Below are 139124 nucleotides of genomic sequence, written 5' to 3'. Positions count from 1 at the left end.
GAAAGGCTGATTTCCTCGTCAGCTGTGTCAGCCTACCTGGGCTGAGGGTTCCCCCCACAGGAGCTGGAACTTCTCAACTGTTCAGCAGCCCCGTCTCAGCAATCACCTCTCCAATTGCTGTTACCAGCTTCGTTATCTTGTTTTGCTTCTTTTGGTCTTCAGCGTTTCCCTGCAGGCTGGGATATTTGAGGGATGTCTCCTGTGTCCTTAGGGGTGGCTGGATTTAACCGAGGAATAAGGAGAGAAAGTAAAAAGTGTGTTGAGATGGAGGGGTTGAAATCTCGGTCAGAGTCCTGTCTCCATTAACCAAGGAAGCTCCAGGGCACGGGGGAGAAGGCACAAAGCTCACAAACCTGAATTCTCCCCGTCTATCTCTGCACATCGAACTGGAGCCCCTCGAAGCAGCCTGGGGAGCTGTGACCAGCCCCAGCCTCCCAGCTCTCCGGGCTGTGTCCCCTGGGCTGGAGCCCAGCGTGGGGTGGCAGGGTGGTCTGGCGGGGAGGTGATGGGTGCGTGCGGCCGGCCGGGGTACTCCTGCCGTCTCCTGCCTGGAAGAAGAGGCACAGATGAGCTCCTCAGCAGGAGCAGCCCCTGCACTCCTGCAGGTCCTTCAACCTTCATTTCTATTACCATGGAGCCAAATCCTGTTTTCTCCCCAGCTTAAAGGTGGCTGGGGTTTAGTTCCATTCCTGATAAAACTGACACAGCTGCGGTCTGGATGGCAGAAAACCTGGCGTGCAGCGCATTTCAGATGGACATTAAGACCCATTTCTTTACGGCTGTGACGGGAAGAAAATAAACCTCCCATTAGCCCCCTCCCAGCAAGCTGGAAAAGCAGAAAAAGCCAAACACCAACCTGAAGGAGACCCAAGGGATGAAACCAGGGAATCACAGACCAGTGACTTTCCAAGAACAAGAAAATGAACCGATTTAACTAATAATGTATCCAAGTGAGCGTGATGAGTGGGGACAACCCCTTGGCAAAGGGGTTTGCCCCTCCCGAGACACACCAAATAATTTTGTATAAACTGGGCCACCTCCCCATTTAAATGGGAGCCTGTGCATTGCCTGCATCCCCCGGTAGGTTTGGATTTGCAAACACAAGAAGCTGCTGAGGCTGCGGATGTGCTGGGAGAGAGCTGGGGCTCGACGGAGGCCGGGCAGGAGCAAGCCGAGGAGGGGGAACGCGATCGCTCCCTGTTACCCTGTTACGTGGGGATGCTGCTAAGGCATCGCATGGACCAGCAGCATCGCTTCCGTGTCCGGAGGGTCCAGAGAGTCTCTGGACTGTGCAGCAGCAAGACCTGGCGAGGACTCAAAATAGCTATCTGAGACGCAGCGACAGCTGAGCAATGCTGGGGAGAACTGAAAAAAAGAGCAGGGGCTGAGCAACACGGCTGTGGATCTCACCTACTGTGACAACTCCAGCGCAACCAGACAGGGAGAGAAACACAGATCCTTCTGCTGGTGGGTGGGGTCTTACTGAGTGATAAGCTCTTGGGGAAGCAGCCTGGGGATTGCCACAGGCAGGTCCAGGAACGTGCAACGCAATGGGCAGAAGCAGCCCCTTCCCCTTCCCCAGCGGGTTTGGGCAACGCAGGGAGAGGTGGCAAACCTGCAAACGTTGCCGTGACTTTATAAACTTCACCTTCAGTGGGAGTCTGCTCTCATCACGCCGTCATCTCAGCAAAGATAGAGCAGAAATGGAAAAGAGCCAAAGCAGCGCAACAAATAGTATCAATAATCCATGAGAAGAGATTAAAAAGATTTAGGACTATTTAGTTTAAGAAGAAGAGGGGATGGGATAGAGGTGAAGATAAGGAGGGCATGGCAGAGGCATAAAAAGCAATGGCTGGTGTAGAGAAGGTGCCTGGGAGCACAGATTTGCCCCTGCAGCACCAAAACAGGAGACGTTCAATGCAATTAGAGGACGATACCTTTCAAACCAAGAGCAGGGAATACCAACAGGCAGAACTGCAGGACTCCCTGCCACGAGGTTTCACGGGAATGCGGAGTTTAGCAGGATCCACAACGCCAGCGGGCATAAACCAGAACACCACCAGCGTTTGCCAGGGCTAAATTGAATAAGATACAGACTGTCCTGTCCAGAATTTTGTACCTTTGAGGTCTCTGGCATGGTCTCTGCTGAAGACAGGACACAGGGGTGGGGAAACAAACCTCCGGGGGTAAATCCTACACCTCCAACAGCCTCATGTTAAATAGCCTGAGGACAAGCCCAGAGCTACTGATGGGGAAACAGGAGCTGGATTTCAGCATCTGCCTGGAATAGATCCCATAAGTGTCCTTGAGGGACTTGGCCGTGAGATGAGAGAAATACATTTGAGGACCTATTAAAAAAGCAACAGTGAATAATAATACTTGGCACCTACGGCGTGCCCTTCATCCCTGGATCTCAAAGTGAGTGCCTGTGACTCTCTCGTGTCTGCCTTGAGAAACTGAGGCACGGTGAAACATGGGCACACGTACAGCAGCTCAGCTGAGAGCCCACGGCTCCTGCACGCGTGTGCAATGCACCGACAGCTTTCCCTCCCGAGAGCTGCACATCTAGTTGGCAGCAAGGTATGTAAATATAAGTGCTGCAGAAAAAGGAAAGCAGATTATAAATTCAGGGCCAGGTGGCTACTGGGGAGGGCTCGGGGATGGAGGGAAGGATGCTGGCATGCTGGGGGGCTCCTGCGGCATCAGCTGCATCGGCTTGCCCCACTGCCCTGCAATAAACAGCATCTCTGGGGCGATGTGGGGACAGTGGGGTCTGCAGCCAAAGCAGCTCAGATGCCTCCTGCATAGCGAGGGGGACGGTGGCACCGGTGGGAGAAGGGACAGGTCACGTCTGGCTTGGGGCAACGGGATAACGGGAGCAGCGGGGACCACCTGCTCCACCTGGTTTGTTCAGAGGGTTTTGCTCATTTGCTGTGAGAGGCCAAAGAAGAGGATTATACAGGAGCCTATCAGGAGGACAATGACATTTATAAAGTATTAATCCCTGCAGTGTGTCACTCGCCAGCGTGTTTGATAGTGGCTCTGTGCTGGCTCCCGTGGTCTCTTGCCTCTCTGCTGCTCAGGAGCGGTTTTGATATGCTTCAGGGACTTGCTGGATATTTTTTTTCCCATAGTCACTTTTTCTACCAGGAATTCCTCCTCCTCCTGTCCCACAGCCAGGCTCTCCTCCTAGATTTACTGCGTGTCTTGCTTTGATCGTCTGCTCCCTCCCTTCTACCCCAGGCCCCCAACTTCTCTCCTCCCCAGACACAATCCCCAGTGCCGTCTGTGCCAGCTCAGCCCTATTTCATCTTTCAATGAGGCTTAAAAGACTCTTTATGGGGATACTGGGGGGAGAAACAAATATTCTTAATCCATACATATGCTGGCACCCCCGTGCCGCTTCCCCACCAGCCCAGCCCAGCCCGGAGGCACCGGCCGTGCTGGGGCTCAGGGAGCATCACACCGCGGTGACAACTTCTGTGGCTCGACTGCCCTCGGGGAAGAGAAAATGAGCAACTGTAGCTTTAAAACAAAGATTAGATGCAATTTTTTTCCTCCTCTCTCCCTCCCTTTCTCTCTCCTTTTTTAAAGGGAACTTGTCAAGGTTTCCATCAATAATAGATAATGGTGCATCACTCTGGCAGGTTACACCCTCCGGCTGTTTTGATATTTTCCAGAGAATTTGTCAGCAATCTTACAGCAAAGGAGGGCTGGGGGAGGGGTGCAGGGGGGGGAGAGGCCTCATTAATTTTTTGTCATTTGCATTCCTGCTGTTAAATAATATATTGATTGCTCTTTCTTTCTCCCTCTTTTAATTCTCCCTCTTCTACCGTGTCTCACAGCCGATGGCCCTCACTCCGTGACAGATGAGTTTGTCAGAGGCACCAGACAGCTCACGCTCCCCAGGACAGGGCTGGGAGAGCTCAATGTGACCCCGGTGCCGGCTCCAGCATCACCACACCAGTCACAGCTCCGGTGGCACCGGCTCCTCGCAGGGGGACACTGAGGTCTCCCTCAAACCAGTTGCTAAGACATCCCAGACCATGACTTAGTGATTCCCCTCCATACGCACCTCCTGCGGTTCGGGAGGTCAAGGACAACAGCACATGGGTCCTGGCATGCTTGGATGTTATAAAAGTAGGAATTGCCAAAAAGTTGGAGGAATGGTAGCGACGCACAGCTGGGAAAACCATCGCCCCTGCCCTCGCCTGCTGCCCCGCTGCCGGCCGAGCTGCCCGGGCAGCTGCGGGGCTCTGCAAGAAGGAGCCGCAGGAAGAGCCAACGCGGGCAGCTCTGACCTCGGGAGGCAGGAAAATGGAAACGTTGAAGGGATTTTGCTCCTTCTGACTTCAGCAGGAATCTGCTTCCCCGTCCCTTCGATAGACCTGAGCCCAAGGCCCTGGGAAGCCAGATACAAGGTCCATTGAATTGGCAGCTGAGCTAAACAAGAATTTGCGCACGATTAGGGCTTTGCTCGGCTTAATGCGGCTTTGGCTTCCTTTTTAATTAATAAATACTTAATTACATAGTTAATATTTTAATATTTCCTTTTAAAACTATCTGATTTAATGGAGTTACTGCCAGCTATTTGTTTTGTATGACTTTTATGTTTATCTTCCTCTTTCATTCCTCATTTCCCCCTCCACCCACTGCTCTAATCCCCGAAGCTCCTGGTTGATCTTTGCTACTGGAAATTAGCAGCTGGGCTTTCAGCTGAAATGGAATCTGGCCCTTGGCGCTGACATCCATCAGCTAAAGGTGCTAATGTGATTTATTAGCACTCGGGTACTTCACCGCAAATATACCAGCCCCTGGGGAGGAGAGGAGAGGGGAGGTGAGATACTGCTGGAGCCGGCCGGGGAGGGGAGGTGGGAGAGGAGCCGGGGTGGTGAGCGGGTACAAGGCTGGGGCTACTCCCAAGGTCATCGCCAAAGGTGGGGAGAGCCCGTGTTTGCCTTCCAGCCAAACCTTACCTGCATGCACAACTTGTCTCAGGAGCAGCACGGGGTGTCTAGCGGCACATGCGCACCCAGGCAAGGATGGAGAAGGACCCCGGCAGTGAGGATGAAGGGGAGACGGATGTGACCCCCTGTAGTGGTGATGGCTCCGCATCTCCTTTCCTAAGACCTTGGCTCCTTGCTCCAGGGTGGTGTCCCCGCCATGCCCTGCACACGAGCGGGTGGATGCATTGAGAAAAACATTGAATTACAGCAACTTTGGCTTCCTGCCTTCCTCCCCACCCACCCAGGCATCTCCCTGCCTTGCAACCAGCTCACCTGCCTGGCAAAGCCCAGCTTCAAAGCAGCGTTCCCACGGCACGGGCAGACTGAGCCGTGGGCCTGTGCCTCGCCTGGGGTGGGAGATCTCCTCCAGCCTCTCCGGGGCACCACGCGGTGGGGAAAGTGGGTGTTTTCACAGTAATCTCCATGAGCAGCTTGTCGGGATAATAAAACAAATAAACAGAAGAGTTATAGCCAAGGCACTCGGGGCACCATAAAACAGGCTAAAAGCAAATACGTCGTTAATCCATCATAAAATAACAGCCTCTTACGATCCTGAATGCATCAAAATGAACGGGAGACTGGCGAGGTTGCAATGCAACCAGGGATGTGTTGAATGTGAAGTAGGGCTGTAAGTGGCGGGGTGGAAACAAACCCCAGCCCGCTGGGTACCGGGTCAGTCAGGACTCCAGGAACTCAGACCTTCCCGCCCAGGTGGGTTTAAAACCAGTAACACCAGTTCAGGCCAGGAAGAGAGCTGTGCTGCACACACCTTTGTCTTGTGGCCTCCCTGCCCCCCGTTGCCTGAGAACTGGGATATTCCCAGCAGGGACAGCACGAGCAGAGGCCGGACAGCTCGGTGCATGTCTGCTGATGAGCAATGCGAGCACAGCCCTAACGTGGGGCCGGAGACGTTGGTGGGTTCCCATGGCCGGGCAGGGGTGACCCAAGTCCCCGGCGGGACACGAGGACCGCGGTGCTGGGGGGATGCTGGGTCCCAAGTCCCCTTGGTTGTGGCAGGGCCTCGCTCGTTCTACTGGTGAAACTGAAGGTGACGGGGCAGCATGTCAGGAAAGGAGGAGATGAAACAAGTCGGGACAGAAGCTTAACGGGACTCTAAAGTGCTCTGTCTTCCCCACTAATGAGGTTTCTGCATGCACAAGGGCGAGAGAAGAAAACCCACCGTGCGCTAATAAAGCCCCCGACTTTGCTGACTGGAGGCACTGCCGCTAATGAAGTCATCAGAGATTTGGGATTCCTTTGGCAAGTCTGACATTGTTCTGTATAACTGTTATTTTCATTCAGTCTGAGGAAACAACAATAAAAATAAAAAAGCCACGCACTGGTGCGACATGCCTGAGCAGCAGCCCATCCCTCCGGTTTGCCCCGGTGGCTGCAGAGCCTAGGCGGGCGATGGGTTTGGGATCGGGGATGAAACGAGCTCCTCGAGGGATGGGATGCTCAGGTCACCCACGGAGAAGCTCAGGCCACCCCAAAGCTGGGCTGTGAGCACCTCCCGGGTGCTCACCAGGGAAACCCAAGCCCCATCCCAGAGCAAGGCGATGCCTCGGGGCTGTACCCGGCTGTGCCAGGAGCCCTGGGGGCACGCGGGCAGCGGGAGATCAAATGCATGGAGAGGAGGGCAGGGACAGACAGACAGACAGACACTCATCACGTTGGATTTCAAAGCATTTCATAAATGCCATATGCACACTCAGCGCTGCTGACGGAGAGCCATCCTTGGAGGAAACACCCAGCAAGGGCCGGTCGATAATCCTGCAGGTCGAAGGTTGTTTTCTGAAAGCAATGGCTTTATATATACAGACATGTATTTAAATATATACCCTAAACATATTAATATAGTAAATAATATCCCTAAATACCCCCCCCATATATAAATATATATATAAGCTCAGGGCCTTAGTCTGGCACCGACAACAGTGACTTTGGCAGAGACTATTTTTGGAAGCCTCACAAATGCCCACTGGGGCCCCCCATTTCTCCCTGCAGCGTCTTTTATTTGAGCAGAGACATTAAGGAGGAGCCGCTTCGGCATCCGGGAGCTGCTGGTGCCCAGCTGTCCTCGCTGTCACCTCGGCGGGCAGGGAGGAGCGGACGGATGCCCCTCAGGGTCCTTCAGTGCCTCTTCTTAATTAGAAACCTCATCTTTAAGTCTTACGTGCCCTTCTGTAGAGTTAGCCGCTCTCACCTGCTTAATCCAGGGAGATTACGTTCTGGTCTCTTTTTGAAAAAAACCCAACCACCCCAAACCCTTCAGTCTTCTTTCAATTCTTTTCATTTCACCTCATTTAGTTCCTTGCCAGCTTAATGACTTGGTAGTAATGAATAAGATGAAAATTAGGGCTTAATAAGTGTTAAGAAAAGACAGTTTTCTTGCTGATGAAGGGAGCGCAGTGGTGAGAAAGCGGAGCCTGGGGAGAGCACAGAGATAACCCCAAAGCTCTTCCTGACCTTGAGACGGGTGATGCCAACTCCGGGCTGTAACCGGTGACAGTGACAGGCTGCAGCCGGGACCAGGGACACGCCAGTCCTGGGAGAAGGATGCTGGAGAGAGGTGGGATGGGATGGACACAAGGAGGGGTGGGTGCAGGGGCTGCTGGAAGGGGGGTGATGGTGCCCAGCTCAGCATCCCAAATGCCCCATCACTCTGGCCAGGGCAGGGGCTGTGCCGGGAGTGCAGCTCGGTGCAGGCGAGCCCGGTGGGCTGGGACAGCCCAAAGGCTGCAGCGACCCCCATGTTTGGGGAACCCCACGCCCCATCTGAGGAGGTGGCTTTGGCCTGTGAAGCCCTACAGCTTCTGGTGGGGTGGCACGCGCCGGGTCTGTGGCCAGGGGACCACAGAGCCCAGCAAGGCAGCGGTAAATCCAGCCCCAGGGCTGCGATTGCAGCACCAAAGCTGCTGTAATGTCACCGTGCAAGTCACTGACCTGCCATTGTCTGCCTGCGGGGCCAAATTTTTCTCTGGTCACCTCTGTACTGGCGTTACGCTGCGATCAGCGTCTGGCTGCTGATGGCATTGAACTGGTAAGAAACATAATATTGCACCCGCTGCTTCCTTTCCCGGGGAGGTGCCTGGGGGAACACCTCCGACAGCGCCGGTCTTCCCCGGGGCACAGCCCAGCACTGCTGGGTGGGTGGGATGGTGCTTTTTGCTGACTCAGCTGAAGCGAGGAACTTGCTGACTCAGCAGAGGCAGTGCTGGCAGGAGATGCTGTGTAAAGCTGGTAGACCCAGAGCCGATGGTTACTGGTACCCGAGCACTGCGGGCATGAGTGTGACCCTCGGCACGGGCCATGCTGGTGAGGACACCGGGATACGTAATCAGATCAGCCCTGGCCTCTACCACGAGCGTGGCTAATGACAGGCCAGCCGGCCGCTCACGCTGCATTGGCTGACTCTGGACATACGCTCTAATTAACAATAATATTGAGACTGACAGGTAGATCGGGGCAAAAAGGGCACAGAACTAATCGACCTGCCGACAGGATTCACCCCCTGTGCACACCCAGCCCCTCCATAACGCACCCCCCCGCCCTTGCCACCCCCACCCAAGCATGGGGCAAACGCCGCCGGCAAGCCCAAGTGCCGGGTGCTGGCATGGCCGCACCGCGGGCAATACTGATGACTTCCTAATGGGCCCTGAGAGCCGACTCCATCTCTGCTGCCAGCTGTGGTATTCGAGCGAGCGGCTCCTCGATCATCTCGTTTGCGGGACCCCCGGCCGTCCCCTGCACCCAATCTCTTTTTGGTGCCGCCAGCGCCTTTTCCTCCCCGAGACTGGTTTGCTCCCTCTGCTCCCAGGCACTGTCACTTCAGAGACACTGGTCGTTTTTTAAGTGCATTTCTTGCTCTTTTGATCCTTATTTTACTTCCCTTGGAGTAACTGGGCATGACCGAGTGAGAATACCGGATCCAAGCCCCGGTTAACTCGTCTGCGTGGATCCGCAGAGGGCTCTGAGTGCAGCCTGGGTTAATCTGGGGCAGGGCTGTTTTGGAGAGAGGGTTTTGCCCAAAGCAAATTCATAAATCCCAATACCTCTAATTAACCCAACGAGCCTGCCGGGTGGCAATGCCAGCAGACCTGGCTGGGGCCAAGGAACGGGCCCGGCCCTGCCACTGTCCTCGCTTTGCTTGGCTGAGCGAGGCCACGCCGAGAGCTGCGCATCGCCGCGAGGCCACGGAGGAGCGGTTTGGGTTCGGTGTAGGTCTGTTTCCCATTAAAGCCGTGCTGGAGGACTGGGCTGGATGCACATCCGTACACCCGCGCTGGGACCATGCGACATTACACACATGCAACTTTAATTCCAGCCTTTCCAGATGCAACGAGACGCTGAAACCCAACGACCACAAAGTGTGTGCGGGATTTGCAGGCTGTGGAGCTGCCCTCCCATCACCTCCGCCTTTTCCAGGTGCAGAGGGGAGGATTTGGGCAACACAGGGGGATTTTAATTCCCCTTTGGAAGGAAGAGAGGCTTTCCTGGTGCAAGGACTGGAGACGGTTAAATGGGTTTTCCCATGTAGGGGTCAGCCGAGCTGCTGAAATCCTTACCCAAGGGTGACGCAGGTAGAAAAAATAACTCATGTAGGCTGAAGAGGAGAGTGGATGAGGAGCTCAAAGAGATGGGGGCAAACCTCACCAGGCTCAGGAAATTCCCTGGGCCAAAGACAAGTTGACACTAAAAAAACTATTAGAGGGCTCAAACACAAAATACTATGGGGTATCAAACACCCTGACCTGTTCCTGCTCGCTCTTGTGCATCTGCTTATGGCTACTATGGGAAATGGGAGACCAAAAAACCACTAAAAGCCCACTATTTTGTGGCAGGCACCTCCAGCAAACCCCATGGGGAGGAGTGCATGGGAAACCGTGGCCAGGTGAGCCGGTGCGGCAAGCAGCTGGAGGCGGCGGTGGGAGCTGCACCGGGCTGTGCCGGGCCGGTGAGCACCCGCCTCTGCGCGCCCGGGCTGGGTGATGATGGGCTGGGTGCGTCTATTTTGAGAGGTGTGCATCATGCTGGGAAAATAACTGATTTAGATGGGGAAATTTATTCCTGCTGACATCGTGTACTATAGGTCCATAAATAATCAGCCCTTAAAAGCAATTGCCTCAACTAAATCAGAGAGGCATATAAACATCCCAAAGCTGCATGACTAATAAGGGGAAATTATACTGTAGAAGAGGCTTCGCTACTCGCCTTCATGTCCGCGTGGCAGAGCCTGTCCTGGAGAGCCTCTCCCCATTGCTTCAAATGCGGCGGCGCAGACGGCAGCGGTGTGAAAGCTCCCGAAAGCTTCGTGCTGGCGAAGGTGTCCCCGGGGCAGGGAGGGCTGGGAGCGAATGGTCCGGTTTCACCGCCCATGGAGGAAACAGGAGGGAAGGGGAAAGCAAGTGCTGCTCTTCTTGCAGGAAAAAGGCGATGACTGAGGAGGGGATCTGGGATCTGTCCCACCGACGTTATCCTTGGGCATCCCCTGGGCGCTGCAGCGGGTGCAGGACCGGCTGTGTCCGTCCCTTCGAGCACCTCCACGCACGAGGCTCTGCCAGACCAGCAGCAGCAGAGAAACCCCCGGAAATCTCTCACCTTTCTAGCGTCTCTGTGGAGAAAGCTCTGCTTGGGCAGCGCTGGCATTGTTTTCCCAATGTCTTGAGAGATGACGTGCCCCATGGTGGAGGAACGGACCTGCACGTGGGATGTGTCCTGCGAGGAAGGTGCTGGGGCTGCCGCTGAGAGAGATACGGGAATCGCCGGGGCGGATGTGAGGGTGCACGTGGGCATGCACAAAACGCTGCATCTGTGAGACCTCGTCCATGGCACGAAGGCGAGCAGGGAGAAGCCTTCCCCTTCCCCTGGGGTCGGGGTGCTGCAGCATCCCCATCCCTTCCACCTGGACCAGACCCCTGTGTGCCCGACCCACTGCTGCCAACAAGCTGTTATTCATTACCTGACCAGAGAGTAGCACTTGGATTCAAAAGGACGCTCCAATCCCCAAACCCTCTTTGAATTTTTTTTTTAAATATTTTTTTTTATTATAAGCCCTATAAGTCTCCTCCAAGTCCAGTCCCGCTGTGACAAGCGGCTTCAAAGAGCCCGTCCACATTAAAATCGGATGCTGCTCCCGCACAGCCCGAGATCAGAAACACCTGCAGTGGGGATCGATTGCCTGATTAGGGGGAATTGATTGCCCCAGTCTCATTAGCATATCATTAGTGCTGACCCCATGGCTGGCCCCGCTCGAGCGGGCCGTGACCTGGATGGATTTAAAAAGCGCAGTGCGCCAAGGAGGGATGGGAAATCAGTAAACAGGAGAGGCGAAAACCCTGGTCGATAACATCCACGTTACCCTGCCGAGGCTTCGAGCGCTCAACACCCACCGGCCCCGGGAGCATCGCAGGGGGATGCAGCTCCTGGGGCACGGTCCCCTGCCCGTAGCGGTCCCCAGGTGGACCATCCCCCGTGGGGACCACGGAGGGTTTCTTCGGGAGCTCCAGCCCTTTCGAACATTGACTAACAGGGTTTTTTTTAGTGCTGTGAGTCAGTAGCCCCATATAGGATTTCCATCTGCGCTGTGCGAGGCCTCGCCAGACTGTGTTTTAGGCCTCCGTCCAAATGAAGCTGAAGAACTAGTTGGGTTTGATTTGTTAGGTTTTGTTCGTTTTGGTTTTTTTTTTTTTTCTTCCAAAGTTTTGCCCACAAAAGAAGGGGAGAGGAGCCCGGGCTGTTCCCCAGGCCCCGTCCAGCCCGAACCTTCCCAGGACCCACCTTGTGAATGACTTACCCAAGGGCAGAAGGCAACGTGCAGCAACCAGCCTGGTCCAGCCTGGTACCAAACGGGCGGTGGGTCGCACCGAGGGGCTGGAGAGCCCCCGGCGCCTGGCTTTGCAGGAAAACCTGGGTTTGTCCTGAAGACCCGGGCTGCGACACATCCCAGCTCTGCTATTGGCATCCGAGGGGACAGAGAAAGTATTTCAGTTTGATCAAAGGACCAAGGACTCTGGGAGGGGGTGGAAGGAGCAGCTTCATCCAGAGACCTGGGCTAGCTGCTGCCCAATGCCCCGGGGTGACCTTCACCCCGAGCCAAGCTCCAGCCCCATCCCTGGAAGCACCTCGGTCCCTTCTCGGACTTTTGGGCTTTTCTCTGGACCGATTTGTACAGGAGCCCCTGTGCACCCTCTGCTTCCAGGTGGAGAAGCAATTCCCAGCCCCGGGGAGGGCAGGAGCATTCCAAATGCAATCAAACATGCAGCACCAGCCCTAATATTTGACTGTAAGCTAATGAAATCCTGGCACTGAGCAGGAGCAGACCGGGCATTTTTCCAAGGCCCTGTTAAGTGCCCGGGGCTGTTCAGGAGGAGTCAGTGCCAGCAGCCAGCTGGGGGGGCCCAGCTGGGACAGGAGCCCCAGAGAGGTCACGGCCACATATGCAAGAGTGGGATTGTTGGCAAAGTCTGTTCTCAGACATCTTTTGAGCATCCAGGATCAGTTCTCTCCTAATTTTTTGTTTTTAAAAATCTGATGTGCAGTGAGAGTTACGAGAAGCCGGGATGCTCGAGGACCCACGTGTGCAGCACGGGTGACCTTGTGCAGGGCAGTTGTCCCCAGGAGGTGGCATTCAGGCACGGAGACCCAGTGGCCATCTCGTGTGACCACACCAGGAACCAGCATGGGCCGGACAACGCCGGGAGCATGTGGGGTCCCCCCCAGCCCCCTGCCCTTGCTGTGCTGGGGGGATGTGGGGATCCGCCCTCACCACCGTGCCTTCCGTGTCTGCAGGATGGAGGTGCCCGTGTCTGCCTGGCAGCACCGCCATGGATGCTGTTCAGATTTATGGTGTGTTTTCAAAGTAAAAGCTGCTAACAGCAAATAAATTCTCGTTTCCCAAATAATCAGCACAGATTTGGCAAAAAAGGGGTTTCCTTGCTTCCTTGCTGCCATTTGGGTCGTTGCTGCAGTGAAGCTGCTGGCTCCAGCCTTGGATGCAGTGGTGTTCCCACATGGGATGAAGTCCTCCACGTCGATGCTGTCCATCAGCTCTCATTACGGTTCGTTTTCTACGTTGGGTGAATTATTGCGGGAGACTACTTGCTGGCAGTCCGTGTTCCGCCCCTTGCCGGCTACTCTAACACAGCAAATTAATTAGCAGCAATGTGATAACTACCTGCGAATCTCATAACTGTAATGGCATCGTGAGAAGCATTTGATCTCCTATTGACTGATGAAACAGGCTTCCCCCTTTCACAAGATGGCCTGTTTCCCACTGGCTTTCATGCCACCATTTTTGAAGCGGAATAACTTGACCAAGGAAGAGCCGGAGCGCAGGAATCGCAGCTGCCCGTGGGACGGATGCAGCAGCCGGTGGTGGTCACCCCGGCGCTTGCAGCAGTAGTGGGGGCAGAGGAGGGCACCCAGGGACGGCACGCACCCCGCAGCACCTCTCAGCCCTACAGGTACCCGGGGAAACGTGGGACACGGCCCTGCTCCCTCCTGCTTTTTGGCTATCGAGCCCTGAGGAGGCACGTCCGAGGCATCCCGGTCACCCAGCTGGCATGGAGGTAGCACAGAGATGCTGCGCAGACCCCGCGGATACGGCTCCGAGACAAGGTGCTCGCTTTGCCCCCCTGCAGTGGGACAGAGTGGGAGGCTGCTCTGCTCTTCACCTGATCAACAGGGACCATGTTGCAAGCAGCTTTTTCCAAGAAAAAAAACCTTCCCGAGCTTTCTGTGTGTTTTTCCAACTGCAAGAAAGGCGAGTGCCCCCGCTCCCCGCCAGCGCCGGAGGAGCCTCGTCCCAGTCGGCGGCGGGCTCCACCACCCCTGAAATGGAAACGAGTAAGCAGGATTCATCTGAATTACAGTGACCCTTCCAACCCCAACTCTTTACAGGAATGATTACACATTATTTTATGAATAAGTAATGTCTCACCGCAGATTTCCACCAGTTCTGAGCGTCTCCCTGTGATCTCTGTGGCTTTCAGAAAGGGAGTTGGAAACAGAAATCTATTTTGCAGGCAGCAGAGATGTTTGAAGCCTCCTTCATCCCGCGTTTCAAGTGTTTATCTCCTTCTCTCGGCGCAGCTGTGCCTCCGTCGTGGCAGGCGGGTGTGACTGAGCAGATCAAGCTCTTGACGTAAAAAGTTTTCACTGCTGCAGGTCCATCTCCTGGTCCAAAGGAAAAGTTGTCATGAACATCATTAAGCCACCAAAGAGAGAAATGAAACCCAGCTAAATTGAGTTGGCAGCTGGATCCCAGAGACTGATTAATTAATTAATTAGCTGATTAACCATCCACATGTCCAACGCGGGTGGCTTCTGCGTCACTTTGCTCGCCGGCGAGGGGAACCTGGGCTCTGCAGGAAGGTTCCAGGGCGGCAGCCGCGCTCGCCGGGCTGCGGAGGGGAAGGCAGAAAAGCCCTTGTGCGCTCAGCACGGTGGAGATAAGTTACTGTTGTTTAAATATCTTCCTTCTCCTCTGTGTAACAGGCCAAGAATTAAACAGCAGGAACTGCTTCACTGTCCCCTACCACCTCCACCTCCCCAGCAAAAGGCGGAGTTATAAAAACTGCTGCGGCCTTCAGGAAAGAAAAGAAAGAAGAAAAAATCCGCCCCCCCCCCCAAGCTTCCTCTTTTCTTCCCTTGTCAAAATAAGCAAAAGAAAAAAAATACTGAAAATGTTTTGCCACCGACCCTAATGTCTCACACCCTTTAGGTGTTCCGCCTCTTTATGAAATTAGTGTTGGCCAAATTTAGTTATTTTAACATCATTTCAAAACAAAGAGTCAAGATATTCATTTTTCAAGTATTATGAAGAAACAACCCAACCCCCCATTCATCAACTCCTCGTCTAATTCAGCACAAGTTCATGAATAATTTCCATCAGCCTGAAACCTCTTGTCGCTGATGAGACTTAGCCCAAAGTGCCTGTATGGACGTGGGCATCCTCTCCCCTCTCGGGAGAGGCAGCAGCGAGATGCCCATCAGCTCCTGAGAGCTGAGGACCTGCAGGACTTGCTGGGAAAGGGGACCCCAAAGTCCCTGCGAATCTTCTCCCAGGTCCCACGTGGAGCAGACTTCATCCCGCCTTCTTGCTCTACAGCAAATGAATGAAAACCTGGATGAGTCGGGTGAAGAGGTGCAAAACCTCCCGACACACCTTCCCACCCGCAAGGTGGGAATATCCCGATAAACATTTTACACCAGTTTTGCTGTTCTGGCAAACAAGAGCTGTTTGGAGCGACAAAGAAAATCCCACCCTGGAATGAAAGCCATGAAACAGGGGCCTGTGGAGCCACCAAGGGTCCAGCCCCAACCCCAGCCCCTTCCCGGGGCAGAGCGAGGGTCTGTCCCTGCACCCCTGGGGAAGACCTCGGCCGCGCTGAGCACGAGGGGCTGCGATGGACGCGTCTCTGGTCTCGGCTCTTCTCCCTCCACGGGGCTGCAAAAGGCCCCAGCTCTGCCTCACCCAGCTGCAAGCCCCGCTCCCCAGGAAGGGGCTTTCTGGGCTCGGACAGCAGCGCTTCGGGGTGATTTGGGGGGCAGGAAGGCAAAGAGCTCCCATCTCGCCTCCCTCCTCCTCCCCACGGCAGGCTGACGGCAGTGGCAGTGCCTGCTGCCCTCAAGGGCTTTCAGATGGCTTCACACACACCTCGGCAGTGCAGGGGCTGCCTCTTGTTCTCATTTTCCTAAATAAACTTCACTACAGCAAAGATTTTCCTGCACCGATTTGCCTTAGCATTAGCAGGTCCCCCCGCGATTCGGATGCAGCTGCGGGATGCCTCCCTGCACCGCCCGCCTCCACCACCGCCGCGAACCCAGCTATAAACCAACGCAGGAATCTGAGTCTACAACTTCTGGCTGACTTGCAACAGAATATTTTTATCATTAGTTTTTCCTTATGAAATCTTTTGAACCACGTTTTCCCTTCCTGGGATCTCCTGGAGTCAGCACGTGGGTGTTCAGTGCGGTTTTACAGCACCCAGCTTCGCAGCGAGCATTGATCCGTGGGGTTAAGCTGGAAGATCTTCTCCTTACGACGTTCGCAGCTTTGCACGGTTGATTTCAAGCAGCTGTTAAAGATCCAGCTAACAAACGCTACCAGATAACCTGGAAAACATTCAAGACTGGTTAAAGCACCCGTATGTTGTCCCAGGGGTTTAGCGCAGGGGCCGGAGGCAGTTTCGGCAGCCCGGGCTGGCCCTTTGGGCAGCCAGGTAGATGCTCCCAGGGGCTTTGCAGTCCAGCTTTTCTAGCACCATGCCCCTGCCCGTGCCCAGGCACCACCAAGGAAAGGTCCTCAGCCCCCACTGAGCCTCCCCAGACGTGACCTGGTGCAGCTCGGCCGGTGGAGCCATCCGCTCGCGGTGGGATGCTGCGAGAGCCAGAGGAACGAAACAGGCCTGTGAGGGGGGAAATTAAAAAAAAAAAAAAAAAAAAAGAAAAAAAGAAGGAGAAAAAGGAGAAGGAGATTAGAAATTATAAACGGCAACAGACAACAACAACAACAAAAATATACAGCTTTCTCCTCAAACTGTTCTTAGTCCCAACAGCGTCTGCTGTGCAGAGCTCGCGTCTCAAAATTCACAGCTGCTCAAAAAAAAAAAAAAAAAAAGGCAGCTCATGAATTATTTATCCCCGCTCAGATCAATCCTTCAGCGTGCTGTCAGCGAGGAATCAAAGCCCCAACAAGGCAGGCAGGGGAGGAAGCGTTTTCCACCCCCCGGAGCGGCCGGCGGGTCCATCGGCTCGCGTGCCGCACCTCGCCCCCTTCCCGTCCCCATCCCCGTGCGGCCACGGTGCCCGTGCCAGCAGGAGCCCCGCACACACGCCCCGTTTCTGAGCTCCTTCCAAGCCCCTGTGTGTTAATAATTGATGGCAAAAGCTTATTTTAAGGCACGTAAGTCACCTTGTTCCCAGGGAGGCTTCTCCCCCTCACCCCCAAATCCAGCCTATTGCCACCAGCACGGCACGAATTGAGGGCGCTTCATTCCCGACTCTGCCTTGCCCACAGTGACTCCATCTCCTGCCTGCAGCCTCTGGAACTCTTAAAATCCTGTACCTCTCGCTGCAGCCAGCACTTGCCTCCCTGCCGGCTATTTCCCCCTGCAAAGTGGGGAAGGGACGTTAACGAAGAGCAATTGCGGCAGCCGAGGGAAGGAACCGGCCCCATCCCTGCTGTCCCCCGTCTCTTCGGGGCTCTGCAGGTGTCTTTTGTGGAGCTGCAGATGTGGAGGAGAGCAGAGGACAGGGGCACGCAGGGTCTGGAAAAATCCTGCTCGTCTCCCCTGTCTGGTACGGAACAGAGTCGAGGGTGGGATGGAGCGAGAGGAAACGTTTCAGCTTATTTTTTTCTTTGCTTTTCAGAGGAAAAATCTAGTCTTGCAAAGAGAGATGGGCAACTGCTCTGCACACAGGGATGCTTCAGGCTTCAAATCGCGACCAGGAGCACTTGCAGCACGTGGAGGCCGGGCTCTTCTCTCCCCGCCCCGGCAGGGCTGGCTCCCGCAGGAGGATTTGCAGGGGGAACAGCGCAAGGCGATGCTGGTACCAGGGCGGTGGGGCAGGACGGCAGAGCCGCTCGCAAACCCGCAGCCGAACACACCACAGCAAAGCACCCCAATGTGCTAACTCGGTGCCTTGCCCAGTTGCTTTGGGGATAGGCGAGAGCTTCACGGGAGGAAAGCATCCCTCCCCGCCATCATTTCTGAATTTCAGGACATTTTACATCTCTACTGACAGCAGCCCAGCGTGGTATCTGCTCCCAGAACCGCTCCCTTTCCCATGAGCTCCACCAACCAGCCCTAATTCACTCAAGGGCCCCCAAAGCCCTGCCCCATTCTCAGGGGAAGACCTCTCCTCCTGAAAGCGCCGGTTTTGGTCTCTCTGTCTTCCCCACCCCGAGCCTTGTGCTGTCAGGGCACTGGTCTCAGCCTCCTTCCTACAGCATCTCTCCTCCTAGAGCATCTCCGTTTCCCTGGGCGGATGCAATGCTGCTTAATTAGTCCCTGCAAAGCGCTGGGTCCGTCGTTAACCACCCTCCTGCTCTCAGTCCCGAGTGTGTTTTGCGATGCCGCTGCAGCTCCGCTTCTGCAAAGCCCAACCGCAGCTCGGCAGCTGGAGAGAAAGGCAAGAGCAGGCGCGGGAGCCGGCTGCACCCAGACCCCATCCCCTGCCATGCCCGGCCGGCGTCCTGCGCAAGTTTGCCTTTGCACAAGCCCGCTGGCAGGTAACTCACTGCCAAAAAGCCAGACAAACTGCATTTCCCGCTGCCTGAACCTGCCTGTAGCCCTGTACCGAGCACGGGGCGGTGGGTGCACGGGGCTCAGCTCTTCTGCTGATGCTGCCCCGGCTCCCCCCGTCCACGCTGTCCCCAGCCAACACCCCACGACGCTCCGGGAGAGCATCCAGTGCTGCCCTGAATTCCCACAGCACCTTGCCTGGTGCAAAGCCATTTATCACCCCATACAAACAGCTTGCTCGCTAAAGGCCACGCCATGACAAAACGCCGATAGGTGTATTTACATTCAATATGTCCCGCTAATCTGGCCTTCAGAAAGCGTCTGCTGAATCTGTCCTTTCGTTCCTGGGCATCACCTCTTTAATCAGTCTCTCGTTACTGATCACAGATTGATTTCAGTTCCAGTAACCAATAGGTTTTCCTTTTAATTTTCACCATCACGTTTAATTAAAGCAAGGTGGGTCCAACCCCATCAAATCATATCAAAGTCTGTCTAAGCCCCAGGTGAGTGAAAACACCAGCATAAATTATTGATTAATCCTTGTTCAGGTTAATCTATCACTACCTCTCCCTGGGCAGCACGAGGACGGAGCTCGCGAGATGTTTGTCTTGTGGCAGCTTTTGCAGCTGCTCGGGACCCCGCGGTGTCTCCAGTTCTCAAGCATGGCGAAAGCCTGCTCCCCGAGAGCACCGCATCCCTCACCCCCTCTCCCAGCAAACCCCAGCCCAGGGACAGTGGGTGCAGGCTCCACCCTGCGAGATGGTGCTAAACTTCCAGAGCTTGTTATCCTCTGGGAGAAGGATACAAACCGCAGTGAGAAGCAGGATTAAGAATATAATCCCCATTTTTGCACAAAGCCCAGACTAAAGACCCTTGGGCTGGAAGAAGAAGTGGTTTTCCCCCATCTGGGAGGCCCTGGAGCTGAAGGGTCGGCGGGAGCGATGCTCGGGGCAGGGAAACCCTTCTCCTCTGCCCGGCCGCCGCCGCCGCAACAGATTTCCAAGTGATCAATGGAAACCACCACAAAGCTCATACCTGGAGGCGGTTTTATGTCAGCGTGCAGAGGAGATGAGGACCAACAAGAGGTGGCTGTGACGGGGAGAGAAAACCAAGCAGACACGAAGGGAGGTGCCCGCTGCCGCGCAGCCAGCCAGCGCAGGCGAGGTTTGCCCTGGGTGAGCACTGCCAGTGCCAGCCCCGAGCCGGGAGGATTTTCTGCCCCTCCCAGGCGGGGCGAGAGCCTGAGCTCAGAAATTATCCCAAAATGCTAAAAACCAGCAGAGCCTTGGAGCACCCGAGAGGTCCTCTGCGGCTCGGCCGGAGCCGGCTCCTCCAGCACTCAGCAACCCAAACCTGGAGAGCAAACACGCCTTTCGGATTATGAATGAAGATCGAGGCGAGGTGTCCCTCCCGCTCTCGCCAGCAGCCGGCTCTCCTGCCTGAATGCTAATTGCTAGTCTAAGCTGAGACCACTTAAATGCAGCTTTGGGGCCAGGGTGGCAACGGTCTGTTTGCACCGGTTCAGGAAAAACAGGTGGCTTTGCTAGATCCAGAAAACTTCTGTTCTTCGAATAAACTTTGGATGCTGCCAAAACCTGAGAGGGGTGAAGGGCTGGATAGAAATAGCTGGAGCCTGGGGAGGGATTGCCAACAGCATCAGATCAGCTTGTGAGTCAGCAGCATTAGCTCTCACCTCAACAAGCAATCTGCAAATTGTGCAAATCTGCTTTTCACAGTTCACCTCACCTGCTAAATGGCCTCAGATTTACAGCTTGGGTGTTCACGCTCAAAAATGACTGAGTTAATGAAGAAGTGGAAGGGAGGGGGGAATTAAAACAAACACACAAGAGTTTGGATTTCATTTGAGGAGACGGCAGCAGCCGTCCCGCGCGAGGGTTTATGCCACACGATGCTCGGCTGAGCTCGTTTTGCAATTACATCCCCAGAAACGTCTGCGACCGGTTCTCCGAGCCGGGCATCCCTTTTGCTTCCCTATTTTTCCACCTGCTTGCTGCAGCTGCAGCCCCTGTCTGAAGCCCTTGCCGTGCAGAGGGACTCTTTGATCAGGTAAAGATTTCCAATCCTTCTGGATTAAAATCCTCCCGTCATCAAACGCAAACCGGACAAGGGGATCAGTCTATGCAAGGAGAAGATGAAAGGGGTTGTGTTTCCCCTCCCTTTGTAAAGTGGCGAGATCAATACCAAGTTTCCACTGGGATAAAAGAGCCAGCTCGGCTGCAGAGGAAATTGCCTGGGAAGGAGGATGCAGGAGGAGAATGAATCGGTGGAAAGAGCCACCCCAGGGTTTACCTTTAAAGTATTTTTAGCACCGAGCTCAGGAGAAAAAGCTGCAACCGAATAGTTCAGAGCAGGACAAGTAGAGGACATCTGCGTGTCGTGGAGTTACCTTTGTGCAAAGGTCCTCAAAGCAGAGCGGGGAAACGAAAAGGGAGCTGGGGAGAGGAGAAAAGGTTGCGGCGGGTTCGGCTGCTTCTTGCGCTGAGCTTCTTGAAAATGTGTGAAAGGAGGATGGTGGCTTTAAAGTGTCTCTTGGGGTCTCACCCCTCAGCTTTCAGATCTTTAAAAGAAAATCCATCAGCTCTTCAGGCAGGGCTGTGCGTGGGAAGGTACCTGTTAGTCCCACGTGTCTGGTATCTGGGTGTTCAGAAACCCTTGGGTGATGCACTTGATAATCTGCAGCGCTTCACGGAGCTGTGCCACCATTTGGCCCCTTCAGTGCCGTCCTGGCCCCGAGGTCGAACCAGCATCTCTCCGAGCAAAACACAAGTGCCCACGCTTTGCTGCGGGCCAGGTTGAATGCCAATCTATGCACTGGGGGCTTTTCCACGGGCACATGCAGGCAATCACCTTTTCCCACAGAAACTGGGAATGTCAATCCCATTACAATCCTTAATTCAAATGGTGTTTGCTCTCTTTTCAGATAACGTCATCTTAATGCTCTCCAACTGGCTACTATTAATCTTGCACCGCAGACGGACGGATCATTATGAATGGGGGGAGCGGGGAGATCTGTAGCACGGATTGATCAAGCATGTTACAAAAAAGTGATGTGATTTATGTCTACATTATACCACATATTTGGATATTTCTATAAGCCGGTCCCTGAGCAAATAGGAGTATGTGCCTGACACGCAATGGCATTGTTTCTTTAACTAGCTGTGTATACACAATGTGGAGACACTTAACGGGATATAATTAAATCCCGGTGGGAGAAACACCTTCCTACAACGGTGGTTGGAGAAGAGGACAGTCCAGTGCACCCCTAGCCTCTACTGGGGACCTGACACCTCCCCTGCCCCAGTGCTGCACATGGGGCAACGCGAGGGCTGTCAGGTCTCCCCATGGAGTGACCGCCCCATCCCTCTTCCTGGGGCCTGGACCCCCCTTCCCTCTCTTTCTCCCCCAGCAATACCAGGCTTCTTTTCCTCTTCCCATACACGGCTTCGTTTCCTCTTCCCATACACGGCTTCGTTTCCTCTTCCCACGCAATGCAACTGTGAGATGAGCATCAGGCAGTTCATCGCTTCTCATCCAGCATCCCTAACATCAGACCCCACGGACACCCCTCGGAACACGCCACCTCCCCAGTGTCCCCACGCCCTGCGCCGTCCCAGGGGTCCTAGGCACTCCCCCCTCCTGCTGAGCCTCGGTCCTCTGGCACGTCCCGTGCTCAGACAGAGACCGCAGATGACACCCTTGGAGGTGTTATTAAATCAGTGGGATCCAGGCTCTTTGCCCAGACCCATCTCCAACCTCTTGCTGCTTCAGGGGTTCACAGATGCCTACCCACGAGCTACCTCTATTTTATTCAGCCTGATAAAGCATCTCCGCTTGTCCTAGAGCATCACCTCATGAGGTTTAACAGCTGCTGCATTGCCTCCCAGAGATCGTTGCATTGCTGCACCCTGGGACCGGTCCAAGATCTATCGAAGACAGTGGAAAACACCCATCGACATCAATCAATCCCAGATTAAAAAGCCTGTGATACCTCAGGGATGAAAGATAAAAATATAACTATTTTCAAAATTTACATTTTAAATAAATCCGATTTTCCATGGCCAATACAAAACCAGCATTGCTTGTTGTAACGAAAGTCAGGAACTCGTTCTCGTCCTACGGGCACTGAGCACAGGGGGAAAGCTGCTGCAATCTAAGCCCAGACTTGGGGGATGGAGTGGAGCCCGTGTGCCAAAACCCACTTCTGAACTCATGTTGAAGAATGCTACAAGCCGGCAGATTCTTCTCAGCACTGATGGCCTTGAGTGCAGTAAGAAAGAATAGCAAATAAACCCTATTTTCTGCAGCTTCCTCGAAATAACGGAGAAAGAGGACAAAATGCCAGGTATCCGACTGTGTAAATTATTTCTTTGGAATAGGACCCTAGAAAGGAACAGCTTTATCTAAAGCTGGTAAAACAACAGAGTTAAAATGGTATTAAAATAGACCAAGAGCACGTTACTCCGTGCTAAGTCTTTCAAGAGAAAGTTTTGGTTGGCAGCACCGATTTAAAATGCACCTTACAAATCACTGCCTTCGAGGTGGGGGTTCTTTTGTTTCTGTTTTGGGGGTTTTTTGACTTAATTACTTTGCCTTCTGAATGCCCTTTAAAAGCTTTACTTTTTCCATGCTGCGTCTCCACCCAGCAGTTTCCATGCAGTGCTTGCGCAGAGCTCCTACGGCACTATACTTGGGAAAAATAAAGTAAATCCACTTTTAATCTCAACGGCTGAAGGTGTTACTTTTTGTTTATATCACCACTATTTAAGGATAAATATTTTCAGCGCTTCTGATAACCTGGGTGAGGGTGTATCGATTTCTCTACCTCGTGCTATAAGGTGGCTTGTATTAAAAAAGAGATAACTCAGCTCTTTTCTAGTTGGGAGCCTGCTAGGAAAAGGCCCATGTTTGACTGTTTTTTCAGTAGTGGTGAACCATCCCCCTTCCCCCATCCTCAAGAAAACCCTTTAAAAATGTTCTTAGATGAAAAATAAATACTAACCTTTCTGCTGAATTTTGTACCAGTCCATGAACAGTAAAACAACCAAAAGAATTATTAACAGCAGCAAACAAATTGGTTTGGCAACTGAGATGTCAAACGTGGGACTATACCCAAGGATCAGAGCTAAATTTGTGAAGAAAATATACAGCTTTAAAGCGTCTTGAGCAAGTATGGGGATTTCTTTCTTGCAGAGGGCAGTATCCCCTGCACACTTGCAAACTCTACTGGTATCAGCTGCCATGATATCTGAGAGCTCACCTCTAATTTCCCGATACAATTAACACAGTTGTCAGCAGAGCTTGAACAGGACTTTTCTTCCTTGCTGATCACCCACTGCTCCTTTAAGGATGGAAAAAAATGTCGTATGGGAGTAATTTTAAATGTTTCATAGCACAGCTTCTCCACTCTCTTGTATCAGCAATTTGCAGTTTTAATTTCATGGATATTTCTAATTATGCGAGTATAGCGAGGTGCACAGTAAAAACAAAAAGCAAAATCCTAAGAGCTTAGCAGCTTTACTTTTTGGCACGTTTTGTTAAATACTCTCGGTTTAATTTCCTCATGTTTTTCAGTCGGAGAAAAATATTTAATACAAAGAATCTAATTTGACTGTAATCTACCACGGCTGTTGCCTCCAAACCACGTGCAGTGGTGGAAATTGAATTGAGTGTGAGGGTAAGAACATGAGCACATCGTACATGGGCATCAATCACTCCTCTCTGTAGTTACAGAGGGGGAATCGTCGTCCAAAACTCAGAGGTGAATTCACATGGCGCCTGGGCAGAACAGACCTTTACGTGAAGGACCGGTACGGTTTCTCTCCCTTCCCTTAGCTGAGGGCACATCTGAGTCAGAAAACCAGGTTTTGGGAAATTTAGGAAGAAGGGTTTTGGATGTGCGTGAGCGTTTCATGAGAACAGAGTCACCTCTTGGCTCAGGAGGAATTTATGGCAAGAGCAGGATTTATACAAGAGCTGGGTAAAAACTCAGAGAAAGAAAACAAAATGTAATTAAGCCCCCTCGTAAGGTCCTGTTTTAGTGATTCTTGCTCAAATCCAGCATTTTGAGACCTCACCTGCCTTCGGCTCACCCTGACGCCAGGGCTGGACAGGCTCTTTCATCCCCGCCCGGGGACCAGCTTTATTCCCTCCAGCGGGATGCAGACAGCAACCAGCCCTCGGCAGAGCTTTCCCGAGTTGTCATTCTCATGTGACATTTCACTTTCCTTCAGGTCCCCCGGCGGGTTCCAGCCTCCTCAGCTATAGGAACCGACGACTGGCTGACTTTTTAATCTAGCAGAAAATGAACGGTGCCCACAGGTCACCTCTCCCTGTAGCTGCTCTGTAGATTGTTCTGAACCAAGGGGAAGCCGCAGCCCCATTGTCATCCCTGAGCCTGGGCTGATGGGACTTCAGCACCTTTAAAAAAAAGGCTCCTGCTTTCTTCGCAGCATTTTAAAGAGGGATCGTCAACAGTAGCGAGGCTATAAGGAAAGAAAAAGGGCTAAAAATACCTTAATAAAACCAAAATGCATGCAGGAAGTGCAGATGGCGAGAGACAAGGGCATGGCAGCACTGCACAAGCACAGGCTGCTTCTCCCCGCTATCAATTTTATTTTTATACCAAGAGTACGGTGAAATTTCCTGCTAATAACTCTTCACCTGCGGATGCCGAATGAGCAACTTGTTGTGAAAACTCAATAGCTGAAATGTTGGTACCATGGGTTAATTGTAACTGGGTACATAAATCCCAGCCTGCGTTACTGTTTCACGAGTGTAACTCTTATAATCACGTTCTCCGGTGCAAATATTTGTTCTCACTAATTCAAAATTATCTCACCATTAATATTTTCCACATATGTGTTGTTTTCTGGAAATATTCCTCAGCTGATTTGCAGGAACTTCTTGGAGATGTTGAACGACAGACCAGAGCGTGGTGCACGCAGGCATCTGTAAACCCAAAATGACTCGTCTCAGCACCTGAATAACAAAACGTCTCCGTCCTTGATCCCAGCCCTCTGGTTTTCAGAGCAACTTTTTGATCAGCACAAACTCCTCTATTACCAACTACAAGGACTCTCATTTTAAACTAGCCTCCTTATTAACATAAAAAGGTAAATAAAATGAGAAACGCTCAGCTGTCCCTGGGTTCTCACAATTCAATGTACAATAAAAGACCATTTACATTCCTATGCCATACTTCATTTTTTTTAATCCCCTTTCATTTTTACAACACAAACCCGGTAATCAGGTATGAGTGCCACTGTTGAGCTTTAGAGAGGATAAAATGCCAGATGATAAAAAACCCCGGTTGTTGCAAAGGCATACACCCCTGACCTCCCAGAGGGTTCTCCACTCTCCGCGTGTTAACAAGGAGCACGTCTGGAGATGTCTCTTGCTTTGATCACTTGGTTTTAAAAGGGGAGGAAAAAAGACGACCTCAAAAATTCTAACAAGTTCATGACACATACTCGTCTTTATAGGAACTAATTAGCCGATATTGAAATCAGAATCCCTCAAAGCAAGAGAGGTGACACAAACCCCAACGACTCCAAGCCAGCTTTGTTCCGGGGCTGGTGCTCACAAAACAGCCAACTCCATCCATAGCCCAGCTGCTTCCGACCAACGAACGACCACGGGCAAAACAGCCGACTTCTGATGCGTAGAAACCCAGCCGAAGCGGACAATTCCCCTGTTTACTTGCAGGAAATCTCCTCTTCTGAAGGACACCAGGTGAGTTTAGGAGAACAAAAGCCGTGCCTAGCAATGGTGCGCTCGTGATAAACCAGGGGAATTGGAGACTTCGGCACGGGCTGTGAGGTTCAAACCTGATGGAGTGGCTCCATCAGTGACTCCTGATGGAGTGGGAACTGGCTCGTTCCCACGCGGAGCTGGGGGAGGGAGAGCGGGACACGGATGAAGGTGCTAAACTCACTGATGAAACCTGCATTAAGAGCCAGCTGTGAGGTTGATCCTTCACCCTATTGCATGTATTTGAACTAAACCCATAGCATGAATCTGTACCAAGGTCACACAGGCAGAGGTGCAGACGGCAATAGAAACATTTCAGGTTTCCCCGCAGTGGTGGGTAACAGCCATTGAATCAGACAACTGAGCCTCCCGCTTAACCACTTCACTGTAAGCACACGGAGCCACATCTCCCACCTCCAGGGGCTCAGCTCTTTGCGTGTATCGGTACAGAGCAAGGAGCAATCGATTCCCAGCTAAAGACTAGCAGAAAGACTAGTCACAGGGCAGGTACAGGGGTGTAAAGATGCCTGGTCCTGGCACTGCCTTTATGCAAACCCTCCATTGACGGTGGCCCGGTTCCTTTGGAAGGTTTTGCTCATCTTCGTAATTCACAGATCCGGAGACATCAGAACAAGCAGTCGAGCCAACGCTCGAAATGAGGATCCTCGACACGTGCTACCGTTCACCATTTGTGCTCTCACGGCTCAGTGCTACCTAAAGGACCAGCACCTAAGACAGGACTGCAGCATCGCTGCACAATGCAGAGCTCTAAGGCTTCCAGCGAGAGATAAATATCCTGATATTTAAGCTGCATTTTTACCTTGAAAAGCAATTTGCAAACCCACAGAGCAATTCTGACAAGCCTCACTGAAACCACATGTACTGAGTTTGCAAGAAAGATGCTTTTACCCACCTGACAGCCCTGGGATTCAGGTCAGATGAATCTCCTTTCGCTTTATCATCATCATCGCTTAAAAATGTTCTACAAGACAAACAGGGTCACACGTATACTTGCAGGAACTCTTATGGTTTTCAAAGCATGCAGGCAGTGGGATGTATGAAACCTGATGAGCCTTCGGTGGGTTTAGCTGAGAACGATAATTTGTGGTTCAAGAACTGGCAGAAGCACAGCCTGGTACCCAGAGCCCGAGCACTGTAGGTATGACCAGGGGTGCTGTACTGCTGCGGTGGGCTTCCTCTCTTCTCCGGAAAATTTAAGGCTATTTGGAGACACCAAAGAGAAGAGGCAAGCACTGTAAGTCGTCTTTAAGCCCTTCTCCAAAAGCTTGGGCAGGAATGATTCTGGCTTTGAAACACGGGACTGTACCTAGCACTTCCTGCTCTTTTTCCATTTTATGGATTAATATTTTGATGTGGATTGCTCTCGGTGGTGCGTAGCTCCCAATTAACCTAGGGACTAATTAAAAAAATGTATTTGTTTCCGAGTAGACATTAAAAACTTCCTAAGAAAGTAACAAATATACAAGAAAGGGAAGAGAACTAAAGGGCTTTGGTTAGAAAATTAAAGTTGTTTGCCATGGCTTGATGGCTTAATCAGTCGATCAATATTGTTCACAGGGCAGGCAGGGAGGGAGCCATGAGCCGTGATGAAAAATGCATGAGGGGACAAGGGAGATCTGGGAGTAGAAAATTAAAAAGTCAGCCTGTTACATTTGCCCAATATTGGCAGAGAAATTAAAGTGGTTTGGGGAGGGGTGCTGGGAGGGAAGAGGGGAGCCGGCTGCAATATGCACTGCGTATCTGCTGCGGGTTCCCTTCACGAGAGAAACTTTCACATTAATTAAGTTGCTTTCTTAGCAAAAAGATGGATTTTGTAACCTTTAGCACTTGCAAGCGCCACAAGCACAGTAGGTGGGGTTTGCACCCGGGAAAATAACATGGGATTTCTTCACATCAGGGACGCAACAGAAGACCGCGTGTTGTGATTAGGGTAAGTGATACCAAGATGATACCAAGCAGGGTGAGGCAATGCACTTTTCCTGCAGTGTTAGGTGAGATTAATGTATCATTGCGCTATAAACAACAATGCTGGAACGATGCAGCTCTCTAACACATACAACTTGAGCCACTAAAAGCAGCCCTGTTGTTGCTGCATGTAGATTAGTTTCCTTTACTCTCTCTCGCCGTTACATTTGGCTGCTGCTAATTCTGCAGTGCCTAATTCTTGCCCTGCAGAAATAAGTATCAGGAGCAATGCAGTTCTAGAAGATGCTCTAGAAGAGGTGAGAGCCAACCACTCTTCAGGGATCGTGGTCCTTGCTGTTTGCCTTAAAGATCTGAGCTGTTTTAAAAGCTGCAACAAACTCTGATGGTAAAAAAAAGCAAGGTCGCTCATCCTGCAATTAAACTGCTTTTTGTCACCCATCCCTTTTAACTAAGGGTAGAAAAGAAAAATAAGAATGTCCAGTAACCAAGCTACAAAGCTGAGGAAGAACACCAAAATGCTGTATTGTGAGAACGGCTTTTCAGTCGCTTTTCAAGCGATCTCCCAGTTTCTACTCCTCACATTCAAAACTCAGAGGGAGCTTCTGCTTGGCTTGGAAATCCACCTCTCTGTGACAATCGGGCACTGGCCACCCAGCATTCACATTGCCAGGACGCTAAGCAGAGACAAGCACATACTGTATCCAAACTGCTGGAATTCACGGGCTTTGGAAGAATTTAGACTGCTGAATTCCACTCCCCAAAACGGAAACATCCCAACATGTTGCACTTAAAGGCTTGCAGGGATAGAAATCACTGTTTCTCCCAGGGCCTGTACGAGGGGAGAAGATTCCCTCCTACCGCAGTTTTCTGGGGGAAGGAACGTGACAAACAGGTTTGCGTTGCACTTCTGTAAGACAATTATTTTTGTACTGAGGTACCTACGGTGAATTTTATGACTCTCTGTCAGGCTTGCCAATTACAGGTTTAAAATTTCAGGCTCAATTAACACAGACTGGCTGATGCTGTTTTCTGCAACTAATTATCTCCAAGTGCCAAGGCATGATTCCACATATAATACTTTTGTGAACTTCAGGATTTGCTTTCTACACCATTATTTATGTATAAACAGAACGGAGCAGACAGCAGTACCTAAAGCAGGTTGGATACCATATTATGACCTTTTTATTAACAAAAAAAAAATGCTTACACTATCAGAAAGCCAGGCCACCTAATTAGTACAGTAACAGGACGGATAGCAGGGCCGCTTATTTACAAGGCTCTCTCTCATCTAAGATGCACACATTGTTCCGTCTTGGGTGATCTTTGTACCGAGAAGGCTACTTGGGTCAAATTATAGCACGACAAGTTTCATTAGGTAGTTCAACTGCAGCCGGATTTGAAACAGCCATTATCCCACTGCTATGGCCATGTTTCTGCTTGGTGATTGGGAAGGGGACAAACAAAAAAAAAAAGAAAAAAGTTGAAAAAAGAAAATCTCACTTACCAACTTTCTCAAACAAATATATGCTCATTCTTCATACACAACGTTGTGCCTCCACAGGAAGTCATAAACATGTATTTTCTTTCAAGTTTCTCTCTCTTTTAAAAACCGAGCCAGTCTTGCATAGATTCCTATACCTAGAAAGCTGAAATTCCCACATCACGCACTGTCCTCGCAGGAAGGAGCTGCTGTCTTTGGGAGCTCAGTCTTTTACATTACCAGCAAACACTGTTAATTTAGTATCAGGCAATACAGGGTGATACTCAAGTTTCTTCATTTTCAGCTTCCACAGCTATGAAGCGGGCTGTTTCATAAATGCTGTAGGTTCAAATTACATTAAAATAAGTGCTTTAAAATTCTCTGAACACCTTATTTCAATCAGCTGGAAAAAAAAAAAAAAAGATTCCCTCCCCTGCCTGCCCTGTTTTTTTGTCCTCCCCCCGCCCCCTTCTTTTTATTAAATATGATTAACTTCACTCAACATTCCTTGCTGAAAACCAAACCAAACTTTGCCACCACCAAAGCCTCTGAGAGGGGTCTCTTTTCTTTCTGCAACAGCAGCTTTTCACACAGGCAGAAGTAACCTCAAAAATTAGTCTGCAGCACTATACCTTAATGTCGATTTATTTGAAAATTAACCGAGCGAGAAAGCTTCTCCAGACCTCCCCTTACCAGCTCCCAAAAGCAAGCTTATTACTGAAGGCTTTGTGGCTTGTAAAGGAAACAAGGGTGCACTAGCAGGAATGACAGCTGAATTAATCAACTCGGCTATCAGGAGATGACAGATGAAATGTACTGTCCTCAAGAAAATACCAGAGAAGACACTTAACCCACTACAGCCCCAGGCCAGTGAGCATTCAGCTGGGACAGGACCAGGGACCTTCCCGGTCTTTGGGTGAAGGAAAAAAGGCTGGGGCTCGTAGGAGCTGAACAATCCCATCCATGCCAAGTGTAAGGATTACTGGGAGGGATCTTACTCTTCGCTGGCGTGTTGCACGTAAACTTTAAATAATTTAGGAAACATGCTGTATGCATCCGTGCTGCAGAAGCTGTGATTTAGGGCTGAATTATTTTACTACTTTCAGTCCTAAAACATGACGAATTATACACACTGTCACTGCTCATCACACGTTTTCTAACCACTTAATACATTCAGATTTTGCTAACATTTTTCATTACAACTTTAAAGGGAAACATCTGTTTCCCCCTGCCTTAGAAAGTATATTGCATCTTCCAAGCTGCCACATGCCTTTGAAATTCCATGTTTAATCAACGCCATAATCTCTTCCAGAAAAAGACCAGCGCTCAGATAAGCAGCCTTTCAACAACACCCCCCCATCATATCAGCATGCATGTTTAAATGTTTCCAGGTTTTCTAAAGAAAAGAGCAGTGTTGAAAAATCTACACCAAACCCAAGGATTTTGTTGATCAAATAATGAAACAAATAGCACAAATTCTGGAATACAAAATTTATTTCAAGTTTATAAAAGTCTTCAACATTGCAAATTCTGTCACAAAACACAAACTGTACACACATATTTTCATTAAGGTTGAGAGTAATGATTATTACTGTCAGATCTCCCCAGACACATCATTTCAGCTCAGAAGCATCAAGCGATCACACACAGCTTCTTACCATCTTCTTCAAAATACATTACTCACATGTACCTTGCAGACTGATCGCTTTTAAATAGTCAAATGTATTAGTGCAACCTCATTACTTAGTACAGGATGAAAGGTTCAGAAATGGAACCACTTATTAAACCATCAGCTCTCTTCGAGCCCGACAGACCGTTCACTCCGCGCGTATCAATGGCTGGGCTACTATTGCCTGCAAGTGTCATGAAAAGCTTCAAGCGTTCGGAAATCCCTCCACGTGGGTGGCAGGCCATCCTGCAGAAACTTTCCGCAGCGCTGGCATGGAGCCTGGAACAGCTTTATGTAACTTCTTAACCAGGTCTAAAAGGAAAAGAGAGAGAAATTAAGAAAACTGGATATGCATGTTCCTCTTCATCATCATTCTTGTCAAACAGTGATAGCAAGGACAGAGAATGTACTTTGGCGAGGCCCCAGCGAGGTATACAGTGATTTTATAAACAGATACATGCCGAAGATTACAAGGTCACTGTATAGCTGCATTCCCACTTTATTAATCATCTTTTGCTTTTTTAGTCACTTTAGCAAATTTGTTAATAGAAATTCATGCACTCTGAGCAGGAGGTATTCACAGCTAGAGAATCACGATGGAAGGCAAGTAGTGTAACGCTCCTCATATTTTTACTGGACTATAATTGTTCTTGATGGGTAACTTCTTCAACCGAATATTGGTTTGTCTCTTCCTATGATCATCTATCACACCCCTGCTGCAATCATACTGCAACGGTCTGAACTCTTCATGGCTGAAGATATAAGGACTTTCACAGCAAGCTAACTAACTTCCTCTCTAATGCAATTTTAAGATCAATACTCATTGGTCATAAAAATACTGTACCGTTTTAAATCTGATTACACTGATAAATAAATAAATAAATAAATAAAAGGCTAGTGCTGAACAACACAGAGTAAGTTCAGGTGTTCCTAGGTAAAGTTCCTGCCTCTGAAGTGGATTGTTCCCATCATCATACATAGCAATGAGCATTACATAACTCAATTCCCAACTCAAGGAGATACACAACTAAAAAACACCCTAGACCAGCACATTTATACTGTGAAGGATGCACATGAATCTTGTCATTTAAAGTCCTATTGAGTTACATCGATAAGAGAAAATTGTTCTCTGAAGAAGAGGTCGGCCGAGTTTATTGAAACAAATCCTTCCATCTTCATCAGAGCCTTCTCTATAGCAACCGAACCTTTGGCCGTCAATAACTCTCCTCCAAAAGAACTAGATCTTCTCTGGGTTTAGCAGTAAATATGGGGACAAGGGCAACAGAACACTACAAGTAAATTGCTGTTATTTACTTCAGCCTGGATGGGCTTTGCTTGCACTACAGAGAAATCGAATTTTCGGAACCATAATACAAAAATAGGTAAATGAAGTTAAATTGTGGACTTGAGACATCTGTTGAAAGAAAAAAAAAAGCGTTCTTCATTCCCATCAGAAAATTCAGGCTTCACTACATCTTGCCACGTGGATTGCACGACTGACATGTGAAAGGACCAACACACTGACACTTCTGGTGTACATCTGGTTTTGCTTTGTTAAAAGTTTTAGTAGTGTTTTATCAAATCAGTAAGGCAGGTCCATGGCTTAAACAAATGTGATACCCATTCTATTAAACATTAACTTTCAGAAACATGTTGAAACATGGATTTGGCCAATAAGAGTTGCTTTCACCTTTCAAAACCTATTATTTGAAGATGCACTCCAAGCGGAGAGACCTTTGCAAATCTCTCACCTTAGTGGCCTTTTTAAATAAACAAACCAGCACAGCAGGTAAGGGAGTCTGACTGATCTGAAATTACACAGTGGAAATTAAAGACATAAAAGACCCAATGCTACTGTACACACCTCAGGATTGTGAATGGCAAAATTAGATGTTAGTTTTTAAAAGTCTCAGTTACATTGCTCCAGGTGAAGGGGTAACGTAATAGAAGTTAAGTGAAGGAAAAAGTCTGAAGAGCAGAGAAAGTTCTCCCAAAAGCCTCCTTTGGGAGACTGCAGCAGAGAGAACAGCAAGATTCTCCATTGCCCAAATTCATCTTGGTAGAAAGAATTCTGAATCTTAAACCCTTATTCTCACCTTCTGATTAACACAGCTGCTTATATACAAGTTTATTTCACAAATAAAATTCTAAATACAAGCAGAATTAAAGGTGATAAACTTAAATCTGCATATCAAGGTAGAGCAGTATTTGATTAATTTTATTCAGTAAGAAAACAGTGGAATACTTCATCAAGCATTTCCTCAATTCCCAAAACCACCTGCTGTTATGCTGGGCGAGTACATGCAAATCCTTCGGAACAAACTTGGGGCTGAAAGTGGATACAGCAAAATGGACTCTTCCCGATCACGTTCCTACTCTCGTCATTCTCCAGATAACTCTCATCGCTTCCCATACTCGGCAAGCTGACAAGCGAGCTGCCTCAGCTGGAACACACTACCTGGGAGCTTCCTCTTACTGGGGAACTTCCAGCGGAGCAGACTTTCTACATACAGAACTCAACTCCTTGCAAGTATGAACAGTGTGAAAGGGCTGGACCACAGCAAAAATTTTGGTTGAGAGAGTTTTTCCTACTCTCTTTCGAGATGACCCAGAGTAGCTTTGCAAATAGGAATCGTAAAGCAAATATTGAGACCTGTGACAGAAGAGCTGTATACAGCTCAGTCTTCCAACACCAATTATCCCAGGGTAATGAGAATGAGCTCTTCATCCTTGTCCAGGTATCAGATACAAAGAATTATAGTCATTCTCTACTGTCTAGATTGTTTAAATAGGGGAAATTACAACTGCATCAGAACTGCCTAATGTCAATCACTGTAAGCACGCTGAAGTCTATCTGGAAAAATGTATTTTCCAATACACTTACCATGAAAGATCTGACTACCACATCTGGCATTTGAGGCAGCTGGTAGTGCAACAGAGCAGTGGTCGCGTGATCTGTCACCTGTATCAGACAAAAGGAGAATATACGCTTACTCATTCTGTATTTCAGACCAAGCAGTGTTAATCTGCAGGAAAACAGTATAAATTCCATGGGGAAGCAGCAAACCAAGGATTACATGACTGTGAGCACATTCTCAAAGTAATTTTGGGTAGTTTTTGACAGCTAGCTTCCATTCCCTCTGCCAGCTTCATACCAGAATCAGCTGAAGCAATCATGATAAGTAACTTCATATGCATACAGTAAAATCAAACACACCTTTGGAAGTTCATAAACATGGTAAAAGCTAATAGTGTTGGTAAAAAAATCTAGACTGGTAGCTAATGTGAGGCAAGTGATGAGGAAGGTGTCCAGCTCCATGCTACATGGAACAATACTAAACTAACACGCTTCACTTCCCCCACTTTGGACTATTAACCCAGCTGTAAAAAGGGAAAAAAAATAATCTTCTGTACCATATAAAATAAAAGCATTCATAGCAAATAATTTGCCAACTTTCAAATGCCTACAGCATACGAGCAGAAGCTGTGCTCCTGTGATTGAAATCCCAGAAATGATGTGAAATCATGAACAAGCAAAGTCACTAAATAAATCATGTCAGAGGAAAGCACTTTGGTTTTCTCTTTAAATGTTCCCATTTTTTCTTTAATTTTTTTTTAGATAATATATTCCCTTAATTTGTGATGATTTGCTCAACAAAAGAAAAAAACATTGTCAATAATGTAGCTAAATTAAATAGCACTGGAAGGCTAACTTACAAGAACAGAGGTTAAGATTTAAAAAAAACCAAACACCCCTAAGCTATGGGTTTGGTCTGTTTTAGTGAAAAAACAAAAACCAAAACAAAAACCAAAACAAAAACCAAAACAAAAACCAAAACAAACCCAAACCCCCAAACCAAAAAAACACTCCCTGCCACCCCCCTCCCAACAGGATAAAATACTCTCAATTGAAACTGCGTTTTTACAGAAAAATGAGTACACTCCATTTTTTAATGGGAAAACTTAAAATGTTTAACCCTTGTAGTCCTATTTCAGGTTGCTTACGTTGAGCAAACAGGAATCGAACTCTCAATTTCATTTTCTCTGAAACCAGGAATCAATTAATATGATTATGGTTTACAAATACTTACATTAGTAAAAGATTTCTGATAGAAAGATTTTTAATTTCCCAGACAGCCATAACAGTATCTTATATCTGGGAATTACAGCTAGACAGAATACATACAAAATGTGTATTTATAATAAAAAGAATAATTAAAGAAAAAAATCAGGAAAACCAAGCAATGCTTTGATAGTTTTGTTTGGGTTTTTTTTTGTTCTAGTTTGTTGTTTGTTTTTTTTTTTAAATCACTACCATTTTTAAATGATTCTGGAAGGGGGCAGTTTCTGACAGCTATGATACAATTCACTAACAGTATTCAGCCCGGCAGCTTCCTAAGTTATTAGCACAGTCAACAGCTTGCTTCTTCTCAGAAGTTCTAGGCTTAATGCAGAAATTCTTGGCAAAATTATTTGGGCTGGACTATTAAAGAACTCAAGACAACACAACCACAAGAGCTCTTTCACATCTTGTAACTTGTAAATCTATTAATGGTCCTCATCAGTAATATCAAAGCATCCAACAAACTACATGACTGTCTAGTTAGTGATTAAATTGTATTTTCTAGTTTTAACATGGAGTAGTGCTCTTCTCAGGGCTTGTCTATATATGTCCCAGGGCTTGTCTATGTACTATAGTAAATTTTGAGTAAGATAAAGTGTTATCTGAAATTACAATTGCTATTCCCATCTAACTCCACTTGTTCCTAATTTGTATTTAGTCTAATTCAGCAATGTGAATTGTGCTGAAGCACTCAAACTTTCACTGGAGAAAGAGAGGCTCATGCTCGAAGCTATTCAGGGAGGTGAATCTGTAAAAGATATATTCCTGAATAAATCCATGTATAGACAGGCTCTAATTCACACCATACAAACTTCCTCCGCAGAACACTACATCAAATCAGTCTGTCCTACACTGAATCCAGTTTTAAGTTATACTACAATTTTAGAAACAGATTCTGCTCCCCATCATTCGTGCACAACTACCTCCAAAAGCAGCTCCATTCAGCGTGAATAAGGACATGTGATTCTGACATTTGGAAGGGAAAACTTTTGGGACCGTGCACATTCTGGTGAGTTTGCAAAAATATTCATGAAATGGACCTCAGCCTGCTTAAGCCATTTATATGATACCATATAAAAAAAATTAGAAATAGCGTGATTAACAGTGCATTAATAGCACAGCATAACTCAAATCAGTCAATCCTTTTAAACACATCTCATGTAGCGTTCAGAAATGACTGTAATCCAAGCCCTACTAGCTATGTGAATTTTTTTCTTTTAAGATGGGGCTTTTATACGATAGTATCAGACATGTCAAAGAATAGAAAGTTCTGAAGATATTTATGAGCAGCCGCTCTCCTTCTGCTGTATTTCTACTTCTAACAAACTGCATTTCTTTTTCCTGAACAACAAAGTTGTTTTCTCTTGGCACTGAAGAAAGTTGCTTAAAAAAATACTGCTATTAACAAATTTAAATAAGACCGGCCACTTTGGTAAAGTTGCACATATGCTGTTCCTATTGTAATGTAAAGCTAATGAGATTCCACAGGGAGATAAAAGCCATCCCAGCATTGCTAGAACACTAATAATGTTCTCTGAACAAAAAGGAGGCGATTTCTACCATAAGCAAGTGCTGATAAAGTGCTTCTAAAAAAGATCAAAGTGGGTGTCAAATCTGAGGAGGAGGAGTAGGGGATGACACCCCCCCCAACCCAGCAAAGAACATGATGTCAAACAGAAAAGAGCTGGGCAAAAGATAAACTGGCCAGTGCATGGGAGTGAAGGAAGAATTAACCCCCCTCAAGATAACAGAGATGATGAGAGAAAGCACACACTGGCCGAGATTTAAAAGGGGGGGGGGGGGGGATCAATACCCAGCTTTACTAACGGCAATACGATTTCACGCCAAAGCAAGGCAAAACAAACTGCACATGCGCCTGCTCACTTAAGGGACACACTTTTTCTTCCAGTCAAGTTGGAATCAGAAACTAATTTATTCTGGGTGTAGGATGACATTTTGTACATTTCAGGGTTTTATTTTATTAACTTCACTTTTATTGCTCTACCCTACCTACTGCTATCTGAGTTATTGGTCACTTTCTAATTTTTCTACCTCTTTTTATATGGGAACATATTCAGAAGAGCACACATTGATTGGGATTGCTGTTGCTCTGGACCTCGAAATAGATTTTCCAGAGATCTTGCAGAAAAGCTCAATATTTCACAATTCATATATTGAAAAGCACTTGGAATTTTTGTCTGAAAAAAAGGCAAGACAAGGCAATCTCCTGAAGCACAATTTTGCTAAATAAAATAGTTATTGTTTAACTAAGCACTCTGAGACAGAGCAAAAGAGACTTCAGTTACATGGAAAAAAAAATTCTGGCAAAGAGACTCAGTTTGAACAAGAAAACTTCCCTTCTTGTTAATAGTTAATTATATCACCTGAGATTTATTTTTTTTCCTCCTTTTCGCTTCCAAATTCAAGTTGACTATAACCGTGTGCTTCTTAAATCCATCTCTGCTCCTCTCTCCAGGGCACTGTATACACGAGGAATACAAAACAGACTGATACTGGATCAAACCTAATCTCCATTGCGACTTTGTGCAAATTAACTCCTACATACTTGTCGCTCTTGGCCAACAACCAGGCCTCAGCAAGAAGCAGCGCTGCCCGGGTACCGGCCCGCTGCGAGAAACGACCTGCTGAGCCCACGCTGCTGCTCTGCTCTGCAGCAGAGTGGGGAGACATGGACTTCCCTCTCGCAGCCGACTGCTCAGCTTGCCTGCTCGATAAAGTGAGAAATAGCCCCTGAGACCAACACCCAGCCATGAGCAGAAAACAAAATCCCTGTTATTTGTCTCAACCGAGCCAACACCAGTCATTTCTACAGCATTTCTTTACCCACTTGATAGTACTGCTCTGCTGAAATGTGCTTTCCAAAGGTGACAAATCCAAAAAATGGCATTATTGGGCCTTAACGATGCTTGTTAGCTGTATAGCATTCCCAAAGCTGAAAATTCATTAAAAAACCAACCAAACAAAAAAAGCATTCTACAATTCACAGGTTGAGAAAGCTGAACAAGTGCTTCCTCTAATTGGAATAAGAAGCACGAAAGCAAAGACCTACAGTATAGCTTTGCTCCACCATAGACTAGGTATGTTCCATAGATGTATGAAGCTATACCTGGCATAAAAACTAAAACACAAAAATACAAACATCACACAACTAAATTATAGAAGCTGGCTGTCTCTTCTAGTATTTTATCTCACTGCCAGTAAATATGCTTTTCAAAAGTAGGTGCAAAACTTCCTTTAAGAGTCATAACTTTCCTTGCCACTTACTTACTGGTTTATTCCCTCAAGTATGGCACTGACAACTCCATCTAATATAAAGGGATTCTCTAAATCCCCTGAAAGTTTTTTAATTTTTTTTTTTAAACCCTGCTAAGTTCATGGCCTTAACAGTAGCCTGTAACAATGAGTTCTGGAGGATGATCACAGCACTAAAAGAAAAAAAAAAAAAAAGGGAAGTTATTTTATTAGTGTTTAGACCTTTTATAGTGTGGAAAACTGCACGAGTGTCTTTGTTCATTTCCAAGGATTCCCGTTACTCAATCTTCTCTCCAGGACCACGCCTGAGACTCTCCGGAGGGAATCCAGTACACAGAGCCCGGTGCCCGAGAGGTGCTCGGACGGATGATAGATGGTGCCTCTACGAACAGGCACTAATGAACTCCACACAAATCCTTTACACACCCTTCCCCGCTCCCAATTCAGTAAAGCACTACCAGACTTCTCTGAAGCGTAGGATTTATCTTTTGTTTTCAGAGCTCACAGAGTGTTTAAGTTTTTATTTCACTTGTTCTGCTTATTTGGCCTGGGTCATAGAGATTTTATTTCGCCTAAGCAGGTCTTTGAACAGAGCCAAGTACTGATCATGCACAGGAGCAATCATGCAGGTGACCCTGGAACAGTCCATCTCCTCTCCTTGAACAGACATCATCAATAGCCCAATATTTGTCTCATGCATGCATTCATCCTGCATGTGATTTTATTCTGAGATTATTGACAAGAATACATCTTCATACATTACAATACTTATGTGCCCTTGTAGTGGTGAAAATCGTGCTCCCGAGCTCCATCACTTTGGGATCACACAGCGCACGAACAGCTGGACAGGCACAAACAGCTTCTCAAAGCTTAGGTTAAAACGTGCCTTGGGAAGAAACATATCAAGCCAAAACAAAAACAGTTTGTGGCATGCTAAAATTGATAGACCATTTAGGTGAAAATAAGAATGGGGCTCCGAGATCAGAATGAAATATATGGGTTTAAAACCTATGCATATGACTTAAACAGCCAAACATCGTATTACACAGCAACACCAGCTATGCTGCTCTTAACTGAGCAGCAACGATAAATGAAACAGTTAATGTTTGACACCATCTCCCATTTTGATCCACTCACAGCTATTCTATATTTTCTCCTCTTTTTTGAATGCAAAGTTATGAATATTGCACCATTCTCTACAATACATATTTTTTTAATCCTCTGCACAATGACCTGGAATTATGCAGCCCTCAGGTACACTCTTCTTCCCACCTAGATTTAAGCCCCCAAATATTTCTTTATTTCCTGTTTTGTTCCTCCTCTTGCGCTAGTGGATCAAGAGATGCAAGGTGTTAAAATAAGGAGGTTTAAGATCAAAACGGTTGCCGCTCCTGTGGAGTTTAAATGTCAGACCAACATGGAAGTCTGAAAAACCTTTTCTTTGCTCCTTGTGCTTTTGCCCTTTTCAGCCTTCCCTCTCTTATTTCCCAGCTCCATTCTCTGAATCTAACCCTGCTGGTGGATTCAATGCTTATAAAGCTTATTCACCCCAGGACCAGATTCAAGGAGTCTCCAGGGAACTTAGAAAATGACTGTACACTTTAACAGTAATGGGCCCTCCGGGAGCCGTCCCCCATCAAATTATACACACTCGGGTATCCTGCCTAATAAGAAGGAGAGAGAAAAGGCTTGCTGACACAGCCAACGTTTGCAAACAAAAAGTCAGGACAAATTTAGCTTTGTTTGACAGGGTTGGATTGAAGATCAGAGGTCTCTGGTCCTTAACCTAGAAAGTCACGCTGCAACCCTGTGAGAATTTGACAGGCCTGCAGCTATCACTGGCAGGTATCTTGTGAGCTCCAGATGTTGTTATATTATCATTGAAGACAGAGTTGGAGAACTTGGTCCAGCTTTTAAAGAGAAATGGCCCTGCCCTTCAGAGGGATGATTGATTTTACAGTATTAAAGGTGGTAGAGCTGATAGGGCTTCCCAGCCTCCTTGGTGGGAGCAGTTACTCATCCGTATTTTTCCTTCTCAGCACAGCACTTCCACATTGCATTACTGGTGACTGCCATGAGAAACATGTTTCAGGAACATTCAGATGTGCTCTGACACATTTACTGATGATTTTTTAACAGCATGAAAACATTTGTTCTGAAGATCCTGCAGTACAGATCCTACACTAGTAACAGAGTATAAGTTTCTCTAACACTATTTTATCTATTTCCTTTATTTTGCTACTGCTACATCACTATTCCTGGGTATTATACATGGATACAAGTACAGCTTCAGAGAATAAAGAGAAAACCAAACCAAGCACAGCACCACAGAGAGAAAACTTGCTATGCTGAACCACAGCATTTTCTATCATCTGTTTGAAAACTTGACTTAGGTCCTTAGCCTTAACTTCTTTAACTATCAGCTCAATAGTACAGAATCTATTGATTAGAGAACACCATCACTTTGCATTTTTATCACATTTTTCATGCAAGAATCTGAAAGCACCACGCAACCAATTCAGCAATAGCTCCTGTGAAGTCAGCAAGTATTACCCCAACCTAAGGGATACGGAAAACTGATCCAAAGAGAGGTTAAGTTGTGCAAGGTAACACAGTGACAGAGCTGGGAACAAAATGTATAAAACGACTATAAAAAACACAGGCAGCTGTTGAACTGGTTACAAGCAACCCTTTCTCCTGCAGTCTTTTCTTTCTGTTTTTTTTTGGTTTTTTTTAATATTAATGCATTTGGTATTATTTACAGAGAGGGAATTGGCGAACAGGAACTTAATATTCAGGTCGCATCACATTATCTTAGAGAATTAGGAAGAGAATAAAGATTCTTATTTATCCATAACACAGTCACAGAGGCAGCAGTAAGAGGGGCATTTCACGTTTTCTTACTGACCTCTTCCACTTTTGGTCTGAAGGCCATTACCTGGACCCGAAGAGAAATTTACTCTATGTATTTATGCTCCCTGAGTCCTTAACTTGGACTTCTAAGCAAACTGTACATTTACTCTGTTATCTTGCATATAGACAATTAAAATTATATAAGCAAAACATCACGATTTATTATTATTTAGCACTAATTATGGCAATATGACCTAACCCTTCCAAGTTATTCTAAACCAAAACATCCAGGAAGACAATCTTAGGCCCAAATGAGCCTACAGCCAAACATACACATGGGGAAATTGAGATGATGGACTTAATTACAGAACCTTAAATTTATTCCATTGCATAAATTACTTTAAAGCATACTGATAAACAAGTTACTAAGATATAAGCTGTTTTACTTCCCACTGTATTACCCTACTTGACACTAAATATTTTTGAGGAGCAAGAAAAAAAAGAAAGCATATTTAATCCACTAATCTCTGGGGTAAAGAATCAACTGCAGCAAAATTTTGCTTTAATGCTAGGCAGAGAGGGAGAGCAACCAACCTCCCCAAAAGCTGTCCTTTGATCTGCAGCAGGTTAATATCATAGGTCAAACGTCTTCCCTTCTGACTGCATCTGAAATCTTGGAAGGAAGATGCACAAATACAGCCAATATGCCATACTTTTGACCCCTGCTTTTATGCCCTTTTGAGTCCCTGACCCCCATTTGTTACAGGAACTACAAAAGCAGATGAAAGGCAGCTAGTGCACCAGCTGGAGACTCAAGCTCCTTGAACTGTGGCCTGAAAGTAAGGAAACTGGAATTTAAACCCAGATCAATCTGAACTTACAGCATTTTGACAAGAGGCCTTCAAAGAGAAATCTTCTCTTCCCTGCCTGGAAAATAGTGAGATACGGATCTTTCCAAAATACACTTTAACCTTCTTAGTAGCTTTATACTTATTGCTCCCATTCTCTTGTAGGTCTTTCTTATTTTCTGGAATGGCATTCATTTCACTAAGTTATTCCTTTTGCTTACACCATCACGGAAAGAGAAGCAGGCAAAATAACATCATGGAAAAAATTTCCAAACTCATTTTGGAAAGTGAGTTCTACTGATTTATTAAACTCAAGCCCCCAGGAAAGGGGGGAAACCAAAACCAGTGAAAACAACAAAACAAAATCCAAATGAACCTGAAACAGTCCTTCCTCCTCCAAAAGATTTAGACTCAAAGAAGAGTACTTGAAGATTCCTCATGAAATTTTACGGCTAGAGTAGTATAATCTCCAATTTCCTATTCCAAACCATGGACTGGAACTATGATTGGAAATAAATCCAACTTAAATAACAGCAGAAGTGATCTCCTTTTCTACTCACAGTTTTCCATTATTACAGATTATTGTTTGTTATTTGCAAGTTGTGATGACAAAGGAATAAATTCTGAATTCTTTCACATAAGGGCCTAGATATTTAAAATAAACTCCGCATATCTCCTATACACATTATGTAGAGAGAAATGATGAGAGTCTTACCTTCTGAAAAACTTGATAGTTGGATTTAGACCATATGTCAAGCTACAGTAGGGGAGGGGAAAAAAAAAAAAGAAAAGAGTTATATATTACCACACGTTATTATGGAGAAAAAGAAGCTAAGCTGCTGTTCAAATTAAAAGAGCAGGCAAACAGATCTGTGGAGACATATTTCTCACTCCACTATTTTGACCTATTGCCTTTACCTAGTGCAATCCAAGAAAGGGAATTAATGATACAAGATTTCCTTTGCATTGCAATGAAGAATGAACACAATTCATCACAGTTTCAATTAAAAAAAAAAAAATAGAAGACCTGTTGAATGAATGCGTTCTTTCAAAAAAAGCAAAAATCTTCATTTGTATGGGGTTGTGGCTGATCTATGCAAATATTAATCAGCTTCAGTCTGTTTCTAAAATGAGGGCATTTTTACTAAGTTTATGCTTGTCTTGTGTCTGAATAAGTGATTCAGTTACAAATGACACAAAGAACGTTTAGCTGAATTAAGCCAAAGCACTGGTCTACTGGGGCTAAATAAAACATCCCTTAGGAAACTGCATTTACATTTGCAGACAAAAATCACACTAGAAGAGATTTAAGGTTGTAGATAACAGCACATATCCATGATTTAAATGTGTGCTCAACTATAGACAAACTAAAAGAGCAAAATTGAAATAAGTTTTATTAACCCCAGAAACCAGAAGGTAAGCCTGCCCTTGTTAAACAACCAAATGGCTCACACATAAAACAATTTCAACTGACGTCCTAATGCTCCTTTTAGCCCAGCCCTGTGGAATATCTTGTACTCTGTCAAGGAAAAGCAGCAGGGAAAAACAAGAGGAATTTCCTTCAATCCCAGACTTGCAAATCACTTTTTTTTTCTACAGATCCCACCGTACTCAAAAATTCCATACACACAAAACTTGTCACAGGAAAGGTGTTTGCTACAGCATTAACCTCAGGAATCTTAATCTAGACAAAAGAAAATAATTTTTTGGAGTGAATTTATGAAGCAGGGATAGCTCCTCTAGTGCTTGATAATATGGTCAGACACACTTTCCCCACAATGGGGGTTTATCTCCTTTACTATAAAGTACAACTGATTATTTTAATTCTGTCTGATGGAAGTGCCCGTCAGTTCTAGCTGAATTTACAAGTCTTCTAAAAGGCACAAAAATTAGAGTCTGAAATGAAGGAAGTCATATGCAGTGAGTAAAACACACTAGAGGGGGGCGATTAAGGAAAGGGGGAAGGATGCTGAATCCAAGTAATTAATTCACATTGCTAAAAAGGTTCAGAATGCTAAAAGTTCCCATTCTTTTAAGAGTAACACTGTTAAGTGGCCCACTTCTAAATACTGGTACAGAAGTGACTCTTGAATGCCCAGTCCTCAGTCTGGACAGGAGGTGATGTTAAAGACTTTAAAAATCACTTCAGGATAGATGTTTCCTGGCTTACTACTGCTGACCTTGCTGTGAGACAAAAGGCAGCTGATGCCTTTTCCAGGTTGGATGAAGACAGAAGTACCCTGAGGCATGTACCTACAAACCTTTTTACATTTACTGGCTCTTAGGGTGGGATCAAGAACCTGTGTGAACACCAACACCACTCACACTCTAGAGTCCACAAGCAGCAGTGCAGCTTGGACTTGGACCTGAGCTTAATTTACAGTGTAATAATAGACCTGTGCCTGTCAGGAAGGAAGCATCGCATTTCCATATTAGAAAAGTCTACATTTGAAAATAAAAAATTAATGCGTATTTTTTAAAAACTGTTCTCATGTAATTTAAGGCGTTCTTTGACTGCAGACTGAGTTGCTATAATTGGAATGTATATATAGTTTTGCTAATCTCTAGTGATCAAACCAAGAATGTGATCCTCTCTAGTTAGACTAAAAAAAAAAAAAAAAAGCCCACTTCAGATGCTGCATTAAGATGTCCAACAGGTTCTGAATCTTCATTAGTTGGCATGAAGATTGAAAAGCTGAAAAAGTAATGAATGTCTGTCTTACAGACATGATGTTATTCAAGTTAAAAAAAAAAAAAAAAAGAAAAAGCTACCAACTCCCCCCCCCAACCACATGCATACATCCTAAATGACTGCCCACCTTTCCCCCTGAAACTGAGGATTAAGGCAGAGGCAGATTAAAGAATGCATCGTTATAGGTCTATTATTCTTCAACTTTTCACTTTCAATCAAGACACACATTTGTAACTAAAAAACTGCTGAAAGCACAATTTCAGGGCATCCTCTGCATGTGAATTAAACTGGGGCTTTTTTTCCCAATGCCCCACTCTCCCCACCCACCCCCAGCATAAGTAACAAGAGGCCATTTTCTGAAGGTCGTCTGAACGATTTCAAAGGCGATAACAAATCAGAATGTTCCCTGCATCTAATATCAAACAGGTCCGGTGCCAACACTTATTAGAGAAATCGGATTCAACCCCCCCTTCAACCAAACACACACACATCCAGCTTTGAAGTGGAAAGAATGCAGGGATCAGAAATTACCCGAGAGACAGCTCTGCCTGTCTTTGAAGCTTTCCTTTGATACTACTATTTCTTTTCCTCTCTTACGCTAGGAGGCTAAAAGCTGCCTTTTCTTATTGATATGGGGTAATTAATGAAGCCATAGCATTAACATAACCCAAGTTCCTTAACATGATAATTCAACAGAGACACTTATGTTTCTTTAGTTAAGTCTAAGGGATGCAAAAATAGGAATTTGGCTAGGCAGCGATGTTAAGTACCCACTCTAAATACGCCCTGTCAAGGTGGTTCTTGGTCTCTGCATCCAAAGAAAAGCAGGGTATTACTATGCCAAAAAATCCCAATACTTTTTTACTTTTATTGGCAGCCTAGGGCTACTAATGGCTCAGCTGACAATAAGCCTGCCCTGCAAGAGCGAGCTGCATAGCTTCATTTATTCAGGAATCAGGACAACACTAGTAATTAATTACTATCCATGGTTAAATTCCAGTGCACAATGAGTATGTCAGAATTTGAAATTAAGGGTGGCATGGTGCCATCACTAAAACCCCAGGGCTAATTAAAATGCATCAGTACATGGTGGACACAATGGGTTAGTACGGTAAGCAAGAGAGACTGCAGAGTGATCAGCATCCAGAACCCACGACATGACAGAGGCTGCCAGATCTCACCTATTGTTTTTGCGAAGTGTCACCAAAAATGTCTAAGTTATGCAGCTGGCAACTTGGCAAAGACATATTCTGCAGGGTTTGTGAATAATTCACGAGAGAAGTACATGAAGCACTTAAGAAATGCAATGATTCTTCATCTGTATAAGCAAAGCTTGAAAATAAAACCCCAGAATGTAGTGTCTTATTTTACTCACTGCAAGCTTAAGACTTCTATTTTTTCACCTTAATTTTGAAAGTATTTAAAACTGTAAGAGGGAGTACCCAATTTAACTACACTTCTGTACAGCAGAAACCATGTGAAGCTTTCACATAAGTACCTGTCAACCTACACAGCACAACGTACAAGCACACAGCAAGCTAACGCAACCTGGATAATGCAATGTCAGCTTTCCTGTGTAACTGCTAGTATGCCACCGCGCACAGTTCCACAACTATGAGAAACACCCATATTTGTATTTTTCTAGACTTGCCTGACTAATGGACCAGATGACTATCAATGCCTCTGCTCTTTGCACTCACCTCTTCCCTTTTTCTTCCCAGTAATGCAAAATTTGCTAAAACAGTTGTACTTTCAGAGATAAATGATTACTCCCCTGATCCCCAAGCAAATCGTTGGCCTCTTCTGTGCACAGTCCATTTTTCACTTATTGTCTGTGTGATCATTCAGTCTCCCGATGACGGCCATTTCTTCTTTTGTTGAACACTGTTGCAATATATTTCGTTGCCCCAAACCCTGCTCTACCCTCACTTTTGTTACTTAAAGGACCTTCTCACTTGTGCAGTTAGGAGGATGACTCAACAGACCCTCATTTAGCTATTTAAGTGTAAAGAAGCACAATGACTTACCCACTGTCCCTTCTTCAACACGGCTTCCGAAAAACAGGAGCTTCAAAATTGCCATATTGTTACGATACCACCTAGTTAATCTTATCTCTGCTGTTTACAACTATTAAATGCTTCCTAGGAATACATAAGCAAACCCTCAAATCAGCAATTACTGTGTAAGCTGCTCACTGGAAAAATGATCACCTCCTACTGTGATCCTGAGGGTTCTCTGTATTTTTGTTATATAATAAAGAAGATACTGGCTGATCTCCTTTTTCATACTCTTCTGTGTCTCTTCTGAATGCTAGTGCATTCTTTCCCCTATCAGGCTAGAAACTGAGAAGCTAGAATAGTATGGTGAAACCTCACTGGAGTACTTTCCCAACAGCATCTGTTGTGACAGAGAAGGAATTGGAATGGACTATGTTTGCAATTGACTGTAATCGCTCATTCCCAGCAGGCACAATAAGTAAAGCGAATCATTGCAAGAGCACAATCTTATTCTTATTCTCCAATTACCAGCGTAGTTAATTAGTGAAAAAAAGGGAGCTCAGTGTTTGTCAATATGTGCTCCAGTTGGCAAAACTAGCAAGCTACGCATTTATTCAATCTTCCAAGCCAAATTTACTCACTATTTAAGTGGCTGCAACTCCAGTTCTACTTAAGTCAAATGAAATGTTCCTATTTATATCTAAAACACAGACCTTCAGGTTTGCGAAAGCCCTGCAATGGCCCAATGGAATAGCAAACTGCCACGTAAAGGTCACAGGTTCATGCAGCCTCGTGGGAGCAGTCACATAGCCTAACTTTGGACGCAGAAAGCTAAATCGGCAGAAAACAGACTCCCCTGCAGACTGGCTTCAAGCAAGAAAATAAGCCAGGTGTTAGCAGCGATGCTCTGGAGAAGCTGAACTGCTCCCCACTGAGAGCAGACAAAGGTTAGTGCCCCCTGCCCAAAGCCAGCCTTGGCGAGTCCTGCTCTCCCCCTCGCAGCAAACGATGACAGAGAAACAGCATACAGCTCTCCAGAGAGTTAACCTTGAGCTAAACAGAAGCCCAACGCCAGATGCCGAGTTTCAGAAAGGAACCCTTTCACTTAGCTTTTCAGCACATATAGCATTATTATATTTCAAGGGAGCTTCAAAGGAAACTGGATTCATCAGAGAAAATGAGCACACCCAAATGAAGTGTGACACAGGAATCCATCAGGCACTGTCAGTGCTCTTTAGGCAGACTATCATTTCACTTCTGAGCAGAACTTGGGGTGAAGAGGGCCTGGTGCTATAAGTCTGTATTTATATGCTAATATACAGGGAGTATAGTGCAGCTGCTTCTGCGGCAAAGTGGTATTTAAACCTGCATATTTGAATAATGCAAATCAAAATCAGGCAATTTTTATTTTACTACTTCTTAGGCCAATCCCCCGCCCTTTGAGTGAGAATCTCTCACCTGGGAAATACAGCTGTACTATTTCCTTCAGCAGATCAGCTCCTGGCCTTTTCTGGAGAACAGAGGTTCAGACTCAGAGCCGCTGAACTCTGGGTCAGTACACAACGTGCTTCTGTGTGCTAAAACACACTTATCACTTTTGAAAGGAAAAAAAGTCTCACCTCATTATAACATGGCCTATGGGTGCCAAGTACTCATCTTGATATAATGAACTTTTTATTTTAATAGGCTTCATAATCAGAAGAGAAAGCTCCAGAGAGAAAATGTGAAACATGGAGGTATTTAGTACTGTTACTGGCAAAAGAGAGTCCTGGCGGATGTCTCGGTAAGAGAGACCATTCCACCCTGAAAAGAGAAACAAGCTGAGCTGAAGGCCGTCAGGTCCCATTAACATCTCCTGATGCGCTAAAGAGAGCCATATGGAGTGTGTGCAGTCGGACGCAATTTGAAGGTTCAAGCAGGGTGAATTGTTCATAACACAAATCACTTGTGGAAACAGGTAACACTTGCTTTAATAGCTGCTGTTCAAGATGTGCTATTACTGACAAGCAAATTATTGAGGACTACCTACCAACGATTCTCACAGTTGCGTTTATCAAGTTGAGCACAAAACCAGCCCAGGATTTCCCAATGGCTCTCAGAAAAGAGAAATCTGAACCTTGGGCTATTGATGTGCTGGTACACTGAAAAAATGTTTTCTCAGTAGACACTATTAACGAGGCAACTGGGGTCTAAGGTGATAAATTAGAAATTCAAGCAAGGGCTTCAGAGCTTAGAAAGAAGTCAGACATTTAGGTACGAAAAAATCCAAGCAAAGCATGATAAATTTAAACTGGAGCATTCTGCAAAACATCCACAGAGTCTTTTGACAGTTTTATGTTTCTAGCATACTTGTGATGGGATTCCTGTTCTCTGTCATTTAAATACCAGGTAAAAATAAAATTTAATGTTGCTGGATATACAATAACCTACCTTGCCATCTTCAGTATAGACATTTTCATTGTACCCTTTTACAATTGTCCGGTCAATGAAGAGGCTCCGCATCACCACTATCACTTTTAACACTTTTCCTAAGGTAACCTGTGAAGAACAGGAGAAGGACAAAACCAAGCTGAAGGAGAGTTGACGGTGTCTGAATTCACAAGACCATCAAGTTAACAGCTTAAGTTGATGCAATTTCAGTTTTCAATATTTTACAGACAGACCAAAATAAAAGATCTAAAACCACTGTGTGTGTTATGAGGAAGAGATAGACTATAAAGCGCAGAACAAACAAACATTCATTTGCAACTGAAAATGTATGAATTCACAGAATTCCCTTGTGTAGACATGACACTGCCAAGCAACTCTCTCAATTTTATTAACACCACAACTCAATAACTTGTCAAAAACAATGAGCAAATGTGATTATTTTCGATGTATTTGATATTTTCCAATATAAGTCCACTTAGAGAAAAATAATTCGAAAGAAGAATCGGACTCTTCTAGTGCTAGCTTTTAAAAGCATGCCATGAGTTTAATGGAAAACATTTTAGGTCCAATAAAAATGTAAAATTATTTAAAAGGAAAGTGCAGCTAAAAAGTAAAAATGTTACATCTTCAAAGGTTTAATTTTCTTCTGTGAAAGCAGTAAAGTGTAAAGAATAAAACTAGTATCATGGAAAATATATAGGGTCAGTCAGAGTGTAACAACAGAAACAAGCCTAAGTTATATTATTGACAAAAATGCAATAACGAAGGCATTTTAATCTAAAAATCAATTTACATTTCAAAGATGAACTTGCACTTCAATATCGTTAAGATGTGTGTCTAACAATAATTCTTTATGTTTTGTTATACAGAGATTATTACAGTTTTTCCTCACCCACAAAAGCATAAAACTGAGGTAAAAAAAGAAACAATTAGTTCATTTTAGTATTTCCCAACCAGCAGAGGCTCATTTTGTATTGTCTGTGTTCCAACATTTCGTCCAGTATAGATTAACACAGGCTAGAACAATTGTGTTTTTACTGCTAACCTCAGCAGACAAATCCACACCCAAAGAAATCAGTCAATATGCATCTTTATTGATTTGTTACATGTTTTTCCATTTTAACTCCTGCTAATGACTCCTACCGACCACCTTGTTTCAACACGAGTAACCTCAACCTGATGCTGACTAACTAAGAGACTAACAGGCAAATCAGCTCTGAAGTGCCAAGATGCTTTTCCCCCCAAGGAGGAAGACAGAAAATCTGGCACAAAGACTCCATCTCAAAGCGGATGCAGGGATCACGCTGCTGAAGGAAGGTTAGGAGGGGAAATGGTGGCAGGAATGGGATGACGATACAGGACTTTGCAGAACAGTGACCCGAACTACTCTAAATGTTGCTTATTATATCACTACATAGCAGGACAGAGTTACAAATCCTGAAAAGAAGTGATGACAATTCTTTGGCATGGGACATGGAGAAAGCAACTCTAGGACAGAAGAGTCTAAACAACAGGGAAGAAGTTGACAGTGAGAGAGAGGACAGGGAAATGAGAAGGGGAAAAAAAGAGAGACAGACTTTAAGAAGCCAGGCTGCTAGGTATAATTTTGCACGAACATGAAGAGAAAAAGCAGGTCAGAAGAATGGGTAAATTTTGGAAGAAAAATGTTAACAGGCTGAAGTAGGGTAACTTGTACCAAGACCTGAGCCACGCACATACCATGAATAGCTTTTTCTGGTTCCTACCTTCTTACAGTAGATTGGGATTTTCTGAACATGTATGGAACTGCCTAGTGCTCTCAGGCAACCATATCATGATATCAGGTACTGCACATTTGGGTCTAAATGTAGTATCTTGCTGGGATACTCTGTAATAAGACCTAGCTGGTCTGCAAATAAAGGAAACTGGCAGAGTTATTTCAGCACCTACCACTGTATCCATTAAGTTAAAAATATGAAGTCATGACCCAGAGGTGCCCGATCTATGATGCTGATCATCCACTAGAATCAGAAAGACAGTTTTGTCATAACTGCTAAGATGAGGAAATAGAGTCACTTTGAAAAAAGTTGTCAGCACACTTAGAGTTAACAGGTTTTTAATTTATATTTCTACCTTAGTAAGACTGGCACTTCGCTAGGATATAGGTCTACTGAGAGAACTGACTCTTATAACTTCACACTAGGCATCAACCATATACAGTAAAATTAAAAGGAGGAAAAGAAGAAATTTTAAACAAAAAGAAAAGAAATCTTCTTAATGGAAGAGCAAAAGGACTGCCCTACAAGCACCCAGACCCAGCTTTATGTATAATATTTTCTATCTCCATTGCCTTCACACACTTCAGTGGATGCTCACTTCTTTCCTCTTCCCTTACGTTCTGCATTCATGATATCTCACATTGCTGCCAGGTGGAAAAAAAATTGGATGAAGTTGATCTGAAGCCTGTGTGGGATGTTCCTGAAAATCCTCAGAGTGAACAGTAGAATGTAACAAGCTGAAAAATCCCATGTTTGTCACTCCAGCTTGCTTGAATATACTTATTGCTGGCCTCAAACCGCCCCACAAGATTTACCTGCACAAATGCTTTCCAAATGCTTCTGCATTAGCTCATTGCCTTTTCCCAGGTCAACTGTTTTCATACCCTTCCAGTGATTCACTCCACCCTTTCACGATCCGTCACAGCTACCCAGACCCCAGCTATCACCCATCATGCAATACTGAAAGGTCAAATTCTGCAGACTGGTCTGGGACAGCAGCCTCGATCACCCACTTGCTCGAGTGTCAAACAAGCAGGGTTACACTGTCTCCCGCATGTGTAAGGAGCTGTGTAAACCCATCCTTAGATGGGTACCTAAGGCTGTGAGCTCCCTGAGGAAGGCACCACTGTTGCAATCTCAACTTAGACAACGGTTTGTGCAAAGGGGTCCTCTCCAGGAGCAGGGGCATCCAGGCATCGTGGTAATACAAATGAATGATCGAATACATTGCAGCTTTGGCTGGGTTCATGTTAGGTTGTCTGAATTAGCTCTTACAGTGCTCTGGCACTGAAATAGAAAACTCTCCTATTTTGTGCCGCTGTTGTTTTGACATGGGATTCCTGTAGATTTTGCACTGGCTGGAAGAGAGATTGGGACTTTCAGATGATTTTTGCAGGACTGTATCATTAGTTAAGTCTGCCAGAAGCAGAAATTTTGTAAAACTAAGTGTAGCTCAGAGATATTATAGTTCATCATTTTAACAGCATTGAAAGAATGAGGCTAGTAGTACAAAGCATGAACAACAGCCTGTCACTAGACTGGAGGATGCTGTTAGATTTGGAAGCCAAAAGTATGCTCCACAGCTATTTTCAGGGTAAAGCACATTCCGTATTGTACACAATAAATGGGACACCCTTTATTTTTTCCTCTAATAATCAAGACTTGTAACTGTTTTCAGGACTTAATGTTTTTGTTCACCTCAACCATATTTTACAAATCGTGTTTTCCAGCAAACCATTTTCCTTCAATGCCTGCTCAACTTAGCTAACTGGAGTCCATGTTCAGAAAAGGTCTATGTATGGAATATAATTTACACCTATAGTCATACAACTGTGTCCCTACAGATCACCTGAAAAAAGGTAATAAAAAACTAATGGCTCTGGTAAAAAAAGTAATTTGATAGTTCTACTCTAAGCTCCCGTAGTGCAGGTCTCTCCTTCTGGAGGTCAAGACTCACCCAGATGGTCCCTATTCAATGGGCATTAAAATGTCCCTGCATTTCCACAGATATCAACTGAAAGAAACTTCTTTCATTATACAGAAAAGATACCTTTCAATTGTGACAAAAAGGCAACAATTTCCTTTCTAAGCCAACTTTTCCTATTAAATTTCAACTTCTTCTGTCGATATCCTGTTAAGACAGCACTTGGCTTCTTAATATTTCGCCTGAAGGATATATGCCAACTCGTCCTTGATGTAGAAAATTTTAATTCAAATCAATACATGTACAAGGTCACTTTAAAATTCCATTAATATGAATGAAAAAATATGCCCCACAGTTCTGTGAGCTGAAAATGGAACAGTTGCAAGTTAAATACTTCTGTAGCTTCTGTTTTGGTTTGTGTAATAACAATGTAGTTCTAACTTCCTTTTAACTAAAGTATACTAAATTCAGACACTTAAGTTATTCATAAATCCCCTGCTTCCTAAAATGGCAAGCTCCAGAAGAAGGTAGGACAGGCAGCTGATTGAAATCTGCAATATTATGCAGCTTTTCTGACAAAGATATATAAAATAAAAATCTTCTTCAAATATCCCAGTTTTAAAAATATTTTGTCTATCACCAAGATAATTCTCAAAGAGCATATGACAGACACTGTATGCCAAGAAAGGGGGAGGGGGAAACAGAATAATCAGGGAGAATGGCTTAGATAATTTCTTGTAAGACTGCTAAAAAAGTTCCCATTTAACATCACTTATGATTGGAAAAGAAATAAGTACCTCTCCAAGTAAAGTCAGAATTGGGGTCAAAATTAGTTTACAAAATGAAAAGGATCAAAAATAATTTACCGTGCCAAAATTCTGCCAGGAGTAAATAGCTTGAAATCCTCCCCCTTAATTTTGCCTCGCTCACTGAAACTGATACCAAATGAAAAGCCCTTTTATAAACAATTTTAAAAAATGCATTAACAAACATTCCTTCTTCAAATTTATTTAAAAGTTTGATATTAGGAAAACGTATGCTGACAACACCAAGCTCCAATACTTTGCAAAAAATTCCCAAAGCTCCAGATTTCCTCTCAGCATCCCAGGGAATTTGCTGCTGATTTGAGCTGCAGATGCTCTGCAATGCAGAGCTAAAAGAAAAAACATTATTTTCGGTTAACATGGGTACCTCCCTGCTTGTATAAAAAGGAGCACCAGTTTGTACATGTTTTTTATTCACCTTAGAAAACAGTAAGGCAACATCAAACCAGAGATGTAACCAAGCTGTACATATTTCCAGCAAAAGGCCAGACACCTGCTCCTTGCCATATAGCCAGCCAGAAGCTTGTCCTCCCACTTGTGTATCTATCTTACTAATCAGTAAGATGCCTGGAAATCATATATATATATATATCAACTGAAAAATAAGGTTTTATATTAAAAATAAAGTTAAAAAAACCCACCCAGACTTTCAACTAGGTTTTTTTTTTTTTCTATGTCTCATCTGCCGCTGGTATGAATGCTGCGCTTTCCCTCACATGCTCATTATTCTTTAATGATGCCTATTTGTAAATAGCAAGATAAGATGCAATTAAGCCATTAGAGTCTAAATAAACAAACATACTAATTAGGTTCTTTACAAGGATTTCTTTTTTTAGGTAAGGGCTGGAATTTACCTTTCATTAATCTAACCTAATTGCAATAGTGCATGATAAAAAGTCAACATAAATGAAGGACTTTAAATGATTTTGCCATATTAAGGATGAGTTGGTGATCCTCTCCCTCGGTAACACGGCATATTCTCTTAATAAAGTGAACAAACTGGCACAGAATATTGTTCAAAGGTTAAAAGACAGATTTTGCCAGTGCCCAGTCACACTTAGGGAAGGGTCACCCTAGTCCAGCATTGCTACAAATGATGAAATTGATTCTGCCTCTTTTTCCATTCTAAATTATAGCGCACCAGAAATTTTACAGGGATGAAAGAGATGTTTGATCTTGCAGAATATAAATCTATGGGAATATCAGCACAGACCTGTGAGTCTTTGGGACTGGACAGCAACCCTGGGGCATAGTAACCCTGTGGAGGGAGCAAAGCTGAGGAAATTTCTTGCTGGTCTTCCTCTACTTTTTCTACCCTTGCTCACTTTCCCGTCAAAAGACCCTTCCTCATCTTCCTCATTCTTATATCAGACAAAGAGAGAATAATTTACAATTTACTTGTCACCCCCCTGTTCACATACTTTGCTGATTCAAGACATTCTTCCTCCACATATGTGACCTCAAATGCTGGCTTAATGCTTTTTAAATGCTGGTTCTCAATCTTAAGAGACAAACTGTGAAGCCACCGCAGTCACAACAGTCCAACTCTGAGCTCAAGTGATTCCTCAAGATCCAGCTCACACAAGAGATCCTGAAACATCCCAGTGCCTCCTTCAAATCCCAAAACCTAGCTAGCGTCTCCAAGAGAGTAAACCCCTAAATTAATGTTCATCACATGTGCCTAAAATTAGGTGCCTAAGCCACCAAACGTGATCACCAAATCTATATCCCTATCACAAACCTGCCTACCTCTAGCCAGTGCCTGCTTTCCACTAGTTGCCTAATGAACCACCAGACTGGTAAGGATTTGGAACACTTCCGCTGCTAAGCATCTTGGAGAAAAGAGAATGGTTTGAAAATAACAGCATTAAACTGTTTCCAATCAACTATGACATCAATACTAATTTCCAATCACTTACCAAATTTCCCCCCCTCCCCAGTTCTTCAAGATCAGGGTCTCTTGAACAAAAATCAGTTTGGTGGCCTTTCTTAATGGGCAAATAATAAATGTCAGAATCCATTTTTGCAACAGAAAATAATAACAATTTTATGTAAAACACTGGTAAACAAAAATGAGACACAAGAAATTATTCCGTTTTAGTGAACAGATGTCTAGCCTATTTGCAATTAATACAGCCCACTTCCATACAATCAGACTGTTTAAAATGCTTGGAACAAGACTTGAAAGTTGCAATGCAAATGTGTTTCATTTTATGGAGAATGAATAAAATTGTATAAAAACATGTTTCATTTTTATATGAAAGGTCTAGTAAAAATCTAGGCATCAGTATAAATTTCTAAAATTAATTTATCATCAAAAATTTGTAAGATAATATGAAAAGAAGAAATCATTATTTCTTCCATGAGCTTTGGTTTGGCAGAAACTATTCAATTTTTCCAACTGGAAGTTAGTTATACATATCATTATCCTTTAGAAACAGCTCCAATTACAGAAAAATATTCAATTATCTGTAAAAATATTTACCCGGTGTTTGTAACTTCTATAGTAGTGCTTTTATATAGCTTTACAAACACTGGGGAGACAAACGATTTTAAAGACAAAGTAGTTCCCAGATGGAGACAAGAAAATAAGTTTCTACACCTGACTAGCACTGGCTAGGTACATGACCCTAAGGAAGGTATATTTGTCAGCTGGAAAAGCGGGCCTAATGTTCACTGTTTTCTAAAATATTTCTGATATTAATGAATGAATGAATTGTACACAGGAATTACATGTTTCACATTGAAAAAAAAATTTCTGAATTTTGATAACAGAAACAAGGTGTGTGAAATGATCATATAATAATCACACCATCAAGTTATTTTATTAGAAAAAAAATAATGTATCTCTAGGAATACGACTAATCATTCAAAACAAGCAAAAATCTAGGTATTTTTCATTAATTAGAAATCAGTTCATGTTTTCTTAACATATGAGATGAGGTTTGTCTATTTACAATTCCTGGCATTTGACCAACAAAATCTCACAAAAACCTTAAGGAGTCCGCAGTTCACTCTGCTGCTGCTGGAAATTAATTTTGCATAACACTGTTATTAAAGCTGATATAATTCTATGTTTAGTCTTTCTTATGCATAGTGTGATTAAAAGATTAATTGAAAAATCACTAGTGAAGATTGGGATTAAACAGCACCTTGAAATGCCTGCTTTTAAAATCAGTTGAGGATTTCACACAGCTCTGAAAGGTTTCAATTATTTATGTGTTTGGTCTGTGTAGCATAAATCCAGACTAATGAGGTACAATTGCTGTGTATAAATCTAAAGTATAAAAAACCTCCTTATTGTCTGGAGGAAACAGTAACCTCAAAGGACCAGGAGGTAGCAACCTTTCAAGACACAGCATTTACGCTCTCAGGAATAGTTTATTTTTCTTTTTGCTTAAAGTTCTCAGCTTATGTGAAAACTGTACCCTGATTAGGGAGAACCCAGCTTAACACAAAGGTTACTCGCCAGAAGAGTTTGACCAGCAGGCTCACATGGCTGCTAATTACTCCTCTTGAAACACCGGACAAATCTTAGACCGCGAAAGTCCCACCTCTACAGCTAAGGACATAAACTGATTTCCATGTGCACATGGAGTTGTAGAGTCTGAGGCTGAAACTCTCTGTATTAGGTCTTTTTCCTAAAGATGATTTGTTTGGCAAAGTCTCCAGCTATTCTGAAGTTTCAAAGAATCTCGCAGGCATTCCCTTCCCCTTCTTCCCCATCTCCTTCCAATCATTTGCACATTCTTAAAATATGTATAGTGCTTACCAGTGCCTTTGAAGATGAATACATGTTTCTTCTGGTAAATGGAATGACTGTGTTTAAAGATCTTTTAATATAACAACTAGACCTCTGCGTCAAAGACCTTCATAAGCAATGGCAGGTATGACATGAACAGTCCAAGGATGAAAATGGTTGAGATGATACAGTTAGTTAATTAACTCTGGGCAAACAGTATGGTTGTGAAATATTTTGACATAAAATAAGCATTATCTGAATCCTTTGGTATTGTGGTAAACCACGCTGCTGCAAGGGAGCAACTCCACATCTAACTTGGGAGAAGTTCAGAGTGAGAAATCACAAGTACTGAAGAAACCTCCTTTCTTCTGGGGGAGGTGCTCTTCACACTGCCCATCCTGCAGCACCTTTCACTGAATGATTTGTGGCTGAAAACAGCAAAAGCTTTTGTAGCAGTCAGGGCCAGATGGAAAGTGCCATATTGGCAACATCAACTGAGACAGATGGGAAAGAGGGAAAACCTGCCTAAAAGAAAAAAAATGATAAACCCATCACACAATCACATACAAAAATACTTTAAAAACAATCTTTTTGATCTCTGATCCAAGGAAAATATGCATACCACTGGTTCAATACAGGGCTGCTATCTTGTAGCAACAATAACGTCCTTGATTTAGAGAGCAACTACAACATGGAATTCGGTAAGTTACTACTGCTTGTAAAAGGGGCTTCTTTTACAGCTACCACCCTTCCACCCTACCTTATTCCTTATCAGTCACATCCAAGATAATTTACCCAATTTCCTAACTGTGCCTGAACCTTGAAAAGCGGCATCTATTTTCTGACCTCAAAAAGCCATTAGAAGTGGAAGGCACTTACCATACGCAAAAAGGGGCTCTAAGAGACGGGAAAGGGTTTCAAAGTAAGGAAGTAAAACCAGACATTTTTCTATAGGAAAACAGTTAAATATAAAGCCAGGTTAAGAGGAAATGCAAAAGCTTCCAAGACTTATAGCTTCTTAAGACTGCACTGATGAATTCAATTCTTTTCTGGAATACATTGTTCCACTTGGTGAATCCAACAATTGCAGATTAAATGTTTTAATGCCAACTATTTATTTTAACCTCTGACTCAGTTAATCTCTTGCAAATTTGGGGATGTTCAAAGAAAGTTAATAATGGGATGTTAGACAGTTGATTAATTAAAACTAAACATAATCACAGCTATACTTACTACAGAGAAATTAACAGAACCTTTGAAAAATATAGGCAAAAATCTAACCATAATAGTTTTAAACTCTAAAAACAATATAAAATCTAAGGACTGACCCTAACATTGACTTATATTGACTCAACAATTCTGTTTTGATAAAATATCTGATTTTCAGATTCATTTTACCGTTTGCTTGGAAACAAGAAATATACTCACACATATACTACACCCAAGCCTTTTGTAATAGCTTATGCGAGAAAGGAAAATATAAGAGGAAGTGCTATGAGAAATCTGGTCTAATTTCTTCACCTGTGTACACAGTATATTTTCTAGTTTTATTTAAAATTTGACAACAGATGCGGCTTCTGTCTTTCACCCTACTAGAGGAAAATCAGCATCCAACTGCTACGCTACAGACTCCACTTCCATGGAGTTGCTGTCTTAGAGTAAAAGCATTAAAGACTTCTCTTGCTATAAGCACAACAGCTGCCTGTGAAAACTGATGTGAACAATAGGTTCTTCTGGAATGAAATCTTGCTTGGTCAGGCAGAAATAAATCGAACGTATTGCCCTTGTTTATCTCTAATCCAGCCTTTACCGCTCATTTACTTCAAAGGCAAATTCTTGACTTCATCATATAACAGAAAGTCACTGACCCAAGAACAACTTGAACAAATTTTAATCATATTGGTTTCCTTCTTCTTTTCTTCCTCCCACCACTCTTTTCCTTCTTAATTATCATGATTAAGACTCACTCATTGCCAAGACTGCTGAAAAGCACAGTGAATATTTGAGTTTGCGCTCATACTTCTACAATCATATTAACAATAAAAAGTAATAGATCTTTCGTTTAAAGATGAAATTCTTTTTATCACTCATTTGCCTAAGAGCAAGAAAGTTCCTACATTGCTGTGACAAATGAGGAACAGTATGTTTCTGGGGAAAAAAAAAAAAAATCTTTAATAACCTGCATTTTAGGAACAGTAATTCAATCCCTTAAGAAATCCATCTCAAAGGATTAAATGATCCAACTTACCAGAAGCATTGCCGAGGTTCCATTTGGCCGGGATAGCTGGATAGACATTTCAGGGAACATCCTATCAATGCGATTGATCACATCATCAACATATCTACCAAACAAACCAAAACAACAGAATTAACACACATGCTCCTTGCCACAGACTCAGATTATTACTCCTTTTTGACAATGTCAGCACTTTCCTGAATTAATTTCTCTTTGATACCTGCATATTCTTCAAAAATGCATGCAAGCATAACTCAAAAAGTTATTGACAAGAGGAAACATACCAAAGCCCTATGTAAGTTGTTTCGAAAATTAATCACCCTGCCCTTAAAAACATGCATTCACTTAATTTTTAGTCCAAATCTGTCAGCCTCAAACTCTTGCCATCATATTTCTATATTTTCGCCTCAGGGGGTTGAAGGATACATTATCAAAATTACTCTTCCAGCATAGGAATTCATAGGTTGTCACCTCCTTACCCTCTCTTTGATAAACTAAACAGATAGAGGTTTTCTCAAAGCCTCCAGACTATTCTTAGGGGGTTTTTTTCCTGAATATTTCCAATTTATTTCATGCACCGGTGACTCTGAAATTGGCTCGTACCTTCCAGGAGTTTCTCTGGGGTGATCAAACACAGAGGTAAAATAACATCCTTCCTGCTGGCTATAATCCCTCTGCTTATGCAGGCCAAAGCGAGCCGGCATACATTTGTCTTGGTTCCCCGGTATCGTATCAAGAGCTGACATCCATTTACAGCCAAAACTTCCTTTTGGAGACCTCTTGTCCCAGGACACAACACCCCATCCCATCGACATGTCTCACATCCTTCAGCCATTCCTCTGGACACATTAAAATGCACAGTACTTGCTTTAGCAGAGTTTACAGGACAGTCTCTATCATCTGTGCAATAATCCGTCCTCCGGTACTACTTTCAGTTCTCCTGAAGTACGCAGAAGAAGGGGGGGGCACTGCTGCCTTGTTGTCATATGCATCTACAACTCTGCAACCTGGATCAGATCCATGAATGAATTTATTGATAAAACTGTTTTCATGCTAAGCCCACATATGTGCTCTGAAAAACAGATTTCAGAAAAATCGGTTGCCCCAGTTAGATTAACAGTAAAACTGAAAAATCTAATTATTTCCCTTTAACCTGCTTAAATAACAGGCAAAAAATGTTGAAGTCTCGCTCTTCCAAGTTATTCAGTTCTAATGTTAGTTGCTAATGCCCACCCGCTCCCCAAAAAACAATGAGGCGCTATGCTCCAATTGCTATTTTGCAAGGGATTAAAAACCATCAGAAAAAAATACAATAAAATCAAGAAAGCTACACTTACACAGCTGGAAAAGTCAGCCCACTTTTAAAAGTAACAAAAGAATGGAATTAGTTTGACAATTTTGCATAAAAATCTTAATCCGCACTTCTCGTGCAGAAAAAAGTTTCCCCATTCACTTGAATGACTCATTAACAGCTTGCTTGCTGATAAGCAAAGTCAAAACATCCATAAGCCAAGAACTTCCTTAGCACAGTGAAAGCGAAGACGCGTAAGACAGTGCTTCAGGATGAGTAAGCTACACATTGACAGTACGCACCTAACTAATTTTAAACGTTACTGAATCCCATACTTTTTTTTATACGGCATGAGAGTCTATACCGTTTCGTAAGTGCAATTACTCCAGGCTCCACAAATAAATTAAGCTATCGCTTGTCCGTGAATAGAGATGACTGACTGAGAAACAGGCAAGGACAGATTCTGTGTTTCTTGATCAGTATGTGGTTAGGAACGGGTCTTACAGCCTTGCACACCATGATGCAGATTATTGTATAACTTAAATTTCCTAATCTTCCAAGGTTTGGGCAATAAGTTAAAACCAATCACAATATGAAGCTGCATAAAACAAGGGCTGCTTACGCACTGACACAGTCTATATGCATTAAGGACGGAAAATTCAAGTAATTTTAAATCATATAAACAACAGTTGGACTTGGGCATTTAATCCGCTTAGGTCCTTCGGAAAAATCCCAGGGGATATGTACATTTATTCTTTGAAAATGTGATCCAGGCTGGTTGGAGGTAACCAATTCTTCAACCCTTTCTAAGATCTGATTATTTTTTAAATGTAAAAATTGTCTTGACCGTGTACCTTAAAACTTGACTCAAACCCAACTGTCACCTTCTACTACCTGAGCAGTGTAAGGCACAACATGGAATTCACAGAGAGCTTGTGAATAGTATTCCCTTTAAGTGAAATCACACATACAGCAAAACAGAAATATTCTAATGTGTATTAACCAGCTCCTGAAAGAACTTAAAGATGAGTTACTAAGAGACCTTGGGCTTAGAAGCCTGTTAATTTTGTACCACCTTTCGTAAATCAGTTGACAAAAAAAAAAAGATTAAAACCACACACTTAAGGAAATATAATGTTTTACTTTGGCAAGGCTCAGCAACTCTATCAGGACCATCCACACAGGTAGCCTTTTCCTTCTCTTCTCAGTCAAGAGGATGTCAGAGAAAATCCAAGACCAATATGATAAAAGAGCATTGATGTACATATGATCATTTTGCCCCTTTGCCTTTTTTCAAGTAGACATCAGGGTTTCCTGAGGACTCATCAGAACAGAAGGATTCTTCAAAGATGCATATATAATTACTAAATTAGCCTGACTACATGGCGGCCTCAAATATAAAATGACAAACAACCTAATCTAAAGCAAAATTCTTCTATAGATATGCCCTTCAGAGAGGACATCTGGTAAAACATCTTGCAAAGGGATGGATATGATAAATCAGATGCAGCAAAGTAATGTAAAAGTGTAACTGGTGACGACTTTAGAGAAAACTGAAGAACATATGATAAAGACAAGATAAAGTGCACTCCTGAGGCTGTCTGGAAAGAGGGTCAGAGAAAAAGCTGCTGTCTGGAACTTATTTTACAGAACTGAAATACGTTAATTTAATGCCAAAATAAGCAGAGTCACAATTTATACGTCTCTGTCCCATCGGTTTTAGCTCAAAAATATGATAGTTCCTATTTATGTTACAGAACCTCTCACACAGTCTCAGAGAAGCGTAGCACTTAAGGATGGAGAAAAGCCTAATTTTACTTTGCCAATAAGCACTTCTAACTTTTAACGTACTTACCACATCTCAGTTTTCTCCTACTTACAAAAGATGCTGGTTGGAATGAGCATTTAAAAAAACCCAGGAGAAATAATGCAAAGGAGGGAAAAGCAAATGGAAATAGATTCGCTCACACATTTGGCATATCTTAATCTTAAGGAAAAAAAAATAAATCATGGAGTCCTCAGAATTCAATGCAGGCTGAAATTATATGGTAGTAGCTTCCTCTCTTGACCTAGAACAGGCATCGTTCCACCTACGAAGGGTTGAATAGAGTGTCTAGACAAGCTCCCTCCCCATAGCTTCTCTATCATGCAAAGGATGCTCAAAAGTGTCTGAAGACAGATCGCAAACGACTGCAAAAGATCATACCCAGTAGCCTACATATTCAATTACAGCACACTATTTAAACTCTCTATAGACAGAATTTCATCTTTCTTATTCTTCTAGGCCTCAAAAGACAATACATTAACGCCTTATAATTGCAACATCCTAAGTTAGTACCATTCTATTAAAAAAGCTTCAAGTAACTTCATCAATACCTGCATCCTAATCCAGACCTGTATGCATCCTAGTCAGAAAAGAACAACAGACTCGACCAACAGGACTTCTGATCATTAAATCATATCAAATACTAAAGCAATTTTGCTAATGTAATTTCACTGGTCAGAGGGAGGATTTTTAAAGAGGCTTTAATAGCAGGTTTGTACCAACTTCCCTCTCTCATTTTTTCTCATCCTTCTCTCCTTCATGACACAGATTTGTAATTTTTAAGGAGGTTTTAAAATTATATTTTTGACAGAAAAATCTTTATTTTAAAAATGATAGATAGTATCATGCAGGGTTATGCATCTGAATGTGCAACAGAACCAGCCAGTAAGATCAGACCTGACATCAGATGCTCTCCAAGGCTGTCAACACTGTAAATCGTTATTTTCATTTTAACGTAGTAGAATACTTTTTCTACAAACATGCTATATTAATACCGCAAAAGTCAAAACACAACAATCTACTTCATGAACATTAGAAAAGACTAAAATTAATTCAAAATGTTATACTCCAAATGAAGTCTTGTTATAAACATGCAGAAAAATCAACACTAGAATAAAGCAACAGAAATATTCTTTGAAAACCACTCTGCCATTTTGCCAATAAGCGTATACATAAATCCTCTAGTCCACATTAGAGGAACAATGCCTGGGACAGAAGACACTTTTGAAGCCAGTTAGAAAATACTGTTTATAAGGGACTAACTAGTTATGCAAAATGCTAAACAAGAAGTTTCATACTAAAACACCAGGTTGACAAGGTAGAAATAATTCAGGAACCACCTTTGTAGATAAACGGTCTTGTAACATCTCTTTGATTCACACAAAGGCCCCCCAAAAGACAGTAATATAGAAAAATAATTCATTATAAGTCTTTCAATTCCACACTGGACAGATGGCTTAGTTCTCTAATGTGACCTCTCTTTTTTTTTTTTTTATTTTTACTGGATTAGATCCAGCAATCCAATGTTAGTGTGATGTTTAACAGCTTAGACAAGATTTAAATAGCATTTGTCCCACACAGTGTTTAACTTGCATGCTGTTCATTTTTTCCACTCAATACAACAATTTAAAGGTCAGAAATATAAGTATTAATAATAATTTTCTGAGGAGGTCTTTCGGAAGAAAGAAAATTTTGCTAAATGATCTTGGGAAGACAGAGAAAAAGAGAGAGAGAAAAAAATACACATTTTTAATATAAAAGAGCATAATCTTTCCTATACATGCAGTGGAAAACACCACATATGAGATGAAGAGAAACTCTATGATTCTGTTGAATCTATATTCATGGTATTCTGGACAGCAATAGGGGAAACTCTCCACACATTCTCTCACTTGCTAGCACAGTATTTACTTGCTCCCAGATTATTTTTTTTTTGGCTTTCAGTTACTATTTTCAACACAGCTAATAATTTATTTTCACATGTCTGATATTTCAGAAGCATGGGCTGGCCCTGCAGACTCCTGCTAGCATATGGAGTGTCTGCTAATGAAGGCATCGGTGCAAAGAGCTTGCCTGCACTCTGCTAAGACCTATGGAACAGCTATTTTTTGCAGAACCAGGCTCAATATGTAACTTAAAGCTTTTAGCAGAGGCAGGATTTTAACTATCATAGATTTTATACAGCAACTAAATTGTTTTCAGGCAACCTGATTAGAGAAATATTGTATTTTAAAACATACAAAATAGTCACAGTTCTAGTGTGATTTATTAATCAATGAATTAAAGTTTTAATTTGAGTCAGCTACCTGCTGAGCAAGTCTCTGCAGGCAGCAAATTCAAGTTGATAGAAGGCTTTTCAGAAGCATCAATTAACAATAGTTATTAAAACAGTGACCTCTGCCAGCTTTTGTGAGATGACACTTCCTGCTTGGATAGGCAATGAAGAGCATGAAAAGAAATTCAACAATTCTCACGCTGAGAAAGTGACTTCAAGTCTCAAGACTAAATTAGACAGCTGGCACAATCCATGACATCCATACATCAATCCTAGAAGTCTCTGCCTCTTTCCACAGGTTTTGTTGGTTTGGTTTTTTTTAATTGTTAATTCAGGCTCTTGCTCTTTTCTTCTCTAGAACCTCTATAAAAATGCTCATGTTTCCTGGCTCCAGTACTAAAATCACTTGCTTGTTTTGATCAGCTTCTCCTCCGGTATAAACTTCCTTGCCAGGCTATCTTCTCTTATAGTTGTTAACACTGTCCTCTTGCCCTTTCTGAACAAACGGCTTCAGTGGTTTCCTCTCTCTTCTCACCGAATTTCCAGATTTCTGTTGGTGGAAGACTCCAGCCAGGCTCCTCCTGGCTCGTCTTGTTTCCTTCTGTTCCCTTCTCATCTGCACACTAACTCGGTCTTCTGCTACTCCTTCAATGCCTCCGTTCCTGCTGTGAAATCTTTATTCATGATACATTATAAAGGAAAAACGTTACCTCTTTCAAATAACTAACTGACTTCTAACTACCATGAGGAAAGTTGAGGGCAGAAGGGGCAAACCTGAGTCTCTCGAGTTCTACACAGTTCTTCAGTCTTGGGGCTACAACATACAATCAGCATGAGGGAGTTTCAGCACTGGAGTGTCTTGGTAATAGGAATCCACAGGTGTGGGAAGTAGCAAGCCAGAATGCACACATTGTAAGGAACAAATTTGCTAAGAGACCTTGGACAAAGGTCCTAAGGAACACATTTGCTAAGATTCATTGCTAAGATTCAACTCTGCCCCACCCTGCAGTGGAGAAGTGAGACAACAAACATCTGAAAGCGCTGGAAGATTCAACTCCAAACCTGAAAGGCGGCAGATTTCCATTTATTCTTGCAAGTTAGTTTGTTTTCAACTTTGCTATGGATGTTATTTTGGTCACAGAGGAATTACGTTTTATTATTGAGTGGATGCAAAAGATTAAGTTATGTGCCTAAATAGTCTAGAAGTGTTTACATATAAACACAGGGTGGTCTGCTTCAAAAGCATATGCACATATAGCTGTATCAAACACTTAACCATCTGCACTTCTCACTCACAAAAGGCCAAACCTAGTACAGCACTTGAGAATGCATGTGAAGTCGTTTGGACAGTTCTCTAAAAGCCAAGACAGAGTGTTTAAGGGTTGGATTTACAAAGACATTTAGAAACCTCAGCCTGTGATTCAACAATTTTCAGCCTTCAGCACCAATAGTGCCATAAGGCACTGACACATCCCCTCCCGCACGCTGCAGCGTACAGCCCCCTCAACTGTGCTGTGCTGGGAGAGCTGGATCACACAACTGATCTGGCTTTAAAAAAAAAAAAAAGAAGAAGAAAAACGTACTCGTCTAACTCTAAACTGGTTTCATGATTCAGCTCCCTGTGTGGCTGTACACACTGTGTGCCAGCACAATACATCATGGGCCAGGAAAACTGTACGCTAGGGTCATTCTACTACAACAATAAAATATTGTTTTATGGTAAAATGTGTTATTTATACTGTATTGTTTATACAATAAACATAATTCTGAATTCTTCAGTGCTACTGTGAAGCCATTGATAAGCGACATGGTGGAAACCTGCGAGGAATGTCCTCAAAGGTATGAGCTGACAGCGATGCTACAAATGCCTGCAGGTTCTCATTCTGAATGCTTGTGAAATGCAAACCTGCCCCCGAATCAGTCTCCAGCCATCTGCACATTTAAGTTAAATATGAACACCTCTTTAATGCGCTCTGAAAACAGACATTTTGTCAGTGCACAGTTTGTTTTTTAAGACAGAGCAAAAAGACATCTGTTCACAATATCAAATTCCAGTGCACCACCTTAAAAAGCGTAACTTTAATAAGGAAAACTTTAAGTTACAAATAGAGACCTTGCAGTCAAATTCCCATAGATATTTTATTATATTGTTGAAATAGCTTTCTTTGTACTTACGTGGAACAATCTTCAAAATGCCTTTAATTCACAGCAGTAATCAAGAGAGGAATATGGATATTAGAATGTGTGAAAACTGGTTAACAAAACAAGCATGCATCTACTTTACAGTCATCACCAGGATCTTGTCCGAGCCTGTTACTAGTCTGTGCTTTATGGAAAACATTAACTCCTTTATATATACCTCGAGAGGAAAAACAGCCCTCCCTAACTATGTAGCATCAGTAGTAATAGAATTTCAGAAGCAGTACTTCACAGCACATATGTATTGTTTATATTTCCACTCCTTCATGAAACTAGATGTTGCTCCACAGCCTAACAATAAATGCTAACAGTAATTTTCAGGGGCCTGGATGAGAATCAGAATTATTACACCAGTGTTCATCTACAAAGATGGTTCTTGAATTACTCCTAACTTGTCAAGCAATTTGTGCCCCACCTGTTAGCCTAAATTTGCACATGCACATACATGTTTCCATACAGTAAAGCTGTGCCAAAAGTCCTCAGGAGAAACTCAAGGCAAGAGATCCAGCCGGCCTTTTAAAAAAAAAAAAAAGTTTCCATAAACTACACACAGTTCTCCCCCACAGGTTTCAGAGATGGATAATCCCCACCTTCTCCAGCTACCCGTGGTTCAGCAGAGCTCATCTGAGGTTGCCTGGGTCTGCACTGTAAGGTGAAACCACCTCTCCTGCACTCACTAGTCAATCATGCAGCAAGGGAAAGAGGATTAAACTGTGACACGCTGATGTTCAGTAAACACCAGACGGTGCTCTTGACAAAATACCACATCAAGTTCAGTCCTGCTTCTAGAAAAGCTGACGGGCTGGGCTGCAGCCCACCTGCCCAGCCAGATTCCCGAACAAAGTAAATGGGGCTCCCTGCAGATGGGAAAAGTCCCATTGTGTGGACTGGCTGCCTGGCGGGATCCTGATGCTGCACATTACTCCACGCTGTCATTCCTGATTTCAGCCTTTTAAAGCTAGAATTCAGTATTTTATAACATGTTATTTTCAGCTCTGCTATTGAAGAATTACTTCAATAGCAAAAGTCTTCTCACTTTCTTTCTTTGTGCTTTATTTCTCCCTCAACAGAGCAGAAATTACAGTACTTACCTCCTTTTATGAAAAGCAACAGATGATGCATGATACCTATTATGTATTCTATACCTATCAAAAACAGCGAGATTTTACCTTTGGGTGGAGAGACTGATGAACAAGAAACATACTATGTTTTGCACAGTTAGACCTTTTTATACACTATGCTTGACCATATAACTAGCACTGCTGGAAGGAAGAGATCTTAGTAATCATTTATGTTAAGCACATCAAGTCCTAGAACTTAGTGAAGGCAAGAAAAATTCCAGAGAATTGGAGGAAGGAAGGATTAAGGATATAACCCTCTGGGGAATGGCTAACATAGCAAAAGAGGAGAGCAGAGTGGACCATTTCATAAGACAGGTTTTGTTTGTATCAGTTAATTTACCAAAGCCCTGATATTTTCTGCTTTTAAAAAAGTGTCCCCTACTTAAATCACACTCTGATGGTTTGCAGGCAGCATCATGTGGTTTTAAAACATTCTTTAAATTCGCAGTGGCTCAGTCCTCTGAAAACCTGTCTCATCCTTACCATATGTTTCTTTCAACCTCAGCTAAAAACACAATAGCTTATTGTCTCTGCCATGTCAGCATGTAATGCAGGCACCAGCATGCGTACCAGAGCTTCGTTACTGTCCTGGTTTCGGCTGGGATAGAGTTAAATTTTCTTCCTAGTAGCTGGTATAGTGCTGCGGTTTGGATTTAGGATGAGAAAAATGTTGATAACACACTGCTGGTTTAGTTGTTGCTGAGCAGTGCTTACACTGGTCAAGGACTTTTCAGCTTCCCATGCTCTGCTGGGTGCACAAGGAGCTGGCAGGGGGCACAGCCAGACTGGCCCAAGGGCTATTCCATCCCATGTGTGTCATGCTCAGTGTAGAAGCTGGGGGAGTTGGCCAGGGGGCAGTGACCGCTGCTCGGGGACGGACTGGGCATCAGTCAGTGGGTGGTGAGCAGTTGCATCACTTGGGGTTTGGTTTTGATTTTTTTTTTTCTTCCTTGGGTCTTGTTCCTCTCTCTCCCTCTTGTTATTTTCCTTTTCATTACAATTTATTATTATTATTATTTCAATTATTAAACCGTTCTTGTCTCACGAGTTTTCTTAGCTGTGCTTTTCCAATTCTCCCCCCCATCCCACTGGAGGGGAGTGAGCGAGCGGCTGTGTGGTGCTTAGTTGCCAACTGGGGTTAAACCACAACAATTATTTATTTCATTATTTAATGCATGTAGGGTATGTTGTGCTGTACAGTTATGGACTCTATCATACCTAATGTTTCATGACCTGTTAGAAGCTACTGGGATAAGATACTTAACTTTTATGCAAAATGGTTTAATTCCTACAGATCCAAGCTAAGACTTAGCACTACCTACTACCTTAGAATCTGCACTGGACTCTTGTTGTATTTTGCAAGCAGATTTCTAAAGCTTGTAACCATGCTAACATCTAAGCACACTTAGATAACAACAGAAGTGCCTGAAGGAGCAAATTAGGCAAGAGAAAAAGCACAACCAAAAAAACCCATTGTAGATATGAAGGCATTAAATGTATGGCCTCTGTAATTTCATTCAAGTTCTCACAGTGATGTATTATTATATTTCTAATTTCTTCCTTTAGAATTTTATTATTCTTAAAGAACAAGATGTTGGAATACATAGAACTAGGAAGTAAAGACGCAAATTTTAAGCCTCACCAACAGACTTCAAGCAGCCACTCAAGATCACAAGCCACAAAAAGAGCATCCACTTCAAGATCTAGTGCTTTATTAAAATTATAAATTACAGTAAAACCAGACAAGTCTTAATAGCACTAGTCCTAAGGGTACTTAGGATACTTGATATCAGCCTTTAAGGACACTTAAGATCAATTTGTTCTTCTGCAATTAATAGGGAGGTGAAGAAAAAAACAGAAAAGATTAAATACTGTAAGAAATGATCACTTGTACAGCCCAGTGCAATTTATTACACAAACTTCTACCAAATATCCATTTCAACTTTTGTGATCACCTCCTTTAAGTTTTCTTGAGGGAATTCCATAATTAGTCCTGATATTCTTCTCTTCAGGATTATGCTCTGACGAAGCATTTCGATCTTCCTGTGATACTACAGAGATGAAAAATCTATCTTAAAACTCAGAGGTTTATCAAAAGACTCCTTCAAGGTCATCTTTACGCTCCAGTATGAAAACTGCATGTAACAAGTACAATTAGACATTTATAAACTCAAGACTCTCCCAGTACAAACATTTTTGAGAGAGAAGCCCTTCAAATTATTATTTTCTAAAAAATACACTTTCATCACTTCTTCCTCCAACATGACAAGCTGTTCCTTAGGTTGGGATTTTTATAGGGCTCATGGAAAGTAATTGCGTGGCTTCCACTGAAAGTCCGTGCGGGGGAGGAGGACTAATTCCCTTAAGCAAATTATCTGAAAAAAATTTATCTTTAAACACCACCATCACTAGCAGAAGTAAACAACAGAGTTGGTTGAAGGAAAGGGCTTATCATGGCAGTTACCCTGGGCTTGCCAAATACAGTCCAGACACCTCAGCAACGCGACTGCAGAAATTCGCTGCACCTTTTTGGCCATTTTCCCACTCTTGTAATCAGGTTCTTTCTCCTCTGATGTTATTTCCCCTTGCACACAAGGATCAGTGTGCAACCACAGAGGAGATCAGACAGGCTTTATGTTCCCTGTGGCTTTTCAAACACTGGAGTCGCTGCTTTGCCTGTGTTCCTCCACTGCGCAGAACAGGCAGAGCAGAGTTTAAAGGACTTCTCAGGGCTGAAACTTGGACTAAAGCCAAAGTACCACCATGGTAAGCAAATACAGTTCTGTTCTTAAGTACATTCTTGTACCTGCATTGCTTTACATTACCTGCAGAGCTTCCCTAAGAAGTAAAACATAAACCAGCTTTTATGCCAAATATATCTAAAGCAGAACCACCGCTTTAGAACTCCTGTGTCTGGTGCTAGCCGGGAGAAATGTTCAACCTATTAAAAAATAATACAATTCTGTTTATGTAAGTATACTAACAGAGAAAGCTGCCTAAGTGAAAAACAAGGAATTAAGATCTCCTTAGGTAAATACAAACATGATTATTAATGCTGCCTAGCTTTGTTCCTAGCTACGTTTTCCTAATGCTGAGCATCCACTTCACAAATATCAGGCTCAAAACTTTTAAAAAGCAAGTTCCTTTAAGGAATGTCAAGTTGGCAACCCAAAGTAAAGAAATTCCAAATTGCCAGGTAATTTCTAATAGTAAATAAGTACAGATTAAAAAAAAGTCTCTATGCATTCACAGTCCTTAATTAAAAAAAAAAAAAATAAAAAAAAAAGAAGGACTGCCCTCTGTAACGTGAATGAGTGGCATGAAATAATCCAACACCGGATGGGACCATACATGGTCACAAGCGAGAACTAAGACTCTGCCAAACAGCATCTCAAAAGTTCTGCTACAGAAGGGACAATAAAAGATTTCTTGCAGACTCTGAAGACAAGACCAGCCTGATCAACCTTTTCTAATCAGCAGCCCAAATGTCTCGCCTGTCTGTCAATGGCAGTGTCTCTCAGCAGGGAGTGGTTTATTATTCTAATAAGATGCCCCAATAAAGAGAGGGTCAGCTATGAATCACTACCACGAGAAGATTTAATTAGATTTTTACACTGACTAAAGACATTCCCTGCACACAGACAAAGTTTTAAATATGGAGAGAAGTGATAGTGTAGTTTAAGGCAAGGTTACTTTTGGGTTTTTTGTTTTAAACTTACTGTTTATATTTTTCCTTTTCTTGAGATGGCTGTTCACATTATACAGTTACACTGTCCAGCTTAACAGTTTCTTGCGAAAAAGAGTTCAATAATTTTTTGATTGAAAATATTCTAGGCAAATCTTCTGAAGTATTCCACCCAACAGAAAGCTCTATGTTTTCCTAGGAAAAGGTCTGATGATAGCATAAACAAAAAAACCATACCCAATTAAAAAAAAAAAACCAACCTCTGCTTCATCACAGAGTAAAAGCTACAGAATAGTTTGATACTGAACACCTGTACAAGATGTACCAATGTGTTACAGCAGTATGGTGTTTTAATTAAAAATATACTGTATGAAGAAGAGAATGGGACTCAACTATATTAATGCATACAGCTGCAAACTATGTGTATTAGCAGACAGAACTTTCATTAAGAGTAACCTTATATCAAAGATTTTTCTAAAAGCAACCAGAGGAAAGTTGAAGTCAACCGTGAGGGCCAGGGCTATTACAGCTATTTCGATCATTAGGAAACCATTATCTCAAATTCATGCTGCTACCAGGATACAGGTTCACCTAGTAACATGACAGCAAATTATATGATTAATTAGCTAACATGTAGCTACTGAGAGTCAACCAGTTGAAGCTGATGCCCTACAGAAACAGATAAAATATTACCAAATGGTATCTATCATCTCAAAAGATTGTCCTGCAGTTATATTTCCAAACATCAGTGAATTTGCAAATGTTTCAAGGGAGCTCTCCATTCATGCTCGCTTTGCTTTCAGTACTCACTGCATTGACATGCATTTCTCTATTTGGCTTCTGTCTAATAATTTAATTATTCTTCATTTTTTGCCTAATTGCAATCATCAAGTTTTCTGTAGATTCAAAACACGAACACAAAATACAGTTGCACTGATCTACTAGGTCACGCACATTCTTAATAGCATTTTATAGGTATTTTTAAAAAGACAACAAAAATACTAGCCATTGATTGTATTGTATAACTACTTGGCAAAAGACACGAGACCAACATTGCACATTATCTCTGAAAAAGAAGCATGAAGATGTGAAAGCCAAAAAAGAAAGTCTGACTGAAAACAAATCAAGTGTAGTTATAGATACATCCTCAGTTGCACTGCTCAGAGGTTTGCTGCTTTGACTGTCTTTCTGCAACCCATCCCATTATACTGAAAATAGACTTCTTTGTAAGCTGCAACTAGTGAGAAGTCAGCAACAGCAAAAGACAGAAAATATGGGCAAACAAAACACAGGGCTCATTTTACTCTTCTCAAGGGCTTAAAAAACACCCCCAAACCCTAAATCATTAGCTTAAACACATGCATGTACATACATTTCACTATCACAGAGCAGTCAAGGAGCACTTTCCATCCTCACATGCCACACTGCGTCAGTGCTAACTGCCACATCTGGAGAGGCTCTATGCTCAAATCAGAACTTTTCTTAATGTATCCTATCCTTCACACTCGGGAGATGGAAATGAACTACTTATTTAGGATTGGAAAGCGAAGGGAGCCAACTATTTGGACAGACCTTATGTGAGAGAGAAAACCTCTTTCTTGAAATTCTCTGAAACGTCCAACCAGAACAAGTTAACAGATAAGGAAATATTTGAAACAACCTGAAAACTAAGAACCATCCAACAACCAACCAGGTTCTCTGTGTAGCTTGTTTACACTAGCATTTTAAGATGTATGGAGAAGAACTTCAGCAGAAGGAATTTGAGAGATTTGCAAAATGCAGATCTTTAAGATCCAGTACACGCTTACACTTTAACAAAGCAATTAACAGCAAAACCAAGCAGTGCTTCACTTGCATTAAGAGCTTGCTGGTGGAGGATGATGCCTAAGACACGATAAAAATTAAGTGGCTTAAATACATACAAGCATAGAAACAGATGATTCAACCATGGTACTGCAGACAGATGCAGCAGTACATAGCAGGAGAGAAAGAAGGATATTACAACACTAAGGCTTCAATATCAGAATTTCTATCCCCATCAATGACTTAATAAAAAACAGAGGGAAGACAGCAATTCTGGAACAACAAGAAGAAATTAGTAGCAGCAGATAATATTTTAGCTGTACTAACAAAAATTATAATCGATTTTCTGTCTGTGGTGTTAAAGTTGCAATCTTTGCACTGAAAATAAATTTTCATTTTAAAAGCATAATGACATGTTAAAATAGTTCTACCTGGCATTTTCTGTCAACAAGCGCATTTTACAAGTGGCATACAAGAGCCACCATTGCTGTCATGTCACCAAATTCATTTCACTTCCTTAGAAATACCTAAGATTAGATAGCATTAAATTTGCTTATCATCTGTTATGCTGTAAAATCACATTGTTGAAGAAGTAACCTTTTGTCTAAATGAAGAGCAACTTTCAAAGTAGAAAGGATCATGCAAGCATCAACATATAAACTGCTTTTAATCCAAATTTTAAATTTTAAAAAAAAGCAAACAAATATTATTTTAAATCCCAAGCGCTCCTCCTTGTAGCCCTCCTTTTAGTTAACTCATCTGCTTCTCACTGTCTGTTTTTTAAACAGGCTACTATAATCTACATTACTACTTAATGCAGATTCTCCAAAAAGATCTGCTTTCTCTCTCCATCAGCTGCCATCCCCCTCAAACGCTCCTTAGAACAGGGTTATTTTCAAGATGTGGGTTTTCAGCAGACCTGTTTAAACAAGAACAGCACTAACTGGACCTCTAGAAGCAGGTGAACTGCTTTGATGATAGCTACAAGTGTAGTCTTCCATCCCTGGAGGTTTTCAGGATTCAGCCAGGCAACGTCACAGCTAATCTGCTCTAGTTGTGACAAGAGACCATCTTTGAATGGGGGGCTGGACTAGATGACCTCCTGAGATCCCTTCCAACTCAATCTCCAACTAGGAATCAAAGAGAATTCAGAGTTGAGAGTCTGGAGCACCCACTGCCAGAGCAGACTTTTCCATTAATGCCTACTTGACTAGAAAAATACAAAAAGCTGCAGCAGGCAGAGGGTTAGCAGGGGCGGTACCTGAAGAATAAACACACAGGAGAGCAGCTGGAGGAATTACAACTACGGAGTCTATTCAGTGCGCTCAGTGGACAGATCACACTTCAGTAACTGAAACACCAACCCAATGTATTATCAGCCAGGACTTATTTCCTAAACTTTCAAATTTATGGGTTACTTGCTAACAAAACACCTGAGTGACATTTGGCTAATCAGCCTAATACCCTCCTTTCTTTACGTAAATTTAAAATTGAACTATTAAAAAAAGTTAAAAAGCAATAAATGTTTAAACTTAGGTATTATTTATAATAAAGGTAAAGTCCTATTAGGTATGACTACGATTCTTCAAACTATGAGTCTGCCATGTAGCTCATTAGCCCCAAATTTAGATCCAAGTTTGATTTGTCTTTCAGTCCTTCACAAAAGGCTCTTTTGTAAGACCTGTCTACAAGGCGCATACAAATTTGTCACGAGCAAAAACATCATCTTTGCTGAGCAACTGTCAAAATGCAAAAGCCAAAACGAGAGAAGGTTCTGCATGTAAAATAGGAAAGTAGAAAAGCCTGGGTTTTGGCTTGAGGGGAGCTCAGTTTTATAGTGCTATTTTGGACACAGCTATTAAATTTTGACTTAAAATATATCAAAATAGTAGGGTATTTTTTGCCACTTCTAGAGCACTTTTGATTTTAACACCAAACACTGAATGCAACAATCAGCAAAAGAGCTCAACAATTTAGAGATTCCAGAAGTCTAGAGAGCTTGACACAGACTGACAGGCTCCAGCCAAGCTTGCTGTATAATTATTTCATGTGTCTGCACTTTGTCTTCCATCACTGAAATGAACACCTAAAGGCAAGAACACAAAGGATACAGAATAATACATCACCATTCATTTATCAGAATGAACGCTGACAGTGGATAGTTAGAGCTTCCTATTACGTCTTGCAAGTAGGGATGATACGGTCATTCATTCTTTACAACGTGTCACTCCTGGACTTTGAATGTAAAAAATTAACCAGTCTTGAACAACTGACAATAAGAGACAAAAATCCAGACTCTTCCCCTGGATGAAAGCATCTGCTTTATAATTAATGCCCTCTCTTATCCCAGCTTTGCACAAATATTACTCGAGTCACTCTCAGCACTCCTGCACAATTCCCAGATGACGCAATTCACACAGTTCACGTGGGGAAACCGAGGCACAGAGCAACTCAAAACATCAGTAATTTGCTCTGCAACAACTTATTCAGGAACCTCTGTATCTTTAAGTGCTTTTAAACCTATGTGGTACAGAATGAAAAGGCTGAACACTATTCCACAATCATATTCTGTGAGGGATGGAAACAAAGTATTATAGGCAATAATGGAGCACAATGATCATACACAGAATGTAATCTTCATTTCATTTCATTCAAGGTGTCCAGGTAAACTTAGAAAAGGTTAAATAAGCTATTAACTACTTTACTATAATCTCTGTACCAAGCTATTACTTTCTTTCCCAAAATAAAATTTGTAAGAACAATTCTGAAAAAAACACAAAAGAAAAAATTAATTTCAATGCAAAAATTGCTGCATGAAGATGCTTTTGGTTGCTAAAATTAGAGGACTTAATACAGGATTCCCCTGGCCACGACTCACAGACAATAAAGAGATTTCATGCAGCCACAGAAAAAAGTGAAATGTAAGTCTGCCAATGTTAACAAGGTCTTCCCTGTCCACAGTGTTTTACTCCCTATGTTACCCATGCAAAAGAAAGAATCAGGGAAATAAACTAAAATAATGAGGCAAATGTATCTCTGTCTAATTAGAAATGTGCGTTACACTATTAATACGCTTGTTTTCAAAATGACATACACATACTACTGAGTAACTTTACGGAAATTACAAAGACAGTGCTAAGACTTTATTAGGTAAAGCCTAAACAGCAAAGAGGAAGTGCTTTACAAAATTAAACCATTAGGAATTAACATAAGAGTAGAGCAGCATCTATAAAGGGAAGAAAACCAAGCCTCTTCACCCAGTGAAACTTCTAATGGTTGTATTTTATTTATTTTTTCCACTGGCGGTTGGGAAAATGGGACAAGCAAAATACCTGTACCAAAATACTTCAAATCATTACAAATGAAGATTATGTTTAGAGGAAAACTCTATGAAGTCATCAGCTAGAATTTGCTACCCAAGCTTTTTTCATTTAACTCATCCATAGGGTTCCTTGTCAACACATGAATATGCAGAGAATGCCCTAAAGTGAAATTAAAAAGTAAAGAAAGCAGAGCAAAGCAGTTCTCCTACTCTGTATCCTTTCTAGTTAGAAAGGGCATTTAACTGTCTCCCAAACTCAAAAGCCCGGTCGGCTGATGGGTGCCAATACAGACGCTCGAGGCAGCGCTGCAGTACAGCCAGCCCGCCATCCACTGTGGCCCTCAGGGAAGGGGACAGCCACTTTAGTCCCCAGGTAAATCCCCATCCACAGTTCATTACTTGGGAAAACTTCTTTTTGTAGAGTTACTGTTTCTAATTGCCTTCATTTTCAGGTACGACTTATATTTCGAAGTTTTCTTACTGTGATACACCTAGAGCTTCCTTCTCCTTAACAGTACAGGTTTCACATTTGAAAGTACTTTTATCCCCCCCCTCACAGTATAGCTGTTTAGTTTTCCTCTCAAATAGCTAAAGGCTACTCGGAATCATGTAGAGGTACAGAAATAAAGTCATTGATAAATACATTCACAAAACGTCCATATCACATCACATTATACAATATGATTATGCAATAATGCCGTTCTTGCTAAGCCACCAAAATAGAGAGACCTTCTCCCTCCACCTTATTACAGCTCTGCTTTTTTTGCTCGTCATCTTTGACAAGGGAATATACAACCAATGCAGATGGAAACACTTGCTGTAATGCGTTTCTGAATTTGGCAAGCGGCAGTCTTAATTTATTCTTTTCAGATTGATTGTCTGCTGCAGTAAAGCAGCCTCGAATCCCCCTCCCCCAAATAGTCAAGCTAAAAAAAAAGGGGGGTTAAAGCAATCATATGATTAAATCATAGCTTTAGCAAAAGCTTTGATATCATTATTAAGTCCATACAAATTTCCTCTCTCATCTAGCTTGTTCTTCACTAATTAGTCCAACCACTGGTAGTGTGTGTTCCTTTTTTTTGACACAGAAACAAGCAGTTAAACTAGTATTTGCAATCTTTAATTACACATTAAAATCTTCATCCTTAATTTTCTTTTTTACTGCAAGTACAGGGATTCCCTACAGTGCAATATTAGTGTTCTGCTCTAAATGCTGCAAGGGCATCTTCTAGTTGGAATTGTGGAACAACTTTTAATTAATTGCCACCTTTTAACGGCACGATTCTCACACAAACATTACCTTTAAGGCAAACATACATCAAAGAGTCAGAAATTTGCTCTCTTATAAGAGAGCTGCAATCCCCAGTAACACTGACATTCACTAAGGGCTACACACTGCTCCAGATCTGTGCATATTCCGGAAAAATGAACATGCACATCAAGGCCGGTACACAGCCCAAAGTTTCCAAAGAGATACGGTGTTTTCATCTCCCAACTATGGAGTGTTCCAGCTCATCTTCAGCAAAGTAGATGGGAATGATTTCAAATCACTGTGCTCAGTCACACAGGGCTGCACATCACACCCGGAGCAATCCTATTTGCGGGATTAGTTTGTGGAGTATGACACCAAAATATCAACAGTCATCTGCCCCGGGCCTCTTTTGGCTAATGTCTTCAAGACAGAGGTGTTCACAGAGGTGTTCACTACAAAGACATTTGAGCTAAGGCTATCGGTCCATAACAGCTCACAACACACCAGTAAGTGAAGCTCTATACACTGTAAAGAAATGACAAAATCTTAGTTACATGCACTCTCCACAGTGGTTGATTAAAATATTTGTTGAAAAGTGAATAAATAAAACAGATTTTTCCTTGGTGTTAGAATACACTGTAAAGTTTTACAACACAACTAATGCGCATTTCAGCAATTTACTAGGGCTAAAGCAACATCCAAGATCCTTGTCTCTTGTACTTGTATGGATAGAAATGATTATCCTGTTAATGAATATCGTAAGGAACATTTGGTTTTAGTAAAAATCTTTTATTTGGACAATCTGTGTTGATCAATGCCTGCTGGTTTTTTGTAATTACTTTGTAAGAAAATACGCAGCTTTATAGTACTTAATGGAATTAAATTAAATTCAGCATATAACTATAGCCAAAAAAAGCATTGATCTGGTATAACAAAACAAAGAAGATTATTACAGAAACCCCTGCTGTCAGATGTATCAACATATTAGGAGATTAGATCAAGATTAAAAATTTTAAAAGAATCATTTCTTAAGATGCATAGAACAGCAAAGGTGTTGACTCAGTACTGAGTTACCAAGCACCACCAGACTCAAGAATGGCAGCTGTTACAAAAAACACAAAACAAAACCTAAAAAACTTCCACAAAGTCATGTCATACCCACGTAGCGGCAACGCGGAGTGTACCCAAATGACTACCAGACCCCTGGCTACACTTAGCTTCCACAGAAGTCACTTGATGACCCACCTACTAACTACTGCAGGAGGGCAGAGCACAGAGCAGGGAAGTGCCTCCTCACCCCACCACTCATCACACATACTGGGACCAAACCTGCTAAAAACCACTACGGTTTATTATGGAACGGCTCCCTCTTACCAGTATGAGGGTCTAGTTTGGATCCTACCCAACTCCGAGTCATACAGCTCTGTCTGGGGCTCCAGCACTTCTACTGCTCAGAGATCAATGTGAAGGCAAATCCAAAATATATTAACACTGTAAGAGGGCTTCTCCTATTGTCTGAATGCTGGTTTAATACTGTTGGAGTGATCAAGTTTACAGTGTAAAAGACAATTGGATTTACATTGTATTACAACATGCCATACAAAAATTTAGCAGTCAGAGATGCAGAAGCAGGCTATGGGTCCTAGCAGCTCTCTGTTGCAGGACTGAGTGCCATAGTACATTTTTATCATCTACAAACTTTACAAGCAGATCACATTTTTTCCTCAGATTTCAGATTCTCATTAAATCTGTGTTGGTCCACTATTCAAAATTGTCCCTAACTAAAGAAACCGCACACATCCTTAATAAAGCACAGAAAAGGACAACAGACTGACCTCAAGAGCCCCACAGACCAAACGGGGAAAGAAAGCAGGCGGGAAGTCAGCTGCCTGCCTTCTGTATCTTTGGTGTCTAAACAGGTTACAAAACACATGTATGGCTCCATACTGAACATGATGGATAACTTGAGTGAACAGCAGTGAAAACAAAGCAGAGCCATAAAAGAAATTAACAGCACCTTCTTTTAAAATTTACTTCTTACACTGAAATAGAAGTTCAACTGGATTACTCCCTTCTCTCTTTTTTGGAGCAGAGCTTGGTAAAGTAGCTTTGGCTACAAATAGGAAGATGACTAATCAATTTTATATCCCCGGTAAGCTATTGGATTTGATCTCGTTGGAGTTGTCTAATAAAGCCCCTCATGAATCAAAACAGTACTTTGGATTTTTTTCTTTCTAGTTAATTATATTGAGTGCTAAACAGTAAATACCACATAACTAAGAGAGACAGATTGCTATTACATTTAACAGCAGACTGCTTTCCCCCCCCAGTGTTTAAACAAAACACACAAAAAGAAACAGGATAAAGCAATGGCAGGCCCATCACCACCCTGCGCCTGAGAACAGCCGGCCACCGAGCTCTACGAACTGCTGTTGACATGGGCCATTAGGAAAAAAAAAAAAATCTCTCTTTAAAAGCTTAGAATCATTTTTCATCCAAATGACAAGGACTAGTTAACTCGCTTGTGTTACATTCAAAAGCCAGAAAGAACAACGTGACAGCCACATGCATAGTTGTTCTCTTGATAAAACTCAGTCCAATGAAGTTTAATGATGTGTTATCACCTAGGAATTTTCCCTCGTAATTTTTAATACAATATGGGTTCAATCATGGCAGATGCTTCCCCAGCTTTGGGATCGGGGTGTCCCAGCTACTGAATCTCAAAAGAACCAGACCAGCTCCAAGCTGTCTATTAAATGTTGCCATTGAGTTTAAGGGTAACTTAAATCAGAATTTCTAATACTGTGGTGGCAAGGTACTTCGTAGTAATCCAGACAACCAGATTTCTGAGCTTTCAGTGGTGGGGAAACACTGTTGAGAAGAAAATGAAGAAATTAGGATTATGCAATTATAACTTTTCCTCCCATGCCCTAGGATACAACTTTAATACTTACTGTATTTAAGGAAACTAGAAGTACCCAAGGGTCTCACTAAACCTAAAAGGAAAGGTGTACTCTTTCTCTAACAGGGTCCAGTCCCATTCCCTCAAAACAACTTGTCTAAAAGCAACTGTTGTCATCTCTGCTTGGTAGGCAGAAGGGAAAACTGAAGAAAAATCCAAAACAAACCAAAACATGCCTGTATCTTAAAATAACTTAAAACTATCATATTTTCAATAGCTGCTAAAATTCATTATGATCTGAATTTCTCAGCACTTATCTTCCTGTAACAAAGCTGTCAAAATAGTGGTTTCCTGTTTGCTCATTATTCTCCATTATATTCGACATGGTTTGAAAAATTCACTTGGGGACATTGCTGCTCTCTGAAGCAGTGTGATAGGCGGCAGTTTGAATAGGTTCATATTATTCTGTAGTCTTCCTTTAAAGATACTAAGTACTACATATACACTATTTGTAGAAATTTTAGGGGAATGCATACCATGCAACAGCATCATTACATCATACCACTCCACCACCACTATATTTAGGAAAGAATGGAATACTAACCCCTGAAACACACAGCATGGATTTTATAATTGAAATAGATTTTCCTCTAGGGAATGGACAAATGCTCACAAAACCACCTGTTTAATGAGCACAATCCTCTTCACCAGAAGTTACTAAGAACTAGTACTCTACCTAGCTAGATTAGCTTTGGTAGTTAAAATACCAATACTTGAGGGGGGAAAGCCAGTATTTTGGACCTTCTGTGCAAAATTATGGAGCTTATTAAAAAGCAAGACAAAGAAGTAGTTAAAGATCGACCATATACAACAAAACCATGCACAGCGGCAGGAAAAAGAAAGAGCAAAGAACCAGGTGGCTAAGATTCTTTAAAGGAAAGTAAGAGTTATTTAACAAGCTGACGAAATACAATATAGAAAGTTTTAAAGAGACTTTCTATTTAGTTGAACCAGGTGAAATATTAGAGACTTGAGTATCAAAAGATCCTGCAAGATGTGCACATAAACTCTGAACACACTAAAATTAGTATACAAGCTAAGGATAAATGCAATCTCGCTGTACAGCAACATGCTGCAACTTACACTAAAACAGCTTCACAAAACATCTGCAGAATAGGTGTTCATCAGTTTACTAAAACTAAAAAGAAAACTCTACAACGATGTGATCCAAACTGTGCACAAGATACCAAATACTAAAATTAATGTTCGATCTACATGGTACATGGCTGCAAAGTAATTAAACTTATTCATGTAAATATTATTGTCTTACAACATAAAGAACTAATTTTTAATCTTTTTTCTTCATATAAGAAGGGATTAATTGGCAGAGCAAAAGGGTCACGTATTTCAGCAACATGTTCTTTTACAGTTCCTGTTGCATTGTGTTGCTAAAGGAATACCGTGAGAAACTTAAACATGAACAGGGATATTAAATGAGCTCCTAGTACGGAAAGTTATTGGAAACTGATCTCTTCCTTATTAATACAATTCCCCATCATGTACAAAAAGATATCTCCATGTTCCAGAATGCAAACAGAGTTTTAATCTTTAATTATATTCTCAACCTCAGCTCTTCTGGAGAGAAGTACAGATGTGGGCCTGAGGATTATTGCTTTATTACATTATCATCTCTGTGGTATTTAATGAATATTGATACTTAATGCAACTTTGCCAGTAGGGGGAAAGCAGAATTTTAGAACTGCACAAAGAACTTCTGCCGACTTGTCTCAAAACGGAAAATACAGGCATACACTTTGCTCATCTACTCTTGACTACTTCTAAGAAGAGGCCCAAATGTTAGAGGACAGCTTATAATACCGAATGGGATTATTGCAATAATAACACTTGCATGTTGAATAACCACACTCCCCACAGCTTCTATAAGGTGTCACACTTAACCGGTACATTGGTTTCAAAGTATGAATCCCTGGCTGGGATTTCAGACCTCTAAAGCACAGCGAGGTCAGACTAGATAAGCATAAGTTAAACATACAGTCTTAAAAAATACAAAACCTATGAACATTGATTGGCTTAAGCATGCTTTACCATTATCTTTAGAATAATCTGCCTCTTTCTTTCATAATGAAAATCCCTGAACTTAGGAAGCAATTAGATGCTGTTTATAAAACAAAATGTTGAAAAAACCCCTTTCTTCCAAAAACTCTTGGCAAAGGGCTCATCAGGATTTTTCTTAATGTAAAAATGATAAATTACACAAGTTAAGTCCCAAATAATTTATTCTGGCACATCTGATGACTGGGTGTATAGTTTATATATACCCATACCTTTCAGTTAACTGTTAAAAATAGCAACTTTTTTTTGAATACTGCATCACTGACTATTTTAAATTAAATTCCTTCCTCAAGACTCAACTTGTGTGTCCTGAAGAAAGCTCTTGAACAAATACAATAGAACCTTACAGTACTATTTATATGACAGAATCATTAAAACTGATAGGGCATTAATGCTATGAAACAACAACACTTTGACTATGCTGGTATTGAATCAAGCTACAGTAAACACAGAGTTTGGGATATCTGTAAATTTATTTTCCAAATCCAGATGAACAGATACCTGTTGAGCTAGTAAGTTAAGCTTTTAAAGGAGACCACGCACTAAAGAGTATCTTTTGCTAATGTAGCTCCAAAGGATGGAGCAAGCATGGACTTCTTTTGAATACATCCATCTTCTCTAGAAGAAGAATCCAGATGGATTGTGAGGTGTAGACAGCAGAATAGAGACCTCCTCCATCTCACCCAGAACAAGTGGCAGAAACAACCTGGCTCTCCTGAGTCTCTGCCCAGCACTCTATCCTCAAGTCTTTATTATCTCCTAAAAGAAAAATTATCTTCACAGCTTTTTGTTGCTCATTTATCTAGAACAGCATCATGGGCAGCACTGCCTTTTTTTTTTTTTTTTAATAAAGGAAAAGTAATTTTGCTGGTCTGCTCCTAGCAATACAGTACAAAGTCACAGAGATTTTTACTCAATCTATTACAATGTTTTCACTGTCAGGTTAGGGCATACATCAGAGCACAAGAGATTCACAAGACAAGTTGAAGAGCCCTAAAACAAAAAATTGGACTCTCTTTTACTCAAGCCTCTCTGTCCATTGAGCCTGAAGTTGTCAAACAAGAACCAGACCTCCACTTGTTTATTGTTTATAGCGTGCTTATTTTCCCAAACCCGCAAACGTCACAACAAATGACCCTAAAAGGCACCATAAAGGGCAAGAGTCTCAGTACCTTTTGTGGTGAGCAAGTTCTTGTTCTGGCAATTTCCTTCCAGACAGAGAAGACAGATGATTAATCTGGGAGCACTGAGAAAGCCCCACACAACAGAGCTATCAAAGTCACAAGGTTTTCAGCTGAGACCCCTAAAAATTCTCATTAAAGCTAACTGACCCTCTTGTGTGTGCCAATGAACACAACTGCAAGAATACAGTCAGAATCCTGTGCTGCTTCTTTTCTTTCTTCCTCCTCATCTCACAGTAACTCACTGCTGTCATTTTCCAGCTAGACAGTGACATATCAGAGTCTGCGGGGCTCGCAGCAGGGTGGTCCACTGGCAGGGACTACCTCTGCGGGCTCACTGCTCTCAGCCACTCCAGACTCTTTGGGGCACAGCACTCGGATCCCGCAGGGCTGTGGAGCCAACTTCATAACTGGAAATTTGCTTTTGAGATGTGGTGCCAAGCAAAATAATACAAGATTAATTAACTGCGTCAATTACTACATTTCAAGAGGAAAGGAAAACAAACCTAAGAGCCATCATTTCTTATCGTATTTATTTACTTATTTCAAACCAGAAGCAGCCATGCTGGTTTTCAGAAGGGTTGCATGTATATGCTTTCCTAGTCACTTGGAAAGAGCTGACAGCTTTCAGCACTTCAGCAAACGCTGCTTTGAGATTCTTTAACAGAAGGAAGGAACCCGCAGCCAGATGAGAAGCATGTGAGGGAATGCATCTATTAGCAAGTACAGGGAGATGTCTTGTTAATAGAAGACAGAAAGAGGGACAAAGCAGGGAGAGAAAGAAGCCAGCAGTTAGTCATTTTCTCATACAGATACATTTGGCTAGAAAGGAGACGCATATCAATCCAGTAGTCCTTTCTGCACTTTCAGAGCCAGTGAAAACCAATACTGAAAAGCAAAACTGAACACTAAAAGGCCTCTCCAAAACTGTTCAGCACCCTTAGAAGCCCTCAGGTAATAAAAAGTGAAAAAATTAAAATTTTACTGATAGCGGTTGCATAGGACAAAGAGCTTCAATTATTTTCAAAAATAACTTCCTAATTCAAAATGGCTGATGCTGTTTCAGATATCTACTACTGAAAAAACTAGAGCTTCTCGGTGAAAAACTAGAGCTTCTCACTTCCAAACCAGAGCACATCAAAAGATGGCCTAAGGCTAGCAAGGGACAAATGAGTGGGCCCACCAAGAATCAGCTGTGCCATTAGCAAAACCCTTTCTCCAGCTCCTTCTGTGAGCATAAGGGAGGAAGAGATGGCTGAGCCTCCAAGACAGGCTGAAAAGGTTTGGGGGTTGGTTGTTTTTTTTGTTTTGTTTTTTAAAAAGCCATTTTGGAGAGGAAAGGAGAAGAAAAAGCAGAACAGGGAGAGAGACTAAGGGTTCAAGTGAACAACGAGTTGACACAGCACAAAGATCCAGTTTTGTATTGCGACCCTTATGAGAAGGGACACCATTGGATACATACGTTCAGTCTGGGGAATAAAACTCAAGTCTCACCATAGCAGTAAAGACCAAAGATATAGATTAGCAAGATAATTGCTCAGCTTGCATCATTGCCATTAAGAATGTAATGTGCGACAGCAAAAGTTACCCATGCGGTTTCTTCAAGGAACAGGAACATAAATAAGCAAGCAGACTGGTAACATGCTCCCTAATGCTACCTTTAACTCAAATTAAGACATGTTTAGTATCAAACTATCCATATGCAAAGTCTGCATAAAAATAAAACAGGTTTTAGAAGATCCTTCATCCAAATCATTACCTACGTTACTTCCTGAGCAACAGTGTTTCTTCCACTCCTTTGCTCACCAAAAAGGATTACTGCAGTATTGCGATTTGCCCCAATCTGCTACCCTAAAATGACATTTTGGCATATAAAGCCAAATATAATATAATATAAGCCAGTTTTAACTACTTATGTTTAAGAAAATCTCTAGATAATATAGTTGCTCTGAACAACATTTAATATATACTTGACGCATAGCACATTGTTACTCAGCCCAAAGACTTGTCACTGAACTTAATTTTAATAACATACATCAAAGCAAAAAGAGATAAAGAAATAGTTACCCCTTCCCTGACTAATCAATAAAGCTAAAAAAAAATTCCCTGAATTGTCATGGGAAAATTAGTATGCAGCATGCCCTTTCAAGGAGATATGTAGTTTTGCACCTGGATGTTTTCTTCTTTTGCATCTTAGAGAGAATGAAAAGCGGGGGGGCGGGGAGGGGGGGAAAGGGGGTAGGGGAGGGAATTCGCAGCATGATTCATCACTATTTGCATGAAAATACAGCAAAATCAAGATATTAAAATCCATTTGCCATACTTTCTTTTTTTAATACTTTTCATAAGCCTATTTTCATAAGTCTTTTCATAATCTGCTTCTGCCCTGTGTTAGAGACATGATATTGAGCTCAACAGGTATTTGATTTGACTTAATATAACTATTATTCTCTTCTTAAGACACACCAAGATAGCAAACAAGGACAAATATGGAAAGGTCAAAGAGAAGCCAGAGAGGAGGAAACCAGGGACAGATAAAGGACCAGCTCAGCATAAACATATTTTCCCTGAGAATAATGCTTGAAGTGGTAATAAGATACCGAAACATAATTCAACTACTAGCTAGAGTTTAGTTACCACACTAAAATTTCATTCTATCTGCAAATTCTAGGTAAATGTGCAGATAAAAAGACATACAATACTTTTAAATATGTATATTACATACCTCATATTAAGATTTATACAGCTGCAACTGTTTAAGTGCAGACTTTTCTATGCAAAAATAGAAGCTAGCTCTTTCTCTCTCACTGTATGTATTTCTAGTAACTGGAGAAGCCATGGTTAAAAAAAAAAACAAGAACAAATCACCACCCAATTATTTTAAGACCTCTGAATAAAAACTGTGACAACTGGTATCACAGTACTCTAGTTTATAGACTTCTTGGAGAGGTCCATTTTAAGCTCCGGATAAACCCGATACCCCAACAAAGGAAGAAAACCAACTAGCCAGTTTGTCACAATATACCCCTGTTCTTTCACAGATATAAGAGAAACAACATCTGGTTTTCAAACCTGTAGTTCTGCTAGAGCTGCCCTTCTAACCATTCTTCTTTGTCTGACATATGGGTAAAACAATAGAACATTTTATGGATTCTTGAATTAGCAGCCCCTTAAAGTTAATATACAAGGGGAAAGCTCTGTTGACTCTGATTTTTTTTCTCATTTCATACAAGGAAAAAACTCTAAACTTCCTTTGATTCCTTCATCAACTTAGGCCTGTGGACTCTGGTGACAACAGGGACTTTTATTATTACAACTGAAGTTTTTAGTAACATAGTGTTTATACATCAGTGACTCTTGTTCCGTGAACAAAAGCAGGCAGTTTCCACAAACTACAAGCGTGCTCAGTACAATGAATAACTGCTTAGCACTTCATTTTCTACATAATAATCATTTTCTTATATGTAACTAAATATTTTAGGCAGTTTATTAATTTATAAGCTTAGCTGTGGACATCTCTGTGTTTTTGGCATCAGCACACAGACTGCCTAAAGCGTTGATACTCTATGTCCTCAAACAGTTTCTAAGTGTCCTCATAATTGCTTGTCACCTGTAAAAGAGGTTTAGATCCAATGCAAAATTAACATATGGTGAACAGATGGACTCAGAACAGACGTTTGTTGAGAAAGTACTCACACCAAAGACTTTTTGGCTTCAGCCTTTTAGGACCTTCAGAAAAGTCCTACTTGAAGCTCCAAGTCATACTAATCAGGGGAACATCATTCCTCAATGACAATCTCGTGCTGCAAAAACTTTTATGACCTGCTACAAAGAAGAATCCTTGCAACTTCTGTGCTGTCACTGTGCCTCCACAAACAGAAGAAACAAAATATTGTTTCCATAGGGTACCCCACCCATCCAACAAGAATAATTAATCTTGTATGAAACAAAAATGCAACGACAAAGCTGCTATTATGATTATTTTTTTAAAGTAATAATTACAATTAAAAGTTTAAAAAAAAATCCCCCCCCCCGCCATGCAAACTCTCCAAAATATTCCATTACTTACTGAGGAGGTAAGACAAGAGTTGTTGGCTGGGCTTTTGGTCTGCGTTTTGCAGATACTCCCATCTGGTTGGCTGAACGTTTCAAAGACTGCTGATTCAAAAGGCCAGATGCTAGCCCGGCATGATACTGCAACTGGATAATAAAAAACATATATATTAAAATACACAGCACTGCAGTACTCCGTCTATGTCACACCTCTACTATCTGTACCATCCGATTCAAATTACAGCCAGTCAGTAAGTTAATGTATGGTATTTCATATATATATTGCTTTGATGGAAGACGATACAAACAAAAGCATATTAAAAAAGTCCGATGTGAAATAGGTATTACAAGGAAATCACGCTATAGGGCAAGTAAGATGATGAATCAAAGAATTCCTCTCAAGTACTAACTCTCCTGAAACTTGGACTTGCTTTTAAATGTTACGACTGCTTCTCCGCACAAGGGATCAAGCATTCTTACTTTTTGGAAGAAGATATGAGGAAGAAAGATGCAAACCCTTTCACTATACAAACCAGCTTTTTAGAAATAACACTCATCTTTTTTTTTTCTTAAACGTAAAACCACAAAACATTCACAAAGAAGTTTCTAGCACTGTAAAGAAAAATCTAGCCTTTAAAATACCTGCTAGCACGTCTCCATCGCATTGCAACAGAAAGGTTCACATGCAGTCGCCTTCTCCTCTAACCTTTTATTTTGCTTGCCAATGAAAGACAAATTTATGAAGGACACAACGCGAATCTGCAAGATTTTGAGTGCATTCCCACTGCTCACAGATTTAAGAACAGCTACAGTGCTGTGTCAGTCTTGAAACCAGCTTCAAGTGCAACAAGTTACAAGCTCACCTCTAAACACTTTCAATTTACATTCTTAGTTCCCCATTTTGGAAGAGAAGGGGGTGGAAAAAAACTCAAGATTCAGTGTTTGACAAATGCAGTTTCCTTCATCATTCTAGCCCTTACACCAATGTGCTCATTATCTCAAGATTTGTTCTGAAAAAGGTGAACTGTTTAACACATTAACAACTCTAATTCCGTGATCTGCATATTAAAAAAGGTTACAGTTAGGAAACTATGACTTAAAAATGTTCAGAAAATAAAGTGGTCTTAGGCCAAGCTATTCTGCAGCGTATGGACCGAAAGTGAGGGAAACAAAGCTTGGTAAAGGGATCTACTTGAAATGGCTATTAAAATGAGTGAAGCTATCCCGTGAGCCAATTTGACTCAAATGTCAATGCTCAGAGCATCCATAAAGCTTTTTAACAGGCTCCTGATTTACTTGGCTGCTTTGCCACGTGATCTTGGCTCTGGCACAACATGAAGACACATTGCATTCCTAATGGGAAGAGAACTGCGCTCCGCCTGGGAAGGGGGGGACTGTATTGCCCCAACAGCTCCACTTAGACCAATGAATTTTGCTCAAATTTGTTTTTCTCCGACAGATTTCTGAAATAATGGCGGGGGGGGGGGATCAATGAGAGCAATGGACAGTACATGTTTGAAAGGCAATGTTTCAAAGTGTCAGGGGCTTAGTTTTCAATCTTCACTACCAGAATTTGCAGTGAGTGCAATATGCAGGGAATTAAAGGGAAAGACAGCTCTGGCAGAAGACCCCTCTCACTCCAGTAACACACTTTTCCCTTTTCTTCTTGCATCTTATTACGAGCAGCCCTCCTTCAGCCATTTTGTGCTGTTGACACCATTCACTTATGTTCACTGCGCAGAACAACACTGACAGGTATTTCAAGTAAATAACATCATTTGGACACTTGCTCAGAGACGGAGGTAATCACAGGTGTTAATCATAGATTCATTTTTAAATGCAACCTTTTAAAAACATTTCATAACCTCCCGGCTACTCTGACATTTAGTGGTCATGCATTAAAAAAAATGAATTAAAAATAAATGTATTCTAAAAAATAATTCTGTCCTTGAAGGCTCACTCCCAGTGATTAAGCTATTTTTACTAATTATTTCTTTATAATCTACCTTTGCTCCCAGGAATGCAGATGCAACTGTCAAAATCCATAAGGGCCATTAAATATTTACCAAACCATCCTTATAATGGGAGAAAAGGTCAAAGTTAATAAAACTGACAGGCAGCTTCTGTCCAACTTGATTTATACATTATTAAAGTATCGCATACTGTATTGCACCAAATGCATTCCTTTTTGGGGGTGGAGGGGTGTTAAATGAAGAGATTGGGAAATTTTTTCTTCATCATTTGTTCTGAAGAACAGAAACAAGACTGAAAATAGTGCCAAAGCAGTACCACTGGCATCAAAACTAGAGCCGGGAGATTCAACATTCCTGATGGATAACAGACATGCCATTCAGTTCATTTTTCCTCAGTTCATATTTCCTTTAAAATAAACACCTTTGTCTGCCAGCATCGGCCATGACAGCAAATCTCAGCTAAAAATGTACCAATCCCCTTAAAATTTTTGTTTACTAACAAAAGAATGCCATTTCCTAACATATTATCTTCACCTTGGGGAAGCCACATGAAATGTACTGTCAGAGGATATTATGGGTACTAAAAGGCTCACGCAGGGAAGCTGAGATGAGCTCATGGGACACAAACCCTTTGAGGGTTAATGAACACACAGAAACCACATTTAGCTCAAGAAGTCTCTGAGCCAGAGACTGCTGAAGGCTGGAAGAACATTAGGGAGAACATCGTATACAGGCATGTGCTTATAGCTACTGCCGGAGATGAGATATGGGGCTACACGAGCCTTTGGTTTGACCCAGCAGAGCTGTTGTGTGTTTGTGTCTACAGAGGGGTGGTCCATGCAGGTCTGCAACCCAACGCAGCCAGAAGTTGGGCACTTGCGGATGGTCACGACTGCCTTCTGTAAGTGTATTCCCAATGACCTTCTATCTGTTTTTGACAACTGTGCTCATTTAAACCAGCAGAATGGTAAACAGCAATAGCTTTATCCACAAAATACGCTAAATACTCAGTGAACTTGAGTATTGGCGCAGCACTAGGTAGCACTGCAAATCATTTCTTTATCAGTCGCTAAGGAATTCCCCATCATTCAGAAGCTTTATTACAGCAAGCATCCATGTCTTTCAGCTTTGGGGAATTCCAACTGGTTTATGTGAAGCTAAGCTCTTTACTTCCTAATGAAATATTCCTCTGTAAAATTTCAACACGATTGATCTTTTTTCCCCCAATACATGCAGATGAAACATAAAATCTATTTCAGAAAGCTAAGAAATAAAAAACAACAACAAAAAAAATCAATTTTTAACACTTAGCAACTAGGATATACACCAGTGCCAACTTGTAGAGTTTTATGATGAGTCTCATGATAGCTGATATTTTTCTTAAAACTGTGGTTCCAAGTAGATGTGTGAATTCCACATTTTAAAGATCAAAAGAGACTCTAGTTCTCAAGGATGTAGGAGAAGTACTGAAAATAACACTTCAATACATACAAAAGCCTTACCTGGAGGTAAATAAAAACAGAACTTGGATTATTTTTAAATTTCATTATTTTTGAGATTCATTATTTTTCGATGTTAATGGCAACATGGCCTATATTGTCTAGAAGAAAAGATTATCACTAATGTTTTACAGGTGCTATGGTTCACATTTTCACAGCATTCTGAGTATATGAAAACTACATTCATATATTAACGGCTCTCAATCTTCCTCAAAGTGAAATACATAGTAACAGAGATAGCACTTGGGAGTCACTTTTCTCACGGCTGTAATTGTAATGAGGGCAATTTCTTCATTCACATAAGATGTCTTTGGCTTTCACATGAACTATTTAAACAGAGAACGTGTATTAGAGAAATACAGACTGGATTTAGTTCTGAAAGCATTAATATTTTTTTAAAAGTTAAGCACATAGTATCTTTTATTTATTCTACCCTGGTGACTCTCCTCTTATCAGAAAGAAGGCAATGCACCCCCTAAAACAATCAAAACAAACAAAAAAGAACCCCTCCATCCCCCAAAAGATCACACTGTCTTCTCTGTCTGCTCCAAACCTTAAAGATCATCTGCAGAAATTCTGCTACAGCTGAAGGGCTTAAACCAGAACAATACAGTAAGGCCCCTTCGTTCAAGAGAAATGTACTGACTGTATCATGACAGGTTCTAATTTGGCCTATAGGATTCCTCTACAGTGCATGTTATGAAACGACAAACATGTACACAGTGCTAATTTAAAACTTTTAAAATTAAAGCTTCATCATTAGAATCATGCTGGGTCTAAAGGTCTTTTGTTTACATAATTCATGGGCTGGAGATTTTGAATGTGCTGACCAAACAAGTCATTACACTCCACTTACTTACGAGGCCATTTAAAGTTGCAAAAACTGGTTGGGTAAGAAGAAGGTAAGAGTCAGGGAAAAAAGAAAAAAAACAATCACTTGGAGCATTTATAATTGATCATGACAACTCACGGTTGCACATTAAATTTACATATTGCCATTATTTAAAGCTTTTTAAGCACCAACAGGTTTTCTTTAAAACGTGAAATCAGAAGAATAACTTTTGTTTGTGATCACATTATCCTGTTGTGGTATTTTTTCCATTCTCATGTAGATACTTACAGACCACATACATAAACAGAAAAGCATTTTCTCAGATATAGGCAATATATATTAAAAAAATTTTTATTTCCATTCCTCCAAGAAATGGAGTTTTACAAAAGTGGCTGACAGATACTTGCCCACCATGGAATTTTCCGAGTTCACTGTAATACTGGTGAATGCATGCACATTTGTCTTCTTTTAAGATGCACAGTACTTTGCCCCTCATCATTAAATTATTTCTCTCTTGCAGCTAACAAGGGATTTGTCTATTATGATAAAACTCTAGTCATTCTTTTCAAAAGAGCAATGAGCAAGCAAGCAGGACACTCCCACAGTTTCATCTCTGCAGACTAAAGGAGGCAAGAGAGAAATTACACTACCTTAATTGATATTTTTAAGCTTCTCTCAGATAATGAGGCCGGCTTGGAAATTCTTTTTCTCCAAACAATGTTTGATCATTTTAGCATAGCTGAATTCTTGACTTGGCCAAAACAGCATCAATAAACCAAAAGAGCAGCCTCCAATTTATTTACTCATTGGTTTTCCTCTTGTGGAACTGGGTTGCAGGCTTTTCAATTAAGAGGAAAGCTAGCATTGTGACTTTGCTCTAGTTTACAATTTAATTAGGACACTTTGTTCTATTTTTTTAAAGCATTTATGCCCCCCAAACACTCTCCAGTTTACAAGAATATTTAAGCAACAGATACCTTTCCCTGATGGGAACAAAGGCTACCCCCATTCCATTCTTTTTTAAATCCCTGTACAAAAGTTATTGCATCTTTTCCTAAACACCCTGATCCGACTACACTGTGAAACTAATGAGCTCATAATTCTGTTAAAAACCTCTTGCGTGCAACGGCTCTTATTTGCATTGCATCAAGATGCACAGTGCCATTGCCTCACCCTGGCCAATAAACCAGGAGATACGGAGCATTCCGAGGACATCTACCTGCACATGCCCCTGCACAGGCAATCTTGCTTTTCCCTTAGCTCTCTCCTCCTCCCTCCCAAGGCTAGGGAGTGGAAAAACAAGTTTAGACATTTATACATTTATATAAAGATACAATAGTAGGAAATGCATTGATACAGATCCCTGTTTCTTTTAACGTCTTGCCTTCGCTACAACTTTTATTCCATTGTCTTTGAATTCCTATTTTTGCTGAGAACACTGTTTTAATTACTGTCAGATTTCAACCTTAAAGTGTGTTCTTCCCATACTTTTCTTTCGAAAACATTGAAATTCTGCTGATGAATGACTGCATCAGTGTTCCCTCACTCCAATACTGCTTGCAAGTCTTTGGCTTTTTACCATGCAGAGATAGCAAATCTGGTGGCACTTTCTTCAAGGAATTGGTCAAAACTTCAGCATCTGCATCCTTACTGCCAATAAAATTATCTGTGCTGTTCTAAGTCTCTGCAAAAGCCACTACTACTCATCCTCCAGGTTTGGTTGTTGTTTTTTTGTTTTTGTTTTTTTTTTTTTTACAGTAGTCTGGAATCCATTTAATAGTTACATCAGTGCCATATTCTTGCTTTTTGGATAATTTCAACACAAAGGGACACTATGCAGCCAACAGGCTCTGAGGTTTAAAGACATCTCATATTTGAAATGGATAAAGAGGCAGAGTAATCATAATCTGAGGCTACACACTACCTTATTTACCTCTTCAGAAGAATAACTGTATTTTATGCTTAAGAAGTTTATAAATACTTCCAGGTGCTCTGAAGGGCTTGAACATATATATTTCCTGAAAGATAACTAAACAAACTGGCATTCCATTGGATATGCAACTACAGCCCAGACACATAACAGAATCACAAAAAGCAGAGTAAAATTATTACATTGTGTTCTGCATCTAAATGACAAAATAAAACCATGTGCAGTAACAAACAGCAGTATTTCCGAGTAACCTTGCGCTCAAGGGTAGCGGTTGGTACAGAGATTGTCCACTAATATGGAAATGGTCTTAGTGTCGCTCTATGTGATATATTCATTTAATGGATTTCATTAAAGTCTAAAGACCCAAGAAGTGCACTTGATCAATATTTCGCAGAAAATCCGAATTCCTTTTTGACAAAAGTATTATCTTTGCACAGGACAAATAATCTGTAGCAGGGAAAAGTCATCATTAAAACTCAAGACTGAATAAGGACACAATTAGTATCTTCCCCCCAGTACTGCTGTACTCCCTTAAACAGCCACCAGAACTTTGAACTGAGGAGACTGCTCTCACACTAAAATTAATATTTTCTAAAGCCCTAGACTAAATCTTTGGTGTCAGGGGCTCAGGTGGCAGCTATGTCAGTATAAAGAATGGCCTGCTGCCTCAGTGACAGGGGGTGCTCAGGTGGTTATATAAGAAAAGTGAAGATACTTTAAAACCGAGGGGTAGAATAAAGGGCTGGAATCAGCTACAGAAACACTCTTCAAATTGTCTAGCAGTATGCCATGATTTGCAGCACTGTGGTTGGGCTTTACCACTATAGCAAACAAACTACTTTTTCAGACAAATAAAGAAATTAATACTCTTCTTCAATAAAATGTCTACAAGGTGCAGCTTATATAAATCCAACTAGTCCAGTTGCACCATCAGACAAAGGGGAGAAAGATGGTCAAAGAAGAGACAAGAGGGAAATCCGTTAGTGGATAAGCAATGTAGCACTAATGACCCCGGCTGGTACTTGTGTGCTTAACTGTTTTTTTTCTAACTCATTAAATTGAATTATTTTAACTTCTGTTAAATGCCTTTCCTTAGTTTGGTCACTCGCACAGTAATTAAAATGCATAATATATTTAGACTAGCAAATACCCATACTGAGTGTCAGACAGTAGCTATTAGCCTAGCCGTGGGTCTTTCTGCCAGCACACGGAAACCTGGCTTTACTCAGGTTTCAAACCGTGGCCTTCCTGAAGGGGAAGTAGCACTCACAGATCGGAACTCCAGCATACAGTTCATCCTGACACAGGCATGCCGTGGGCAGATGGATACACTCTGCAAAGCTGTACCAGACATCACCACTCTCTCCTACTAGAGGTTATCATACTACCGTGCCAGCAGAAGGGGTTGAATTAATACAGTTTAAACTGTTTGAGCTGAACTTGCCAAATTAGAAGATAATTCCTTCTTAAATGGTTACTTTTGCTAATATTCTCTTTCTTTACATCTAGCAGGCATCCTAAAGCAATGCTGCTGGGAATGCTAATTTCCAGCCCGCTAGCAAAGACAATCAATTAAAGCTTGAAGCAGGACAGTTAGATCTGGAACAGAATGTATGTGGCCTATTTCCCTATATGAACATTCCTACTAGAGCTTCAGAATATTCATGATCGGATTAATTTATACTCCTTCCAAACCAGTATAAAGTAACCTACAGAAAGCATTCATACACAAATAAGAGCAACCAATACAGGTCACTGTTATAAGTAGTTAAAGAGGTTTAAATTCTCACCCTCCCTTGTAACAACACAGATTTTTGCACAGACAAACCCTAGAATCACCATAGGTGGCTGGAAATTAGAGATCAGCTGCATTCTGGAGGATGAGTATCAAAAAGAAACACATAATTTTCCCCCTTTAAAACATATTGCATTCAAGACTGAGTGGACATCTCTAGAACACTTGTTGGTAAAGATGACCATAACCACTGTATTTGCAAGCAGAATGCTGAAATGTAATGGTCAACAAAACCTGAAACTTCCCCCCCCTCCCCAAAAGGCAATTAAAAAAGAGCTTTTCTGCCCTTACTCAAGTTTTCTGTGTTCAAAAATTAATGATATATATCTGAATCCTGTCTTCAACCTCACATTGATTTTTGGGAGACAAAGCAATCCTGCCGATCACTAGCAGCAGTACGAGCTCTTCCTTCTCTGAGAAGTTTCACTGAAAATTTTCTCCAGCTAAAACAATATTATGCATTAACTAAGAACGCTAAATTAAAACTCAATTATCTTTTTTTTTTAAAATCTTTCAGAATGGCCATTTATGGCTTACAACATGGACTTTTGTCTGAAACAGAATACCAGACTTCATAAAATTAGCTCTCTGCATTTAATTAGGATACTTACATGAGAAACTGGATAATCATATATCTGCAATCCTTGTTATGTGTATACAAGGTAGAGAAATCATCTTACTCCATACTGCTAGAGACCAAAACATGTTTTACTACATCAGTTTGTGCAATGCACTATTGATAATAGCAACATATGGCCAAACTTTATTTAAAAAAAAATAAACCCCCTACCCTTAGTGATTTTGGAATGTCTCTACTTCTACATGACCAAGCTGTAATGCATCAAAAAGCCAACTTTTGAAAATCAGTTTAAAAGATATTTCAAGTCAGACATCCAAAATAAATGTAGACATTTATAAAAGTCTTAGTCAAATTATTTCTTTAGACTTCAAAGAGTTAAGTTATGAATGTTTTTAGGAATGAAAAAAGAATCTATCAGGTTTGATTGATAAAAGTGTAGCTTTTAACTAAGACTGAAAAAACTGAAGACTGGCAACATTTTTTCCAGAATAATATGCTTCCTCTGCTTTTTTTCAGCACAGTGCACATAAATCATAGAAGTGTTAAAGAGGCCCATACATCACAAGCTGGCATTTCTAAACTATTTACAAAATCTGTAATAGTCAAGAGGATGGAAAATAGAAGTGTGACCGGCAAAGTTACTGAAAGAAAAAAAGGCAGTTCTACCACCCCAGCAGGGTTAATTAAGGTTGGAAACAACTCTCGCAGAATTTAAAAATACTAAACCAAAACAACGCTGATAAAGCTGAGTTACAAAAAGCAAAGAAGACTGTATATCAGCCAAAACAGAGAGAAGGTGGATTTGAGCAACATGCTTGTTCCACGATTAAGCACACAGTTCTGAAAATAGATAGCAAACGCTCTAATAAGGCTTGAAGTACATACAAAAGCAGGGCTGACTTTGCGTCTGCAAAAAGACAGACCCAAAAATATCAGTAACTCCAGTGCTTAGCTGCGTATCCATCAAATTTTCACACCCCAACATCTAAGCATACAACAGACTTATACAGATGAGGTTTTCCTCAACAACTTTTACAAACGAGAATCTCATCTCTTCTGCAAGGAAAGACATGGATTATGGAAAGTTTATCTGTCCATCTGTTGAAGATGTCACACTCTGACTAGAGGGTGCAAAAAGCACAGAGATGTTTTACAACCAAATCCAAAACTTACTGTAGTCTGAACTAGTGTAAAAGCCATATGCTTTGCAAAAACACCTCTTTTGCTACACATTTTTTTACCACAGCACAAAGAGTAACAGTTCGAAAGCTGCTGTAATCTTTATTTCTGAAAATAGATCACATATTCTTACTCTCATCTGCCACACTTGGGTAAGATAACCGATCAGAAACCAGAAAAACAAGGAAATACTACACTGTGCAATGAAAGCTAAAAAAGACACACTCCATTGCAAGAAGGTACCCGCAGTTTACAGGTAAAGCAGCAGCTCAGAGACCCCAGACCGGGAACAGGATGGTGCACCGAACAGAAACGCTTGGTGGAATGGCACGTAAAGCAGTTTTACAGTTTTCTCTGTCGGTGTTGAAGACTTCCAGTAGGAGTATTTCAGAAGATGCCAGGGGACCTCAGAAATATCTTCAGGAGTAAAACAAATGGAATACACTTCATATTATTTTCATGGGAGCTTATAATGATATCATAATTAACTCAATTACACCACAAGATTAATAGTCTTTAAAATGCTCCCAGTCATTCATTACAGGCCTAATTAAAACTCTCTTTTGGTGCTGAGCCAGCAAGAAATATGAAACTACTTGCTAACTACCCATATATAATTATATGTTATCATCTTTATCATGTTGTTTGTTTCCATGTTGACAATTCAGTGAGCAGTTTGGTTTGTTTTTTAAAAAAATAGTATAAAAGGCAGAAGAAAAATGGACAAGATGCAACCTTAGAGGCTTCAACACCGCAACAGCATATCGGCTCACTACAGCTAACCAGTTTATTTCTAGTTTTGCTGCAACAGTTAAGGTCTTCTACAATAGCAGATGCCTTTCCTCCCACACATCAATTAATCTGCAAATGCACTCAGGTTGTAGAAAGAATGAAGTGCTGAATGCTTTTCTATTGGCAAGTTTTGCTGTCAGGAGGTGGATGCAGTAGGCGAGGTGCTAAAATGCGCTGCTGCTATATGCAAGCCAAAGGAAAGACATGCCACATGAAACTTGGTTGACAGCTAACAGGGCACATCAATTATTTTATCTACCCCTCTCTCACTGGAACCAAAAGGAAGAAACCCTCTCCAAAAGCTTTTTATTGTATTTATCTAGGTATTTATAAGACACGTTTTACAGTGAGATCTGAGAGTTTGTGCTGACCCAAGAAACATTTCATATTCGAAGGCTAACATTCAGGAAGAGAAAAGTAGTGTTTTTTTCATGTATTGTTATATATGCTAAAAAAGTTATATTAAAATGGTTAAGGTTACAAATGAAGAGTTCAGTAACTAGGAAATGCTTGAATTCATATTGCCTATGCAATCTAAATTGGTTTGCCTGTGGTAAGGATTCAGACTTCATTTACGCACTTCTTTCCAAAGGACCTCAAGTTACCATAGTCTGCAGGATCGCATGAATGAAGAGGCAGTTATTCAGCACCCATTGTCATGCACAGAATGTTATTTACAGTATTTCACACAATGTCCACACTTATCTTCTCAGATGTCTTCTATATTCTCCTGCCTTATCTTGCTTCTTTACAAATACTATTAAATTTACGTTCACAATTCTTACTCCACGCATGCTGGGTGTGGATCTGAGGAATCTCAGATTTTTAACAACACTAAATGTTTTTACATTTACTATATTTGTAGTAGACTTCCTATGGATAATAACATCAGTCAGGTGCTCAGCAAGTCTTCAAAGCAGCCAGAAAAAGCTTTAAGCCAAGTCATGGGAAGGTTGGAATCTCTATCCCCACTTCTATCACTTGAAATAAAGGATTAGTCGGCAGCAGTTCACCATTACTTTCTGTCTTCATCAGCCACTACTTGGAACTGAAGCACATCTTGCCAGCTGTTCTCTGAAAATAAGTTAAAAACTGAGATTCTGAAGTTCCAAATTAAATTCTACGCTCTGGAGGACAGCATGTTCTCATGGATACAGACCCTACTCATTTTGAGTCCTCAAATTAGATGGCATATAGATAGTGATCACAGCGCAGGCAAGGGGGGGGGGGAGTTACATTATGGTTAAGAGGCTGGACGGTTAGAGTCGATCCTTTCCACAAACTTCCTAGGAAATATTAAGGCAATCTAAAATAACCTTTGTGAACATTTAGTCTTGCCTCTTCCCTAACTCAAGTTACTTTTGTGTTTAAAATTTAGCAAACGTAGTTAGAAAAAACAGAATATGCACCTGCTTACCTTTCAAGTCTTCCAAGGAAGGCAAGTCCCATACTATTCCTCTCCAATTGTTCCAGTGCTTAATTACCATGAGTGTTTAAACCATGCACCTCAGCTGTAGTCTGAATTTGATAAATTTCTATTTTCAATTACTGAAATTTTTTTGTCTTTACTTGCTATACTGAAGAACCTTCTTATCCACTTTTTCCCCCTCAATAAAGATGCTGGTACAAAGCAAGTGAGTCATCAGTTATATTTTCTTTTATGAGTGAAATACATTGAACTTGTTTGATCATACAGAAGGAGAATAGGAACTCAAAATGCTTTTGATCAGTTCTCATGTCTCTCAACTCGAAAACCCAAAATTAACAGGCATGTAGACAAATGGTAACTAAGTAGTTTTACACGAAAATAATGCTTAAAACCATTTTCAAGCTTTAATAACTGAAAGTGTTATTAGTACAGGTGGTAAGGAAGTTTGTTGTTAAAAATAGATGATTTTCTGCTTTTTAAAATATGCGATTTTCAGGCTGACCTTGTCCCTTTTAAATTTTTATAGCATCTTCAGTTCCAATTTGAGATTTTCACATGGGGTAGGCAAACCTTCTCATGTTCTATATTAAATGTAAGACACCTTCTTGGCATGATCTGCAATATTAATAATATAACAGTACCAATTTCAGGAGCAGCAATGTAGCATCAACACACGCATACCTACACGAATAGAATTTAACCATGTATATCACAGAAATCTGTAATACATCACGGAAAAAAAAACAGGTCTAAGACAGCTCAAACACAATTTGAGATTTCCTCTTTTGCCATATGAACACATGACCTTGTCATGCTTCACAAGGTAACACCAACGTAGCTGATGCAAGAAAACATATGCTTCTCTTACTGGCCTCAAAACAGGAATAGAGGGGAAAGAGAGCGATACCCAGGGCCAAACCCAGGTTTCTGAAGATTAGACTTGCAGCTGTCACTGTATTCAGCACAAGACATCCCCACCCACACAAGCCCTACAGTACTCCTATCACTAACCGCCACAATAGAATTTGAAAAATACTTTTTGGAAGTAATAAATACTACAGTTTCTTTATTTATCTAGGAATTTTCACTGATGTTTTCAGAAGAGTTTTAAGACTTTGAGATTGAGCCATTTTTAAGTTTCTGTGGGACACAGTTAAAACCACAGGAAAACCTAAATGATTAATTTTTATGTATTTCAAAGGAGACTGACATACATTTGACTTTTCATGCATCGGCTGTCTTGCAGGCACTCTTCAATAACCCAATTACCACTTAAATGTCTACCATCTAACCCACAGACATTTCAGCTCCTCATCTAAATCTGGACGTACCTTATTGCTACATCTTGATAATCACCAAGAAAATCTTACATGATCAAAAACCAGCAGTTCATCAGTACCCCAGTTTAAGGGATCAAGTAAACAGACACTCCTCTCACTGCTTTGTGGACTTCATTATTAATGAAGTAAAAATTGCAGACATCAATCTATTGCTTCAGGTGGCCATCATAAGAAAAATAAACAGAAAGTTAATGTGGCTGGCCACAGTGGCTCATCTGGCATATTTACTGGAAGGTAAATTAAGAGCACTAATGACCACAGTGCTACAAGCGAGGTAATAACATTGGATTGGAATAGAAAATTCTTCTGACTTAGAGCTGTGTTTCCTTCCTTAAATCATAAGACAAACTTCTGTGATTGTTTCAACTACTTCACTCTTCTCCACTGCCAACAGGCCACATTGCCAACAAGCCCTGAGGATATATTGGTCAGAACAAATGGACGCTACTGGCCTTTTCTCTTTTTCTGAATGCTTCCCATTACTGAGAGAGAAAAAAAAATATATATGTGATCACAATACTAGTTAGCCTCTTGAAAAAAGCTGGGGAAGCTCTCAGGAGGTTCTCCTTCCCTGCACCTTTATCACCCAGCTCACAGCTCCCCAGAAGGGAGCCCACAGCGAATGGCAGAACTACCCCATGGCACGGCACAGCACGCCGTGGCAGAGGCTGCCCCACGCAACGCTCCTCACCACCGTACCTCCCCGCCTGCCTGAAATAGCAGCAGCAGCTTACGAGGCCTCAGATGCTATGAAGGCTCAAAGCCTTCAGCTAGATTTGAGTTGTCTGACATTGTATCTGAAATACAGACAGGGCAGAAGTGTTTTCTTTGCTGTTCAATTCATTTTAGAGTGTATTATCAAAACCACTACTCTAACCGGGGCTGGAAAACTCCAAAGTCCAGCTTACTTAGCGGAACGGCACCGACTTCCCTACACACAGTTTCCATTGTACCAAAATTTCAGTACCACCCTACTACAAACTGGCATCCACCTCATCTTATCAACTGCTTCCCATAAAATCACAATGCATCCAATATACATGGTCTGCCACCCTCCAAAACTTGCCAGTCCTGAAGAGCCACAAAATGCTGTACCCTATATTCTCACTTATTCTTATACCTTACTCACCTCAAAAACCAAAGCAAATCCTTCTCCTCCAACAGTTTTGAGCTGCCCAGAAGCAAACACCTTATGGAGCTAAGCACGCCACGGTGCCCACTGCTGCAGCTACGGTGGGTGGAGAACATCAGAGAACTATTGGAAGTGACTAGTTTAGCCTGAACAGTGAATTGAGAATGTAAAAACATATTATAAGAAAAAAACCCCAAACCTGCATCTTTTTAGTCTTGAAGACAGACAAGGAAATTACATTTAAAAACTACACAACCATTACACTACAATTAGGTTTCGAAAGAGACACAAGCTGATAAATTCAGCATTAAGTTTTCCAAAAGTATCCTTAACTCTTCAGCACTTCACGTACTTACACAGCCGAAAAGGATCTTCCTGGTATGATCTCATTCACCAGCAATATGACAAACTGGTGTGCATTTAAGGAAACTGGGGCGGTGGGGGAGCAAAATACTGCTTTTTGCAAATCATTATTTTTTAACTTGTTTCTATCGCTTTTCTAGCTACAAAATCTTTTGTAAATGAGGACACTACCGACCTACCACCCAAAGTTTATTTTATCAAGCCAATAATTCAGCAACATGAACAACCGACAATTCACTCAACTATAGTTTTTGCCTGAGGCATTAAAAAAAAAAAAAAGAGCAAGGACAACTCATAAATGGTGCTGAAAGAGCTGAAGACTTGCTGCTGGCACACTAAACAAACAGGAACAATTGAAAGCCACGGAGCAGTTACTAATTTATACTACCGAGCCTAATGCTTGGACAGTAAGGAAAACAGATGGCTCTGCAATATGGAGATGGCTCCATGAAAAGCAATCGGCACAGGGATGCTGCAATAACGTAGTAGCAATAGTTTGTCTGGTTGTTGCAACAGCCACAGCAAACTGAATTGCATCATTTCAGGGTATAAAACAACGCAAAACTTAACGAGAGTAAAACAAAACAGAGCTTCCTAGTTCAGTAAGCTTATATTCCTTGATAAAGCATGGTCTAGTTAATTTTTTTTTTTTGACAGTCCTGCATAGTTCTGTGCAAATAAACGAGCCTAATCCGCCCAGCACTAGCAGTGTTCCTCTTCCTGTCCCGTCCTCCTCCCAGTAATTCTGCATCATACCGAACAGCTATGAACGTCAGCTATTTAGTTCTACTTTTAGCTCTGCTTTAAATAAAAGTGTGCTGAGTGCAAGCTGCATAATGAAGGCTCAAAACCATGGAGATGGCACAGACTGCAATTGGGCAGCACTACCAAGCTGTGGGGTTTTTATTTTTTTTTGTTTTTCTTTCTGGCAGACTTACTTCATTTGTGGAACAAAACCAAAATTTGCCAAGGGAAGTTTCCAACTACATGCTGGAGCAGACGAGCAGCTGGCTGGTTTCAAATGGAAGTCCTGTTTCAGACCTTGAGGACATACTCGGAGGCAATGGACTCGCAGTGCCCAGGCACACATAAACACGTGAAGAACAGGTGAAGGACTTCCTGACAAATGCATAAGGAGCTCAAACTAATTTGTTTTCTTTAAGTATTACATTTTAAGGCCATCATGACTAAGCAATGTATCAGTCATGCAAGGACTTTTAATAATCTAAAAATCTAACCTGCAACTTTTCAGAAAGGCCAAAACATTATAAACTCTTTGACCACGGGAACCTCTTAAAATATATATGTGCTCTCTAAGGAATCAGAGCACAGATGAAAACCTAGGTTTAAAGCCAAGCACAAGATTCTTCTTCCTCTGCAACTTTCCTACAATAAACCAGGTTGTTTAAAGGGCAATGTCAATAGCTGCAGTTAACAGAGGAAGTATCATCTTGCCCTGCACACCATGACAGGTGATGCTATTCAGCTACAGATTACACTGACATATTCTCTGTTTTAGCAACAAGACTATTTTAATTTAAAAAAAAAATCCATTAAAACAAGTATTTTACTGTAGAATATGTCTCTTATTTTTCTTAAATCAAAACTCACTGACACAATTGCTGATGCTGGTATAAGGCAGTGGAAACCAAAGGCCTCAGCGCACAGTTTTACAGTATGGTTTAGAGCCAAGGAACTTTAACCAAAGCATCAGCCCCCCATGCCTCTGAAATATTTTCCACATCCAAACTTCCCATAGTTCAGGAATTTGATTAAAGCAATCTCCAGGTATTGTTTACTCAATAACAATCTGTGTTTCCTGAAATCCAAATGTTTCCCTATGAGGCTGCAACAACTTCTGGAATGCAAATTTCACCGTAAATCCTCTTGAAGATGAGAAAAGTGCAATTTGTTGTAAGTAAATACACCAACATATACATGGTGTTACAGATGACAACTGGAGGCAACAGGAGTTCAAAAAAAAAAAAAAAGGCAGAATAAATTGGTCTGAAGCATTTCCAAAGTGCAGGGATAGCGCACTGTCTGAACACTGATGAAGGCGTAAGCTCAGCAGTGTTATGAAAGAAGTCAGCATTAAAACACAACTGACTGCACTTGTGGTTTGTTTGTAAAAGAAACATGATAGCACAAGTTTATCATCACTCTCAGTGAGCAACCAAATACTATTGTTCTTCAAAGTAATAATCAAGTAAGAAATTAAAGTAAGTTTGTTTTAAGGAAGATGCTTTCAAAATACATTTCTCTTCTTCTGGACTTAAGCCCAATGAGTACATTTTACAACAAGAATTAGAACAGAACCTGCAAACTAATTACCAGCATGTATATTCACAGCATTTTGCCTGCCATGACTGCTGCTACTGGTATTGCTCTTCTCAACAAAGCAAATGACTGAGATTGATTAAATACCTACTTTGCTTAAATACTCTTGATAATAAAGGGATTTTTCTTCCCCTTTTCTAATGGGGTTTTTACTTTGGCAACTGATGGATCCTATATTAAACTGTTTCCATTCAAAACAGCAATCTACTGCTACAATTACCAAAAGGAAGGGTGCTAAAGCCCTGTGATTTCAAGGGAAAACAAAAGGAGAAAAAGGCGTAAAGTTTGCATGACACTATAATATTCCTGCTGACAGGTTTTCTGCCTTACAAACTTTCTTCCACACAGAAGCATTCTTTTATAACTTGACAATTCCCTGTAACCTGGAAGCTTCATGAATGTATCGTGTATTCTTGTTTTTAACCTCTCTGAAATCCCTGCAATAATGTCTTTCTGACCTAATGATCAGGATGACTCGCAACTGCATACACAAAAAGAGCAGTCACGTTTCCAGTACCATACACGCAGTACTTCTGCACTTTAGAAAATTTGTTGTTTCCATAAGTACCCTTTTAATGAAGGCAGGCATCATCAAGGGTCTGAAATCATAAAAAAAAAATAAATACAGATTTAAGCAACTTGCAAGAAAACAAAAAACAAATCAGTCAGTCAAGGCACTGTTTGACTTCATCAGCCACTGGGAAAACCACAGAGGACTTGCTGCTACTCTGATTTGATCGTGCAAGCCTCTGAAAACTTTGCCTGGTCCATTATTTATTTAAAAAAATATTCTTTCCATATTTACCATGAGCATAGTGAACACGAGACATTAGTTTCCCAGACTTCACATTGTGGCTGACAAAGCAAAACGCATACTGAAGTTAGATGGCCATCAGAGCAAGAATCTCTGAAAAAGGCCACCTTAAATAAATGCACAATAAATGTCTCCTTCGTCCACTCAAGCAGAGTCTTCAGCCACTGCTGTATGTCAGTGTCTATTTTAAAAGCAGGTCATGGATGCTTACAGAAAAGCCAGAGACCCTTGATTTCTACACATCTGGGAATTGCTACATTTTGCAAGTTAGCACATATGAAAATGCACTAAGGACAGTACTCTGAGTTAATTTAAGACTCTGGGAGTTCTACTATAAATAACCTTTGTAAAACAGTTAACATTCCCTACAACAGATTTTTTGGGGGATAGTGACTCTTAAAGAGAGTCATCTTTCCGTGTACCGTTAATGCAACAAAACCCTTACTATAGCATGACCATCATCAAACATGCATTTACCAGCCACACAAAATCATAGTTACTTCGAAATCTGTTTGAAGATTAGCTAAAAGCATTTCCAATGCCGTATCCTCTGATTCAGGAGCAGTTCCCATGCCATTAAAGTCTATTCCATTTTAAACACTTTTTCTCCTCTGTTGCTCTATGGAGGATCCACGCAGAAGTACAGCAAGTTTATCAGTACAGGAAAAGAGCAAAACTTAACACTAAACAAAGTCCTACCAAATTAATATAGCAATAATATGGTTCATGAGGGGGAAAAAAAATCTTGAAGAATAATGTGTTTTGGTTTATCAACTTAAATTAAATCTTCTTTTTCCCCACCAACCCCTTCTTCATTTTAGGAGTCCTTTGGCTTTATTGTAGGGAAAATGCATTGTGTCTGAGCAGGTGAATGTTCTATGTCCCTGCTGCTTTTAGTTCATGCAACCTGCTATGGCAAAGCAGTTGTCTCATTTGGGTTGTTGCAAAAAATTTATTCACCTTTGTATGCAGATATGGTTGCCTATTACCTGGAAATATGACTTTAAAACACCACATTTGCAAAACGTAATATTCCAAAGCTGCTTGGTCCCTATGGACATCTGTATAATACCAAGCTGCCACATAAAACACTACTAATGAGATATTTTTTGATTCCCCACAATCAAAGGCCTCCACCCTGTAAGAGGGCTATGCCATCTCTCTCTTCCGTCTGTGCTGCGCTTTGAACGAACAATATCACCCCTTGGATGCGTCAACTCTAGCAACTGAGTGGATCATCTAACAAGACAGCTAGACTGCAGCTCTCCTCACAGCCTTCCCCTAACAAAGAGATTTGTTTCTTCCATTTCTGTAGAGTGTAGTGGACTCCTCCTCTCCACTTCAGGTCTTCCAGAGGGAAGGTATTGGCCTGGAGGAAATACAACTAACTAGCTCCCTCATCGACAGGAGAAAGCAAGCGCATTGACTTGTGCCCTTTTATGTATTGATGCTTCAGCTGAGTAAATTAAAATGTACAGGGGAAAAGCAAAGAGCACCAGAACAGGTGTATGACCCAGAAAAGTACAGTAGCAATTTTATACCTTCTTCAATCTTCCTGAAATGTGATTACAGTTGACCTTTAAATCTAGTAGATCAACCAATCAATTCTGCTGGAACAACCCTGTATATGTGATCGAAGAGCATACCCATACTTAAAAAACTTCCAATCGCTGCCTGGCACAGTCATTTTATTTTGCTGTAAAAGTTACCAAGATTTGTCTCAATTGATTTTACTCGCAAGAAAAACACAACATCAAAACTGCAGCATCAGCAGACACTAAAGGTCTTAGCTTCTTGCAGAATGAATGCAGTATCAATAGTTATTAGGATGTATTCATACAAGGTACAAGAGAGGGATGCAAAGAAGATGCTAGTAATCTCACTTAATCCTAACGCAGCCCTAAATCAGGTTCTTTAGACTGTGGGGAAAAAAAAAAAAAGGCAAGGAAAATGATAAACACTCCAAAGTATTTGCCAGGAAAAATGTTGAATTTGGAACTGCAAACATATTTAACAGCCCTTTAAGCAGTAAAGCTTTTGTGTCATGTTAGATGTCAGTTTTATTTCAGCTAATAAATTGTGCTTTAACAAAATAACCAAAAAGAGGCTTCGGGATGGTATTCGTCCATAGTGGGCTCAAAAGTGAGATCAGCAACCACTGTTGATCCTACTTGTAAGCAGCACCTCTCTCAGATTTCTCAGAGTACTCATTCTGTAGCACAATCCTCATTTTATAGATGGGAAAACAAAGACATGCATAACAAAGTGACTTCTGAAACCCCATCCAGCAAGCTAAGGACAGAGGAAAGAAGAGGATGCGCAACTCCAGAGTCCCTCCAGTCCCACTATAAACTTGGCAACGCTGCCACTCCTGAAACCTTCAGCCTCCCCATCAGAAATGTTTTGAAATGTCCACGCACTTGTGAATGTGTGGACAATGTGTGGAAATGTCCACATTTTTGAAATGTCCACACACATCATACACTTGTGTTCACACAGTCAACTAGATAGCAAGTTCTTTTACGCAGAAAGTCATTAACTTCACTCCATATTACATGCTAGGTTGTCCAAAAGCACCAGAAAATTGGAAATGAAAGGTTAGCTTTTGCTTTATCAGGCACAAGAGAGCTTACAGCCTTTAACGGCTCTGTGATCTATGAAATTTCTACAAACAGCTTTGGAAGAGGCACCAAGCAGTGCAGCCAACCAAAAAAACAAAAAAGTGGCACTGAGCAAACTGAAAATGCTACATTGAAAATTCTGAAAATACAAGATTTGACTCCAGAGTAAAACTGAACCATAAGGCAAGCCAGAGAACCTGTTAAGTCTGAGTGCACAGACGACTGCAGAGAAAACTCTAAATAGAACCCAACTGAAAGCATATGGGTAGGGCAGGGAACATTAGAATAAAAATCGAACTAATGGTAAAACACACAGTGATGTTTTTTCTTAAAAGTCATGTAGGAAAAGAAACATATATCCAACCTCATTGAGAGATAACCTTGGGGAGGGGAGGAGGCAGCTATTATTCTTTTAACTGCAGCTTATTTGATACAAGACTGACATTTTCTCTGAATGAAGAATTCTTTAAACATAAAGAAAAGCCAACTTCTGAAATGAGATAGAGCCCAATAACACTGCAGTAGTTGAGAATGTCATGATTTCCATCAAAAAACTGTTTTGCAGAGATTAGGAACAGCTGTTTCAAACTGAATTAGACTAAAACTGGAAACAAGCTGTCAAGACCCAAAAAATATATTTTATACATAAAAGAACGTATTTGATTCAGCTGTTTTATCGTTGTGGTCAGCCAAAAGAGAGAAATACAGTAACATTCTGAGATTCCAGACGTTGTCACAAAGACTCTCTCATTTTTAACACTCTTTATGTAGATTTATTCCTTTGAGCATTTGGAATAGGAAAAATGTCAAACAGCTCATATCACAGATTCTTGAATATTTTCAAACCATGGGCAGCTTAAAACAGTTTAAAGACACCTGAGGACTCTTTCTGCTCTAGTCCACATTCTCTGCTTCTTCTGTAGCAATAACAGGATGTTGCAATAAGGAAAATACACTCAATTGCTGTTGACATGAAGAGATTAAAATAATTCATTTTAACCCACCACTTGTAAGTAACAGTACATGCATATAGGTCCTTTTTGTGCATGCTTGCAGATCCTAGGAGGCTTTTAGTGGGTATTTTCAATATTGATTTCCACAGGAATTGCAGTTTCATGTAACGAGAAGTAAATACATCTACTTTAGAATATACTGTCAAATGTCACATCTAGATATAATTCCTTTGTGTCTAATGGCCCATGCAGTATACAGAGCACCTCTTATACTATGTCGCTGCCAGTTACAGAAGCTTAGAGAATCCAAACACAACAACTAAATTAATCAAGACCGGTGCTGGTTTTGAACAGAACTATTTGTTCCAAGTACAACTCTGAACATGAAAGACTCCTGTGATTTTATTATACGCTGGAAGATGTAGCCATTATACTCTGCTTTCCAACCAAACCTAAAGCAATCTTGAAAATATCCTTAGCATTTCAACATGTTCGTTCAGCATTTCAGCATGTTCGTTACTTTTCATAATAATGATATATACTAATTCTATCCAATAAGTGTATTAGTTATTACTGTCAGCTTGTCAGTACATTTGCTTTTGAAGAAGAGGTATCCGGGAACAAGCCAATTCATGTGCATATAAAAAATGCACACTCCAAGAAATGCATTTTTAACTCACTAAGACACCAGGCAAGCATGCAACTGCAGTCACGCACCATTTCAGCTTTCAGATTACTCACACGGTCTAGCTTTAGGCATTAAACTTGAGTACTTAAGTTCTCAGCAAACTCAGTGGAGCACCAGAGCGTGATTGAATGCTTCACACTAAACCAAGAACCTTACAGAAGAGCACAACAAGATAACTGCTGCTCAGGATACATAAACTTTTGATCTTTTTGTGAAAAGATCAAAAATGTGAAAGACGAGCACCTAGTAGAATCAATCAGCTTTCACTAAATCTTCTTTTATTAATTCAGAGGACATCTTTTGCTAGGTATACTGTAACTGAACAAGTGTCAGTGGCTAAAAGATTTTATTCATGTTTTTTGTTTCTTGTGCAAGTGTAAGCCCTACGTTCAGGCATTTAAAATTAGGTAAAATGAACTGCTATAGATGCTTGGGCTAATCTTGTATCGGCAGAGAAAGTGATAACATGTACTGATAAGTCATCTTTATCTCCAGAACTTCAAGATTTTACAGCTCTAATCGATTTACGTGCTAGCTCACACCAAGAAGATGTACCAACAACAAATGGAGTTAGGAGTGAAGTAGCTCTGAGTGCAATGTTCATATTCTCATCTCTGTTCTCCTATCAACCCCCAAACCTGCCCAACTATGACACTACTCAAACTTCTAGGAGAGCCAAGATACGTTTCTGCAACTACGGAACAAGCCTGACAGTCAGCCATGAAGTTACATAGGCTACAGTTTTTAGTACCACGTTTAGAATATTGTTTTTCCACTTTTCTACTCCCAGCTGACCCAAGACAGAAGACTATAATTACAGGGGGCAGGAGGGAAGAAAAAACCCAAGCCCATTTCTCAAGAGGCAGCATTTTACAACAGAAGCAAAGCTCTGGTTTTTTATAGAAGAATCATTCAGAGCTCCTGCAGAAAGCAGAACACCAAATTCAAGTATACCTAAAAGTTGGGTCAGAAACAAAGTTCGCCTGCAAAACCAAGCATTTTTAGAAGAATGTAAAGTGACCACAACTACAGCAAAGCGTGGACTTCCTTAATGGCTTGCTTAATGTTATTAGTGAAATCTTACAACTTTGGGGACAACAGACCACCTGCTTCAAATTATCAAGCAAAATTTTATTGTGTTAACAGGAATATTTTGGAAAGAGCAAATTCACTCTGAAAGTTCATCTGAGATCAACTGCACATCTTTTTCAATACACCTCCATCTATGTGAAAACCAAAAACCAGGCACAGATGTGAACAGTAATGGTACTGATGTCATGGTCTGTAATTCCTTACTCACATTCTTCAGTTGTCAGAGCACCAGAGCCACAAAACACCACCACACCTGCAGGGCAGGATTATTCTTTCCTCCCAGGAAAATAAAAATCAGTATGCATTGATCCCAAGAGGCAAGAGATTTCAAGAATCACCATAGCCCTTCTGATGTTGAAGGCATGTAACCCAGAAGCTCAGTATTAACTACTGCTGAATATAAAACTGTTGCCACATTTTTGCCAAATGTCCATTTCCATGAAGCAGTAGCCAAACCAGTGGTCTGAACCGCACTTTGATTACATACAGCTCCTTACACAGACCATTTCCAATTTTATTAGCCTTCAGGCAATTTCCATGTTTTGCAGCCCAGTTATCAACAGTATCTGATTAAGATACAACGGGGAAGAATTGAGTATTGCTTATATGCAATTCGAACAATTAAATCACTCTGTGAACCGTCTGAGGGGGGCAACTTTAGTAACTTCAAAAGAGAATTCCAAAAAAGATTAGAGAGATGAGCGCACTTCTGCATTAAAAAGAAGTAAGTCACACAAAATGACCTAACAACAATAGTAGAGAGCAACAGGGTGACATCATTAAATTTTCCATTTTATTTTATTTCCTCTAGAAGCTATAAAAAAAAAAATCTTTTCCATATAAAGAATACCAATGGGATGCTTATCACTTGTATCAGTTATTTTATATTAGTGTTCGTATTCCTTGAATGCCCTTCATACGAAGGTCCCCAAATGCTTTACAAACATCTTTAATTTGCCTCAAAGAAAGTGAGATGCAACTTTAAGTCTCTGAAAACATCCTTTGTGCTTCATGGTGGCCACCATCCACTGGAAGATAAGTCAGGCTTTCATCACCAGTAGCAAGTCAGTCTGAGCCACCGAGAGCTGAGATAGCAGGGCAAATATGACATTCAAAGGAGTGCTGGGTCCGAGGGTTTCTTAAAATGCTGCTCTTGTTCTGCAGTCCTACATAGTCTTCAATTAATCCTTAGACAACATGGATTTCCAGTTATACTTGGTTGTATTTCTCAATTCCTGAAAGTAAAGCCTTTTCTTCCGACCTAATGGTTGTACCATTACTTATTCATCTTACACACTGCATTTCTGTGCCTGTGCATGGCTTGATTCAAAGTCTATTATTAATACAAAGCAATGCAGTTTAAAACAATTTGGTTTGATGACCACATTATACAGCTTAGAAAGGGAAAGTGATCCCTGACTTACAGATTACATAATTCATCCATCCAACATGAACTGTATGAAGGGTTCTTGCAGAGGAAAAAAAGGAGTTAGGGGAGGAAGAACTGGGAGTGGGCAGAAGTGTTTTGGTTAAAATAGAGCAACATCGATCATTTCCATCCTGAAATAGGCTAACAGCTAGAACATTAATACTTATCAAAGAAACAGGGAAAAAGGCCCACTCATTAGCAAATAAAGGTGTTGCAAAGCATTAAATAATTCTCACCAGCTGACAAGGGGGCTGTGATTTATAATAGTGTGTATTGATATATCACTTCCCATAATTAGGAAAAGTGAGACTGGTACAGCTTACAGCATTATTTTGATCAGAGCCTTGAAAAATACTGTTGAACAACAACAAACACCAGGCACCACAACAGAAAAACACCACATCACGCTCTCAGGCTGCTTCAGATTTGAAACAGAGTATTCTAGCAAAATTCAGTAAGAAAGGCAAATTCTGTTTGGACGCATATAACCCTATTTCACAACAGCATCCTAGTGTGAATTATTACTATTATAACTCTGGGAAGATCACAGATATAAAACAGCCAACTACATAAACAAGCCCGAACCAAAGGCTAATTATTTCTCTTTTTTTTTTAAAGCAACAAAGTTACTCATCATCACTCTTCTCTTCCTGAAGTAAGAAACTAAACTCTGTCTACTAAAATGTCAATGAAATTCAACTAACCTTCAAGGGAATTATACCAGCACAAGGTGGCAAATGTGGCTAATTCTTTTTTCTTTGCACTGCCAGAAAGACGCTATGGCAGGTGAGAAAGTGGCAATATTCATTTCCTTTTCTTCCAATTATTAGGTGTCAAAAACACTTTTATAGTTATACATGGTAACAATAAAATAGTTAGGATAGCCCTGGGTTGGGCTTTTGTTCAAAACCAGGATAGGAATCAAAGACAAAGAAACACAAGAATTCAGAAGCTGCAGATTCTAGGGACTCCCAGCTGAGGAGGGAAGATGCGCCCTCCAAAAAGAAGATGCCATAACCGGTGTTATCCATGTCCAATGCCCCCAGGTGCTGCTTTAGGCAGGATCTCTAGGGAGAATAAAACCCACCCAACATACAGTAGTTGGTGATTCTGTCTTTACTTTTACTGTTGCTATTATTATAAGCTTCCCATAATTTTCATTATGGCTTTCACTATTTTTACTGTTTTTCCCCTCTCACTATATTCACTTTTTTTTTTTAATTAAACTATCATTGCATAGCTCAGAGACCCTCAGAAAAATTTCTTGTGCCACCTTTTTCCTTGTCCAGTAAAGCATACGTAGACTACTGTAATTCTTGGGCCCTCCCCCCCCCCCTTACATTTTGGTACTGGCTCTTTTTTCCTCCTCATAGCTTTTCCAGTGCTTTTTCCCACAGCACTGGAATATCAAGGATAATTTGCACACTACCTGAATTTGCCACCCCTGTCATAGTTGGTCACTAAAAGTCTACTCTGCTATAATAAAACTCGGTATTCTCCAGGCAGACAACTGAGCAATAATTCATAACTATGGCAGCTGGAGGCAAAGAGGTAACCACCTGTTTCCTAGTCATATTTAGAAAAAAAATTTAATGTAATTCCGAACAGCAAAGGCATTTCACCAAAACATTTGCCTAAAATCACACAAAATTAAAAGCCCATAAAGGGCATTTTTCCAGACTGCCAGGCAAACAACATTAGTCACTAGCTATATAATACTTGGCATCTACAAAGCATTTCTGTCCAAAGAACCCAATGCACTTGAGACACATTTAGACTAGAAACTATCCCAAGAAGTAGGTTAAGTATTATTATCCTGTTTTATCCATAAGAAAAATTAGGCACAGAAAAATCATGCATCCTGTTCAAGGTTACAACAAAAATTAATAAGAAAAGCAAGAATAGAATCCAAGTGGCCCAGCTCCTATTTTGTGCCCCATGTACAAGAAAACACCAGTTCGTGCATCATTCATTTCTCCAGTGACAGGAATATAAACTCCCATGGCTTATCTGCACAGGAAAGGAGTCCACAGCCAGTAATCCCTAAGAGCCTTTCCACTCCAGCTCCCTCTATGAAGCACTGATTCCGCTCTTACAGAGCAGATTAAAATGTGCTCTTCGGAGTGCAACAGAGATATCCTTGTAGGGACTTGCTGCTTTGCTTCAATTAAAATCTTACCTTATTTTTTCATTTTTTCCCTTCTGTGAGCAAACCAAGGGATTATGGTCACTTCAAATCTTTTAAGTAACTTCTTTAAAGCTCCTGCTCACTGAGAATACCAGTATGTCAAGCTGCACCACTAACCTTCCCACTCTTACCCCAGCAAGCACAGGGGATCTTCAAAAGCAACCTCCAGAAGCATTAGGCAAGCAGATGATCCAGTTACCATGATACAGTTTTCCCTCAATGCCACACGTCTGTCACTGATACTACAGTACTCCTGAAAAGAAAATATTTCCCAGTTTGGGTGGATGAAAACTCAGCAGAATAAGCTGGATCTCCATGCAACAGTATGCCACAATATTATAACACTGCATTTTTGGAGACAAAACGTCCTGAAAGGACAAAATCTTGGCCATCTGCCTGAACTTCCAAAGAACTGCCAACATAATAATTCAGTTACATTGTCTATGCTACTGTAAAACTACATTAAGTTCAAAATGTTTGAGTGCATCCAAAATTTAAAATTAATGTTCCTTGAAGTGAACACTTTGTTTTACAATCAAGTTGAACAAAAAAAAAATTACTTCAACAATATTCCTCTACTGTTATGGTTAACATTTAATGTCATTTATTGTCATTAAACTCAATATGTGTGTCTAATCAATACTAAGCTACCAAGGGCAGTCGTAACAAGTCTGGACTTTCTCTACAGGCTCCATTGATTTCTTTTTTTGAGACCTACAACACACACAATTTATACAAATAATATATCAGGGAACACATCAAAATAATTTAATAAACAAAACCTATATATTCCTTTTCTCTTCTGTCATGTGACAGAAAATCATTTTAACTCATTACTGGTAATTATCTCAACAGTTCGATTTTAAATTTATGTAAAAACAAGAGGAAGCTATGAAGTAACAAATTTAAATACAGATATTTTTTAGTGTATTTCAACATGCAGATCAACAGTAATTTTTTTTCATTTTGTATTTTGCCAGCATATTACTTTTAAATAAATTTATGACAACTCCTGTCCAGCTCTGTTCACTTGGAATATTTACAATACACTGATATTGTAAAGTTTATGCAAGTTGCCATAATCTTCTTTTCACAGATGAGTAAATTAAATAATCTGATCTAAATCCTACTCACCCAGAGAATCACAAAGTCAGAAAAGTTGATTTTTTTGCTTTCTGCTTGAAGTGGTAGATAACAGCCTTTCCATACACACAGTTATCATGTTTTTTAAGTACCATCTCATGATGGTAAAACAATACCACCACCACTCACATACACCTACGCACATAGGTTCAAACTACAGAAGTGTTGGAATTGGAGTACAGCAAACCAACAAATGAAACTCTGAAAACAGTAGAGCAGACAGCACTGCAGTTCAGTGAAGTTAAAATCAAGGGAAAAATTTAAAATAACATCACCTGTTCAAGACTACAATTGTTCTAAGTTTCCCCCACTTCTACTGCTGTTAACAATATTCTTTGAAAGTCTGAAAATAAACTCTTTGCTGCAAAGGGGTGGGGGGAGGAATGACAACTTGTAGAAGACTATTTTCACTGGGGCAAGTAAACTCTGCTAATACTGCTATCACTCAGCAACTCAGGGAAGACTTAGTTTGCTGCTATCCAACAAACTCAATGTTTCTTAAATCTGGTAGAAAGAGTATTTCTACAGTGTTGATTTGGTAGTTGATCCATTTTGCATATACCCTTCAAATAAACAAACAAAAGCAAATAAGCAAAAAATCTCTACCAGTGATTAAAGCTCAAACGTTGAGCATGAACTACTCAACAGCACCCCATTAGGAGCCGAGAAACTTGCCCTATAAAAGCATTTCCCTTGCTCAGTGGACATATAATACGCCATATATTTTCTGTTCCACTGAAGTCAATGGAAACACCTTAACAGACACTCCCTCGGGCATGCACAGGGCTAGGGTATACAAATGCTTTGCCAAGGGCAAAGAGGATGAACAAATACACACTACAGGCAATAAATAACCTCACTAAAGCAGCAGATGGAAAACAGAAGTTCATACCACTCAAAGAATGAGTTTAAACTCCTGGATTCCAAAAACCTGCATCTACCCTGATGGCCAGCATTACTGCAGCTGTATTAGGCAACCACACCATCACAAGCTTTATTAAACATTTTATATATGGGTAAGTATATAATATTGGTTTAATCTCATCACCAGCAAGTATTTTTTCCCCCCACAAAACCCCTTTGTCACCCAGCATTGAGAACAAACATCAAGAAACATGCAGTTGCTTAGTAAATGACACTCTTCTTCATGAGATTGTGGTCTCATCTACCGCAGAAAACGAGAAGCATGCAGGAACGAGGAAGGCCAGCGTAAGGGCACTTGCTCTTCATGACACTTCCACAGCAAGAGAAGTGAGTTCTTCCAGTGCTCTGTCACAAACATGAGGTCACATCTTTTTTAAAAAATCAAAACTTAATCAGTATTCCAGTCTAATTTAGTGAGTGACTTTTAACAATTCCTTTCATCTAAACTTATAGCAAATGCATTCTCCCCTGTGGTAGTTTCCCATGAATTCCAGTATAATGCAAGAAGCAAGCACCTGGTAACAAGAGGTAAGGCAGCAGCACCCTGCACGTCCAGTCCTGACTCTTCCAAGTAGTATCAGGCCACATACATATAAACCAGAAACCCTTCTGACTGCTACTGTCATCTTAGATTTCAGCTGCTCAGACACAACAATCATATTACAAAAAAATTCAACAGCTAAGTAGTACATAACTACTAAAACCAGAATTCAGCTACAATTACTAAACAGAGACAGTCCACATGAAAAAAACCCTACTGATTTCTACAAACTTCCTAACTTACCGATAATACTTTACCCACATTACCCATACAGAATGATAGCTCATTTTTATCTTATCTAATATTATATCTTCAGTATTACATTAGAGGGCACATATGGATCCTCCTGGGAAACAGTACTTCAATTGTAATGAAGAAAACCTTTTTTCTTAAATAAAACTGAAGAGGAAGGAAAAAAAAAATTTATCAAGTAGACCTAAATACTGTTCCATGGCTACTACATGCCTCCATGCACCCACACTCAGCAAAGTAATTTACTTATATGATTTCTACTGATACATAAAGGAAGCTAAAGCAAAGAAGAAAAACCATTTAGCTCTTGTTTGCAGTAAGATCAATTGAAACTTCCTGTGTTTTTCAGCTATAGCTTGTAAGCTCTGTTAAACACCTGGAAAAGTAAAGTTCCTTTACAGCTGCCTGTGTATGTAATTAATGCATTTGACAAGCTGTTGTGTTCCCAAACAGCTGCTTCCATTATATGGACAACTTTACCATCTGCAAAACAATTGGGTAAACTACAGTAAGTAAATATCAGGATAGCAGGTGCTAATAAATAACAAGTGCTGCCAAGATAACACACTTCTGTAAGGAAAGTTTTAATTTTTCCCACTGTACTTTTCTGTACCTCTGGAGCAGGCAAACTTAAGATACTCAGAAACAGAGGAACTAGTGTTGTGACTCACAGGAGCAGTGAAATAAGGTTTGGGGCAAATATCTCTGAAATCACAACTAAATGCAATTAATCTCTATTGCACTAGGCCAAAGAGTTAGGTCACTAAATTTGCACCTAAAAGTGAATCTCTTCACAATACATAACCAGCCACAGCTACTCATATTAAATGTGGTAAAGAAAACAAGTTGAAAAGTGTCAGGGAAGTCTAATCTCCTATGTTAACATTCATATCTTAAACAAAATTTTCTAATTTATGCCTGCAAGTATGATCTTCACTACACTTCCCACCCAGCACTGCTATTTAACCCAAAAAGCTTGTCCATGCATCCAAGACCAGATCAAAACTGGGCATTTGCTTGACCCAGCATCAAAACAAAGCTGCAAATAGAAATAAATAACTGTTCTAACATCCAGTATCTCATGAACCACAAGGAATGATAATTAATAGAGCCTCAACTGCAATTTAAGCAAACAAAACTATACAAGCTATTACTTGTGCAACCAGTTTTGCCAGAAAAAGTAAGAGTCACATAGGTAGATATGATCCACCTCCAGATTTACAAAATTGCTTAAGTTTTAGGTACATTCATACACTTAAAAAAAAAAAAAAGAACCAATTTGGTAGTACTATGCTTTAAAGAGCTTCATGTCTTATTTGGAAGGTTATTGTCACTATATTCTCCAAAAACTGGCCAAGGCTATTGTTTCCAAAGCAGAAATACTGATTTAAGTGGCCCAACTAAAAACCTCAGCTTTTAAACAGACTATTATATAGGATAACTTTTGAAATGTTGGGGGTTTTTTTGGTTTGGGTTTTTGGTGGGGGGTTTTTTTGGGGTTTTGTTTTGGTTTTTTTTTTAAGAATTACCATTTCAGGCCTCTAATTGTTCTTTCAGTTTTAGATAAAAAATAGCGCAGCAAAGTTTTTTTTAAAAAAATATATAGTACTATGTATAGTGCTTTGATATAGTGAACAATAATTTGCTTCTCGTGAGATAGCCCAGTTATTACTACTGACCTTACTCATTCTTGTCCTACAAGCTACTACTACGAGCCTTTCCATGTTTTAAAAACAAACAGAATGCATTGAAACATGCAATGCAATGTCTGTGTACTCATTTTCCCTATATTTCATGAATGTCCTTTTTGAATTGCACCATAGCTCCAAAACTCTACTGCATCTATCCTCCCCTGGCAGCCACGTGGCTATTCATGCCATCAGTAATGCACGAACAATCAGAGAGAGAGGAAAATGCCCTTACCTCAGCTCATCAAAAATACAAGCAAGCAAGCCACAAAGGGGTCACAAATTAAAAATTAAATGCGGACAGACAAAGTGTATTGACACATCACCACATCTAAATCCTCCCTTTGAAGCAACAGAAAACACCAGACACACATAATAAGAACAGAAGGCGGCCAAAAGATGTAATGAAATAACACTTATTCAAGAAGTGTATTTAGCAATGAAGAATTAAGCAGCAGTATACACAAGCATCAATAGGGTCTTCGTTGCTAAAGGTAAATCCAGCCGCTAACACCCTCACACAGGTAACACATCTGCTGTTAGAAACAGGGGCAACCTATCCACGCCTGCTGGTTACTGCAAACCCTAGAAAGGATGCTAGTAAAGTTCAGAAGAACCATTAGGTAGAAAGTAGCTATTTAAATACAACTTAAACAGTATCTTTTATTTTAGCTGTAAAACAGAAGTCAAAGACAGAGATAAAAGAAAAAAACCACTTGTTTTCTCCTGGAACATTTAACTGTGTATATGAGTGCACAGGATGCTAAAACTTTCTGCTTTCTGAAATCAGAATCCAGTATTACTAAAAACTGCTCTTCAAAGCTCCATAACACTCTAAGTTAATAAAAAACTTCATTAGAACAACTCTGCTAAAGCTATTTCATTACCAGCTGAGTTGACTCTTATAATGACCTAAAGAATTAAATCACTGAAGACTTAATTCCATTACAAGTTTAGAAGTATAAATGTTAGATGGTTTTGTTGTTTTCTGAAAGTAGTAAATGAATTCTTCTTTCTTCAGTACCAATAATCTGCTGCTAACAGCAAGAAACACAAGCAAACATGAAACATTTTCTCAATAAATCTCTACTTAAAAATCCTTCCTGCCCCCAATTTTCCAACCATACCAAATTTCTGTCAATGCAGAATTCTACTGCTTTTAGAAGACAATAACACATATTTGTATTCTGAAAAGTGACTGAACAAACATTATTGTAGTATTCATCCAAACATTATTGTAGTATTCTATTTTAAATCTGAATACTAGATTGGTTGACTCAATGTATAACAAGAATTTGCCTATGAAGTACTTGTGTAGTCTGAAAGTCTTCCTTGCTCATGTGTCGCAACAAATAATTTAAAGTGGAATTGTTTCTTTTAATGCCCTAAATATTTTCAGATTTATTGTTCTTGCCTACTCCTGCTGTCTTCTATAAGGTTGTTAAAAGCTACAACTCTGGAATCTCTCACTAGTAACAATTATCATAACAGAAAAGAATCCATCTTTTACCATTTTGTAACAGCTCACTAGTATTTCAAAGATAATTTTAAGAAAGCTTTAAAATACATATTCATTTAAATATTTCTATAAAAAGTAATAAGCATGCTCAAAAAATTCAGGATAGGAACAGGCAACCTGAATCATAATGGTGCTCACACAGAGACCAGTAATAATTGCAATAATGCAATGTTTACTTATTTAATAAAATCAGATGGGAGGAAAATAATATTTTTGACCCACAAGTAGACTATGTTCAGAGCAGAGAAGGAAAGATACCTATCCAATTTCTGTCTCTAGATATAGTGAACATACAGGTTTATGGAACGGAATTATGCTCATGAGAAAGAAGTTTCTTTCAACAAAAACAATTCATTTTTTAAAAATGGAAAAAACTGCATTAACATTACCTGCCCTTTTGTTTTATTTTAACATTACTTAAAATTCAATGCAATATATACAATCTGAAAACACTAGCTATGTCAAAGCTGTTGAATACAAAGTTACTTCTGAGACCAGGTACAAATGTTTTTTAGCAGCAGCAAATGGTATGGCAAGGCATCAAGATTTCTGATGATAAGATCTTCCCTATGTGTTTCTTTCCTAGAATTAGGTTTGGAGGTGATGCAAGCTCTTGATTCTCTGCTCTAATATCCCACTGCCCTCTGCTACAGTGTCTACTGCCAGATGCAAGGACACAATATACTTTTATTTTGTATCTAAATAAGATGCTGAACAGCTAACGTGGAAAGTATTATTCTGCTTGGAGTTAACACCCCCTTTGAAAAACAAAGGCACACCTCAGAAAAATCTCAGAATCACAGAAAATCTCCTCTCAGTTAAAGCACCATTTTTACCCTTAAGAGTACATTTAGGTACATATTATGCTCCTCAACTTCATAACAAACTCAGCAATTTTGACAGTCTCCAATACTCAGAGGTCTACTATATCTCAAATCAAACATTCTGTAGGAATATACAACTAAATTACATTGATGTATTCTGTTACCTTATTTGACCATTTGTAGGCTTGAAGAAGTTGGCTGTAAAGAGGTGTTTTGTCCTGAACAGGATCTAGGCTCAACAGTCCACTATTGTGCAGGGGATGGTTCTCGGACGGTTTACCAACTAGGTTGCTCAGACGCTCCAGTTCACTGAAAGAAACCAGAATGGCATTTTTTTTAAAGTCAGATCTGCAGATACAGATATCCAAGATGTACTATCCTCCTGCAGGGACAGCAATCATGCATGAACTCTAATGTACTACCTATTCGAGTTTTAAATACCTGTCCAATTCAATTAAAAAAAAAAAAAACAACCAACCTTAATCACTGTCATTACCCAAACAATTTAAAGTGGTCTGTTAGTCTTAAGCTCAGTGCTTCTAAGGAGAGAAAGTACAAGTCAAGAGTCTTTGTAAGAGAACCTGGAAAGAGTCAAACTATGCTGGGTCCTGTTCACAAGCACTTCCAGAACACAGGGCATCTTCTGAGCAATGCATACCCTCAGGAACTTCAAAATTCTGACTTAAGCACTGGCTGCAATACTAGGGGCAATACTAGAAATATTCTTTCACCCATCAAGCAGGCAGATGCCTCATCATTTCATTAAAGATCTAGAAATTAAAATTGTCCTCATAGAAATATACAGAGGAACTGGCACCAGTCCTAAGCCTGGAGATGGCCCTGCAAAGTCTGTGATTACTCTCAGCAGGTATACACATTCCAAGTTCTCAAGGCAAGGAAGCATCTTCTGTTTTCCATGAGCAATTTGTACATTTGTAGATGTGTATAAAATACTCAACTAAAGCATAAGCAGACACTTTTCCCATGAAAAAAAGCTCGCTGTGGAATGATCTATTATTGCTTCATATCTCATTTGTCAAACGCTACATTTAATAATAACAAAAGTTAAGCAATTTTTAAAACTTGCATTAATCAGCGACAGAAGAAAGACTGACTACTTTGCACAGATATAAAATGCAGTTTTTCAAGTGACATGACTAATCAGGTGCCTTTCCTTTTGACTTCCAAATGTTACATCCTCCTCTGAACTTCAGAACTTCCACTAGATTAAAAGCAGGATTCAGACCCTTCAAAGGGTGACTTCTGAAAATCTCTGTAAAGAAAAATCCCAAGTATCTCAATTTGCATTTAATGAAGGTTACAAAAATAAATGCCAACAATCAGGGAACTGACAGTTAAGAGACTTCCACACTTTACTGCAACAAAATTCTCCTTTATTAATCATCACTCCTTCAAGCTTCTATGGCCTACATTCTTTCTAAGCCTCTGGTGCTGTGAACACTCATGAATGTGCTTAGTATTTCTTGACAAAATAATACAATAAAATAAATGTGAATAGACATAACAACTAAGGATTTGCTGAACGGGGATCCTAGTCAATACCTTCATGGCATGAACCAAAGTCCACCGATATTAACTTCAATCCACCTTGCTACTTGAAATCTGTGCTTCCCAAACATGTAACAGAATATGCATATAAACTACAATATTTTGGGGCAGTTGTGTTTCAAAAAAGACAAATTACTCAAAAATATTTAAAAAAAAAAGAGTTATCTTGCAAGGAATCAGGAAAGAAATGGTCACCAAAGCACTGATAAGCATATCCACTAATGGTGTGGAAGAGATGGTGAAAAAGGAACTGGTGAAGTTTGATGAGGAAGCTACTCTCAGGTATGGTAGTAAGGACAGGGACTGACTGTAAAGAATCACACAAGAACTTCACAGCACTTAAATACTGGATGGTAAAGTGCAAAGCAGAGGAGTGTAAAATACTACACATGAGACAAGACAGGTCAGAGCCAATTGCTATCTATTATTGTTTGGGAACAAGATTTCAGGGTTATACTAGGTAATTCTTTAAAAAGCTACCGAGCAAGACAAGAAGGATAACCAAAGGAATGGCACAGCTTCCGTGCAGGGAATCACAAAGCCTCCTCAACTTGAAAAAAATGAAAACCAAAGGGGTACAACAGAAGCCTATAAAGCTGTGTACAATATCATTCACAAAAATTATTATCTACCACCTTTCCCAACAGAAGGGAAGAAGCAGGTAACAAATTATATTACCACAATCAAATTATATTACCACCTATTAGCCAGCAAGAAACAAATTCTTGTACACAAGACCCGGAACCCTAAATCTCAGGAGGCCAGAAGATGTGCTGGGCAGGGGTGGTTACGTGCTTGCCCTGCCCTTGGACACCTGCCTGGACAGCACTGATGGCTTCCAGGAGGATACAACTGAACCCAACAGCCCACAGGATCCGCATGGACCATCGGCCTCAACAGTTTGTCTCTATTTTTGTAAGCACACCTGCTGGCACTAAACAACTATACTTAACGTGGACTAACTTTCCAGCCTTACAAGTTTTGGTAATAAAATGGTCACTCTTGAACCGCTTGGAAGCTATTGAATAGTCAGAGCCTAAAAAGTGATTTTTTTTCTTAAAAAAAAAAACACAACTTCAGAAAACAGAGAAATATCTCCCTGCAACCAAAAGCATTCAGCTTGCCACAGCAATCCCACCGACAGCTCCTTTTTTAAAGCAAAACAAGAACAAAAACCAGGTATACATTATGAGCACCACTCATCCCTTCGGAGGCTCTGGCATGAAGCCCACGGAGGAGTAACGCGCACGATGTTGGACGGAATAAACCGGAGCGTTTTCGCATTTATTTGCCTAAAACTTTCTCCGGGAGTGGAAACGACACCGCCAGGCGCCTCCGAGGGGACAGGCCCCCGGAAGCCCGGGACCCCTCTCCCCGCCGCGCCGCCACCGCAGGGCCGGGGCCGGGGGCCCGGCTGCACACCGACGCGGGTGGAAGCCCCCTCAGGGCCGGCTGCTCACCCCAGGTCGCGGCTGACGGAGTGCAGGCTCTCCTGGAAGGCGGCCACGAAGCCCTTCTCGCGGCCCTCCAGGGTCTCCTTGTTCCGCATCCCATCTTTCAGACAGTCGAAGACCCGCGTCACGCTGGAGCGCAGCGCCTGGATAGCGGCGATGGCCTGGGAGAAGGCCTCCAGGTTCACCCCGGGGCTCAGCACCCCCTCCGCCATCTTGGCCGGCCGGGCCCGGCCTCCGCCCGCCGGGCCGTGAGGAGCGCGGCGAGGCCGCGGCGCCCCGGGGCAGGCTGGGAAATGTAGTCCGGGCTCGGCGGGAGCGAGCAGCGGGGCCGGGCGGGAAGTGACGCCTCCCTCAGGGGTGCCGCGGGCGGGAGGGCCGGTTGGCCGGCACAAGAGGTCACTTTCAAGCCTTTTATTCTCTTTTTCTAACCTCAGGGATTTCTTCGGCAAAGGCGGGTGTGCCCCGGCGCCCTGAGCCCACCGCCTGTGCCAGGAGGGGCTGAGGAGGTGCCTGCCCGGCCCCAGGGCGGGAGCCAGGGGCACAAGAAATGAGCACTGGCATGTGCATCTCTAAAACACCTCTCTCCTTCCTCAGAATATTTTTTTCCAGTGAAATGTCCTGTTTTCTTCTAATTTCCTGTGCCGTGCATCATTCTCTGCTCATAATACAGGGTATATTGCCTCCTCTGGATGCTCTATATGGATTTTTCCAGGCCAGGGTCCCCATCCTGCTGCAACTATGCTTAGCTTTAAGCAGGCAAGACTACTTCTATAAGCCTTATGCTCATGGACAGACTGAATTCAGATTTTAAGGTTGGGCCCCATGTTACGGTTCATGTATCAGCCATGATTACCACTGAAATCAATAGGACGAGGACCCTGTCTTTAGTATTGAATGTTTGCAAAGCACTGCCAAGTTTGACACTGCTATCACAGCACTAAGTAGTACTAGCTGGATTTTGTAGGAGCTGCTTATGTTTCCGATGCCACCGCCAGCTCTTTTCAACCTTAGAATGCAGCTAAAATGAACAGAGCTAAAATAGATGAAGCACTGTGCAGGCCAATAGTCACTCCACACGGAGTAAATTGCAGCACAGGGCTAGGTTTTTTGTTTTTTCAACTTCTGAAGTAAAAAACAACCTCTTTCATAAAGGTATTAATTAAATTCAATAAGCACAATCCACGCAGTCAGATCCTTTAGTCAGGGGTGCTTTTTTTTAATATGTAAAATGGAAATGAATATGACAAGGACTGGCAGATGTGTCAGTGGCCAAGTGAAGCGAGGCTTTGCCCTCCACTCAGTGACACTTTCCTGTCTATCATGCAACAGATTCTGAAAATTGCATCTGATCAATTAAATGTTCTCAGACAACATGCGAGATATTGATAAGTGAAACCCTATTACTTAGCATGAAGAATGAGAAAATGAAAAGGCTGTGGTTTTACTTCTGTTGAGCTTAGCGATGCTGTTGTAGCTAAGCACAGAGGTGAACCAAACCTGGAAGCAATACAGTCTGAAGCAATGTAGTTCAGCCTACATAAACAGTGAAATATAGAGTGGTATACTTCAAAGAATCAGCAATGGACTGAGCGCACTTAGTAAGGCAAATATGAACAAGATAGGAATAGTTCTTTATGGAAAAAAGCACTGAATCAAAGAATAGCAGCCAGAGGCAGAAAGGACAGGACTACCTCAGCCAGACTGGCAACTTAAACTGTTTATGGATCCACAATATTAGTTATGTTTTAGACACAAAATACCCTTCTTTGGACTACAATAGATTGGTCAAGAAGGGGCTGTGTTATTATAAGGGAATACTTGTAGGCTGAAGGATCATTCCTGCATGGCATTATTTTTTTTCCTCTCAGTGCAAAGTTCAGACTCAGGGTGCACATTGCAGATGTCTGTAACTTGCTTTATATGCTATCCCTTGGAAATGGATGATTCGTTTCCATTTCTTGCCCTCTGAGGTAAGATTTATTATTTTTAAACATATATTTTCAGCTGTTAATATCGCATTTATTTTAACTATCTCCAAGATCCCCGTCATTGTGGTGCCCAAGTGCAAGGATTTCTGATTTTACATCCTACCTGGAACAGTGAAAGGGCTTCAGAGTTGTTTTACTATTTTTAAACTGCAATGACAAAACAGTGGCCTGGAAAAAAACCCATAAATACATAAGGAACCGCTTGGAACTTGCCCCTAAAGAACAAAGAGCACAGCATAGAAACTCAAAGGAGGGCATTCACATTTTTTGCGCCAGGGATCTGCTTTTCCTTGCATAAATGATGAGCCAAGTTCTCCTGAACAGACAACGGGCAATTCAGAGCACTAAGAACTCTGTTGGCTCCATGGGGAGTTAAGGCAGACTCTGCTTCAACACCTAAAGATAATGGCTAAAGAAGAGAGCAAGAGTTCCTGTTCCTCTTATTACTCCTCCTCCTGTTTTGCCACATCTAGAAGGAAAGGACTGCATAGTTTGGTGTGCTCATTTGTAGGGCATTGCCTTGCCTAAGTTGCTCACTGCTTTCTTTTAAGCAATATTCCTCAAATGGCAGCTTGCCCAAACCAAGGCACTATGCTAATTTCATCTTCATTATAGGTATATTGTAAGTGGGCATTATAGATATAAGATACATGAACCTAGGATATCTCCAAGGTACCGATAAAAATCTTTTTGCCTTAAAATCACTAGTAAAACATAAAAGCAGGAATCCAGCTGATGTTCAAAACATCCAAAAATCTTACTATCTGACAGCTGTTGAGTGGGCTCCTGCAAAATTATTTGGGTGGCCCAATATAGACACGTATCCACATCTGAGCAAGCATCAGAACTGACATCTTTTATCCTCTCCACTAGAAATTCAAGGACCTAGTGATCTCCCTCCAAAAAAAGATCACGGTTAAAGCATACGGGTTATATCCACATTGCACAACGCAGTGTCATGTAGAGAGATGCAAACAGCAACCGCAGTCCTGGAAGCAGCCTGCTCTATTAGTTCAGCATTCTGACCAGACTAATAAACCCTGCCTCTCAGCATTGCTAATTAGCTCTGGCAGACCACTGTGCTAACACGGTGCTACTACAGCTAGCCCAGTTATCTCCACACACTGCTGCACTGTGCCATGTAGATAGACTAAGAGATGGAATAGAGAAGACTGCAGTGAACTGCCAGTTCTGGATCTGTTCCGTGGCTAAAGAGAGAATTTCATTTTGGGTGCTGTCAGTCTCGTAGCGTACATAAGCTCTGAACTCACTTGGAGAGAAAGGGGGGAAAAAAAAGTAACAATCCAACCTGGCATCACATGCAGCTTGACAGGAGCAGTACAGTTCTCTTCTGAAGCAGAAACTTGACTGGGGAGCATGTAATTAAGATGAACCTTTCACAGAGGAGTATGTTATGGCAATATTACTCAAATTGCAGCTACTAAGAACCAAGTGGGCTGTAATTAATCAGCAACATCAAAGAAAAGGGATGATTTCAGAATCCTTGCAGAGGTACTGTAAACAATTTGTTAGGGAAGAAAGTACCCAATTAGAAATACATTCTCATTTAAGAGAAATTAATTTTGTTGTCAGGAGAGACAACTAATGGCAACTACTGGGTTTCATACCAAGTGCAGATAATCTCTCATGAAATGTCTGGACAGGACTCAACATTTGGAATAGCTGACACCATAAGAAATGACCTTTAACTTCCTCTGAGATAGAAAAATGCTGATATTTATTCTGTGGCAAGCTGGACTGATATTCATCAGCAGGGCCTCTTCATTTCTTCATACTTCATTGCTGCATTCTTGACAGTACTTCAGATAAATATAATAAACTTTCTTTTTTTTGTTCAAATAATTGTGATGCTCAGTAGTGCAATCAGTAAGATATTCTTACTATTTTTACATTCCTATTAATTTCTTTCAGATTTTCAGTCTTCAGGTAGCCACAGAGTTTACTACACAATGCATTATTGAAACAGAAGAGAAGCTGGGGGGTTATCCACTCATGTTTGAGGCCTCTGCCAAGAGAAGGGAATGCATTCTGCCTCCTTTTAGACAAGGTTGGAATGGCAAGACATTTTCAGATGTGGGGGAGCCTTGATCTTTGGTGCTATTTCTTTCCTATTGTTCCCTGAATCAGAATCTCCCACTATATCCAACAATAGTGAGCAAAAATCTTATCTGAACACTCCTGCCAGAAGAAACAGTGAAATAATGAACTGAGCTGACAATGATGTAGTTATCATCAGATTTCCTGTGGGATGAATAGAGTTAGCTTGGTATTGTTTCAGGCTCTCAGGTGACCTGGCTCACATTTAAAAGGATCTTCCCCCACAAGATGGTGGGTGGAAAACAGACCTGGAGGCCTCCCAGTCCCCTTAGGGGGTCACTGTAACTGTAGGAACTACAGTTTTCAGGTGGCTATTCAGTTCCTTCTCTGGAGTGGTTTGTTTCAGTTTATGGTTATAAAGTGTCCACATCACACTCAGAAAATCCAGCACGTAACAGATTTGTCTGCAGAACCACTAAGGACTGGATGGATTATGACTCTTCAATTCCCCCTTGCCTGATGAAACTGGCACCCTTGATATCAGCTTTAAGATAATTCAAAGAGATCTGCTGTTATGCTGTGCTGCTTCTGGAGTTTCGGTCCCTGGGGAAGTCAACTTAACACCTTATCCCAGCACTGAATTTACATGAGAAGTGCAAAGCAAAATACAAAAAGTAAACTGTACCCAGCAAAACTCACGGTGTTATTTTATGCATGCGGAATTCTGTCCCAAAGTATGTCAAATTTTACTTGCAAAAATAAAAGGCTGCTGTTTTATTCTGTATGTGTGCGATCTGCAGAGAAGTATACTCAGCCACTTCTTTTCTTTAAACATTCAGTGATCAAGTGTGGAATCTGATGTAAAACCGAATGGGAAGAAAGTATCATTATTTAAAGGCTACATAACTGCTTAAAATTAGAGCTGTGAAGGCATCAAAAAATACCAGAAATCACAGATGGTTTGCAGATAAATTCACATTGCATTTAGTCCACTCAACATCTAAAAAAAACCTATGCTTTTGCCTTGCTTTTCAGTCTATCTGTTGATGCCTGCTCAAAACATACTTTCTTTAAATTGGGCTTTGAGTCGTGTTCTGTTGCCCTATACATTCAGATCCTAGTCACTTTGAAAAATCTGCACAAATACATGTATTTTTAAATGATGTAGTTAAAATTTAATATGTTTTGCACATTTGCAAAATGACAACTATCCTGAGCAGGTTAAATAAGACATTAGCAGGGATGAAATAGTAGCAAGAACAGGCAAGTAGTTCTGCAATATGCAAGTGGCTGAGACAGAATGACCCACTTGCTTCTTCTTGACTACATTGATGATTCTGCAGTATTACAGTCAGTTAAACTCATTGTTTTCCCTATCGGAAGACTGCAGGATCAGGCTTTTACAGAATTCTGGGATATTTATGTATTCTGTAATTTAACAAGTTAAAGCCTATTTGCCTTTTTTAATGCCTGGGCTGTATTTTCAAATGTTCTGTCTTGTCCCCTGGGTTTTCTCTCTGACACTGGTTTGCTCTGGGGAAAATTCCACTTCCATTATCATGAAGGGCCAGGATTTGGCACAATCATTCCAGCTTCACTGCCTAGCAGCAGTCAGCAGAATTCGCTTGCATATGTAATGCTTGAATTCTACTCCTTACCAGTTTCTTGCGGAGGTAGGATTTTGCAGCAGGCAAGGGGAAGCTTGAAACATGATGGTTATTCAATACATGGTTGAGCACATCCACTCGCTATTGCTCTTCATTGAACAGGCGCATGAAAGTTTTAGATGGCAGTGTATCCGCTGTTATGACAGTAAATATGATGGAGTTCATGGTACAATATATGGTATTTCTTCTTGCCAGGAGCAAACTCTAACATGCAGCTTGGAAAAGCAGAGGTTGCTTTTCCCCAGGCCCTTCAAAAAACCTGACACAGTAACAATCACTGAGACAAGTTAAAAGTGTTCTGAAGTTCCTGATTAGTAAATATATTTGAGAAAAGTATAATCTCAGGACAGTAAGGCCTGACATGAACCAGATTCAGGCATGATTTTGGCAATCTTCAGCTTTATTCCTTCTAAATACAAATGCAGCGTGCCAAGCAACCATCCTGCCTAACTCCTGAGCTTAGCTTTCCCCATTCCACCAGCCACTTGCCAAGAGTCATTTGCTCCAGTACTTCTTACAAAAGCCAAGCTACTTCTCATATCCCTCCATCCTAATTAAGCTACTTGCTGGCTTTTATAATCACCTCTCCATAAACCAATCAATCTCAGCAGGATTTTTAACAGGTGAAACTGGGCTGATCTCCCCTTAAAGCACCAGCCATCCTGAAACAACAAGGTCTTATTTTTTACTCTTCAGCTCTTCTTGCATGCCTTCTGTCATTTCTTTTCCAGCTGTAAAAGAGAGAGGCCAACAACAAAAATAACTATAGTCAAATATGCTTAAGGCTGAACGAGAGCATGAAAACCTGCAGTTTTCCAGACAAGTCAAGCAGTTCTAGCAACTGCACAGATCAGTATTTTCTTTCAAGCTGTTTCACACTCAGTATTGTTCATCAATCCATTAGAAAGGACAGACAACCATGCTTTTTAACAGAAATCCAGACAAAACAGACAGAATAAATCAAAGTTCTGGGATATTCAGAACTTCAGCATTTCAGAAATTCAGTGCTTCATCTTGACCTTATTCAAGAAAGCACCTGAACCAAACTTGGAGTGCATACAAAGGGACTTTTAAATCGGTAAGCCTTTCTACAGCCCTGCTGCCTGCTTCAAGACCCTATTTCTGGAACCTGTAGGGCAGCTAAACTGACCTCAGTTCCCAGAGTCCGCAACCAAAAGAGCATTTCCTCTGGAGTGGGCTTCGTGTGGAAGGCACACATCCAAAGACTGCACAGGGCATCCTAGAGTCACTGCAGCACTCTACAGGTTAGCAGGACACAACTGGCATTGCTCAAATTGCCACCAGACTGGATTTACCTAGAAGCTTCTACTCCCACAGACATTGCTATGGAAAACGTCCTGCATGAGGGGAAAAAAAAAAAAAGTTAATAGATTTGGTGTTGTCAAAGGCATTCTGGTGTGTTTCTTGCTGTCTCGTAACATGGGATAAAAGGGACATCAATACTTGGAGACAGCGGAGGCACCATATGATGCAGACTACCTTCATTTTGTCAGGACAGAAACACGAGCATATGCACACACAGCGGGGCCGCATTCCTACCAGCATCCCCAGCGAGTACCTGCCCCGTTTGGGTGTTGCTCCACCAAGACCAGCAGACCCAAAAGCAACATGAAGGAGCGGGCGTTGTAGGTGCTGGCCTGCTGCCACACTGGCATGCCAGCTACCAGCGTCCATGGGCTAGGGAAGGGCCAGAGCCGTGTGTGGCATGGTCAGCAGATACAGAACAGATGGGATTTTTTCCAAAGGCTATTATGTGAAAAAGATTTTGCTTTATACTTGGGCCAATATGGTAAACTGCGTCCAGTTAGCTGAGGAAAAGGTCAGAGATATTTTAAAGTAAAGAAAGGCCACCTCTGGCAGCTGTATCCAATTCAGAGAGATATATTATCCCCAAAGGAACATGAGAAAAAAAATCCTTATTTATTTTATTTCTGCATATTCCACTTAGAGTTACCCTGGTGCATTCATTCTGTGGAATTGAGCTATGTTTTCAAGCAGAATCCAGCCAGTCTTTCCTAAAATGAGACAGATTGTCTAAACAGACAATCACTTCCTGGAATTTGCAGGTCTAATTCCATAATTCAGTATTTAAGGTCTCCAAAAAAAGTGACATCCATCTTCCCTCTTAAAAAAAAAGGAAGAAAGAAAGATTTTCCTTCTATCTAGAGATTATTTAGTGCTCCGTTATTGACACTGCTTCTATTGAAAGATTTAAACATAAAAATGCAGTGTATTCAAGTAGTGATCATTTTTCATCGTCACTTAGTGACAGTACAGCCTGTAGTCAATTGCAGCAGATTTATCTTTTCTGCTATTGATCGTGTGTGGGGCGAAGCTGTTTGCAGGTACCTGGCTGTATCTCTTCTGAACTGCAGCAAGAAGTGCAAAAGGAGCGGACAAAAGTGGTGCCAAGCAATCTTGTTTTCATTCTAAAACTGTTTAATTATTTCCCTTTAAGTGGTGAGATAAGCTGCTAGAAGACAATTTGTTTATGGACACAAAGCATTTCCTGCCGGACAAAAGGAACAGCTTACAAACGTAGTTCCCCTGTGTAGCTCAGTCTACAAGGCGTCACAGGGAACTGGGTTCAAGACACTAGATGCAAATGAAAACTTCAGGTGTCAGAGGGACAGATGTTTTGTGAAAAGTAGGGGCTGCCAGTCAGGTCCCTAAAGCAAACCTCCCATAACCTCCTGTGGTGAAGATGCTCTCTTGTACTCTCGTGAGGATTCCCATCACATAATGGAAAGATTCCTTCTGCTTTTTGAAGCCCACAGAGAATGGAAAGTATTATCCTGAGGGTTTGGAGCACTCCAGCCTCCAAAGCTCCATGAACAATTTTTATACTTAAGACACAGAGATTAATTCTGGTCACCTTCTGAGTTTAGTGTGAAGTTGAAGGAGAAAAAACCCCAAAACATTTCGATGCAAGGTAGAACCTGCTTGTTCTCAAACAGTACAATAGTGGATCCCAGACTCCTGTCTCAAACACATCGTCTATTTTAAACAGAGCCAGACTTCTATATATGCTCTTCTTCGCTTCAGCCAAATACATCGGTAAGTGCTGATACAGAGGCTGTGAATTTGATGGCTAAATAATGCTTGCGGGAATCCTTAAGAGACCAAGAAAGCTTTCTCTAGAAGCTGTCATGCACCTCCCTGATGGATCACAGCTCACAAACCATAAATGCACTTAATGTGGGGAGCAGTCAGGACCAGATCTTCAGCTTCCTACAGCAGTTGCCCTGTTATGGAGCTAAAAGGTGCATTTATGCTTGTTTCTCTTACCAGGTACTAGCTGAAATGTGACCCAGACACCTTTAAAGTTTCTGTATATCAGGTGTAAGTTTTAAATGTAAGCTGGAAAAGAGGCATACAAAGAACTTCAGTGAATGAACAGTCCATGGCGCCTCAGTGCTATTTGCAGCTTTCTCATCCAAGTGATGCCATTTATCCACAGTCCCCACTGTGACTTTGGGTCGCTCCCTTTTTGGATATTGCCCATAGAGATTAGAAAAGGGAAAGGCAAGCGCTGGCCATTGCCTGGACAAGGAGACCTATTCTATTCCTTGTGCCCCCTGCTTTTTCCTTCCACTCCTGCTGGGGAGACCCAGGAGATTAATTCATACAACAGCAAAAAGCCCCAAACATTGTAACTGCAGGAACTACCTCGAGATGAAAATCACATACTTTATTCTAGAGTCAGTGATTTAACCAAAAACAAGCAAGCTATACAAATAAACCACATATATATAGGTTCACCCCAAGTATGAACTTTACAATGTTCTAGCCCTTCTCTCCTTCCTTGTTAATCATGTGCTGAGGTTCATTTTCTAATCACTTCTAGAAAAGACATTCTTCTCCTACAGAGACCTAATCTTTTTACACTCCTCTGCAGCTGGCTCTGACTTCCTTGTCATTTCCTGATCCAAAGCCTTTTGATTAATCATCTCTTAACCGGTTTATCAATCTGTTCTGAAGCCCATACACAGGAACATACATGTTCAGCAGATATTTCCTCTATAACTTTCTCTGCTACACTATTTTGGAGAACTGTTCCAAACTGTGCCAGCTAACTCTTGCTATTTGCAGACATGGGAGATGGGATTCTAAACCATGAGGATTTGCCAAGGTAGCTATATGAGTATACTAGCAAGAGGATATTTCTCCTACTGTATAGCTCATTCCCGCTCTTCAAATAAACTGTACTAGTAGAAAGGCTTCCACTGCCTCAGCAGAAGGTTTTTGTTGAAAGGAAATTAGTTTCACTTCTTGCATTGCAAACCAATACAGCAATGATAACGCAGCTTTTGACCAGGACGAGTTGTTTTCTCCCCAGTATTCACAGCTGCCAAAAAAGGAATATGATCACTGTCTTAAAGAATAAAAAGTGTCTTAATTCTGTCCCCCAAAATAATCTGCACTTTTGATCCATTCTGAACTCTTTTTCTTGCAAGGCTTTCCTGCACAGATAACAATGTTAAACAAATTAGCAAATTACTCTCTCTGCAAGAGCCAGGTCATATTTCACCATTAGAGGAGTCTGACTTTTGCTTGGGTGAAAATAAATCCACAATAACAGTATTTGCTATCATTCATGTCTCAACATTCCCCCTCAAAATAGTTTCATTTTGTTATATTTAATGCTTTAGCATTACATCTTAAAATAATGTCAATAATTACAAATCTCACTGTTTTATTTTAGGCACTGTTCTCCCAGAGTGACAGAAGCACACAGATTGAAAATGTTGCTGAAAAGATTGCTGGAAGACAGGAAAAACACATCTAAGCTTTGCCTAAGTGGTAAAAAGGAAAGAGATGCTCTTTGGACACAGTAGCAAGGAGATTAAAAAGTTTCTAATGCTCATCATTTGCTTAAAGCCCAAACAGGATTCTGTGATAGTAAACTAAAGCATTGCAGTATCGTGAGTTCATGGTGTAATATTTTGGCCCTTGTGGGATGTTATACTGCAATATTGAAATGAAGGATCTTACTCTGAAGTCTGCAATCTGGTGCCCCTCTCTGGCTGTCATACCTGATTCTAGACCCAATAAAGCATATTGATCAAACTCTGTCTGATGTGTCAGTTAAAAAATAGCCATTCATATGTAAACAAAAAACTATGCAGACCAAAAAAATCCTCAAAAAATTCCTCTCCTTCAGGGTGTTAGAGCTCTTTCTGTTGCTATACAATGAGAATATTTTTATAAGTTTTATGAGCTCTATCACTGACCTATTCATTTTCTAATGCCTGAAAAATTACAGATCTTCTCTTGCCCATTGAATAAAAAAGCAAAGCCCTTTACAAGCCTATTAGGAAAACAATATTTACAACAAAGCACCAAGGAAAATCCTCCCATTAAATTTTACAGCAATTTCCTTGGAAGAGTCCTTTCCACTGAGAACAGCTGGACTTAATTGCAAGTGAGCTGACTGAAGGAAGTAGATCTGATTGCAGATGTAATAAAATTCACGCTTGACACCTTAATTTTTTTAATATATATTGGCCACCATCAAATCACTGCATTTGCTGGTTTGCAGGCTAAAGCTATCAAAGTTCTGGCAGGAGAACAGACAGGGAACGGAAAAGCTTGTGGAATCCTTCAAAGCTTGGTGCTTAAGACACAGCTTTTTAATGCTATTGATTCCTAACAATCAATATTTTTTTCGATAGGAAAGTCTCATATTACCCCTTTTCCCAACCACCCTTCACAATGAACTTAGTTAGGATGAAAAAGCACTTAATGGCTTTCTTTTGAGGTCTTTTTTTCATGTTCATTGCAGTCTCTTCTTCCTTACAAAGTTCACCTCCCTCAGCCCTGCTGGCTGATACTACGTCGTTGTGGAGTGGTTGGCCAGATTTTCTCCAGTGTAACAACCTGCCATCAGGTTATAATTTGACCCAGAAAAGCTAACTTCTTTGAAATTAATGAAATTGCAACCACATCAACCTATTGCCTTTAAGGTTATTTGCTTAGAATCTACCATAAAAAGCAAAGACACGTGCTTCTTCCTCATTCCTGTTGTATTTCTGTGAATAACTTAGCTAGCAATGAGATTCATGAACAAGGTTTTAAAGTACCTTTTTACCATTACATTTGAACCACAGCAGTCATTTCTGTTGGGAGTCTTATACAATGACTTTTCAAAAAGTAGGGCTGGTCATCTCCTGTTGGCAAATGCAGTCCTTTTCCATCATGAGAATATGAAACTTTGCTTAGAGGGAGAACAGGGGGAGTAAGAACTGTCATTTCTGCCACCTGAGATTGCCTAAGAACCGAGTTTCATTGCTGACTAATTGCTAGTAAATTGCTTCTGCTGGAATGTACGTTGAGTGAACAGCAGCAACAGTGTTTGCCTGTAGAACAGAAAGTTTAACAAGGATGGAATAAACACCAAGTGCTGCCTGAGTCCTCCTGCAGTGGAAGGAGGACTCCTTCCACTTTCCTCTTGGAAAGGGGGTATAATCCCCTTTCCTCTTCAGCCTGTGATATGGGAGAGTGGGATCGTCATCCCACTCTCCATGTTACCCCATTTTCTGCTGAAGAAAACATTGGGGTACTCTTCCGATTCACTCCTGTCTCCTAACCTAACAGGATTATTCCTGGACAGAAACACACATTTCCGTGAAAGGAAAATAGTTCTCTTTCAGCAAGGTGTTGTGAGCTGAAACTAACGATCAAGGCTCATTACAAATGGAGGCTGCTTTTCCTGTCATTTTTTTGCAGAGTAACACTGTGTGTGGCATCCCAACACTTTAAAAATAACCTGCTGCTCCACTGGTACCTGGCATGATGCTAATAAGAGCTTCGTATAAGGGATGTTGCAGAATCTGTAACAACAAGCTTCACGTTTTAAAAGGAGTAGCATTCTCTGCTTGCTTCTGTAAGTGGCTGTTTAGCTAGGCCTACCAAACATTGCAGATATACATACAAATGCATTTTAATCAACCACAAAAACACTCTCTAGCATGAGTAGTTATGCAGCTATGCCCACAAGAGCACAGGTAAGTAGGCTAGTAAATATTTGATAAACTATTGTTGCATGGGATAGTAAACATAAATATTTAGTGTAATATTTATTTACATTTATATCCTATGTTTAGAGTAATATTATGTCTAAAGACAAGTATACATTCCAACGTTTGAGCTAGTAATGCTACTCATAGACATGTGCTTAGGTAAGATATTTAATACAGTGTCATGATGCAGGCAAGAAAATGAAAGGATTAGCTTATAAGATATATACACAGACACGTAACTATATGCATATTTAGTTTTCTTTGTAGAGTAATTGCACTATGAGAAACAAATGCAATATAAATATCAGCATCTCTTTGCAAGGTGGTATATATTCTAACATACTTGTCAGTTGGTAGGGAATGACCTTGAGGGGTTGCATTACAAAACGCTGGACTGGCATGAGGGCAGATTTTCAATGAACACAGTATGAAGTGCAAATATCACTCCCCCAAGGCGTAGCCCTGAGCACAGGCAGATTTCATCCCTTTCTTACCGAGTAGAATGGAGGTTTTGGTGATTCTTTAGAGAAATGCAGGATGCAATGACTGCAAAGAGAAAAATTGCTTGCCAAAAGCCCTGGGAATGCACTAGCTCCCTAGCAGGGCTGCGGCTCATCCTCTG

The 139124-nt window shown here is 41.5% G+C and overlaps 1 protein-coding gene across 2 annotated transcripts; it reads right to left on the bottom strand.

Moving 5' to 3' along the window:
• Window positions 1–30935: 30935 nt before the first annotated feature.
• Window positions 30936–126005, bottom strand: MED27 (mediator complex subunit 27). Of its 2 annotated transcripts, XM_072883244.1 has the most exons (8): window positions 125753–126005; window positions 122888–123032; window positions 88880–89010; window positions 59834–59927; window positions 49339–49446; window positions 42935–42976; window positions 34007–34084; window positions 30936–31434 (listed from the first exon to the last, which is right to left on the bottom strand). In XM_072883244.1, the coding sequence occupies exons 1-8, from the start codon at window positions 125956–125958 to the stop codon at window positions 31300–31302; spliced, it is 939 nt and encodes a 312-aa protein (XP_072739345.1). In that variant the 5' UTR covers window positions 125959–126005; the 3' UTR covers window positions 30936–31299. The 2 variants fall into 2 exon arrangements, with proteins under 2 accessions (XP_072739345.1, XP_072739346.1); XM_072883245.1 differs by lacking the exon at window positions 42935–42976.
• Window positions 126006–139124: the final 13119 nt, after the last annotated feature.

The sequence above is a fragment of the Ciconia boyciana genome, chromosome 18, assembly GCF_034638445.1.
Source record: "Ciconia boyciana chromosome 18, ASM3463844v1, whole genome shotgun sequence".
Lineage (NCBI taxonomy): Eukaryota > Metazoa > Chordata > Aves > Ciconiiformes > Ciconiidae > Ciconia > Ciconia boyciana.
Note: the sequence above shows the minus strand (reverse complement) of the source record. Positions and strands in the feature narration are given on the sequence as shown.

What these genes read in the sequence shown, in the direction of transcription:
- MED27 (XM_072883244.1), bottom strand. Translation starts at nt 125,958, where the DNA reads ATGGCGGAGGGGGTGCTGAGCCCCGGGGTGAACCTGGAGGCCTTCTCC. An exon ending in CCTACAAATGGTCAAATAAG is followed by an intron (nt 89,011 to 122,887) that starts GTAACAGAATAC and finishes TTTATTATCCAG; the next exon opens with TTGCAGTATCATGCCGGGCT. An exon ending in TGGTAGTCAGATCTTTCATG is followed by an intron (nt 31,435 to 34,006) that starts GTAAGTGTATTG and finishes TTTTCCTTTTAG; the next exon opens with ACCTGGTTAAGAAGTTACAT.